This window comes from Notolepis coatsorum (genome assembly GCF_963971535.1).
Source record: "Notolepis coatsorum genome assembly, chromosome: 18".
In the NCBI taxonomy this organism is placed as follows: Eukaryota; Metazoa; Chordata; class Actinopteri; order Aulopiformes; family Paralepididae; genus Notolepis; species Notolepis coatsorum.
In genome coordinates this window covers 39468917-39595941 of record NC_140182.1, presented here as the reverse complement: position 1 = coordinate 39595941, position 127025 = coordinate 39468917, and the positions used below count along the sequence as shown (strand labels likewise).

General features: G+C 44.9%; 4 protein-coding genes across 4 annotated transcripts; all 4 read right to left on the bottom strand.

The window, feature by feature from the left end:
- Positions 1-12335: 12335 nt before the first annotated feature.
- Positions 12336-14587, bottom strand: LOC311245583 (cAMP-regulated phosphoprotein 19-like). The gene is made up of 3 exons (XM_084335480.1): positions 14408-14587; positions 13716-13841; positions 12336-13611 (listed from the first exon to the last, which is right to left on the bottom strand). Exons 1-3 carry the CDS (start codon positions 14450-14452, stop codon positions 13435-13437), a joined length of 348 nt encoding a protein of 115 aa, XP_084191606.1. The 5' UTR covers positions 14453-14587; the 3' UTR covers positions 12336-13434.
- A 1142-nt stretch (positions 14588-15729) lies between these two features.
- On the bottom strand, positions 15730-21885 carry rsl24d1 (ribosomal L24 domain containing 1). The gene is made up of 6 exons (XM_084334791.1): positions 21759-21885; positions 20744-20857; positions 20585-20657; positions 20378-20441; positions 17696-17781; positions 15730-16391 (listed from the first exon to the last, which is right to left on the bottom strand). The coding sequence occupies exons 1-6, from the start codon at positions 21837-21839 to the stop codon at positions 16315-16317; spliced, it is 495 nt and encodes a 164-aa protein (XP_084190917.1). The 5' UTR covers positions 21840-21885; the 3' UTR covers positions 15730-16314.
- A 17674-nt stretch (positions 21886-39559) lies between these two features.
- LOC311245329 (protogenin B-like) lies at positions 39560-63131 on the bottom strand (the record flags this gene model as incomplete). The annotated part of the gene is made up of 18 exons (XM_084335165.1): positions 39560-39988; positions 40939-41068; positions 41174-41297; positions 42065-42247; positions 43330-43500; positions 44666-44793; positions 46261-46447; positions 46564-46659; positions 49178-49363; positions 51106-51411; positions 51823-51987; positions 52950-53197; positions 53322-53481; positions 56124-56420; positions 56537-56670; positions 57248-57392; positions 62143-62442; positions 63065-63131. 18 exons carry the CDS (start codon positions 63129-63131, stop codon positions 39560-39562), a joined length of 3456 nt encoding a protein of 1151 aa, XP_084191291.1.
- A 4523-nt stretch (positions 63132-67654) lies between these two features.
- Positions 67655-97155, bottom strand: rfx7b (regulatory factor X7b). The gene is made up of 10 exons (XM_084334694.1): positions 96741-97155; positions 95715-95748; positions 91052-91137; positions 90446-90484; positions 90208-90330; positions 89133-89253; positions 83985-84065; positions 81918-82125; positions 74583-74881; positions 67655-74174 (listed from the first exon to the last, which is right to left on the bottom strand). The coding sequence occupies exons 1-10, from the start codon at positions 96878-96880 to the stop codon at positions 70608-70610; spliced, it is 4698 nt and encodes a 1565-aa protein (XP_084190820.1). The 5' UTR covers positions 96881-97155; the 3' UTR covers positions 67655-70607.
- Positions 97156-127025: the final 29870 nt, after the last annotated feature.

The following is a 127025-nucleotide window of genomic DNA, read 5'->3' as shown; positions in this document are numbered from 1 at the left end:
GACCAACGGGGAACTGCATCCAACCCTAGTACAACCCTCGAGTATAAGTTACTAAGGACACATTTAAATCACAGAGGTGTAATGTTAGTCTACTGGAAATGTATACAGTGGTTAGCTTCTAGTTTTAGCGATAGCTGCTTGCTAGCTAACGTTAGCCCCGTGTGCTCAAAGCAGCCAGCTAGGTGTATCTGTTATGACTATAATGTTTCCAAAAAAGCACCGGACTACGACGTAAGGTTAGACATTTTATTTCATGCTCAAAAGCCCCTGGCTTGCACATCGCAGTCACGAAAGGGGCTAGCTAAGCTCAACCAGTGCACTGTGTACAACAGCACACCAACCCAACTGACGTTACCACAACACTTGACGGTACTGTCGTAAGACCACCGTGCTGTCTTAAAGGCACAGTGTGCCTACCCAGATGCATACACAACATTGACGAGGCTTGACAACCGAGGTTCAAAGTTAACTTGATTGATTGAAAACTTTATTAACAGATTGCAGAATGGGTACAATACAGTACGGCATTTTCAATTCATCATAACATATGACATACAGATAGACTACTGCTACATCTATATATTTCACATCTATCTATACACTTCACAACATACTTCGGTTTTTTTCTTTCACTGCCCAACCCAGTCCAACCCAGCATCTTTCACTGCCCAGTTCAGCCCAACCCAGTCCAGAATAGATACCTCTTTCATGTTAATATGTTTTATGCTAATATTGTGAAGAGTAGAGATTAATGTTTTATGCTAATACATATTTTAAAGAGTAGAGACACGGTGTGATTATTTTACTATGATTGAAAATCTATTTAGACGAAGACATACAAAGAAGTAATTATCACAATTAGCGATTTTTTTTGTCTGGTAAAAAATCTGTTTGGCTGGTAAAAAAAATCAGATACTCGCCAGTTGGCTGGTAAGCCAAAAAGTTAGTTTCCTCCCCTGATCGAGAAGCTTCGTCTCTGACTTTTATCTGCACTTACTTACGGCCTCATATAAAGACCTACCCTTAGATACGATTTGGAAAAAGGATATCCCTGAGTTGGATATAGATTTTGATTGGGATGCGGTATGGGAAAATATTAGGCTATCATCACGCAACCCAGATCACCAACAGATCCATCAAAATCTTGTTCATAGGACTTATTTGACCCCCAGGCGATTGAACCTAATGGGTCTCAGGCCTGACTCTCGATGTACCTTGTGTCCAGACGGTGCCATTGGAACATATATGCATGTACTGGGAATGCCCTCCTGTTGAGATCTTCTGGGAAAATGTCACCACTCAGTTATCAGAGATTTTCTCTCTAACCATACCGGCCTTGCCTTCTGTTTTGTTGTTAAATGATGTTTCTCAGTTGCCGACCTCTGTACAAGTAAAGAGGCTCATTTTGGCTGGTCTGACCGCTGCCAAAAAGCTGATTGCCTCACGCTGGATACAACCAGATAAGTTATGTCCGAAGGTATGCATTCTCACCTATCTTGATGTTATTTATTTGGAGATTTCCACTGCACGTGTCATAGGTGTTAATGAGGCCAATATCGCGGTCTGGTGGGCTGTGGTGGAAAAACTAAAAGAAAGTCAAGTCAAGTCAAGAGTTTTATTTGTCACGGCATACAAGTATACAATGAAATGCCCGCAACGATGTGCAATACTGTGAGGTTTCTGTCCTTGCGCTCTCACTCGTTCTGTTCCTTTAACCACCCTCGCTATGTTTTCATTCAGTTTCTGTCAATTGGTTCTATCCCCTCGTTCACACGTTTCTCCCCGTTGACGTCATCAGAGACGTCGCTGATTGGTTCTCTCACTTCCCCACGCTTTTCAATCACATTCCCCAGCTGTCACTGCTTTCTCCCCGTTGACGTCATCAGAGACGTCGCTGATTGGTTCTCTCACTTCCCCACGCTTTTCAATCAATCGATCCCTCATTATTTATACCCCGTTTCTCCCCACCCTAAGTTGTTGGATCGTCTTGTTTTGTCGCCTTGATTTGTCTCTGGATATTTTTCCCCGTTGCTGTTGCTGCTGCTTTTTTTCTCTGTGCTGTTCTCCAGGAATTCCTAGAAGCCTTCGCTTGGATACCTGCTCCCGTGGCGCGCGCTCGCCTCCACTGTTGTTCCAGTTCCAATTACGCATCTCGTCTGGGTGAGTTATCTATTTGACTGTTCTTGACCTATTCCGTTTTTCGTGTGTAAACTTACACTGAAGACTACCACCTTTTTGTCAGACAGTCACTCACCCAGCCATTTATCTATTTTTGCTTGTTCCTTTATGGAATGATATTTTGGGATCTACCATCTCCCTCTGTGTGCTAGCTCACACCGAAGATATTATTCCACAATTGGACTGTGTGTTTACATGAAGATATCCACTGTGTGTTTGCTCACACCGAAGATATTATTTCACAATTGGACTGTGTGTTTACATGAAGATATTCACTGTGTGTTTACATGAAGATATTCACTGTGTGTTTACATGAAGATATTCACTGGGACTGTGTTTGGAGTTAGCTCACTGTGTTGTTAACACGAAGAGTTTCACTTGGGCTGTTTTTGGAATTGTGCTCTCTGTGTTGTTAACACGAAGAGATTCACTTGGGCTGTGTTTGGAACTGTGCTCACTGTGTTGTTAACACGAAGAATTGTACACCCTGTTCTCCTGCCCGTTTAAGACTGCTCTGTCACTGACTCGTTCCCTCTCTCCCTCTCTCGGTCTCGCCACAACATCTGAGAACCCGCCGAGAGGATTCTGCAGAGCGGTTCAGAAGTCAACACCTGCTTCCCAAGACAACCCTCACGGGAGAAGCTGCAGAGCAGCAGAACATTGCCCCTTGATCATTGTACCTGTCTTGTTTGACCTGCTTTCCCTGTTTCTCTTATTCTTAGTACCAAATAAACAAGCCCTCGTATTTGGCAACTCTGAATCCTACTCACTTGTGTCGTTGCGTTTGGGGTCGGTGTCAAACCATAACATTACGATCCAACCAACAATATGACGACCCCAGCCGACACAGAGAGGGTCAGAACCGCACTTGCTATTCAAGTCGAGTTGACCAGGGATCACGGTCTCCAATTAGAGCGGGCTGCGGCTGCGGTGCAGGACCTCAGGGACCAGGTCCTGCCCATGCAGGGTTCTATGGCCGCTATGGCGAGACAACAGTCCGAGATTCTCGCCCAGCTTAACTCGCTGGGCGACGCCGTTAATACTTTTCATCTCTCACACCCTTCAGGAACATTCCCCGCAGCCCCAGCAGATCTCGCACCTCGGGAACCCCATCTCTCCGTCCCACGGCTGTTCGACGGTAATCCCGAGGAGTGTGCCACATTCATCATGCAATGTGAGTTGGTTTTCCGTCATCAACCAAGCCGTTTTTCTGCTCATGGGTCCCGAGTGGCTTATATAACCAACCTACTTTCAGGCCATGCTGCCCAGTGGGTCACTTCCTCCTGGGCAATGGAGGCAGATTTTTTGTTCTCCTACCCAGACTTCGTGGCGGAGCTCCGCAGAGTGTTCCACCATCCAGCCCGAGGTCTGGACCCTGGAGCCCGGTTGGGGACCTTCCGACAAGGGAGCAGCAGGGTGACGGACTATGTCATGGAGTTCCGATTGGCGGCGGTGGAGAGCGGATGGAACGAGCCTGCTCTTCGCTTAACCTTCATAAGGGGGCTCAGTGACGCAGTTCGGGACCAGCTCGCTACCAGGGAGGTGCCCGACTCCCTCGAGGAGCTGTTTAGCCTTGTCATCCGTATTGACGGACGCCTCCTGGAGAGAAGGCACGAGAGGACCCGACAGTCACCTCCTGAGGCACCCCGGACTCCTGGACGCCCCGTCCCCAACACTACTGATGGTAACAGGCTTCCCCGTCCGGTGCGCAAGGAGGAACCCATGCCACTGGGACGCTCTCGTCTGAGCCAGGTGGTGCGTCAGGCAAGGCTCAGGTCCGATCTCTGCCTCTACTGCGGAGGTACGGGACACTTTCTCGCCGACTGCCCTATCCGGCCAAAAGATCGGGCTCACCAAGACCCCGGGAGATCCTGGTGAGCCGTTTTTCCCAGTCCCAGCGCCGCGCACCACCTGACCATCTGATGAGCGTCACCCTGGCCTGGGGGGACCAACGTGCCACGGTGGAGGCCCTCATCGACTCTGGGGCAGACGAGAACTTCCTCGACTTCGAGTTTGCCACCCAAGCCAACATACCTCTTGAGGCCCTTGTGAGGCCCTTGGAGATCTTTTCGTTGGACCAACACCGCCTGGCCGACATCTCTCAACGCACCGGCCCAGTCGTGCTGACCATCGCTGGGAACCACGTCGAGAGAATCCAGTTCCTCATTACCCAATCCCCCCTTGTCCCGGTGGTCCTGGGTAGGCCCTGGCTCGCGCTGCACGAGCCCCACATCGCCTGGTCCTCCAGTACCATCAGGGGCTGGAGCTCCTCCTGTCACGCCCGCTGTCTGCAGGCGGCGTCCTGTCCCCCGCCCCGGAGACCGGCTGGTGAGTTGCCCCCGGACCCCTCTTCCATTCCTCCCGAGTACCACGACCTCATGGAGGTATTCAGTAAGACCAGGGCTCAGGCCCTTCCACCTCACCGCCCCTATGACTGCGCCATCGACCTCCGCCAAGGGGCTCCCCTTCCCAGCAGCCGCCTCTACAGTCTGACTGTCCCGGAGAAGAAGGCGATGGATCTCTACATCTCTGAGTCATTGGAAGCAGGACTCATTCGGCCTTCCTCCTCCCCGGTGGCAGCCGGGTTCTTCTTTGTTGGTAAGAAGGATGGGGACCTGCGGCCCTGCATCGACTATCGTCAGCTCAACGAGATCACCATCAAGAACAAATACCCCCTACCTCTCATGAGCTCCACCTTCGAGCCACTGACCCAGGCCTCGTTCTTCACCAAGCTGGATCTCCGAAGTGCCTACCATCTTGTCCGTATTCGTGAGGGCGATGAATGGAAGACCGCCTTCAAGACCCCCAGGGGCCACTATGAGTACCTTGTTATGCCGTTCGGCCTCACCAACGCCCCGGCGGTATTCCAGGCACTCATGAACGATGTCCTCCGTGAAATGCTGGAGGTGTTCGTGGTGGTGTACCTGGACGACATTCTTATCTTTTCCAGGACCCTCGAGGAACACATCCTGCATGTTCGCCGGGTGCTGGAGCGCCTCCTCCACAATCGGCTCTTCGTCAAGGCGGAGAAGTGCCGTTTCCACTCCAACTCCGTCGAGTACCTGGGCTTCATCGTTGAGAAGGGCTTGACCCGAGCGGATCCTCGCAAGATCCAGGCTGTGGAGGATTGGCCGGAACCCACCACTCGGAAGGAGTTACAGAGTTTCCTCGGGTTCGCCAACTTCTACCGAAGGTTCATCCGGAACTACAGTCAAGTGGTGGAGCCTCTTACCAAGCTGACCTCCCCCGCTCTGCCGTTCGACTGGTCCCCAGCGGCATGCGCTGCGTTCCGCTCCCTCAAGAGAAGGTTCACTTCCGCCCCTATCCTGCTCCACCCTGACCCCAAGAGACAGTTCATCGTGGAGGTGGACGCCTCGGATTCTGGTCTGGGCGCTGTCCTATCCCAACGTTCTCCTTCCGACCAGAAGGTACATCCTTGCGCCTTCTACTCGCGTCGCTTCCTCCCCGCCGAGAGGAACTACGACACCGGCAATCGGGAGCTACTGGCGGTCGTGGCTGCGCTGGAGGAGTGGCGTCATTGGCTTGAGGGTGCCGAGGAGCCTTTTACCATCTGGACGGACCACAAGAACCTAACGTTCATCCGCGCTTCCAGGCGCCTCAACGGTCGGCAGGCGAGATGGGCCAGTTTCCTCAGCCGGTTCGACTTCTCGCTGACCTTCCGCCCCGGTTCCCGCAACACGAAGGCCGACTCTCTGTCCCGGATGCACTCCAAGGGGGCTCCACCCTCTGAGGTCCCATCTCCCATCATCCCGGAGGCCCGAGTGGTTGGAGCCATCACCTTGGGCATCGAGGGTGTGGTGAGGCGTGCCCTTCGCTTCCAACGTGCTCCAAGCAACGTCCCTAGGAGCCGTCTCTTCGTCCCCGACTCTGTCCGGTCCCAGGTACTGCTGTGGGGCCATACTAGCCGGTTCGCCTGCCACCCAGGCGTCCATCGCACGTTCTCCTTCCTGGCTCGTCGTTTCTGGTGGCCCACCATGCGGAACGACGTCAAGGAGTTCGTATTGGCCTGCGCGGTCTGTGCCCGCAGCAAGGCCTCTCACCAGGCACCCTCCGGGCTCTTGCAGCCCCTTCCCGTTCCAAGCCGTCCGTGGTCACATGTGGCGCTCGACTTCGTCACTGGTCTACCCTCCTCCCAGGGGAACACCTGCCTTCTGACCGTGGTGGATCGATTCAGCAAGGGGGTCCACCTCGTGGCCCTCTCCAAGCTTCCCTCAGCAGCCGAGACGGCGGACCTCCTGACGCACCACGTGTTCCGCCTTCACGGCTTTCCCCAGGACATCGTCTCTGACCGGGGGCCCCAGTTCACCTCCCAGGTATGGCGAGCTTTCTGCAAAGGATTGGGGGCAACGGTCAGTCTCTCCTCTGGCTATCATCCCCAGACAAACGGGCAGACGGAGAGGATGAACCAGAGCGTGGAGTCTGCTCTTCGGTGTGTGGCAGCCGAGAGGCCGGCGTCCTGGAGCCGTTTCCTACCCTGGGTTGAGTACTCCATCAACTCAATGGTCAGTTCCGCCACCGGCCTCTCCCCTTTTGAGGCCTCCCTGGGCTACCAGCCCCCTCTTTTTCCCGCACAGGAGACGGAAGTGGCAGTTCCCTCCGTGCAGGTCCACCTCGACCGCTGCCGTCGAGTTTGGGAGATCACCAGGACCGCGCTGCTCCGAACATCTGAGCGCGCCTGTCGTGGTGCCGACCGGCGCCGGGTTCCCGCGCCGACTTACCGCCCTGGGCAGAGGGTGTGGCTCTCCGCGAAGGACCTCCCGCTACGGTCCTCGGCCAAGAAGCTCAACCCCCGCTTCGTCGGGCCTTTCGAGGTCCTGAAAGTACTCAGTCCGGCGGCCCTGCGCCTGAAGCTTCCTGCATCCATGCACATCCACCCCGTGTTCCATGTCTCCCGGGTTAAGCCCGTCTCCCTCTGTCCCCTTATGCCTCCGGCTCCTGATCCGCCGCCTCCTGTGCTAGTGGATGGTCACCCCCAGTGGCAGGTCCGCCGGTTGATGGGCGTTCGTCGGTGGGGCCGGGGGTTCCAATACCTGGTGGACTGGGAGGGTTACGGCCCTGAGGAGCGTAGCTGGGTCTCCCGGCAGCTCATCGTGGATCCCGGCTTGATCACCGACTTCCATCGGGCCCATCCTGACGAGCCGGGTCGGCCTGGTCGCCGGGTGGCTCCCGTGGAGGGGGGGGTACTGTGAGGTTTCTGTCCTTGCGCTCTCACTCGTTCTGTTCCTTTAACCACCCTCGCTATGTTTTCATTCAGTTTCTGTCAATTGGTTCTATCCCCTCGTTCACACGTTTCTCCCCGTTGACGTCATCAGAGACGTCGCTGATTGGTTCTCTCACTTCCCCACGCTTTTCAATCACATTCCCCAGCTGTCACTGCTTTCTCCCTGTTGACGTCATCAGAGACGTCGCTGATTGGTTCTCTCACTTCCCCACGCTTTTCAATCAATCGATCCCTCATTATTTATACCCCGTTTCTCCCCACCCTAAGTTGTTGGATCGTCTTGTTTTGTCGCCTTGATTTGTCTCTGGATATTTTTCCCCGTTGCTGTTGCTGCTGCTTTTTTTCTCTGTGCTGTTCTCCAGGAATTCCTAGAAGCCTTCGCTTGGATACCTGCTCCCGTGGCGCGCGCTCGCCTCCACTGTTGTTCCAGTTCCAATTACGCATCTCGTCTGGGTGAGTTATCTATTTGACTGTTCTTGACCTATTCCGTTTTTCGTGTGTAAACTTACACTGAAGACTACCACCTTTTTGTCAGACAGTCACTCACCCAGCCATTTATCTATTTTTGCTTGTTCCTTTATGGAATGATATTTTGGGATCTACCATCTCCCTCTGTGTGCTAGCTCACACCGAAGATATTATTCCACAATTGGACTGTGTGTTTACATGAAGATATCCACTGTGTGTTTGCTCACACCGAAGATATTATTTCACAATTGGACTGTGTGTTTACATGAAGATATTCACTGTGTGTTTACATGAAGATATTCACTGTGTGTTTACATGAAGATATTCACTGGGACTGTGTTTGGAGTTAGCTCACTGTGTTGTTAACACGAAGAGTTTCACTTGGGCTGTTTTTGGAATTGTGCTCTCTGTGTTGTTAACACGAAGAGATTCACTTGGGCTGTGTTTGGAACTGTGCTCACTGTGTTGTTAACACGAAGAATTGTACACCCTGTTCTCCTGCCCGTTTAAGACTGCTCTGTCACTGACTCGTTCCCTCTCTCCCTCTCTCGGTCTCGCCACAACATCTGAGAACCCGCCGAGAGGATTCTGCAGAGCGGTTCAGAAGTCAACACCTGCTTCCCAAGACAACCCTCACGGGAGAAGCTGCAGAGCAGCAGAACATTGCCCCTTGATCATTGTACCTGTCTTGTTTGACCTGCTTTCCCTGTTTCTCTTATTCTTAGTACCAAATAAACAAGCCCTCGTATTTGGCAACTCTGAATCCTACTCACTTGTGTCGTTGCGTTTGGGGTCGGTGTCAAACCATAACAAATACAGTAGTACAACATATAATAGAATCCAATAGACAACATTGTGCAATAAACAGGTAACATAGTGGGACATCACGGTATTTGTACATAGTTATTTACAGAGCATGAAGGACATGCTAGGTCCCTTGGTAGTGCAATACACTGTTACTATTCTATTTTTAAAGTGACCTTTCCTTTGTGGCCATAAGTGTGGGCGTGTGCAGCATGAGAGAGTGCTTTCTCATGTTAAAGTGGCTGCTAGTGTGCGAGTGTGCACAGTGTGTGTGTCGTGTGTGTGCTAATGTGTGCTTGTGTGTGTAGGGTTCAGTGTTCTGTGACCCTCAGTGTTCATTGTTCAAGGCTCTGATGGCCTGGGGGAAGAAGCTGAGCCGAAGCCTCTCTGTCCTAGTAGCTGGTGTTCGCAGGCGTCTGCCTGACCTCAGCAGCTGGAACAGGCTGTTATTGGGGTGGTGAGGGCCTTTCATTATTCTGCAGGCTCTGGATTTGCACCTCTTGTTGTATAGAACCTGCAGGGGAGGCAGAGCGCACCACTCTCTGTAGGGCCTTCTTGTCCTGTGCCGTGCTGTTGCCATACCAGGCAGTGATGTTTCCAGTCAAGATGCTCTCTACAGCTCCGGAGTAGAAGGACTGGAGTATCTTCCCAGATACTCTGAACTTCCTTAACTGTCTCAGGTGGTAGAGGCGCTGCTTCGCCTTTTTTACAACTGTGTCTATGTGTGTTGACTGATTGATTGATTGATTGATTGAAAAGTTTATTAACAGATTGCAGAATGGGTACAGTACAGTACAGCTCAATACATACAATTGTTAAGAGGATGCAGATCTGAGAAAGACTTTCGTCTTGTTTCCATCAGGGTCCCCCATTTTCAATTCATCATATGACACACACTACATACAGATAGACAGTACTGCTACATCTATACATTTATGACATACCAGTACTGTTTGTGATACTAAAAAAATCCAGAAAAAGAGTGTATATACATTTGACATAGAAACTGTGCATTGGGGGAGGTGGGGTGGGGCTGTACATTGGAGGTGGGGGGGGGGTTGGGTAAGGGGGGGGGACACTGTACATTGGAATACTGACATACATTTGACATAGAAACTGTACATTGGAGGAGGTTGGGTAGGTGGGGTGGGGTTGGGTGGGGCTGTACATTGGAATACTGACAAAGCCATGCTTGGTCTTTATTGTACCATGTCAGATCCTCTGAGATGTGGACCCCCAGGTACTTAAAGCTGCTCACCCTGTCCACGGTGGCCCCGTTTATCCTCAGTGGTGTGTGTGTCTCCTGCTGTCCTCTGCTATAATCCACGATCAGTTCCTTGGTTTTACCAATGTTCAGGAGCAGGCTGTTGTCCTGGCACCAGCGTTCCAGTACCTCAACCTCCTCCCGCATATGACTCTGGAAATTGAGTACTGAATAAGGTATTATATTGATGTCTCACGTTGGGGTCCTGGGGGCGAGAGGGGGGGGGGGGGGGGGGGGAGAACGAGCGAATATTCATGTATGTTGATGGTTATGGTGTTTTTTGTATTTTTGTTTTGTTTATTATTTTTCATGCAATATTGATCCTATGTATATTTTCTGACCCCCTTCTGATCTGGGTCTGGTGATCGTGGGCTCTGGTTGGGGGGGGCCGCGGTTCGGGGTCTCTGCGGGTCGAGGCACTAAAGAGGCGTGGTGCTTTGGCTCGCGGGGGGGCCAGGCTGTGGGTCCTCCGGGGTTGTGGCTTGCGGTTGTCGGGCCTGGAGGTGGAGGGGGTAAGCCCCTTTTTTTTATAGTAAAGATTTTGTTTTATTGTCCTTTTACTTTGTGACAATTATTGTCTAATCATTGTTGTGTTAGTTTATGTTCGTGGATGTCTGTTATGTATTATTGTCATTATTGTGTTGTGTTGTTTCTGGTTGAAAAAATGAAAATAAAAAAAGATTTGATCCAAAAAAAATGGCATCCAATGTAATAAAAAAAGTCAACCAACAAACTCGATTCTTGTACCGGATCTCCTCTCTGGTAAACAAGAATACCCTGAAGACTGTGGCAGGAGCACTCATTCAAGGGTACTACGACTATGCTTGCACCTCATGGTACCAAAGCACCTCAAAGGCACTAAAAACAATATTACAAACATCACAAAACAAACTGGTCAGACTACTACTTGACCTTACCCCCAGAACCCACCTCACCCCTGCCCACTTTGACAACCTAGGATGGCTTAGAGTAGACGACAGAGTACAGCAACTTGCAATGGGCCTGGTCTACAAGATACACTACACGACCAAGGTACCTATATACATGTCAAAATACTTCCCAAAGGTCAGTGAATACCATGATCACAACACCAGAGGGAGCTCCACAAATCATGTTAAACCCAGATTCGGCTCAAACAAGGGACTAAACACGTTTCGCAATTATGCCACATCAGTGTGGAACGCCCTACCCAAAGCTGTAAAGGAATGTGAATCACTACCCACTTTCAAAAGCACTCTCAAAGAACACCTACGGGAGACTGCAATTCGAAACTGGCCCCTACAAATGTCCTAACCCAGTTGTACAGTAAATTACCAAGTAACACTTTGTCAGTATTCCAATGTAAAGTGTACAGTGTCCCGTCCCCCCCCCTCCAATGTACAGTTTCTACGTAAAATGTATATACACTTTTTCTGGACACTTTTTGTATCACAAACAGTACTGTATTTGCAAATCTGGTATGTCATAAATGTATAGATGTAACAGTACTGTCTATCTGTATGTCGTGTGTCATATATGTTATGATGAATTGAAAATGGGGGACCCTGATGTAAACAAGATGAAAGTCTTTCTCTGGTCTGCATCCCCTTAACAATTGTATGTATTGAGCTGTACTGTACTGTACCCATTCTGCAATCTGTTAATAAACTTTTCAATCAATCAATCAATCAATGGAAACGGGCGCCACGGTCATCCGCCATGGTCGCGTGAGATGATACCTTGAGGACATCTCAAACGAATGGCGTCTTGTCCTCCGACTCCAATTACCATTATATCTTTGTAATTCATTTACTACTATATTTGGCTAAATTGTGCACCCATGAATGTATCCCACCAGCAGTCAACCAAACCCAAAGCCATCAGAACATGTCTAGTATGTTAGTTTAACCTGTTTTCAACCCTTATCTTTTCCCTCTAACTGATTGTACCCGTCAGCTTTTTCCTCAACATTAATCATAATTGCTTGTAACCCTCTTCACACCTGTCCATCTGTTGTATTGTCAATTAATTGTAATTCGTTGTAATAAAAGATAGGAAATGGAGAAGACATTTTAATTTTCTAAAACTAATGCTTTTTCTGTTACCTACATTCAAAAGAGGTAACTAATTAGGATAATAGGACGCTTCCTTGCATCTGAGACACAGAATATATACATTTGTGTGTTCTGGACACAATCCATAATAATCTCAGCTGTCGTGTTATGGAAAAGGAGAACTTGTCCAAACTATAGTATGTTGAAAAGTGAGGAATAACATTGCTAATCAAGCCTAGAAAATATGTAAATGTACTATATTTAGCTCAGTATTGCAATCACAATACATAAATAAAATGTAAGACCAAAGCAAGTTTCAATTCAATAATTTCACATTTAGTTGGAGCAATATTATGCAAAACTATTTTATTTACAAAACAAATGGCACAGTGTGACTGCAGAGTAAATGTGCATGCAAAACACTCCAACCAGGTGAAGGGAGTTGCTTGCCATACAAGCCTAAATGATTCCAGTCAGACAGTGTGGCAGACATTTCAGGCTAGATTCACAAACGAAGAGTCTCACCTAGTGAGCAAATATTGCTCAAGAGAAACGATGGTTCGTTACTGTTAAGGCCATTTTAGAGGTCAGGGTGAGATGCCGATCGACACCGGTCTTCGAAAACCAATGTCACTATAATATGAATTGCGACATGACCAGCTGGCATCATTTGTGTGGTCCAGATTACAGTACTCAGTTTTCTGGAGGGGGAGGGGTGGGGCAAGATGATCAAGGATGATTTTATCAAAAGGAACATTTAATAAATGTGATGTTTCATTTTGTCTGAACATTTCCACTTTTTGTCACACATGCCAGTTCATGAACAGTCAACCAGCAACACAGGCTGCCCCGTGCAGAGTCACAAAACACTTGTTTACATTTGTGAGAACCTACTCTATAAATCAGACTTCTAACACATACAATCTAAGACAATGTGGACCATAATATCTTTTTTAATTTTGTTCCCTGTCCATGGTTAAAGTAATCCTTCCCTGTTAGTAATCATCTACGGGAGTTGGGGAAAGGGTGGGGCCGAGTGACTGCGAAAACCCTGACGTCAGAGGCTGACCGTTGACCACACGTTATGTGCTCAAAAGTGAAAATGTTCTGCCAGAGGAATATCGCCTCCACATCTACTTCACATTTCCAGGTGTGACGCAGTATACAGCGATTACATACTATTTAGCCTTTTCCACGTTCTTGAGAAACATTTGAAACTATTACTCTTTGATTTAGATGACCGACAACGCAATACCTGTACAATTTTGTCAATAATTTCTGCAGTATAATTCAGTAATCAGCGTGATTCACAAATTCTTCTTTCTTTTTTTAAAGAATTAATAAAAGAAAGAAGAATGAAATGTGAACCAACAGGGAGCCAGCGGGGGGAGGATACGCGAGGAGGTTGGAATGGTAACAGGACAGTAAACATTAAGCTGTGCCATTCAACCGGCCAGCTTACTGGCCACAATTGAAGGCTTTCTCTGAGGCAGGTCCTGAGGAGTGGGGATGTGGTCTCCTGTGACCTCAGCTTTCTCCCTCTCCGTCGGAGCCGTGGGCAGCTGTTTGTTCTTCATCTTAGCCTTTGCCATGTTGTAATCCCCGGAATCAAAGTACTTTTGCTGCACACAGAGGGACATTTTTTTTTTTAAGGTGAGAACATTGCAAGAATGGATGAGATTATAGAAGTATGAAGTTGGCCGACAGGTGTGGGTCTGAAACTCACCCCCTTCTGTCCGAGTCTTTTCCTAAGAAGGTCAGAGCCCCCGGGCTTGGCTCCCAGATTAGGATACCTGGCCTTCAGTTTGGCCTCCTCTGCCTTCTCTGGACTTATGACTTTATCCTCCATTTCCTGTTGACCAAGCATAGACAAAAACAGCAGTTTTTTTTTTTTTATAAAGCTAGCTGTTCTGACTGATGAGAATGAGTGACATTCAAATGACAGATTCCATGTAAACAATGATTCAACGGCACTTTATGTCCATCTCTGACACCAGACAATGACCATGCAGTGACCAGTTAAACTAGTAATGAGCAAGCAGCGCCATGGGTACATCTAGCTGATCTTTACAGGATTTTGGAATTGTCAGTTAGCCAGGATAGCTAACGTGTCAAAATGATAGCCACCGCTTGCTAACGTAGTTGGCCAAAGGCGTTAACGTCACCTTGCTTGCTAGCATTCTCGCTCTGCTTTCTGTTTCACCGTTACCAAACGGGTAATCTATATGTATGGGGTGACTAACGTTAGCTAGCACAGTTAACGTTAATAACAAGGATTATGTTGCGCCAGACTGATTAAGAGTTAGCTAATACCGTTAGCTCATGCAATCCTTAGCTAGCTAGCTACAGTAACGCTAGCTAACGATGGCTCGGAACAGTTAGCGAGGCAACTTGATTTTTTTTACTACGTTTATTTACCTGCTGTTCCTCGGAAGGTATAGTTCCTTCAACCTCGGCAGACATAACGTTAACGTTAGCTGTATAAAACCCAAATTAAAGTCTTTAAAATGAGAACTCTCCAAGCAGCTCCTGCTCCTGTCCTGACACGAATTGCAGCGATTGAGCGCGGGGACGGCGAGAACAACTTGTCCATCAACAGGCCCGCGAATCAATGCCAGGGAGAGTCGATTCATGTTGCTGCGTTGAGCTTAGATTATATTCGATTCAAATGTGTTGCCATTATACAGCACAAGTACAGTACAACGAAAATACATTTAGCATCCAAACAGATTGCAAACATATCAGTAAAGTGCAGTAGTAATATACAACAGTCTAGGTGATTAAACTGGATATAAAATATAAATGAGTACTACTGAAAAATAGTGCTAATCAGATGTATGTAGAGGTGTAGTATTATTATGAACAGTGATGCATGTATAATAATATAAAACACTATGGTAGTAAGTCATACTGGCCAGCAGAGTAACTAGTAAGAGTAGGTAGGGATATGTAGATAAAATAGTATCTACAGATACTATGCAAAAAGGATTATATATGCAGGTATGTAGATAGATGTGGATAAATACAGTAAGTATAAATAGTATGCTGTATATACAACATTATTGTACATGCTATCATACAGAATTATATGGGTAGACTATAGTTTGAGGGAACGCTAAGAAAACCAATTGTCAATTTTTGTTTAATTTGCTTGTTTTTTTGTTAGTTTTTTCTCAATTGCTTAAACACATTATTTGTACGGGGAGGAGGAAGATGCCAAGGAGGAGCAGAGCAAGGAAGAGGACAAGGAGGTGGAGGAAGAAGACAGGGAGTGTAGGCAGGATAGTTGTTTTGTTTATTGCCTATTTGTTCTCTTTCATTTAATCCCATTTTGGGTAAATAAATACTGTTATTATACAGTAAAACATTGTTTTCTATTTGAGCATACTTTAACATTATGGTTATTTTACAGAACCAAGCATTTCACTGTAATGTACATGTACTTTATACATGACAAATATAGTAACAAAACTTGAAACATCCAACAGGTGAAAGTGTAACACTGAACATGCAAAGGTATAATTCTACTGATAAAGCAGTGTTTTCCATTTTGCACCAGTGTTCAATGAGTGCTTAGAATGTCTACTCATATGTATGAGTTTGTCATTTGAAAAGAAAATACCATTTAGTGAAGTTAACTGTTGAGGGCAAAGTGTGCTTTTGCAAGAAAAGTGTAGGATTTAGCATTTTGTGTTGAGATGTGTTTAGGGTTGAGGAAATGAGAGAAAAACTGTAAACACTTTTACGCCAATTGATGGTACCTTTTTATTTGTCAAATAGTGACATGTAGTTTACTCGTGAAAGGAGTGCAGCCCCATAATGTGCTTTAGTCACAAAATCTGATACAATTATAATGAATTGAACATAGTGCTCTACTAAAAATGGAATAGGAAATGCTTGTTTTTATTACGTTTATTTGAACTGATGACATTATTTTTCTGCTTCAGTGAATACAATAGGCTACATAAAAAATCCCAACAATGATAAGATGCATCATTAGAGAAAAAAGAAAATATATTTACACCCCCCCCCCCCCAAAAGCAAATGAACACATCAAATATGAATGTTATTCATAACATGGATTACACTCAGTGAAGAGAACTTGGAAATTAGGGCAGTTTATTATTGTAACTCTGGAGCATTGATGTCCATCTTTGTAGGGCAAGTACATGAACACATGTACAGCATTATAATGTATACGATTGTTTTTAACAAGGTATGTGTTTAGCTCTTCAGAAATTGTCATTCCAAAACAAATGTACAGGATTCACTTGTTCTTGAGTTGGATTTTCATGAAAGATGTTCAATTGTCCTGGACATTAGAATTAAAGGTCATCATCCTCCATCGCCACATCTTCTTGCAACTTCTGCACCATCTTGTCTTCCATCTGTTTGGCTTTGCCTAGGAGAGAGATAACAGGTTCAGATGGTGCTGCTACAAAATCCTGGGACTAATAATCATTATACAATATCTTCTACATTTACATTTAGTTTGACGCTTTTATCCAAAGCGACTTACAAGTTGTCTATAACAAGTCAGCAGGAAGGGTTCAACTCTGGCAGCTAAGGGTAAGTGATATTGTTCATCAAACAGTCTCAAACTGTGTTACACTCAGAGTGCATATAGTAGTATAAACATAGTAATATAGGCACAGTAGATGACTTAGTAAAGGTTAGTAATTTTTTTTACATTGATGGAGAAGTGTGTGTTTAGTTGAAAGCAGGAGATTGGACAGGTTTCGGTGTCCTGACTGTGGTAGGAAGTTCATTCCAAATAGTGCTGTACTATTTAAATAATCTCTCTCACACCAGCCTATTTCTTTGAATGTTCCAGAGACACGTCTGTAAATCAGCAGCTCTGAAATGGTTCCTAAAAGTGAACGTGGATATATGCTTGTTTCTCCACTTCCGGGGCCCCTGGGCAGTCGGGAGAATTGACAGATTGTGGATGAAATAGGCTGGCTTGAGAGAATACTACTTGAGTATATTTTGTATGCGTTTGTACTTTAGTGTACTGTAAATGGAGTATTTCCATTTTAGGGGACTTAATAAATTTCTATCTACAACATCACAAAAGTTACTTTTGTACTCCACTACATTTATACATACACCTACTACATAACACCTGCAAGTACGAGTGACTTTTAAATTTAATGTTTTGCATACAGTTTATACAATTATGTACTTTCCAGCCAATTCTAAGAGGAAACTGCCAGGGCATGACTGGACCAACAACAACAACCCTTTCAGATGAACCTCTAGGTCTAGGAGGTTGATGCATCCAACATGAAATGCTTCTATGTACCAAAATGTCAGGACATGATGTTGGAAGAAGCACATTTACAGAGTACATTTAAAATCAAGCACTTTTAATTTAGATGAGTACATTTAATATCAAGCACTTTTACTTGAGTATAACTTCCAATGGAGGAGCTTTACTTTGACCAGAATGCCATTCTATTATAGTGCTATTAATATTACAAGTGCTACTTGTAAGAGACACTGTAGGATTTTGGACTGAGGATCATGTGGACTCAAAACACTACATTACCTGCTTATTAAACATAATTGCCAAATTACATCAAGAAAATTATTTTGGTACTAAGGCTAACTGAACAGATATGTTTTGCCCTAATCATGATGTACTTGTTGTAGCGAGGAAAGAGAAAACATCCACATTTCTGAGTGATTTAGGAGTGTTCTTACCTGCATGTGGTGCTTTGATGAGGTGAATATTCTTCTTCACCTCGTTGATGGCCTCTTCCTTCTCCAACTCTTTGCCCTTCTTCAATCTGTAGAACGGGTGCAAGAACAGAATGGATGACGAGGTAAACACACCCGCCTTTCAACTAGGGATGGGCAAAACTCAAAATTGCTATTCAACAGTCACTGGGAAATATTAAAATACTATCTAGGGATGCCCCGATCGATCGGCCAGCGATCGGTATCGGCCGATATTCAGTATAAATATGAGATCGGTGAATTCCGATAATGCTTTATTTTCACCGATCGTGAAAACCGATCGAAAAACATGATCCAATTCTTAGTAGGGATGCACGATATTGATTTTTTTGCCACCGATACCGATAACTTTATGCTCCTCAAGCCGATACCGATATTTATTGTATTATAATATTTTTTTTAACTGTATATATATATTTTTTTTTATCAATTTTTTTTTTTTAGTATTTATAAGCTCCGACGTCATCGGTACTGCTATCGGTACTCGAGAAATTATGGAGTTTTTTTTTTGAGGAATTTAAACGTCGCAAACTAATCTTGTTGGCCGTTTTCTATCTCTCCTCTCTCTGTCTCTCTCTGCCTGCGCGAGCCGGCTGTGCTCTTACACACACACACACACACACACACACACTCACAGCTCTGCTCTCGACAGCACCCGTGTGTGTGTGTGTGTGTGTGTGTGTGTGTGTGTGTGTGTGTGTGTGTGTGTGTGTGTGTGTAACAGCCGGCTCGCGCAGGCAGAGAGAGACCGAGGGAGGAGCGATAGAAAACGGCCAACAAGATTAGTTTGCGACGTTTAAATTCCTCAAAAAAAGTCTGGGTCTATTTTACTAAAGTCGATGCTGACAACGCTCGTTGCCACAAGTGCAACAAGACATTTGCCAGTAATGTATAAGCGCTGGTACTTGTCAATGTGGCTGGCGGGGAGCAGCTAACGTTATAGCTCCGAGTAGAATAATGGCCGACAATCCGGAGGTAAATAAACGAACGAGCTTCTGATTGGTGGTAAGAAGAAGAGGTGGGTGCAAGCGGAGGGACGTAATTGGCAGATCGACTGTCTGTCTCCGAATGTAACGTGACTACGTCACATCCAAGAAGGGGAGCGCTGGATTTGTGAAAAACTCCCTGTTCCTAAACCACACGCTATCAGTTTTACCACAGTACTGGCAAAACGGGAGGAGGCTATAATAAAAACAAGCGCCCTTCATCCAAATCCACCCACACCGGATTTCTTTTAACCAAAAAATTTATTATATGTTATCGGAGCTATCAATAACGTTTATCGGGATGACGTCATAATTGCTGATATCGGCCCGATAATTATCGTGCATCCCTAATTCTTAGCGGAGATCTCACTCGCTCTCAGACACACGGAGCTGCAAACTGCCGCTCCTCCGCCTGCCCCTCCCGCACCCGTGTAAACACAGAGGCTCCTCTGCTCTAGTCTATAGTGCATGGGACCGTGAGCTAACGTTAGCTACCTAGCTATCGTTACTGTTTAAACAGAATGACCCAGTCAACTATTCACTTTTAGTACATGAGGCATTGTCTAACGGTATCTAGCCGGCTAGCTACTGATAGCTCCTGAATCAACAAATGCTCCAGCAACTATAGTCTAGTAGTGCATGTTGATACCTCCGTTAGCTCACGTTAGCTCACTGTTCAAAACGAAATGTCCCATTAAGCTAAATAGTTCACAGTTATAACATTGATTCGATGCGTTTTCGAGCCCCTGGCTTCCATCGCATGAGGGCAGAGTATAGGGTCCAGCTGCAGCGCCGGAGAATCCTTGCTGGAGCTGGAGGCTACTCGAGTATACACAAAGCAGAGTATACACACAGACAGTGGAGATAGCGAGCATTTTGACTTGTTGCGTGGTGGCGATGTCTCGCAGATAATACAACTACAAGTATAATTAATTATATAATATATATATTTTATAAAAAAAAATATATATATATATAAAAAAATATATATAAAACCAAAAACGATCGGTATCGGCCGATATGGCTCAAGACGATCGGTATCGGTGGTAAAAAAACGTGATCAGGGCATCCCTAAAACTATCGACTAATCTAAAAAAACCCAGCATGCAGTTCAGCGTTCTAACAATTAAAAGGGTCCCATCTTAATACACTACAGTGTAGGTGTTGGTAAAAAGAAGGGGAAATATATTTTGAGACATTTCACATAAAATATTTCATTTTTTTTTTTATAATTTAACGATTATACGAATATTAGAAAATCGATGCCCACCCCTAATTTCAACCACATAACGGTCCCCTTTGACAAAGTGACTGTTTACGACTAAAGAGACAAACTTAATAGTCCATTTAATTGAGAAATCTGCACAACTGTGTTTCCCACATTGCTGTCAATGAGGCCTTGCCCATAAATTAATTTAATCATGGAAAAATGTTTGCATTAAACAAATACCAACAATTACTGTATTGTCAAAGGCATGCATATAATTTTCCACCATGAAAATAACTAAAAAAAACTTTACAAATTACTTCTCGCCTAAAAGGGCAGCCCCAGTCACAATCTTATATTATATATATTAAAACTGCAAGAAACTAACGACAGTTGAAATAAAAAAGCCAAACCCAAATATATTCCCCAACTTTAAAACAAAACATCACTCACCTGTTCATGATAAATCTAGCCTGTCGTTTCCTCTTGATCTCCTCCACCTTCTTCATAGCTTCCACTGTAAAACAGAGAAGTGACTCATTATCACCCAGGTTCCCACATTCCCTAATACTAATCTTCAACAGTAATTACAGCTCGTTTTTAAAGTCCCTATGAAATGGCTAGCAGAATGATATTTGATTCCACATATTTATGCGTTACCTGTCTTGCCCCAGAGGTCCCTCTGGTATTTAAGAGGAATATTTCTGCGCTTCTCGAACTCCAAAGCGTTATCCTGAAAAATAATATCTGTGTTAGTTAAGTCTTTAGGTCACCATATGGACATTTCCAGTGCTGGAACATGATGGGTAACAAGCTCACCACTGTCAACTCTTTCCCAGATGCCTTTCTGAACGCTTTGGTCCATCTGGTCTTCCTTGGGTTACGCTTCTTCTTGAAGTTCTTGTGGCATTTGGATTTGCAGAATCTGAAAGACTAAATGTAAAAAAAAATCCAGAGAAAAGTAAGGAAGGGTCTATTTATTGTGATTCCTGTTTGTTTATTTAGTGATTACTGATCTGTAATCTGTTAAAACGGTGGTAATCCGTTCCAGTATGACATAGTTCTATACATTACAGTGTTCTTTAAAACAGTGGTTTTAGGTAACGTGAAGAGTTTTGTAAAAGCATGTCTCGAATCATAATCGTTTATTATAATTTGTGTTCGTCCAAAGTTCCAAACAAACCCGTTCAAGCTGTTATGATGAATTGAAAATGGGGGACCTTGATGTAAACAAGACGAAAGTCTTTCTCTGGTCTGCATTCCCTTAACAATTGTGTGTATTGAGCTGTACTGTACCCATTCTGCAATCTGTTAATAAAGTTTTCAATCAATCAATCAACGTGTCTCGTGGTTATGAGCTAGACTTAAGATTTCTTTAATCAAACCGATCAAAAAAAAACATTTCCTGTACATATTACATTTGATTTGGCGAATAATAAGATTTTGAGGCATTCTAATTCCGACAACATACCCATTGGAGATGCTACTAAACATAATCAAGCACAGCCAAGGCAGAAGGAGGCCCAGGCCCAGCAACACATTAGTAGCCAAGTAGCTATCCGAGCTAACATTTATTAAGTTTCAGAAGTCCACGAGGTGACAGGCAATACCTAATAAATTCAAAGATTATACAATATTAAATTAGCTTATTTTAAAGGAGTTTTGTTGACCAAATTAAACGGAGAAGTTAAACTGTTAAAGGGCTGCCTAATAAGCATGTCCGCACATGTGGCTAACGTACGTCACAGCTAACATTCGCTTAGCCCACTACAATGTTAAAACCTTAATAACTATAGTGTACAGTTATGTAAACAAGCCATTTATACGGACATACCTTGCAATCGTTCCTTACAAACATCACCCCGTGCCCGGGGTACACAGGCCCCGAGCAGAAATAACACTTTTCTATTCGCATGTTCGCAGCCTCGAGCTGCCAGCGGACAGCGAGGGCACGTTTACACGAAAAAGGAACAACAATTCCACGTCTTCTTCGAATGAAGTCTGAGGTTGTGTTGTTTGTTAGTTGGAGACATGCCGCCCCCTAGTGGATCTATTCGAATCAAACCCTAGCTTCTATAAATCCATATTGGCCTATCTATCATTGTCTACTCTACTGCATGCAAATACAATTTTGCAAACGAATAGATTATTTATAAAAACATCGTATTTAAGGGGAGACACTACAGGTGAATAGGGTAAAATAATTAACTAATAGATATCACAATGAAACTTCCCCAGTTGATTACTTATATTAAGACAAGACTGTTTTGTATTACAAGTTTTCTGAAATTGTATGTTTAAATATGCAAATGAGGCATTATCTACTTAAATATGCACTAATTTGCATATAATTCCAGGACAGAAATCTGAACATTGGATAAAGCCATTTTCAAAATTATAGTTTCATTTTGTTGACATATTAGAGCCAAAGGTTATTACAGAGGGGATTTTGGATATCTCTTTTTATCACTCCATAAATCAGAAAATACTCCATTCAGTCCATTTTTTATGGTAAAATTCCATATTTCGCCATGTTTTTAGGAATGAAATGTGATATAAATCAGGGTATGAATGCGATATCAACAAACCCTTCTGTAAATACCTTCAGAACATAGATATGGATAGAACTGGAAGGTTTGGTGTATGTGAGTGCTACTGCAGTGGATATTTCTGGCTCAGAGTATGAGGAAAAACTCTTAAAACTCATTTTTGGGAAAACGCCTTCAAAGTTCTGTATTGTAAAATGCCATACTTTTTTTTTTAAACAGATATTTACAAACACAAAACCTAATCAAACCATTAGTAATAGACAACCTAAACACATGCCTGGTAACTGAATAATAATAATAATAATAATAATGATGTTATTGAACTGAACAGAACTACACACAGGCTACAAACAGTGTAGTATACAGTGTAGTACCCCCTAATAGGCAAAACATATTTGAATAGATATCACTATGAAACTTTCCCAGTTTGTTATGTACATAAACTAAGAAAAAATATATTGCAAGTTTTCTGAAATGTATGTTTATATATGCAAATGAGGCACTTCCCCATTAAATATGTGGACATTTATGGATGCAATAAGGCAAAATGAAGTAAAATAAACAACTAAATGTGTGTTATTGACGTTTTATTGTCACTAGTTTCATAGACGACATGTTTAGGAAGCAAAATATAACAAAATCTCAAAATCAACAAAAAAAGTATATTTGCCTATTCACCTGCAGTGTCTCGCCTTAAGTTGAATGAATGAAACGTTTATTTTTGAACATGTATTCTCCACCTTCCTCCAAACAAATCACAATATCAAGCTCCTTCAAACAGAACAATCATAATGAAAAAAGAAATTATAAACAAAAGGTCAAGAGCAATGTAGTTAGTCATGTTCAAAAAAGGAGTAGAGGGAAGCTAAGCTTATTGATCCCTACCCCCTTACATTTACATTTTTTCTTCCATTAATTTTACTTGATATAACATAAATTAGTATAATACATTATATAACATACTTTTATTTAGTACAAAAAGAAAAAACTTGAGTCGCTTGACAGCAGTAAATACAATACAACACTACATAACACAATATAACATAACTTCGTTTATCCAGATTACTCATTTCTATATTTCTCGAATGTGTATTTTTTAAGCTGCTTTTTATATTGTGCAATATGTTTACTCATTTTGATGTATTCAGGTATTATTCCACAACTTCACTCCACAAACGGATATGCACATGCTTTTCAGCGTAGTGTACAGTGTACCATTGGTTGTTTAAGATTCCCTCTCTAATATTCTCCTTCCCTGTCTCTGAACCATCTTTGAATGTTGCCTGGGATTCATTTATATCTGGCTTTGTATACAATGAGAGCAGTTTTTAAACCAACTAGGTCCATGCATTTCAATGTTTGTAGCTTTATAAATAAGTTATTGGTGTGTTCATAATATCCTACATTGAGGGTACAGACTCAAGTAGGGGACATGTTATGATCTATGTGATCGTAAGGTTATTCTATAACCCTAGTTATATGAGTATAGCGAGCGCTCTGCTCTATTGGAACAATCCCTTTATCCAATCTAATAATGAATAATTTTCTCCACATGCATGAATGAATGAATGAATTAATGAATGAATTAATGAAAACTTTTTTCAGACAGATTGCAGAATGGGTACAATACAGTACGGCTCAATACACACAATTGTTAAGGGGATGCAGACCAGAGAAAGACGTTTGTCTTGTTTACATCAGGGTCCCCCATTTTCAATTCATAGTGACATTTATGACCTACACAACATACATGACATTTATGGCATAGGGACATACATGACATACAGGTATTTAGTACTGTTACATTTGTGACATATACGATATGCAAATATACTGTACTGTTACCCATAGATCCTGACAGAGTATATACATGGGGAGGGGACTGTACATTAGGAGGGGGTGGGTGGGTGGGAGAGAAATATACATACGGTGGGGAGAGAATATATACATACGGTGGGGAGGAGACTGTACATTAGGAGGGGGTGGGTGGGTGGGAGAGAAATATACATACGGTGGGGAGAGAATATATACATGCGGTGGGGAGGAGACTGTCTATTAGGAGGGGGTGGGGGGGTTTGGACATTTACAGTGGCCAGTTTCGAATTGCAGCCTCCCGTAGGTGCTCTTTAAGAGCGGTTTTGAATGTGGGTAGGGATTCACATTCCTTTACAGCTTTGGGTAGGGCGTTCCACATTGATGTGGCATAATTGCGAAATGTGTTTAGTCCCTTGTTTGAGCCGAATCTGGGTTTAACATGATTTGTTGAGCTTCCTCTGGTGTTGTGGTTGTGGTATTCACTGACCTTTGGGAAGTATTTTGACATGTACATGGGTACCTTAGTCGTATAGTGTATCTTGTAGACCAGGCCCATTGCAAGTTGCTGTACTCTATCGTCTACGCTAAGCCATCCTAGGTTGTCAAAGTGGGCAGGGGTGAGGTGGGTTCTAGGGGTAAGGTCAAGTAGAAGTCTGACCAGTTTGTTTTGTGATGTTTGTAATCTTGTTTTTAGCGCCTTTGAGGTGCTTTGGTACCATGAGGTGCAAGCATATAGTCGTAGTACCCTTGAATGAGTGCTCCTGCCAGAGTCTTCAGGGTATTCTTGTTTACCAGAGAGGAGATCCAGTACAAGAATCTAGTTCGTTGGTTGACTTTTTTTATTACCTTGGATGCCATTTTGTCACAGGAAAGATTTGCCTCTAGGATGGAACCTAGGTATGTAATTTCATCTTTCCTTGTGACAATATTGTCACCCACTGTAACTGAGAAGCCGTCGGTCTTGCTGAGTTTGTTATTTGATCAGAAGAGAATGGACTCTGTTTTGCCCATGTGTAATGATAGTTTGTTATCAGCGAGCCAGGTGCAGATTCTGCCGAGTTCAGAGCTGAGGGTTTTTTCAACCTGTAACTTGTTCTTGTCAGAGACCAGCAGGGCTAAGTCGTCCGCGAACAAGAACAAGTTGCAGTCACAAGCTGACTGTCATATACGGAAGTATATAAGATATACAGGGGTAGTTCTAAGGCATGCGCATTGATCTGGAGTTATATCGTTACACTGAACGTGAATGAGTCAGTTGGCTATTGGAGTGAGAAGGCACCCTCCTGACTAACTGGTGGGAGTGGTGGTTGGTCGGGAATGGATCATTTGGTGGATGTGGAGTGTGGGTGTACCGACGTTTTTGTTTGTTCGTGTGGAGAGGGAAGTGAGGTGACGGAGACTTCAGCCAAGAAAAAGGAGACGGATAGTGACAGTATGGAGTGTAGTGAGGGAGAGGAGAGCGGGGGAGAAGGGTGGACAAAGGTGGAGAAGAAGAGTAGGGGAAGTGAGGGGAAGGGGAGTAAGAGGAAGAAAGAGATGGGGGATAGCTGGAGTGGGTCAGAGGATGAGGGTCGAGGAAGGGATTTTACAGAAGGGTTGAATGTATGGTGCAATTTGAGGGTGAAGACAGAGTTAAGAATATAGAGCCGAGACAGCTGTCAAAACTCATTAGGGCACAGTTAGGAGAGGTAATGTACGGAAAGGTGTTGGGGGATGGGAACCTGTAGAGAAGGCAAGGGAAATAAAGAGCATTGGCAAAGTGAATGTCTGTAGAGTAGTAAAAGTAGCGGAGAAAATGGATGGTGGTTGCAAAGGGGTAATTAGTGGAATTCCAATCAAGGTTATAGTATGGAGCAGCTGTTAGGGGATTTGAGGAGTGACGCACGTAATGGGAACGTTAGTGTAGAAAGGATGAAGAGAGGTGCAGAGAAGGAGGAGACAGGGACGATAGTAATTCAGTTTGAAGATGAGGTTAGTCCAAAAGAGGTATTATTATGCTATATGGCATATAGGGTTAGGGAGTTTGTGCCGAAACCGTTGAGGTGTTACAGGTGCCAGGAGTTTGGGCATATAGCTAAGTCATGTAGGAAGGAGCTGAGATGTGCGAGATGTAGTGGGGAGCATGAGTATGGGAAATGTGACAAGGGAGTGGAGCCGAGGCAGGGCCGGACTGGCCATCGGGAGCACCGGGAGTTCTCCCGGTGGCCTGACCTGGACAGATTAAAAAAAAAAAAAATTATATAATTACATTTTTTTTTTTTTTTTAATTATTATTATTATAATATTTTTTGCCCACAGTCAGGCCACTGAACTTAGACGCCATTGTTTCTAGTTGCGGCGGTGCGATAGTTCGATAATAGGTGGGTGGGGTGGGGGGAACAACCAGGATTTCACTGTCTGCGACAGAGTTGGAGTAGTGTCTGACTCTCCCCCTCTCGCGGAGCATTCTCACACACACACAAATGGAGCCGTGCTGTGATTGGTGAATGTGATTGGTGGAGGCGGGACCAGGCCATACAACTGATTGACAGCGGAGACGGCGAATGGAATGGCAGAGATGGCACTCTCACGAGATAAAGCTGGGAACGAGGTTACACTGAGCCAGGTAGTGAAGTGGGGACTCGGGAGAGAGATAGAGCGAAAGTAACATTGATGTCAAGATGGACAGTGGAAGAAAGAGAAAGGGTGGATCAGAGAGGGAGAAAGCAAACAAAAGAAAGGCCCTTGCATCAGGAGATGCTGCTAAATCCGGGAACATTTATCAAATGTTTTCTTGCACCAAGCCCAAAGTCAAGGGACCAGCAGGTTAGTCAGTGAGAAAAATAAACACGTGGATGTTAGCTTGATTGATTGATTGATTGATTGATTGATTGATTGATTGAAAAGTGTATTAACAGATTGCAGAATGGGTACAGTACAGTACAGTACAGCTCAATACATACAATTGTTTATTTGTTCATTGTTATTCGCACTTACAAATATACATTCTGGAATAAAATAAGTAAAAAGAAGAACAGTTAAAATGTGCAGGAAAGGTCAAAAAACCCAAGGGCTTATAAGCGACCTCCCCTCTTAAACCTATATAGGATAACTACACAAAAACAATCCCTCCCGTCCCCCCTGTCCCCACATTATGCACAAACACATGTGCATATCCCTCTCTCATACACACAGATACATACAATACAGCATTATATATTATATTATAATGTTGGGTAAAAGATTTTAAAATACTTTACACAAATACACATGGATACTATAGACTACAATTGTTAAGACCAGAGAAAGACTTTCGTCTTGTTTACATCAGGGTCCCCCATTTTCAATTCATCATAACATATAAGACATACATGACATACAGATAGACAGTACTGCTACATCTATACATGTATGACATATCAGATTTGCAAATACAGTACTGTTTGTGATACAAAAGTGTCCAGAAAAAGAGTGTATATACATTTGATGTAGAAACTGTACATTGGAGGAGGTTGGGTGGGTGGGGTGGGGTTGGGTGGCTGGGTGGGGGCTGTACATTGGAGGTGGGGGGGACGGGGGACACACATTGTACACTGTTTTATTTGAGGTTCATAACAGTACATTGTACTAAGCAATTGTTGGCTCATTAGTTTGTGATTTGCATGCACTAAAATGCACCAGAATGCAGGAAATTAAGTATTTGTAACTAAAATGTTCCTGGTGGGGGACCCCCAGACCCCCCGCTTAAAAAGTGGCCTGACTGGGGATATATTTCGCGCTATATCTCCCGGTATGAATTATTTCCCCAGTCCGGCCCTGAGCCGAGGTGTTGTAGTTGTGGTGGGAAGCATAGTGTGGCGTATTGGGGTTGTGAGGCGATGAAACGAGAGGTAGAGGTCCAGCAGGTGAGGAGGGAAGGTAGGATATCATATGCAGAAGCAGCTAGGAAGGTAGGACAGGGAAAGCAAGGTAAGGAACAGGGGTTTAGAGAAGGGCATTTGGCAGTGAGGGTAGTACAGGAGGATCAGATAAAGCAAGGTAGGGAACAGGGTTTTGGAAAAGGGCGTTTGTCAGTAGAACAAGTACAGGAGGAGAAAGACAGGGTGTGGGGGGAGAAGTTGAATATAGTGGCCTTTGTGGCAGGAGTAGTGAATGCAACAGCGATGGTTAGCAGTAGAACAGAAAGGATAAAGTTAATAGTTAAAGCAGCAGTGCAACACATGGGTATGAAGGGGTTGATGTGGCAGGAAGTAGTAAGAGAGTTAGAGAAGGGGGTTGTGGGTGATCAAGTAAGAGAGTTAGAGAAGAAGAGTTGTGAGTGATCGAGTAGTCCAGAGTCAGGCCACAGGAGGCGAAGCGTGTCTCGCGGAGGGGGACTCAGTCAGGAGGAAGCAGCGTTAGCTGCACTCCAGGATGGTGAATGCAGAATGGACATTGTAGGAGGTAAAGGGTTCCAGAAGATGGCGGTATTGCAACGTTAGGACCGCGTCAAGCTAGAGGAGGTGGTGGTAATGCACCAAGAAGGCTGTGCCAACCGCCAATAAAAATCAAAAGAAGAAGAAGAAGAATGAGTCAGTCTGTTACTGCATACTGAAGTTGTCAATAAATGAGCTGAGCTCGCACCAAGTCATAGCCTCCAGACGATTAATCTACATGGTGTCAGAAGTAAAGTAGACATAAATGGCAAAATTTCAACCGCCGGCGAGTTTTCCTTTTCGACAAACCAGGAGAATGGCCCGAATGGAAGCAACGTTTTGTGAGATTCAGAACGGCTACCAAGTTGGATAAGGAAGATGGTGCCGTGCAGGTTAGCAGTCTGATATATGCTATGGGAAGCGAGTCGGAGAATATATTCCGTTCGTTTGAATTTGAAGTAGTAGCACATGAAAATGACTTTACAAGAGTGCTAGTGAAGTTCGATGACTACTTTGTACCGCGACGGAACGTCATACACGAACGGGCATGTTTCCATCAACGGGTACAGAGAGCAGGAGAAAAAGCAGAGACTTTTATTAGGGCTTTGTATGAACTGGCTGTGCATTGTGATTTCGGTGCGAGCAAGGATGAGAACATCCGTGACAGAATCGTCGTTGGAGTCCTCGACAAAGAAGTCTCCCGTAAGTTGCAGATGACGAGGGACCTGACACTCGCGCTGACCATAGAGACTGTCAGGCAGTCTGAAGAGGTTGCGGCGCAGATCAGCATGCAAGGAGAGACAGCCGGAGGTGGGGCGATACACGAGGTCACTCACAACAAGCGTTACAAAGGCAATGGCCGCCAGGGTAAGCCACAAGGGGGCTACAGAGGACAATGTAGACAGTGTGGGAGAGCGTGGCACAGTAGAGATGAGAACAGTCCAGCTAAAAAGTCCACATGTAATACCTGCGACAAAGTAGGGCACTGGAGCAAAGTGTGTAGAAATAGGAAAGCAGTATGTGAGGTCAGAGAACAAAAAGAAGTGCAGCAACAACAGCAGGACTCCAGGTCAGAAGATGGGTACTACATGGGGGAAGTGAGTAAAGCAGGTGGGTCGCCAAAGAGGTGGGCCATCAAGGTGTTGATGGGCTCCACACCGGTCGAGTTTAAAATCGACACTGATTTTGTGAGCATGATGTGAGCATCATTCGTGAGGAGACCTACCACTCACTCATGCCAAACAGACCGCTGGAGCCTGCGGAAATACCACTGGACAGCCCAGGTGGCGAGCTGCATTGCATAGGACAGATCCAGAGCACTGTGACCTACAAGGGTAAGACACACCCACTCACAGCTTATGTCATCCGGGGGCCTACAGTAAACACCCTACTCAGCAGGCCAATGTCAGTGAAAATGAATCTAGTGAGAAGAGTGGAGGAAACGGGGAGCAGCAGCGGGAAAAATGAACATTTGCAGGCATACGGGGAGCATGGGACATTACAAACTGAACCAGTAAGAATACTGCTGAAAGATGGCGCCCAGCCGTACACGGTATACACAGCGCGACGTGTACCTCTCCCTATGCTGCAGAAGGTCAAGGAGGAGCTCCAAAGGATGGAGAGGAATGGCATCATTGAGAAGGTGACACAGCCTACCGATTGGTGTGCACCCATGGTGCTGGTCCTGAAGAGCACAGGCAAAGCCCGCATCTGTGTGGATCTCAAGAGGCTGAACGAGGCTGTCAAAAGAGAACAGTACACCCTGCCCACTACCGACGAGATCACAGCAAAGCTAAGCGGGGCCACACCATCAGCTCCTTCCCCAGTCTTTCACCACCGAAGGCGAAGACCACGGGGTCCTCAGTGAGTCAGTGCAGAGCGCTCGCTATACTCATATAACTATGGTTATAGGATAACCGTATGTTATATTATCGTATAGCTTACGCTCTGCACTCTAGTGGAACATAGGAGCTGAGCAGAGCGGAAGCTTGACAAATGTACCCGCTGAGGCCCCCCACAACCATCAGAACCGGGGAGGACCCGAGCCCCCGGAACCCCCTAGAGGGGGACGGGAGGGAATCGGATCCGACTGTGCGAAGAGGGTTTAGCACCTCAAACGCACAGGGTGAGCAGATCGTGGCGCGCATCCCACATGCCACCAGGGAATGGACGGGAAGCAAAACAACCCCGTCACAGTCCCCAACATCACGGGGTCCAGGTCAAGAAACCAACCCTGTGGCAAGGCCGTAGCAGCGGAGCGCGGAGGAGGACCCAGCCCTAGGAACAGCCTGAGGGCCAGGACCCCCCGAAAAAGGGGGCCCGGTGAGGTCAACGATGCCGTAGCATCGGGACCCCACCAGACGGTCACTGATGACACCACCCACCACATCGCCAGCATATCGGACACGGCCTAAATCAAGAGTAGGCCCTTCCCCCCTTTGGCACGCCGCCCTGAAGCACTCCAGCTTACTGCACCTGGTATTCCCAGGGGGTCCCCCATCCAAGAACTACCAGGGCCGAACCTGCTTAGTTTCCGAGATCTGACGAGATCGGGCATGTCCAGGTTGGCATGGCCGTAAGCCCCAAGAGGCTACCCCCCCACAATACCGTGGGGCCAGACGGCGCGCCGGGGAGACAACCCCCAAGGGAGTTGATCCCTCAATCCAGGCAACAGGCCAGAACTAGACCTGTGCACGGAGCACTGTGGACTAGACAGGCACCTAAAGGGTCTACTGTAAGAACAGTATCCGGCGGAAGGTGTGTTCGGTATGTTGTGCACCATGTCATGACCTCAACAAACCCGACCCCTCCAGAGGGGTCGAGGTTCAAACGAGAGGCCGACACAATTGGCAGACGTCATGAAAGATGCGGGGGCACACTCTCGGGCAGACGGGGTCAAGCCCGGCCTCAACCCGAGAGTCGACTCTGCTACCAACACACCGGAGAACCAACCACCTCCCTATGTTTAGTTTAACAGGAGGCGGTTGTTCTCTTAACCCACCAAGAAAAACCTAGAAACAAAGTGTTTCAGTTTTCAAAGGGTTAACCCAGGCCAACAGGTCGACGGGAACGAGTCCGGACCTGGGTCTGGCGGACCGGGACCTACACAGGGATGCCTAGAGGGGTTGACAGCAGCCACCTCGACAGCCCCCTCCCATCCCTGCCCAGTAGGGGGAGGGAGGAATGAAACAATGGAGAAGGACCAGGCCCCCTAACACAGCGCAAGGTACAACACAGTATGGACCAAGCACGTCACTGTTATGGGCAAGTCGTAGTGGCATACATATGACACACACATCCACGACATCAATCCCCACGAAGCCCGGACCGACCTGGCATTTCCCCCCCGGAAAAGCACAAAGTCCTTCGGGGTACCAGAACAGCAGATCTGCGCCCCAGCGGACAACGGGTTAACTGACCTAGTCCGGTGTGACCAGAACCAGTCCCGCGTCGTAGTCACTCTGCCAACCCCAGTCCTAAGAGGGGGGTAGGTACGCGTGACGATCCAAAACATCACAGAGGGCGCCACCAAGATGGACAGAACGTGAATGCGCCGCTCCTGGCGGCCCACCACATGGGCGTGAGACCCCTCCGCCAATGTAATGATCTACTCCGTCATCTCCCCCTGGAGATGTACGTGAGTCATCGAGTCTAACCTAGTGCACTGGCGCTCGGTAGAGATAAAAAATCTCCTTCCTAGTCGCCCGCATAAAAAAACGCTGTTTCTATGAATTGGGCAACCAAGGCACGCCGGCCCATAACGTGGTTCCACATCAGAAGCACCCAGGGCCAGCGCTATATGCACGTCAAGAACCCGAAACACATCAATGTGAATTCTAATAAGAAACACCAGACAACGTCCCCTCCATGCTGTCTGGGACGAGCAGCAGGAAGCCGGTCAATAAGACACAGACACGGGGCGGCTACGTGGTGCAGTGGGCAAGGCGCTCACCACGAATACTGGAGACGCTGGGTTCGCCTGTTTGAGCCCAGCGCTCCACATTGCTTTCAGTTTAGCTGGTCGTCCATACTAATACACATTGGCAGTATTAGGGGGTGGGAAACTGATGGGTGGGGATCGGGCATTGTGGACAGCGACTCCTACAGGTCGGTTGGTGCGCCTGCGCAGTAGAATCAGGAAGCGATGGGGGCGGCGCCCCTCCAAATCGCAGACCCCTGACGCTGAAAGATCGCGCCACACAGGTGATAAGATGCGACTGCTGTTACCTCGAGTATCAGAGGGGACTCGTGCTATGTATGACTTAGTCCACATTGCAGCCGGCTTGTGGGAGGCAAGAAACAGCGTTCGAGACAGGGGAGAGTTGAATTGGATGATACGAAATTGGGATGGGAGAAAAAATAGAAATGGGAGAAAAAGTGGATAAAAAAAAAAGACACAGACACGGGCCTTATATGATGCGACTGAGGGCAACCCCGTCAATTCTGCTCCTCACATAAGAGGGGAAGACAGAAGTTCCCCCAGAGAGACCTCCACGTGAGTACAATTGAAAAAGATACATTCAATAATAATTGGGCCAAGTGACCAACAGCCCAATACACACTGTAATAGAGAGCAGAGCAGAAAACAAACAGTTTTCGAATGCATCGCATCATCCAACTTTGACAAAGACAGCGGTCTGATACGACGCCAAATGTGTAGAGTAAAAGCTTTACATCATGCACGCCAGCACAGCCGAATACCTTGTTTGAAACAGGTTTCCCACAGCTCTGCTTATGTGTGAAAAAAACTTGCCACTTGTTATTTTCATCATTACCCTCAAGTAAAGAATAACAAGCTAAGAGAGGGACTCAGCCCTCGATCATATGCCACTATGCACAGCATTGTAGGGTAACATCGTTATTAACAAAAACATTCGGGAGGGGAAGGAAGGAAGAGTGGGGTAATGTCCAATGGACACCTTACCTGCACCAAGGAACGCAGGACGAAAGGCCGCAACACAGGTTGGTCCACCACGTCGACGAAGGCCTCTCGCTGGCTAGGCCAGAAGGGGATCATCCCTATGTTCCCCGGGTCCTATGTTCCCCGGGTTCTATGTTCCCCGCTTTGATTGATTAATAGATTGAAAATTTTATAAATTTTTATTATTTTATTAATTATTAATGTCTGCGTTGTTTCGAACGGTTAAGCTTAGGCCCTCTTTCGAACTGGTTAAGGTTAGAGTTTGGAATCAGGGCTGGTGGTCTAAAATGTTCAATCAATCAATCAATCAAAGCGGGGAACATAGAACCCGGGGAACATAGGACCCGGGGAACATAGACATGCTCCCGCCAGAAGAAGCAATGGCCGGAGCCTTGCGCAGGCCCGACGACATCTTCTGCCAAAGATGACGTCGTAGTCAGAGTGCCAGGGCCTGCTATTCTCACGGCTACGCCAATGGTTGTAGCACAAGCTAAACAGCTAACTCTAGGCTAACTGATAGTGTGCGGGAGCTTAGAGGACTGTATATAATTGTCACCTTAGGGGGTGTGGTAGGATGCCTTAACTCTTAAACTAATTGTACCAAATACACAACTGAGTGAATAACTTAAAAATGGAGTCACCTAAACTAGAAAGAGCGAGGAAACTGTTTGAATCATAATGCCTTTATATAAGCAAAAAAGGGGAAAAAAGATACATACAAAATGTTATCACGTTACACAATGCCTAATTAAATACTATTACTAAATTTAGATGGGCGCCCAAATAGTTATATTAAAGTGTTCTGGCCAAACGTTGCCGCGGTTACCACTGTGTCAGAGGAACAATTCCCTCTGCCGTATGAGAGAGATGGAGAGAGTTAATAATCCTGGGGGTGAGAAAAGGACCCGGATGGGTTCTGTGACGAGGAGTAGTAGACCGCTGCGTGGTGATGAGGGCGGGAAGACGCTGCCCGGTCCGATAGGCGCCACCAGTCTGCTCCTGCAGACCAGATGCTCCGCTGTGGTGGATCCGAGTGTCTCGCTCCGCTCCGTGGTGCTGCACGGCGCACGCTGGTCCCCTCTGTACCACAGGCTACTGCTATGGCTACTACATAGGACTAGTTGTGTCCTTTTACAGCGTCCCTTCGACACAGACCCTATCTAAATGTTCTCTGGTCTGTGTTATATATCGACTGATATGTCCAGTATAGAGCAGCTATCGAAGCATGAGCTGAAGCTACTTTAGGTATTAGCACCGAGCTAGCTAGCTTCGGCTAACTGTTAACGATAAATGGGGAATACTATAGTCCGCTGTAATGTGCTAATCCCAGACGTTTACTAAACATCGAATTAGCTGGGTACTAAAACTCACTCTCTCTTGGTGGTATAATGTCCGCTTGGTAAGCAACTTTACATCCTTGCCTTGGTCACCGTCAAACTATAACGTTAACGAGAGCAACGCTGGATGTACGTTTTTTCTCTAACATGTCCGGCCAAGTTCTAACGTCAACAAGCTCCTAGAGGAAGTGACGCACTTACGAGGGAACACTAACCACCTCTGGCCCACTAGATGGCAGCACCGTCATATAACCTGAGATGCCATCAATAGGCAGACAGTGTAACATTATGTGGTAAATAATAACTTAACTCCCACATATTAAACAGGTTGGTGAACTTAAAGGGGGATAATCTTAAATCTAATTTTACCTAATTGCAGACCCTTCAGCACAGATAGCATCAAGCTAACGTTCCCAGCCGAGCGCAGCCGGCAGCTAACGTCGTAGCTAAACAGCTAACTGGCTAACAGTTAGCTCATACCGGCTATCGCTAGCCACTAGCTCACGCAGAAGCAAGCTAAGCGGCTACTACTGAAAACTGTACAACGTGAGAAAAGCAATACAGGCCAACACTTCAGACAGCCGCTGTCTTTTCCTCTTCTTATCCGAAGAAAAAAGGGAAAAAGGCAACACACGTCCCTCTTCAGAACGGTGTTTACCAGACACAGCGGCGTCGGCAGCAAGCCCCTCGTTGTACGCGGGCTATAGCCGACCTGAGCATGGAGATATTCTCATAACGAACACCAAGCTCACCTCCCTCGCACCGGGTGTTTTTCATCTTGAAAAGCGGGGCCAGCACAGCGACAGTGGGTATCCGAGCCGGAGGCAATCCCAGCGGGGATTGCTCAGCGACGCGAGCCCCTAATGCGAAGCGCCGGTGGAGGTCAGAATGATCATCATCTTCTAGACACTCCGGTGGTGAAGACATTATCGCTGTATTTCCTCGAAAAATAGTGAGAGAGAAAACAAAGATATAATGTCAACGCAGCTCCTTTTCTCCAATAACGTAACTCCTTTCCAATAACTATTTCGGCACTAAACTAAAGTGGTGTCACTTTTCGGTGGTGAAAATAGGGAAAGAGCTGTTAGTGTGGCCACGACCCCGCTTATGTAGAGGAGCGGATGTGGGTGTGTACATGTGGAGAGAAATTATTCAGTGTTAGATTGGATAAAGGGATAGTTCCACTAGAGTGCAGAGCGTAAGCTATACGATAATATAACTACATGTTACTATCTATGTCCGGTGATAATAATAATGTTGTTATATAGCAATTATTATTGCTATAATAATAATAATAGCAGTGCCTCGCAAGAAACCCAAGGACGCTTGATGATGGAAAAAGTATCCAAATCCTCAGTAGAAATACCCTGATAGACAGTAAAATTAATAGTTATCCATTCAGAATTCTACTTGTGTAAAAGTTGGCAACGTTCACTTGTATTCTTTTGAGTTTCCCTTTAAGTTGGCTGATCAAAGTTAAAATGTGCATCTATGTATTGATTGCATGTTTTATATTTTATTTATATAAAATGTTTATATATAAATATATTTATATAACATATAAACATATTAACATATAAATATATTTATATTTATATAGGGGCAACAGTGGCTCAAGAGGTAGAGCAGTCATCTGGTAATCCGGAGGTTCCCGGTTCGATTCCTACTCCTCCCAAAGTGTCCTTGAGCAAGACACTTAACCCCTAACTGCTCCCTATGAGCAGGTTGGTACCTTGCATGATTTCCTCTGCCGTCGGTGTGTGAATGTGTGAGTGAATGGGTAAACTGTGAGGAACTAATTGTAAAGCGCTTTGGATAAAAGAGCTATATAAATGCACCATTTATATGCAACAGATAAGAGTGTGCACGCACATCCAAAACCACAGAGGGCAGGTGGGGGCTGAACTTAATGCGTTTTGTATGCAAACCATTTTTTATTAAAATTAACTAGTAGCCTATACTTGCAAGTGTTGATAAATATTGTAGAGTAATAAGTAGGATATTTGCGTTGAAATGTTGCTGAGAATAAGTATAATATAGTCCCCATGTAAATACTCAAATACAATTACGTTCTTCAAAACTGTACTTTGAGTAGATGTATTTAATTGTGTTCCACCCCTGCCAGTGTCCCTGTGACATTGAACAGATGCCATATAGATACGTTATCTAAGAAGTGCTTTGAATAATAACCAGGGGATGACAGAAGGGGATGACATATATGTAAAGTGTTTCTATTTTTACTATATATGTTTTTCAGGGAAAGAGAAGGTAATATCCCCCCCCCCCCCCCCCCCCCCCACTGAACACGAAAAACACAACTGTACCATAAATAACCTCAAACGAGAAACGACACAAATAATTTTTTTTCAAGAACAATTTTATTATACTATTTGTGATCATCTTGAGAGTATCAAAGAGGTTGGTTGCAACATTTCCACACAGAAAATATTTCATGTTTCCTTGGGAGTAAAAACACGTAGTGTACAATTCAAAAGAAAGAATATCAGAAAAACACAAGTTAAATAATATATAGCCTACATTCTATAGATTTACAGCTGGTGCCTGAGTTAGTTAGTGAAATGCATCTGTGGTGTCCGGTCTGGCCCTCCATGTCAATACATTCCACAGACAAAATAAATCCGTCCTTGTTCGTTTTATGAAAGTGTCACGTTCAAATAGTTACATTTGTTTTGTTTTTACAAAAAAAATTATTAAAGAAAGAAAAAAAACGGTGCTAAAACATTAAGATAATGTAATAATTCAGCTCCCAAAGTAACCTCAATATCTTCCAGGTGAAATCTCATGGTCACAATCGAATTAACAGCAGAACTCCTTTTTTTCTTTTTTTACCTCTCAAGCGTAAAACAAATGCATCATAATCGGCAGACTAATCTTCATAAAAAAAAAGCCTTTCTATCAAAAACCTTGAAAATCATATCACATATTAATATGCAAATATTGTATAAAAAAAAAAAAAAAAAAAAAAATGCAAACCAAAGATAATCACTAAATAACAGAGACTTCAAACTTCTTTGGTTAGGATTATTTGTGGTACATAGATATAAAAAAATGATTATGTTGCTCTTCACACATAGGGGTATCATTTTGATAGTCAGAATCCTTGTCATTGTCACCCCGGGACAGGGAATATTATATTATATATCTTTCTCCCATACAGTGTTCTTGGTGAGTAGTGACAAGACGACCGTATATAATAAGAACAATACAAATCATGGCCGTCGCCCGTCGTCCATCACTGGCGGTACACACTGGATTTGGTCTGGTGTGAATACTATTTACCACGTCGTACCAAGGACAAACTGAATGAAAAGCCATACCCATCTGAGGAAGCAGACAACTCTTTGGATAATAGCACCGGTGTTTTACCGTTGCGTTTAGCGTTGATTTTAGAAGGCAAATGGAACACAAGCCCGGAGAGACTTGGGTTTAAAGCTTTCACCCGGGATCGAGACATTTTACATTGAGAAAAGCTTTCATACCGTCATTCTGAAAGGAAATGTACATCATTTGGCAATATTTTTTTTTTGGCATACAGACTCTAACGTACATCTACTTTTGATTTCTAATTCTACTAAAGCTCTTTTCTTTGGGTGAATCCTTTCCCATCTTTGGATCTCATATCTATAAAAATGCAAAGCCCTTTCCACACTAAGGCCATGTTAAAGCTTCTCAAAAGGTTCAGTGCACTAAGAACAATGGCAACCAATTCCGGTATGATATTACTCGAACGGGTTGACAACATCTAATGCACTTATTGTTTCCACAACATTATAAGACAGGTAATGTGAGACGTAAAAAGCGATCGATCAATCTTAAAAATGAAAATTCGGGAGAAACGTTCAAACAAAAATAACTCTACATAGCAACGCACCAATGCATGTTAAGAAGACATGGCGATGAAAAGCTGGTTTTAAATCTTGTCCCCTGAGTCGAGATAAAATACTGCACAATATACTGTAAAAAGGAGGTAGTAATGTATATACAAAAACACAAACTGAGGTAGACAATCAGCAAAGAGGAGTCGACTACGCCCCTTTTGCTCCAGTGGAAAGAACTTAAATATAAAGTAAAATGTATCACAATACATTTTGACATTCTTTTGGACATTCATCGTGGGTGAGCTTTGGTTTTAGGACAGACATTACCAAACACACAGACATAAAAGGTAGACAGTAAAAAAAAAAAAAGCTACAACAATCATACAAAATCCTGAGGTAGAGCAGAAGCACACGCCTTTTTCCCACATAGTAATAACAGCTAGCTCCTTGATCCCTTGTGCCACGGAAGATTACATGGGGGGGGGCATTCAGGAAGCTAAAGGACGTAGAACTGGCATAGCTTCAGCTGCTGGAGAGAGCAGGCCCAGGTACACCTGGTGTCAGGAGCTGCTGGAGAGAGCAGGCTCAGGTCCACCTGGTGGCAGAGCTTCAGCTGCTGGAGAGAGCAGGCCCAGGTCCACCTGGTGTCAGGAGCTGCTGGAGAGAGCAGGCCCAGGTCCACCTGGTGGCAGAGCTTCAGCTGCTGGAGAGAGCAGGCCCAGGTCCACCTGGTGGCAGAGCTTCAGCTGCTGGAGAGAGCAGGCCCAGGTCCACCTGGTGTCAGGAGCAAGCCAGTGGGGACGTGCACCGGGCCGGATCACAGAACTCCACAACCGACACGCAGCTGGACCGCGAGATCCGAGTGGCGGCGGAGCAACGGAGGGTGTGGCTCGACGTCTCCTCCTCGTCTTCCACTTTAAAGTCGGCCTTCCGCTCCTCCAGAACGACGACGTTGTCGGCCGACCCGAAGGACCGAGGTCTGGAGCTGCAGCTGCTAGTTGGGTTGCTCATCTCCTCGTTGCTCTCTTCGTTGGAATAGTGACCGGAGTCTCCCGTCTCCTGGCTGCCCTCGCTGGCCTGGGAGCTCTCCGACTGGTGCGGCCCGTAAATGATCTCCCGGGACGAGGGCTGGAGGGGCGCCGAACCCAGCCTCTCCTCGTACGTCAGGACCGTCTTCCCAGCCTCATACAGACAGGCTCTGTTCTCGGCCTGAGGACACCAGAGGAGAGAACAAAACTATTTCATGTTTGTCGACATACTAGCGACATTTCATTTGACTGAATACATATTAGAAGATATTTGGAATTGATTTAATGTCTCTTACGTCACTCATGTTGGATGGGTTTAGTTTTTCCCTGTTGAAGAACAGCCACCTCTTGCTTCTATTGCTACTGTGGACCAGATGGGCGCTGCTTATAACCATGTTCCTTGCCCCCTGGAGCAGAGAGAAGATACATCAGGGATACAGACCATTGTACCACATTTAGCATTTGACACAGTACAGTCTATATATAGGTGCTAATATAGACGTTTTAACATTTTTATGTAGAGTAATCATTTACAAAAAATAATACATCCACAGAACTTTTAGAAAGGTGTGGAACAAAAGTATTGCTTTTCCCCCAAAAATATTATGGATTCATGCATTTGATTAAACTGGATATCAAATATATAAATGAGTACTACTGAGTGATAGTGCTAATCAGATGTGTGTACAGTTATAGTATTATTATGTACAGTCATAAAGGTATAAAGACACTATGGTAGCAGTATAACTAGTAAGAGTAGGTAAGGGATATGTACAGATATAGATATAATATCTACAGGTATGTAAAAAGGATTATATGCAGGTATATACATACAGATGTGAATAAATATATATATATATATATATATATATATATATATATATATATATATATTATATATATATATATATATATATATATATATATATATATATATAAATGTGTATGGTATATTATAGGGATTATATGCAGGTTTATTCAGACAGATATGGAGATATAAATATTTAACTTGGTTTCTTAAAAGACAAAACACATTTCTACCATACATATGAAATACATTGTGTCCTCAGGGGCTCAGTCCCCTACGCATCACATTCATTGTTCCCCGTTATAGGTGGGATTACACCTCACCTTGGCATCTATAAAATGAGCATCTATCATGGGCACGAGGGCCTCAGCGTTCTCGGCGTGTTCACTCGCCAGGGACGAACCAGGACCTTCGCCGTTCCCCACACCGATGACCTTAGGACTAGAGCATTTCCTATTAGTTACACAGGCAAAGATTAATATTTGAATCAAAATCCCTTCATGTGTCCAATTAGTGGAATAGTGGTAAGTTGTGTTACCAGTATAAATGATTATATACCTGGATCTGCCTTTATTGATGAGGATCAAGGCACACATGATGATGCAGGCCAGGGCGATACAGACGCCCACGATGATGCCTGTCATGGACCTCTGGTCTATGTGGTAGAGACCATCGGAGTGCACTGGAAGACAACAGTCACATCAGCTACAGTATATACAGAAAGGTTAGGCTATCCAAAAGAGATGAACAAAACATGTACATTTAACATTTTATATTTAGTAACTTAGCTGAACGCTTTTATCCAAAGTGACAACAGTGACAAGGTGAAAACAAGTCAGCAGGAGGGGTACAACTCTGGCAGCTAAGGGCCAGTGGTATTGTTCATCAAACAGTGTTTCACTTGAGTGTTAGACTCTGAGTGCATAGTTGTAGATACATATTAGAATGGTAGTTAGTAGTATAGGGATAGTAACATAGTACATAGTGGTAAAGTACATAAGAGTAAAAGACAATATTCTTTTCAGATATTGATTGAAGGTGTATTTTTTGTCAACGGTGCAAAATTGGACGGGTTTCAGCTGTCCTGATTGGTGGGAAGTTCATTCCACCATTGTGGAGCGAGGGCAGAGAATAGCCTGCTTCGCTTCGTTGACCCCCCAGGAGCCTGGATAGGAGTTGGTCTCAAGCGGCCAGAAGATGCAGAGCACCACCACTATATGATACTCTGTTATCCAAAGTTGGTAGCAGAGCCCCTAACCTCCCGGTAGTGTTACCCCTGGAACAGACGGGCTGTGGAGGCAGACATGCAAGGCGCCAACCGGCTCATCGAGGGGCAGTTAGGAGGTAAGTGCCTTGCTCAAGGACACTTTGACACGCAGCCGGGAGGAGCTGACCTGTGGTGGATTAAAGAGCTCTCTTATGGTGTTTGTTCCGGGGTCTGGTACTGACCTGTGGTGTCTGGGATGTTGTCGGAGTGCCTGGGGTTCTTCCCGCGGTGGGAGCTTCCACGCTGCAGAGGCAGCTCCACGATGCTGGAGAAGGGGCCATCGCCCACCTGGTTGGAGGCCGAGATCTTCACCAGATACACGTTTCCCGGCTCCAGCTTCTCCAGCAGGGCCATGGTGTTGGTCCCTGTCGACGACAGCAGAACGAGAGACCGTGATTTAACAACGTTAACGTACTTAACAACCAGCAAACTGATTGATATCAGAGGTATAAATTAGGGATGCACCGATCCAACTTTTTTCAGTCCCAATACCGATACACAGGCTTTGGTTATCGGCCGATACAGAGTACTGATTCATTACTTTTAATGAACAGTATAGACTTGGACCATCGTTTTGGGGTCATTGGGCAGAGTTAACGAATGCACCAAATCACTTTGCTTTAATTTCTGGCACGTTGGACGTTTTTCTTGGTATCAGATTTAGTATCGCGGAAATTCTCTTGATAATCATATTCTATTTTAGCCTGGTATTGGACCAATATCCGATACCAGTATCGCTATCGGTGCATTCCTAGTATAAATAGCAAATAAAACAAAACTTCAGAGTAGAGGTGCACCAACACCAAAGTGCTTTATTACATACATATACTGTAGAGTAATTCCCGAAGACCAGTTTTGGTCCTATTACAAGATAATCACACAAGTTATAACCCGCCCCCTGCTCCGTACTGTACCGTATCAGCACTGATACCGACACTACAGATACTATCAGTGTGCCTCTACCCCCGGAGCTGCCAAGGTCAGGGGAGGCTACACATTTACTAGCGAACTGGAAAGACGTGAGGGAAGGAGTGTGGTGCGGTGAACTGAAACGACATGAGGGAAGGAGTGGTGTGGCACAGTGTGGCGTGGTGAGGTGAGGTGCGTGAGGTGTGGCATGGCATGGTGTGGTGATGTGTGGTGAGGTGTGGCGTGGCACGGTGTGGTGAGGTGTTGTGTGGTGAGGTGTGGTGAGGTGTGGTGCGTGTGGTGATGTGTGGTGCGGTGAGCTGTGGTGCGGTGTGGTGAGGTGTGGTGTGGTGAGGTGTGGTGTGGTGAGGTGCGGTGTGGTGCGGTGTGGTGAGGTGTGGTGTGGTGAGGTGCGGTGTGGTGAGGTGTGGTGTGGTGCGGTGCGGTGTGGTGTGGTGCGGTGAGGTGTGGTGTGGTGAGGTGAGGTGTGGTGCGGTGTGGTGCGGTGTGGTGAGGTGCAGAGGCTAGACCCACTCACCCTCCCTCTGCAGGACCTGCCAGCGCCCGGCCAGCCAGGCACCCTGGGAGGCATACAGGATGGTGTAGTGTGTCACCGCCACGTTGGGCTCCTCAGGCTCTCTCCAGGACACCAAGGCCGTGTCATCCTCGATCAGGGTAACCCGGACGCCCACGGGCGGCAGGCTGGGTGCTGCGATCGGAAAGATCCAACGTTCAAAATCGCACAACAACAATTTTCTGTATGTAGTATTTGGAGTAGAAATGTAAACCCTCTAGAGTCTAGAGAGTCAAAAACATTAATCACACATCTTTAGAGCTGATTAAAATGTGCCCCAAGAGGAGAGATGGAGCCTTGGAACACTGTTTGACGCTAGACATGATCTGTATGGATGTGGCGGTCCTAACCCCTCTCCCACCAGATTTAGAATACAAAGAAGCACCGTCTAAGCTCAATGTTGGTTCTTTTGTTTTGAGATGTGGTTGGATGAATGTTGGTTGGTTGTTTTGGTCAAATGGATGGCATTTATTTACAACCTATGCCTCACATTCACACACCAATGGTGGAGGCAACCATGCAAGGTGCCAACCTGCTTATCAGGAGCAGTTAGGGGTTAAGTGTCTTGCTCAAGGACACTTTGACACCAGAAGAGGAGCCGGAATCGGACTGGGAACCTTCTGATTACCAGACAACCGCTCTACCTCCTGAGCCACTGTCGCCCCGTTTTGAGATTAGAAACAAATTCTAAGCATTTGTTAGTGATTATTTTTATTTTATTTCTTTTACTTTTTCTGTTTTTCTGTGTTTTTCCTCCCATCCCAATTTTAGTCGTGCCAATTTCCCCCTCCCCTTCCTGGTTGTTGCTCGCATGTGCCCCCCACTGGTCGATCTAGGGAGGGTTGATTCAGTTGAGTCAGCCAGCCACTTCTTTTCACCTGCCAGCGCGGACTCTCATTGGTGAGGTGTAACATGTGGGAGGTCACACTACCCTCACCATCTCCCTTTCCTCGCTGTGCAGGCGCCCTGACCAACCTGTAGGAGTCGCTATTTACAACGACCAGATTACCACCCACCGGCTTCCCTCCCGCTGACTCTGCCAATTGAGCCAGTATGACGGCCGGCCAAGCGGGAGGCAACGCTGACAGCCGGATTCGATACCAGTGTCTCACGCATTGGTGACGAGCGCTTAGTCCACCCAGCCGCCTTTGCTAGTGATTATTCCAAAATAAAATTTAAATAATAATAATAAATAAAACTACAGAGTGGAGCTCTGGGGCTATGTATTGGATTTAGATTTGGAAAACAGAGGAATGAAAGATGGTCCTCTTCAAAGTGGAGTGATGTCCAGGTACATTACCTGCTTGTAGAGTCCTGTGGTAAACAACTGAGCTCCAAGAGCTGGACATCTGGTCCACATGGAGACGGACCACGAACTCATAGCGGGTGTTTGGCTGCAGGTCCTCCACCGTCACACTCTGTTTGGTACTGAGGGGGAAACAAGGTAAACTGATCAGAGAACTGTAGTCTCGTCACCTCGTGTCCCTGGTACTGAGGGGGACACAAGGTAAACTGATCAGAGAACTGTAGTCTCGTCACCTCGTGTCCCTGGTACTGAGGGGGAACAAGGTAAACTGATCAGAGAACTGTAGTCTCGTCACCTCGTGTCCCTGGTACTGAGGGGGAAACAAGGTAAACTGATCAGAGAACTGTAGTCTCGTCACCTCGTGTCCCTGGAAGCACGGCGCAGCTGTTCATCACTACTATCTGGATGGATCATTGAGAGCAAGCTCTCATTTACAATGACGTCGAGACATACAAAACATAATAAAAGTCAAGCAATTAAATATTAAAAATAATTAAAAACAACTGCAGACTGTGGTGAAGTGGTTTGCTATTAACAATTGATACATGCCAAAACGTTGATGAAAATCCACTTATGCCATGTCTCCATTAGCTACTGTATGTTCAGCCTGGCTGTGGCTAGCCATGGTCTAGCATGGTATGGTATGGTTGGGTTTGTGTCTCCATTAGCTATGTTCAGCCTGGCTGGGGCTAGCCATGGTCTAGCATGGTACTATGATGTTAGGGAGCTAGGGAACCTTTAAAAAGTCACACCAACAACTGTGGTACACAAGTTAACCATGATGATACAGTCCTAGCCAGCTTTGGTCAGGTCTGACCAGGTTGTGAAAGGTGCTAAAGACAATGGAGACGCTCACTGTGTACTGGCTAGTGGAAACAGGCCACAGCACAACTAAACCCTGACTAGTGGAAACAAGGCCACAGCGCGGCTAAACCTTGGCTAGTGGAGACAAGGCCACAGCATGGCTAAACCCCGGCTAGTGGAGACAAGGCCACAGCACAGCTAAACCCTGACTAGTGGAAACAAGGCCACAGCATGGCTAAACCCTGGCTAGTGGAGACAAGGCCACAGCATGGCTAAACCCCGGCTAGTGGAGACAAGGCCACAGCACAGCTAAACCCTGACTAGTGGAAACAAGGCCACAGCATGGCTAAACCCTGGCTAGTGGAGACAAGGCCACAGCATGGCTAAACCCCGGCTAATGGAGACAAGGCATTAGAAGCACATATGATGGCGTAAACATTCTATCCACTAAAATATGATTATCGATTTCTAAATCCTTGTTTGCAACCTGCCATCAGATAAAACCTTATTCCCATTGATCCTCGATAACGAAGTGAAGGCCATCATCAACATCAACATCACTCATCCCATCATGCCGTGATCTTTGGGCAACGTTCAAATCAAGTCCGTCCCGATGTTAAGTCTCGTTCCATTCGAAATGCATCAAACCTCAAAAAACGAGACACACTCTGAATGCCATTTTGTGAGGCCTTTTCGATCATAAACATCAGCTTCTCCGGGTCAGAGGTCAATAGTATTACACCGTAGCTATATTGCTGTGTAAACGGAGTTTCCTTCCAACTTACGTTTGCAGGTAACGCACAGCGGAGGCGTTGTGCGTCCCCACGGGTGTATAGCGGAGCGTGTAGCTGACGGTCTTCCTGGAGGTGAAAGCGGGACGGCTCCAACGCAGAGACATTGTGGACGGACTGTTGGCCAAGGCGGTCACGTGGTCAGGAGCTGGAGGGGCCGCTGACGGCTGATCTCTAGTCGCTGAACAACACAGAGACACAACACAAAACACACGTTAGTCACAATTATAATCACCAAATACACTGTATTTTGAGCTGGAAGACATTGGAGAGCGCGGCTCGTGGTCGTCTACTTACACACACAGCCAGGGGTGCTGACTGTTTGATCCGCTTGATAGCCGTCTCCCAGGTGGTTGAAAGCCAGGAGCTTGACGTGATACTTCCTCCTTGGATCTGGAAGGCAAGTGACACATTGTCATCTCTCTCGCCTTCTGCTCGACATTATTCCCAAAAACTAAAACAGGGGGCTTGATCAAACCAGCATTTCTAACAATGACACGCCGCAGTCCTACCTTTTGAACGGTCAAATAAGCTCAAAGTATCTTGTCGCTTTTTTGGTATCAGACCCTGCAAATTCCTCTGTTAAATTTGCAGTTAACAAACATCTCCTATTAGGGCGGCTGGGTGGCGCAGCCGACATTGCGCTCATCACCAACGCAAGAGACACCGGTATCGAATCCGGCTGTCAGCGTTGCCTCCGGCTTGGGCCGGCCGTCATACTGACTCAATTGGCAGAGTCAGCGGGAGGAGAGTCGATGGGTGGTAGTCTGGTCGTTGTAAACAGCGACTCCTACAGGTCGGTCAGGGCGCCTGCACAGCAGAGACAGGAAAATGGCGGGGGCAGTGTGAGCCTCCTACATATTACTCCTCACCAATGAGAGTCCACGCTGGCAGGTGAAAAGATGTGACTGGCTGCCTCCACATGTATCGGAGGGGACATGTGATGGGCTTCTATCCTCCCTACGACCGGCCAGTGGGTGGCACATGCGAGCAACGATCAGGACAGGGGAGGGAGAATTGGCACGAGAGGTAAATTGGGATGGGAGAAAAATCACAGAAAAAGGAGGAGAAAAAGTTGATAAAAAAAACCATCTCCTATTTCGGTAGAAAAGTGGGCTAGAGAGAAGGCCACGTTCATTAAGCACTAGAGGGCAACTCTCTAGGTCCTAACCCCCCCCCCCCCCCCCCCCCGTTCACGGACAATGCAGGGTCTCCTGAGTAACCGCAGCCTATCATCTATCATGTGGTGTCACCGAGGAGGAGGAGGAGGAGGGGGAGGGGGAGGCCCTGCGAAGGAGCGGGCAGCCCCGGAGGCCCAGGAGCCAGGGTGACACGTCCACTGAACCCCAACGCAAGCAGCACGGCCACAAAGTGAGACTCTCTCTCCCCTCATCCAACAGTAAAAAAAGATAAAAAGACTTTATAACCAGTAGGCTGTGCTGTAAAATACAATATGAACAGCGAGGCGGCAGCTGTGTAGGAGGCCAGCCGAGGTGGAGGTGATACGAGGTCTTATTTGCATTGTGCACTTACAGCGCTAATGACATAACCACAGGATATTAGGAGGTTCCTGCTCTCTGCTCTGGAGAAACCAGGAAGAAACCATCAAAGAACGGCTCGCGGTAGCCTTCCCCTTTGAAAAGACGCAATTAACATTTTGTGTTTTTAAACTTAAAAAGACACCATTGCAGCACACCACACTAAATCAGGACATTTTTAGGGAGCGTTAAGATTTGTTTTATGCCTCTGGTGTGAAAGGTTAGCCCATGGGTATTGACCAGTGGGGGCGTTGTGTCCGGGGCCAGCTGCGGGGGGATGGGAGCTGGGGGGGCAGCGTTCAGCTGCTGGGATCCTAGGCCCATGGGACCGGGGGGTTTGACTGGGGTCAGCGGGTCAGGCCAAGATAGAACAGAAGGAATCCTGGTTCTGTGGGAGAGGACCTCGGGCCCCTTTTGTTTCCCTTTCCTGTTCTTCCTACTTGCCCCCGTCGAGTAGCCTTCAACTTGGAGACGGCGCAGAGAGCAGATATTGGTACAACTGGTCAGTGATACTGTTGAGTAATTTCTAGTGGGTGGCCTCATCTGTAACCAAGAGAGACTTATTCCTGCTAGGCTGCTACAGGCAATACAAACGCATTCAGTTTCAAATGTATCTGGAGATGCCTCTATTTTCATCTATATTGAGGAGAAACGGGCATGAAACAAACATCTGAGCCTGAGACTGAAACTGGAGAACATCGTATACGTTAAGGGTCAGTCTGGAGCTGTATACTATGGGGGCTGTTGTGCCTGGACCATTGTGGGTTATTTACATGGACAGATGAACAGTGGGGGCAGGGTCCTCGTCCTGGGTCTGTCGTCTCACGGCTAGAGGTCACTGGCTCTGGCCAGCTCTGGCCAAATCCCAGAGGTCTTTGTCTGTATGCGCCAGTGTCCAGCTGAAAGAGGGGGGGGGGGGGGGGGGGGGGTTGGGTAGTGGTCAGGGTCTCGGGGCGGTTCTGACTCTGGCCAGGCAGCACAATGACCAGGGGTAATTATGCAGGCCAGGGGATGGGAAATGGTGGGTGGGAGGGACATCTGGACCCTGACCCTTGACCCCCGGGGGGTCTGTGCTCACACACAATACTACACTGCAGCCAGGGCTGGTGGAGGGGGTTGCTGTTTAGGAAAAGCGGGTCAGCCCATATTGATCAGGGAGAATGCTAATACTAATATGTCACTGTCAACTGAAATAAATTGGGCCATGCAAAATAGGAGCTCGTTCTGATTTAACGATCGGCGGGTCACTCTCCCTTGTCTCCTGTCTAGACCCGAAACTCATCCGAATATGGTACGAGAACAATTTAACATGGTTAAAAGTTCTTTAATTTAAATGTCTTTACAGCAACACAGGAGGAATGCACACGACTCACCGAGGCCACTGATGGTGTAGGTGGAGTTCTGGGCCAGGAGCTGGATGGTGGGCTGCTCTGGCTGGCCCTCCTCGTGGTAACACAGACGGTAACCCAGAGCAGCCAAAGACCCCGGTGAGGTGTGCCAACGTGCCACGATGGAGGTGCAGTTCAGAGGCTCCAGTTGAAGAAGAGGAGCAGGAGGCACTGCGAGAGAGAGAGAGAGAGAGAGAGAGAGTTGGGGGGTTGAAAAGAGAGATACACCTCCATAGCAAAGGAACACAAACCCAAGTCTGATCCAAATGGAGTTCAATGCTGTATATGAGGGAGGGAATCAAATCAATACACATTGATCTGCAGAAAAACAAACTGAAAAGGCTGCAAGTGGAAATAAAATGAAACGTAGAATGATTATAAAAGGATACCGGTCTTTTACTTTAGTAAGAGATTTGTGAGCTAGCAACATCAAATATTCGGTGGCCCAGTTATCAATAGTGATGTCACCTGCTTCCATTTTGATGAACACATATACAAACTATGGCATTGTGACCTAGAACATACTGACCTAGAGTCATACTGTCCAAGAAGTAATGCCGGACGTGGCTACAATTCCTCCAACAGCTAATGTTGAAGGTCGACTGATCGCACAGTTTCATACCAAGTAATGTGTTAAAAAATACAACAATAAAAAGGTCAAATTAAATATAATTATTTAGCTTTTTCTGTTTCCAATGGTGGACCGTGGAATAGGTTCATTTATAGGTTTTTATGAAAATAATATTGTTTTGTTTAATGCAGAATATTGTTCCAAACAAAGAACAACATTATTGATCAAACTATTGAGATAATAATGGTTATGGTCCCTCAGAAATGGTTTAATTTGACTATTGTGCATCACTTCACATGAGGCAATAAGCATGCCTGCGGGTCAGAGTTGAATAGAAACAGCTGGCTTCACAATAACCCCAACTCATACATACACACCACAGACTAGTCAACTTCCATAACCTGCTCTTCACCTTCTCTCACAAATCTGATGTTTTGGCTGCTGCTCCTCGCTCCACATCATCAAAGTGTGTGGCTTTAACTTAGTTGTGAAAATCAGAAATGCAGTGAAGGTGGACAAACAGCCTCCCCCACACGGGCAATGAAAAGAGGCTATTCTTCCCCTAACACAGCCAATGAAAAGAGGCTATTCTTCCCCCCACACAGCCAATGAAAAGAGGCTATTCTTCCCCCCCACACAGCCGCCTGAGGCCCCCCCTTTATGACCCGTGACTGAGGCCACTCTAACACCACTGACAGCTAAGGGCAAAGGTCCCTGGGTAACCAACACAAAGACTGTGGGACAATGCTACTAGAGCAAACTCTGGTCATGAGTTGGCCGCTCTGCCTGTAGAGATCCACACTCTGCCTGGGCCTGTAGAGATCCACGTAGCACGCTATGAGCAGCACAACGCCACTCTGCATGGGCCTGTAGAGATCCACACTCTGCATGGGCCTGTAGAGATCCACACTCTGCATGGGCCTGTAGAGATCCACACTCTGCATGGGCCTGTAGAGATCCACGTAGCAGGCTATGAGAAGCACAACGCCCCGTTTGACAAGAGAGGCGAGGCAGGCGGCCGTACGCTCAGCTCTCCCTGCAGTGTGTTCATGGTGAATGTCAAGTGTGATGAGACGAGATTAAAAATGGAATTATGTCATTATTAATGAACTATTTAGCTTATCGGCACTCTGGAAGCCTTCCCTTCTAGTGACTGTAAGAATGGACTCAAACATTATCTACAAAGAATAACTAATGCTCTTCCCAAGAACTACGGGAAACTGCTCACACACAGCAAGCCACCACAGGCACATGTGGTTACAGTGGACCAGAAGAACTCCAACGCGAGCTTCACATCACAAGCGCCCGAAGTGTACGTGACACCGATCCCCACGGCTCTTACCTTTGTTGCTGGAGGTCTTGGGTGTGCGGTGGGACGTCCAGGCGGAGGGCTCGCACCAGCCCACGCGGGTGGCGGCGGCCATGCGGAGCAGATAGATGGTGTCGGGCTGCAAGCCCTCCAGGATGTGCTCCGTGCTGTTCTGGGCCAGCTCCTCGGAATTCACCGCGTTGTCGGCGGCTGTGCGGTAGGAGAGCCGGTACGCGGACACCCGCCCGCGGCTCAGCTTGGCCGTCAGAGGCTGCCAGCTCACCTGGATGTCGGTGGGACTGAGGCTGGTCAGACTCAGTTCCGGGGTACGCAGGGGCACTGCAGTAAAAACACAAAATACCACACATGGTTAAACACTATGACTTATGAAAGACTATTACGGTAGTGACCATAAATTATGGAAATTATTGATATTACTATTGCTATCAAATTGGATTACATCAATGGTATTATTTAAGTGCAAAAGTTGTACCATGCTAATACATGACTTTTACCATGGTAGTATTGTGGTTTTTTATACAGTGGCTGGTTACCATGGCAAGACTGAAATTGCTATCAAACTGCTGTGACACTATTCTCCATAAGGGTAAAATATGTGCTAACAATGGACACGCCATGAGCCTTCATCCCTCCTAAAACCACCCTCGGTACACTCATCCTTCATGTTAGCCTAACTACTTGAGTGATTTACTGCAAGGAATGCTGGGAGTCACAGAGCTCGGTGCTTACCGTCCTCCAGGGTATGTTGGCTGACTTGGTCCGACATGCGGCTGGCTCCCATCGGCATATAGGCCACGATGTAGAAACTGTAGTTCCGCGCCGACTCCAGGTCATCGATGATGTAGCTGGTGGTGTCGTTGCCAATAACTGCTTGGTATTCCTCATTATTCAGACCTGACGTGCGACGAAGAAGGATATCGATGAGGTTAAGATTCCCCCCGAACGTACACAGAAGAAAGGTTGCCTTGGTATGTGGCGTGTAAACACTCTGGGGTTAGCTTCTGAATGTCACCCGTCATTTCTGTAAACACCTTAAGTTATGCAAGACGGAGCCACATACCTGCCTCCAGGCCGCTTAAAGCACACCTAAATCAAATATCAAGGAATTTGTTTACGTTGTTCTCTATTCTACAAAGAGTTACTAAACTGTCAATCTACCGCTAGCATCACCTTTAAAAGTTGAAAGTGCAACAACGGACATTCTTCTTTTGAGAATGTATATTATTTATAGGGTAGTATAACATGAAAACAAAGAAAATCCAGAAATGTTAGATATACCTGTCCTAGCTTATAGGCATTTCCTCTTCCAGCAAATGGTACCTCTACCTATTATTGAATATGTATTTTATGCTTAAATTTGGTGCTCCACTCATTTCCTCATTGAGTCACCTGGTGTGATTACAGTGATGGCACTCTCAGTAATGACGCCCAGGAAACCCTCAAGCACATTGTCGATGTATACGCAGGCATGAGTCCATAGCAGGCTTTTTTCCGACATGTTGCACTACCCCTACATAATATTAATAATTGTATTAAATATATTTTAATTTTATTTTTTAACGTCTGTTGTTTCCCTTTAAGAAAAAAAAATCGGTCCTGTCCCTTTAACAGCGGGCAGAGTAAGTAGTGGACAATAGGCAGGCTAAGCCTGTTGTTATTTTAGAGAAGTTTCCATTCTAAGTCCTCCTTGACCTCTGCTCTGCATGGGAACAACAGATGGCCTCCACCAAGGAGAGCTGGTCGGACATAAAAGAGTTACATGGCTTGTTGTGGTGGACGGTGGACCATGCCTTCAACCCGCCACATATTTCATCAACATATTTCAACTGACAAGATAAGCAGACACATGGTCTCACCTTCAGCCTTCATGTAATGGATGGAGTAGGCGATGACTTTGTCCGCATTGTAGAGTGGTCTATCCCAGGCCAGCAAAATGGCTGAACTCGAGATGGTCTCTGCGTGGACATTTCTCGGGGCGCTGGGTCTGTCCTCGGACATGACGACTATAAGACGCGCCAAGGACAGCACAGACCCCTGCTCGCTCTCTGCCACGCATTGGTAGATGGCGTCGTCCTCGGGGATGATCTGGGTGATCACCAGTTTACTGTAAAACACAAACACAACACTGTTACTGTACGTTTACAGTGTTAAGACTTTGGTCACCTTTCCTTATCTCATCTGTAGTTATTATTATTATCAGAGAATGTATGACTGTGTGGCGTTAATACCTGTTGTACATCTTGATCCTGCCATTCAAGTGCACCTCTTCTCCATTCTTCAGCCAGCTGATGCGGGGCGAGGGCACTCCCTCAGCCTGGCACATAAAGCGGGCAGTGCCCGCTCTAGGACGGGTCTGGCTCTCAGGCCTCTCCGTTATGGACGGTGCCACTGAAACAGAAATGTTTGAGGAAAAATTATTAAAGAAGCCATATTGTGCTTTTTGTGGTTTATATAGCTGGAGGTGCATGTAGAACGTCTACAGAGTTACACAATCCAAAGTCCAGCCAAACAGAGTTATTCTCTCTGACAGGAATCACTCTTCCTGAACTGCTTGAAATACCTTGTTTGTAGACCAGCCTTTTCTTCCATTACATATCTACGTCACTATGTAACACAATAGTTTATTCTTGGCATATATGTCTATTGATGTTTATTATTGTTCACTCTTGCAATAAAAAAAAATCCCTGATCCGCTCTGGTCTGACTCCTGACTTGTGTGTCTGTTTTTCAAGATGGAGGCTCGCTTTTCTTTCTGGATCTGATCTGCAATGCCTAGTTTTACAGTTTGATCTGAATTTTGTGAACCAGGAAGTGCAGCAGCAGCACAGGGGAGAAGCAGCTAATTTTCATTTAGAGACAAGAGACTGTTTGAGGCTGACTGAGCCTGACTGCTGAGTGAGTACAGCTGTAACTAGGTGCTTTTCTACCATAAAAAGAACATGCAGATGTTTGTAAATAGACCATGAACATTTAAATATTTAACTTGGAAATTATCATAATATGGACTCTTTAAAACATACTCTGATGCCTACCATTTATTAAAAGACTAGTAAAGAGACTTAAACAAAGCATCACCTAAAAACAGTGCCTAAAAACCAGTCTCTCCATCATAGCTAAAAATATTTCCACACAGTCTCACTCCATAAGATCACGCTGTTCTAGAAGATCACTATAAGATCTACAAGAGATAATTAAATCATATAAAATCCCAAATCTCCAATATAGAAATATAATGGATTTGGAATATTTTTCATTCACTACATAAGTAGTAGTAGCAGTAGCAGCAGCAGCAATAGTTGCAGAGGAGAGAGTAGCAGTAGTAGTAGTAGTAGTAGTAGCAGTAGCAGTAGTAGTAGTAGTAGTAGTAGTAGTAGTAGTAGTTGTTGTTGTAGTAATAGTAGTAGTAGTAGTAGCAGTAGTAGTAAATGGTAAATGGTGCATTTACAATTGTTGTTCCTCACATTCACGCACCAATTGCGGAGGCAACCATGCAAGGTGCCAACCTGCACATCAGGAGCAATTAGGGGTTAAGTGTCTTGCTCAAGGACACTTCGACACGCTGCCCGGGAGGAGCTGGAATCGAACCGGGAACCTTCTGACTACCAGACGACTGCTCTACCTGAGCAATTGTCGCCCCCAGTAGTAGTAGTAGTAGTAGTAGTAGTAGTAGCAGCAGTAGCAGCAGTAGTAATAGTAATAGCAGTAGTAATAGTAGTAGTAGTAGTAGTAGTAGTAGTAGTAGTAGTAGTAGTAGTAGTAGTAGTAGGAGTAGTAATAGTAATAGCAGTAGTAATAGTAGTAGTAGTAGCGGTAGTAGTAGTAGTAGCAGTAGTAATAGTAATAGTAGTAGTAGTAGCAGTAGTAGTAGTAGTAGCGGTAGTAGTAGTAGCAGTAGTAGTAGTAGTAGTAGCGGTAGTAGTAGTAGCAGTAGTAGTAGTAATAGTAATAGTAGAATAGAAGGGTTGGTGGTTCGAATCCCGCTCAAGCCCATGTCCATCCCATTGCTGTTGTGTCCTTGGGCAAGACACTTAACCTACTTGCCTCGTATGAATGTGTATGCATGTGAATGAATGTTGGTGGTGGTCGGAGGGGCCGTAGGCGTTGATTATTCGCCACGCTTCCGTGAGTCTGCCTCAGGGCAGCTCTGGCTGCAATTGTAGCTTACCACCACCGGTATGACTGTGTATGAACGAATAATGGACTCTGTGAAGCGCTCTGAGTCAGAGCAACAGTCAGTCAGAGAAGAGCGCTATATAAATCCAATCCATTATTATTATTAGTAATAGTAATAGTAGTAGTAGTAGTAGTAGTAGCAACAGTAGTAGCAGTAGTAGTAGTAATAGTAATAGTAGTAGTAGTAGTAGTAGTAATAGTAATAGTAGTAGTAGTAGTAGTAGTAGTAGTAGTAGTAGTAGTAGTAGTAGTGGTAATAGTAGTAGCGGTAGTAGTAGTAGCAGTAGTAGTAGCAATAGTAATAGTAGTAGTAGTAGTAGTAGCAGTAGTAGTAGTAATAGTAATAGTAATAGTAGTAGTAGTAGTAGTAGTAGTAGTAATAGTAATAGTAGTAATAGTAATAGTAGTAGTAGTAGTAATAGTAATAGTAATAGTAGTAATAGTAATAGTAGTAGTAGTAGTAGTAGCAGTAGTAGTAGTAGTAATAGTAATATTAGTAGTAGTAGTAATAGTAGTAAATGGCTGCTTTTTTATATAGCGCTTTTATCCAAAGCGCTTTACAATTTGTTACTCACATTTTACCCATTCACTCACCGACGGCGGAGGCAACCATGCAAGGTGCCAACCTGCTCATCGGGAGCAATTAGGAGTTAAGTGTCTTGCTCAAGGACACATCGACACGCTGCCCGGGAGGAGCGGGAATCGAACCGGGAACCTCCGGATTGCCAGACGACTGCTCTACCTCCCGAGCCACTGTCGCCCTAGTAGTAGTAGTAGTAGTAGTAGTAGTAGTAGTAGTAGTTACTAAAAAAGAGTTACCAAATGCACCAAGGTACTAGGTTATTAAAGGAGTTTACCCAGTACGGTGAGATTGGCTGCAGCGATGGTGTAGTTGCGTGTGCCGGGGGTGGTGGCCCTGCAGAGGTAGATTCCACTGTGCCGGGACTTGATGTCAGTGATCACCAGATTCCCACTGCCCAGCACTCTGGCATTGTACACATCAATGGGCTTGCTGTCGGCGCGGCTCCACGAGATGATGGGCCGCGGGTTTCCTGTCGCCACACACTCCAACACCACCGTCTGGTGCAGAGAGGCGGTGGCGTTCTGAGGTCCGGCGATGATTCGGGGTCTTTGGCGAGATGGAGGACCGGCACCTTGAGGAAAAAACAAGGACACATCCACAAATAAGTACATATCACTATGCTGTACATAATACATTTGCAGGTTTAACATTCTTTGTCTGAAATGCATTGGATGCAACTCCACACACCAGGGTTGACGGCCAGCGTTGCCTCTCTGCTCCTCATGCGGTTGCCGATGTTAGTTGCCACACATCGGTACCGCCCGGCATCTTCCATCTGTACATTGTGCATCTGAAGAACTCCGTTGGGCAAAACCGTAATCCTAGAAACACACAGGGGGGAATATAAGGGTCCGTCACAGCCGGGAAAACGACAACAACCTAAAAGACTCATAGTCTTCTCAGATTCATTCTTAGAACATTAGATTAGATTAGATTCAAATGTATTGTCATCATTATACAGCACAAGTACAGTACAACAAAAGGAAGTTTGGCAATATACAATGTACAGGTGACTAAACTGGATATAAAATATATAAATTAGTACTACTGAGTGTAGTGCTAATCAGATTGATGTATGTGCAGAGTTGTAATACCAATATGTACAGTGATACAGGTATAAAGACAATATGGTAGTAAGTCATACAGGCCAGCAGTGTAACTAATAAGAGTAGGTAAGGGATATGTACAGATATATATTTAGTATCTACAGATATGTAAAAAGGATTATATGCCGGTATGTAAAGACAGATGTAGATATATATATATGGTAATAATATATGGTATATACAGCATTATTGTACATGCTATCATACAGAGTTATATGGGTTATATGCAGGTATAACCCATATACCTACAGGTGTATAAGTAGGTATATGAGGACGCGAGGTGATCGGGTACCTGTCCGTCTCCAGGGGCAGTGTGCTCTGGTTCAGCTCCCAGGTGATGGTGGCAGGAGGGTTGGCAGTGACCTCACAGGAGAACCGTGTCACCGAGCCCTCGGCCACTTCCACAGGCACAGGGTGCACCACAACTTGTGAGATACCTGAGATATGAAATAGATATATATTTCAAACAAACCCGGAGCGATCGTGGGATAGCAGGAACTCTTTTGACTGAAAGAAAGTGTAGACGTGTGTTTTTCGACAAAACAATTCCATCGTGAACTTCTTATGAGGTAAATGGGTCTTTGCTTCAATGATGTATAAGATGTTTTATGGATAATGATTTACATACATGAACTTATCGTTGCATTTTACTTTCGTTTTTGCGTAGTGCATTACGCATGCAAAGCCTTGACAATGATGGATGTTAACTGGATCTGTGAGAGGAATTGATCAGCGCAAGCTACCATGATCTTGCCTTTGAGCAGATGAGCTATCAGATCCAATACTACTGACCAGCTGGTCAGATCAATAATCAATGGAAGAGTGACACTGACTGATGCATTGTCATAGATAAACACTAATCAATGGAGTCTCTCTCTCTCTACAAGGAAGATTGCCATCAGCCTTTGGGTCTAGGAAAATAATTAATAGTGAAATATGGGAAGAAATTGTATGTTTTAAGCCTATTTTTTATTTAATTTTTTACACCGACCAGTACACATACCCCACCGGCTTCCCACCCGCTAACACAGACTGACCAAGCCGGAGGTACCACCGACACCACCAACAGCTGGATTCGATCCCAGAGTCTCTGCGGTGGTAGGCGAGTGCTTAGTCCACTGCGCTACCCAGCCGCACCTAAGCCAATTTTCTTGTAAGAAGTCACGGATGAAATAATGACATCACATTACATTCTATAGATGAGTGCCTTTTAATGTGCCATGTAAACCCTTTACAAAGAGATTGTAAACTTGGTTTAATGTGATACTGAACACATTTTACAGAGTTGCATTCTAGAGAGAACACCTTTTTTTTTTTTTTTTTTAAGAAGCGCCCTAAATACGTCGCCACTCGGATATATACTTTTATCTAACAAACAGGCTATCGGGTATAAACAATAACCTTCATTCAATTAAGGTGATAAAACCCTTCCGCCCCCCTCAGTCACAGCAAGGAAGTCAATATCATGTTAAAGGAAATCAATGACCGCCCACCCCCACACACACACACACACACACACTGAAACTCAACATTTAAAGTGTGTGCCTAAGGAGATTTGAACGAAGACCTATTCATTTTATTTAAAGCCTAATTGCATCAATATTACATAATTATAACTGGTAACCCTACTGTTGTGTGCAGTGAAGCGTGAGCCTAAACCAGGCCTATGAGCCGGTCTCCTTTATGGCCTGATATTGTGTTGTAATATTAAAGGGGGATTCCTGACCATTTTAAGAATTCACACAATGTTCATCCTGTGCCCCAGGACAGTGTAATCAGTATTTGTGAACATGCACCACTTTCTCTTAAAGCTAGAAATCCCTAGCTTTCCCTAGAGAGAACCCCTAGAGAGAACCCTCCGGTCGATGATGTAACTGGGATGTAAAACCTGGGGCTTCTCCATAGACAATGAGCAGGCTCTGGCTTTGCGAGGCCATAACGTGTTTGTGTGAGATCTTACACCCAAATGAGGTTTATATTTTGGAAATGCTCGGACGTCTCAACCATGATTAACACCTCATTTGGGTGTTAAGAGCTCGCACAAACATTTTATGGCCTCATAAAGTCAGAGTCCCCCATTCAGAGTTTATGGAGCATCCCCAGATTTTACATTCCAGTCACATCCAAGATCGGAGGGGTTTCTTCATAGAAGTCTCTTGATTTTCTAACTTCAGGAGAGAGAGCGGTTCATGTTCACACATATTGACTGAACTGTCCTGGGGCACAGGGTGAACATTGTGTGAATTCTTAAAAATGGGTGGCATTTACGATAGGCCTATACAATGATTCCTGGAGGATTCCTCTGAATATGGGCCTGGCCGCACTTCACTCTAGTCCTTCGGGTGACACACTGTGATCGAGGTCCAAAAGATGAAGAGATTCTAACAGTCAAGTACAGGAGGCTGTATCTCCACATGCTAAAATCACAGACAGACAGATTATCAACCCAAATGTCTGCGTTATAATCATTTAGTCACCAATCCTGTATTCACAAAGAAAACACAGTTGGATGGATGAGCAGCAGCATCGTGAAAACCCTCCAACACGGAGGAAAGCGCTTTGGTCGTCTCTTATCTTGTCCTCTAAAACACAGTGGAAGGATAAGCGTGAGGAAAAAGCCTTCAACGGCGTGCAAGAAGTGCTCTAAGATAATGTAACGTATAATGTACATTTAAGTCATCAACGCTTTTATCCAAAGCAACTTATAAGAAGTTGTGTACAACAAGTCAACAGGAAGGGTAAAACTCTGGCAGCTAAGGGTGATTGATATTGTTCGTCAAACACTAACAGTGTTGAACTTGAGTGCTACACTCTTGAGTGCATAGTAGTATAGACATATTAGCATAGTAGGTAGTAATATAGGCATAGAAGATTACTTAGTAGCAAAGTACATAATAGTAAAGCACAGTAAGAAGGTTAGTGTGTGTGTATGTATATATATTCTTATTGTGGCTCTGTGATGCAGCCGGTGGGTGTGGCCACCTCAGGCCTGTCTGCTAATACGGTCAGTGCCATGGTAAAGAGCAGATCAATAGCCAGGTCAAACAGCACAAAGGTTCTCCGGGGGAGGTCAGAGTTCACCTCAGCCCCCCTGTCCATCCAATTTCAGCCCAAAATTGGGGGTGCAGATCGAAGTCGGTTTGCCTATTGTCTACAAGAAAAAGGAGAGCTTTGCATATATGCTGCCTTTTTCCTACACCAAATGGTTACAGTTGTAATAAAGTATAAATGTGAGTATCATGTGACCTATGTTTTTATCATGGCGGAGATGTCAGAGAGACAAACACTGTGACACAGAGAGGTATGTTAACACCAGCCACTGCTGTTGGTCGATTGTGCCTGTGGTTTTGGTAGGTTTGTCTACCTGAGTAAACAACCAAATTCTTTCCTCTTCTCTTCCAGTTTCCTGTGACATACATACCCTTTAAGTCTAGGCTACATGCATACCCTTTAAGTCTAGGCTACATTACCCTTTAAGTCTAGGCTACATTGCATACTCTTTAAGTCTAGGAAATGTTGCAACCGGTGATGCAATCCACAGACTTGTAAAACACTTCCTGGATATTAACAGGATTCAGAGGGTCGCGGCTGGAAGGCACCCGCATTTCCTAGATTCTTTTCACCTTAAAAGGTTGTTTATAAACCTAACCCTCACCCTAACCCTGACCCTAACCTAACTGGAGATGTCACACACCCGCCTCACCTTAACCTAAAATAGAAATGAAGGAGGAAAAAAAAGCATTTGAGTGACCATCAAAATGTCAACGTTATATTGACTTCTAAGGCAACGAGTGTTTGTAGAGAGGAACGCCACAACTTTCCCTGCGTGGAATACGAGGCCTGCTCACTCACATGACAAATTGGGCTCAGGCCTACGTGTTCAACAAAAGGAGCTCTGCCTGACAAAGCTGGGGAGGGAGAGGGCTGGTGAAAAGGGCCCATAGTGGGGAGAAAGGACAGCCAGGCAGCCCAGCCAGGGCACGCCAGTGACATCACAAAGCCTTTCCAAGCTGACCTCTGACCCCCAGGGCCTCTGGACAGAAGGGGAGTCTGGAGGAAGCCCATCCTCCACCCTACAGCTGACCAAAACCTTTAACCCTCTCACTGCCAATGCCTGGACTCCTCAACAAACTTGACATTTCTTTGTTTTTTTGTTTTTTAATGTAGGCTTCTTAGGAAATTATAGTAATAGTTGCAATACTTCCGTAGATAAGCGACGATCACAATCGAACAACACTTGTTGGGTTTCTACTTTCTAGTACTCCTGAACTCTGTTCCAGCGCCACTACGTGGTGTTCTGTTTGGTGTTACGAACACAAATGTTAAGATCTTATTTTCTCTCATATTTTCATGGTATTTCATAAGGCCATGTGAGAAGTTTCACCCTGACTATCCAGTGGGTATATATCTGTTAGGATGGGGTATAAACGGTTTGAGGTCAGCCCAGGCCATTTGAATAGACACAGCTGTCCAATCCACTGATATGTGGACAAACGAAAAGCCAGGGGCAGCCAGGGGCAGCCAGACAAAAGGTAAAAGGCAAATGGCCTTTTAGAGATTCCTCTGGGTAGCAGAGCACTGAACAATTACACACAAACGCAGTCCAGACTGACAATACAAGACCACTAACATGAAAATAAAGAGGCCCAATTTCAAACTTTTTTCACTGAGAATTCAAAATGTTCACTGAGAATTGCCACAGCGTGCATGTGCATCAACCTCTGCACGTGTCACTTTCCCTGCAAAACAAACAGACTATAAACTCAGGCGTTGCCTATTAACAGGAGCATTTATTGGCTTTCAGATAGACTCTCCACCTATCCTTAACTGGCTCCTAAAATCAGCCTCTTAACGGCACTGACAGCTTTTAACTCAGGCATGGCCCCCACTTCCAACAACTGCCAGTGACAAGGAAACCCTGACTTTAGAGGGTCTTCCTCAATGAAGAGGAAAGAAAAGAGAGAAGGGGGGGGGGGGGGGGGGTGAGGTACATCTGCTTCCCATCTCCAGGGTAATAAGCCCTGAAAACCTGCCTGTTCTGATGCATGCATGTCAAAGTGAACACCATCACCAAGCGAGTTCAAAACTCTACCCACGGTCCACACACACACACACACACACACACACACACACACACACACACACACAGGCCTGAATAAATCATTTCACTCTGAGCTGAGTACTTACTTGCGATAGTCAGACGTGATCTTTGGCTTAGGATGGCTCCATATTTATTCTGAGAAAGGCACTGGTAGAACCCTTCGTCTGAGTCCCCTTTGATTCGCTTCACATTTGGTATATACAAGGAGCCGTTGGACAGAAATTGTACATGATCGCTTTCTGCCAAGCGAACTCCATTCTTTAGCCACCTGATGGTGACCGGAGGCTGTCCGTGTGCCTGGCAGTCCAGGACAACCGGGTCCTTTGGTATCACTGTGATATCAGTGGGCTCTGTGATGAAGGACAACTCACTGAAGCAAAGAACACCTGGAGAGAAGGACAATGACAATTACTAGAGGGCTTGTTACTGGTGAAAGAACGCGCTATCTCTCAAAAAAACGCTTTAGAGCAGGAGACACAGGCATTAATGTATGTTTCGTACCTCAGGCCAAAACATGAACATTGAACATACATGTGTTTAAGTATGCATTGTTATTGTATACTGCCATGGCAATGCTTAATAATAATGTCGTTATAGCATAGTATGGCACTTAGTGATTCGTCATCTATGAATAACATTAAAGGTGTTTTATCATATTTGCTGTAGCTTCATTCAATACAATAATATAAATATCACACAACATCACTATACAAACGGACTCGACTATTAAGAAGGGGAACACACCTTTGAGAAGCAATTGCTGTTGCATATGATTTTATGTAGCATAAGCAATTAAATAATTCGGTTTAGCAAAAACCTGTGCATTGTCTTCACTGGCTTCAAAACTTCAAAACTGCACATTGGCCAAAACAACTGCACATTGGCCAAAACGTCATTCCTGCGTTAATAGAAGACTATGCTCTGCAGTCTACGGTCAGTACACGACTACCACCAACCAGGTTTAGCATTATAATGTAATAATAACAAGGAGGGGGAAAACACACTTACTTGATAGTGGAATAAACAAAACAAAACACAGCCAATGCTGGAAGACTTTCATTTTAAACTTCGCCATTTATCCAGATTGTTCTGTCATTTTCACCACTGCGAACCGCGCCGCTCCCCTGCGTGCTGCCCGTGGCTGCTCCTCTAATTACTAATGACTCTGGTCCGACAGCTCTTCAGGGGGACCAGGGGCCCCCACCCCTCCAGCCCTCCCTCGGACGCATGCGCTCCAGGAGACGCCTCTTGTTCAGGACGACAGTAGGACCCGCCTTAAGACCACTGGCACTGACCAGCGCTGCTTTTATGTATAGAGTTGTCCATTAAAAAATTTGTGATGTCCAGCGTATGCAGTTGAAAGGTTATAATAAAGTGAGAATAAAATATATAAAATCGTTGCCCAAAGGTGAAACACGTTGGAAACAATTACACATCTCTATGGTGGGCTATACTTGGAGGATGATTCTAAGGACAATTTGTCTAATTTAACCTGGACCACAGACACTGATTCCCCAAGTGGTAATATACAGAGAATTTATTATTTATGTGGAACATTATTTCAACCAGGAATGTTTATGGCAACTACATCAAATTAACATAGTGACCAATATCAAGGGACAGTGCAGGATACTGGATATGGTCATACCGGAAGACAGCTGCTGTTACCATCGAACTTGGTAATTATGAAGATATATTGATGGCTGCAAGTCAGCTGCCTAATGAATTCAGATATTGATCCAACGGCCGTGCCTACTGACAATGACCCCCGTCCCCCAGCCCCCATTCAATACCAATACAATGGACTCCAGCTGTGAGATCAGCTGTGGTGTATCAGCGAAAACCGACCACTAGGTCTAGATTCACCTACTATAACAATTAAACAGGATATGGACTTGCTTCACGTACAGTATGACCCTCTCCCCAAGTGATGTGTTATGATGTTTATCATCCTGCAACAGCTATAAATGGTTGTGTCGTGGTCGCAGAGGGGTACCAGCCAGAAACATGCACCACCCCTAGACTTAGATATCCAATCAGGAGTGCATGGTGTAATTATATATTGATTAGAGCTAACTATTGATTTAATCATCTGAGGCCTTATATTTATAATTCAAAGCTTAATACCAAGGATACGAGTATCCAATAATCTGCATATTAATCCATTCTTGTAGACTATTTTATTAATGTTTCAAAATTCAGGAAAGCTGCATCCATCTACTGCCTAATATTTTAAAAGTTATCTCACTTGTCTATTGGAAAATATCCCTGGTTGAACTTAATTGATCATCCTACCACATTGCAATAAAACAACAACAATAACACAATCATAACTTTTTGGAGACTGATAACCACTAGTTCTTGAAGCACGATGGCCTGTGGTTAGAAAGTATATTCCATCCCAGTCAGCCCATACTTCTAAAAAAAAAAATCTTTACAAAGATACCAAATATCTATAATGAGTTATTTTGAGGACAGTAGAACTATGGTTTCACTTTCACTCCCATAGACTCTTGTAGAGTGTTTTTGTCACAGGGGTTAAAGTAACACAGATAATACACTCTGGGTCTATAGTATGTAATGCAAGAACATTGAAGTCCATTTACCAGTTTCTCCCAACAGAACCGTAATTTAACCACTGATATACAATACACAGAAAAAGATAACTTCTTCAACTCTATCCTCTATTCTTTGTGAAATCTGTCGACTCACATAACCAAATGTTGTGGTGGTGTGGAGGTTGAGGGCTCCACATGGCTAAAGGTCAGGCTGAGAGGCCTTGATCAATAGAGTGAAGGTCATTAACATGTTCTAAATATCATGAGTTCATGGGAAAGCAGAGCCCTGGACCAACACGCCCGGCTGTGATTGGTCAGCGGCTGTATCTGGGGGAAAGCCCTTCCCCAGTGACCCCAGAGGTCACCCGAAGAGCCGATGTGACCTCTAACCTTGTGCCAAAAGGGGTGATGGAAAAGGGCTTTCCTTTGCATAAAGTTGACTGTCAAAATATTAAAGTGTAAAGTGTAATTAACCAAAATATCAATATAGCATTATGTCACAGGCTTGAGACAGAACCACTCAAAACATCCCTGTTGTGACTGTCTTGCAGAGGCTCCTCCCCCTTTCATAGACACATTTATTGTCTTTCCTTAAAAAAAAGGTTTAACCATTTCCCCTGTGAATTATAATACACATTCGATATATGTATAGTTCAAAAACACTGCCACAGAAAACGTCAACACTATCTGTGAAATCTGTGCACATTCAACAGATTGTAATTAATCATACTTATAACATATTACAATAATGCATAATAATAATAAATAAGTGTTTGTGATCACCATCTTATTATATGACTCTGGTTAAACCATGCTACCAAGTTTAACTAAATATGCTAAAGGCTAAAGAGTGATCCTGTATCCTGAGTATTCTTACTTACCTACTACACCACTACAAAATATTACTACGTACACCATAACAACATCGTTACTAGAGAACTAACTATAACAAGTTGATGAATTGCAAATGGGGGACCCTGATGTAAACAAGACGAAAGTCTTTCTCTGGTCTGCATCCCCTTAACAATTGTATGTTTTGAGCTGTACTGTACTGTACTGTACCCATTCTGCAATCTGTTAATAAAGTTTTCAATCAATCAATCAATCAATCAATCAATCAAACCCTTCGGCGCTAAACCAATCAGAGAGGGTCTTCGCTGTACGCGGCTAGCCAATCAGAGAGCGTCTTCGCACACATAGTCTACGGAAAGAAATCACACGGTTAAATCAAATTAAACATGTTGCTACATTAGGTACAAACAATGGAGCGCCACTTAGTGACCAAACATGGCACTGCAACTAAATAACAACAGAAATATACAATGTACCCACATTGATATGGTGAAAACAACAACACTTAAAATGGTTCTCTAAGCTGTCAATGATTCAGTTACACAGATATGGATAATGAGAAACACAATTGTCACAATACATTACAAGGACACCTATAACAAGACTGCAACTCCCCACTGTGACCTCACTATAGAGAGTGGTATCGTCATGCCATTGTATTGGTCATTATCTGTAATCATAACTACCTACCTCAAACTATAGTCTACCCATATGACTCTGTCTGATAGCATGTACAATAATGCGGTATACTGTATTTATATGTACTGTATACAGTATATATATCCATGTCTGAATATACCTGCATATAGTCATTTCTATATACCTATTTATACACCTGCATATAACTCATATAACTCTGTATGATAGCATGTACAATAGTGCTGTATGTATATATATATTTCTTTTTACTTACTGTATATATATTTATCCACATCTGTCTGTATATACCTGCTCATAATCCTTTTTTACATACCTGTAGATACTATATCTATATCTGTACATAAATATCCCTTACCTACTCTTACTAGTTATACCGCTGGCCAGTATGACTTACTAGTGTCTTTATACCTGTATCACTACATAATACTATAACACTGTACATACATCTGATTAGCACTATCACTCAGTAGTACTAATTTATATTTGATATATATACATTGTATATTTATATTGCACTTTACTGTTACATTTGCACTCTGGTTGGATGCCAAACCTCTTTACGTTGTACTGTAGTTGGGCTGTATGATAATATATTTGAATCTAATCTAATCAATAATGTTCAAAATGTTTTACACCTCTGGGTATTATAATACTATGATATATGCCTACAGTTAGTATTGCATGATGTTATACACCATTATTCAAAGCTGTATAACCTCTTTTATTATTATTAGTACACTCATTACATTATAATGTGTATGTGGTACGTGTTTGTCAGGACCCGCCACAAGAGGCGCTATTTCACTCAAGACGCATGCAAAGGAAGTTAATTGTAACATGCAGTCTATCACACACATGAATGATACACTACCGTAACCTGACCCATATTTAAAGAGAAGTGAGACACAGAGAGAGAAGATAGGACAGAGAGAGGATTGTATGTTAAATAAAGCTAGTTCCATTTATTAAAACATTATTGCAGCCAAGAATAATTGTCTATTTATGCTGAAAGAAGGTACTTCATTATTCCACATCAGGCTTGGTTGTGAATAAACAGCTAATCTAGCCCACAGGTGTAATGATATTCTGTTATTACCTGTATTGCTTTGACCCCTTTCTTATGGACACAAGCCCTACTCTGCATTGCTTTTATTCTCTGTGTTGTGCTAATTCTACTGCTGTAAATTCTTGTATGAAAGGTGCTATAAAAAATTACGTTTATTATTATTATTATTAATAAGTCAACCAATCATAAGACTATTCCTCTCACCATCTCTCAACATGGTGCAAACTAATTAAACTGTAAGCTTTCAACCCACCCTGCCACTCAAACCACTGCTTTAATTAACTTTTTTTGCTGGGAGGAATGCTGTTAAATATAGATTTTAATTCGTTGTTGTCCCCCCCAAGGGAATGCATTTCAGAAAGAACGAGACATTTAAACGCTCAAGAATACCATTTAAATTGCGCTACAACACAAAAGTCCTAAGTAAATGTAATGAAACGCATGAGAAAAAGCACATTTTCTTTAAAAAAGTTTATTGGCTTTTAAAACCACTTTAAAAATCTCACCAGTGAGTACTTTCCATTGAAAAAAGAAACAACGCGTTTTGCAATATTAACAAGCTACTGTACATTAAGCAGTACACCAGACAACACCACAGAGGAAGGCTCTTCTACTGGTATAGAAATGGACAAGATAGTCAAACAGAGCTGGTTCTGGGTCAGTCAAAGTTACAGAATCAGAGTCACTGCTCGTTGGAGCTTCTGTACATCTTAAGAGGTGCATTTTCCTTCATTCAAATTCAAATATCAGTGCCTTATTAATGTTTACAAAATTAAAAGAGGAAAAAAGAAAAATGTTAACTTTCTTCACAAATTTGCTAAATAAGAATATGTAAAATTAGACAGGAGGAAGAAAACAAACAAAGTCATCAACGTAACATACGGAACAATATTAACTTAGTAAACAGCACACAATGAACTTAATGTAACTCGCGAAACTAGCACTGCCAGTCTGGTTAACAGAACCCGCCCCAAATCATAGAAGACAGTGGTTACCAAGGATACTAAGTACAACAGGAGTAATCACACATGCGTGCGTACAATCATTTATCAACATAATGAGCATGTAGGTCTTAAAAGGTTATTTTAACTTTTTTTTCCTCAACGCTTTATATTCTCGTGTATGAGAATGAGTAAGAATGTGTATCTCACTGAGATTAATGCACATTTTGCTACAAGACAATATTATAGTCACTTTCTGACGATAATTATTTTTTAAATTTCCTTACTCATCTTGTCATAAAAAATATTTTTTCTTTTTTTTCTCTCTTTTTTTTGCGGGCATCCATCGTTACATTTGTCCATAAAGATGTGGCAAAGCCGTGTGACAATAGAAATTTAGTGCAATAATGTGAACCTCCAAAGTTTTGTTGAAACATGAGTCGTTGATTTTTCCAGTGTCTGCTGAAAGGCTCTGAGCACAATGTCTGTCACAGAAATGTTTGCAACCAGCTAATAATAATCACAACTTTTTTTTTCTCAATATACCATGCTATTGTTCTCGCTCAAAAAGCACACATCACTGTTCTGCGTCTGCAGGGACCTATTGTCTTCCAAAAGAAAAAAAACACATCAGCAAGCGAGAGACCTAACGGACAGCGTTACTTTACGATACATCGAGCCAGAAACACACAACATACAGTATCTTGCCGACTATTCTTCTTCTCTTAAGCCTTTTTTCTTCTTCTTCTTCTTTATTTTTTTAAATGGCACATACTTTAGCTAGAATTATGGCCATAATATAGTGTCTTGATACATCGAATTTCTATGTATCTAATCCTATTTACAAATGGGGGAGTTTTAACATGACTTATACAACATTGACAATAGCCAAAAAACTCAAGCAAGCATCCTACTATTATCACATAGCCTACCTGGCTAGCAGTGATGGTTTCAACATGCTTTCAGGTCCATAGTTGCCTATAAAACATAGGACAGCGACCATTTCACAAATTTACATACTGTACATAGATTTTTGCAACTTAATCTTTTTTCCCTCCTCAAATGCAATAAAACCTTTTTTCAGTAATATCTCCGAGGCTGCCCGTTTCCCCCCACTGTAAATGTTTACTAGGAGTGTATGGATGTGTGTTAATCTCTTATATATTTTAACAGATCATCTTTGGTATGGAAATAAGGCTGGATCTCCAGAAATAATAAAATCACAATTCCTCTTGATCTCAGGATGACATCAAAATCAGGGAAGTCTTTAACAACTCAGCCTCTGGCCTCAATGACACTAAGCCATCTCCATACCATTGATATTCCTCTACCCGACCTGGGAGCGCAGCGTGCCAAAAGTATCTCATGACGGAAAAGTGTGCCTGACGTGGTTTTTCATGAATTAAGAGAACATCGACTTATTCTCAAACTACAACTGATAAGGTCACACGTTTAAGCCTATACAATATGCATCTATAACACTGCAAAAAAAAGTATAAGAAATAGTACTGAAAACATTATCAGAATAACAGCTGCCTGGATATGATGAAGTTGTGGATGGTTGTGAAGATATCTGAACATTATATTATATACAGTCTCTCTAGAGATGGCGTAAGGCCTTGGACTTGGGAATAAGGCAGACAGTTGTTGATTCCTTTCCATATGATAATAGTCCACGAAGTGGCCTGAAACTCCATCCTTTCCCTAACTATTCATCTACTCCCTTTACAAGATATTTGAACAGTACAAGTAGTATAGGCTTTGAGAAAATTTCACTCTTGGACAACGCTCGGACATGAATCAGTGTTTCACCGATTTTGGTATTATGATAATGTATAAAGATTATGTCAGAAATTCAGCACCTGGTAGCATTAACTGCTACCCTTTTAATATTCAGATATGGCAGGCAAATGTACTACTACTAGTATGTGCATATACTACAATCCCAATATTGTCTTTCCATTTGGTTGAACTTGAACTGCACACTTCAAAAACAAAACGATACAGCATACATTTTTGGTGAAAATCTTTTGTGCCAAATTTCTTCTTACTTGTCGCCACTTTCATGAAGTGTTCTCTGAACATAAATATTGCATTATTGATCTGATATAATGTGGAAGATATAGTTTATTATTTTTGTGGTCATATCTTAGAAATCTGTTATTTGCATCTGCATGCTGCCATCGAATACTCTCGCTCTTGCTCGAAATGCATACATTTCCGATTTCAGACGAGGGAGAGAGAAGTGGTTAAGTTCAGTTACTCGGGTTGGTAAATGATAAAAAGGTGACAAATGATAGAAAACAGATCACAGATCAGTAGGAGAGATTTTCTGGTTTAGCCTGGCACTTTTAAACAGGACAAATGGCAAAGTCCAGACAAATCCCAAACAAGTATAGTATAAAAACAGAGATACTACATACACACCAAACAAACGACAAGGAACGGAAACCATGAAAGAGTAAAAGATACCGTTAGCCCAACATCTCTACTGTAGTCGGCTGGTCTTTGTTTTCCAGCCAGTCGAAACCGGAGTTCACAGTATCACTGCAGATCTGCTGAAAAAGCGGATCGTTCTTCAGCTCCTCCAGTGTTGAGTCTTCGTATTGTTCCTGCTGCTGATTGGGGTCAAACAGCAGGTTGGTGTCCAACGTGTTAAGGTCAGTGATGCTACTGGACAGGTCTGAGGTCAGTCTGATGTCATTAGAGAAGTCGGAGGCCACGGCGTTGAGCTCCGAGGCTACCTGGCCCACCAGCTGGGAGCTGGGGTTCAGGCCATCGTCCCCCAACAGGTCCTTGACGGTGCTGTTGAAATCCAGCTGGTGGATTTCAACCACCTCCTCCTGCGGCGGCCGTGTGCTCTGTAGGAGCAGCTGGGGCTGGGTCTGTAGGAGCAGCTGGGGCTGGGTCTGTAGGAGCAGCTGGGGCTGGGTCTGTAGGAGCAGCTGGGGCTGGGTCCGTAGGAGCAGCTGGGGCTGGGGCTGTAAGAGCAGCTGGGGCTGGGTCTGTAGGAGCAGCTGGGGCTGGGTCTGTAGGAGCAGCTGGGGCTGGGTCTGTAGGAGCAGCTGGGGCTGGGTCTGTAGGAGCAGCTGGGGCTGGGTCTGCAGCGCGGGGTTCTCCTGGAGCTGCTCTTGGTCACCGGGGCCTGCTTGTGCTTGGCTGTCCCCGGCGGAGAAGCTCACCTGCTCTCCACCGGCGCTGGTGAGGTAGCCGTGCTGCTGGAGCGCAAAGGCGGCAGGGCTGGAGCTGACGGGCAGCTGCGTCTGGTGGGAAGTCGCCCCGGTGAAGCTTGGCGTGGTCTCCAGGATCTGGGTGAGGTTCATGCGGGCCGTGTAGTTGGAGGGGAGGTTGTTCATGCCCAGGCCGCGTACGGCTTCGTCCCCGTCGGAGTCCATCTTGCTCAGCAGGACCTTGTTGATCTTGGTGGTGTTGCTCTGGCCCTTCTGCCCCGACAGCATCTCACTCTGCATCATGACGTTGAGAGGCACGGACTGGCTGCGCTGGACCATGCTGTGGATAGAGCCGACCGTCTGGCTGTTGGACAGGATGCTGAGCATTTCTGAGGTGATGGGGGAGTTGAAGGGGGAGATGACCGCTCTGGTGGTGATGATGGTAGTGGTGGTGGTGGTGGGGGGAGGGCCGGTGTTACCGCTGAAGTTCCTCTGGCGCACCAAGGGACTAACACTGCGGCAGCGGAAAGTGCCGGACCCAGTTGAAGTTGTGGCCTTGTTGTCCAGCGGGGCAGGCACAGCAAAACTCTCCTGCTTAGTGGGAGTAGATACACCAGTTACCTGTTGCTGCTGCTGCTGCTGTACTGGGGAGATGGGGGTCAGGCGGCCAAAGTGAGCATCTTGTCTCGACTGCGCCTGAAAAGACTGGCCGGGAATCGCGAAGGCATGTGGCTTACGGAACTGGTCGTCCACCAGGTCCTGGTAGCTAGGCAGAATGCCAATGCCGTGGTTGGGCAGAGGACCTCCACTGCTGCTGTTATTATAGCGGTTGTTGATCCATTCTAGTTTGGCCTTGTCAGGGTGCGTGGCCATGGGCCTCTGCATGGGCTTCACAGGGCTGCTGGAGACAATACTAGCGTCATGGTAACCCGTCATGCTGGAGTTAATGGGAGTGAAGGCAAAGGGATTCCTGCACTCCACCGGGCTGGGAGGAACACTGCTGCTGCAGTTGGAGAGCGGGGTGCTGATGGGGGTGTGTCGACCCATGGCTCCGTCGATGGGGGTGATGGGAGCCATGCGGGAGCAGGGGCTCTCCCTGGTCATGCTGTGCCCGAGTGTCATTTCAGAGGTGGGGGTGGGTGTGGGGGTCGGCGTGGGGGTGGGAGTGGGAGTCTGGACGGGCGTGGTACTACTGTGGGCAGAGTGGTAGAAAGTGCTGCCTGTCTGGTGAGTGTTGAGGATTGAACTTTGACCTCCGGCGGACTGGCCCTGTAGGGACATGTCAACACAGCTGCTGAACAGAGGCTGCAGGCCCTTCAACTTCATCTGCTCCTCCATCTGGACCAGCTCCTCCACTATGCTGTCCTGGGTCATGTCATCGTCATTGAACGGGAAGTAGTCCATGTTGGGTTGAGAGCCCGCAAAGTCCACCATCTCCTGGGTGAGGGTGAGTTGGCCTGAGGGCTCCGGGTTCAGAGAGATGATGGACAGTTGGTCTGTGGGGGCCTGCTTGTGATCTGCTGGTATCTGTTGAGCAAAGGCCTGCTTCCTCAGTTCGTGGAGCTGCCCCTCCTCCCATATTGTGCTCTTTAAGTCACTCATCATAGAGGCCTCGTGTGCTCCTGAGTTGGCTGGTATGGCACGAGGATCTCCGGTGATCTGTTGTAGCAAAGTCTGATCAGAAGTGCTATTTCCGGGAGCTGCGGTGCTGGTGTCAGTGCTCAGAGAGGGGCCCACGTGTTTCACCAGCAAGGCCTGGGGTTTGACAACAGTCTGGGAGCCCGTAGTGTGAATGATGGGTGAGTCGGAGAGTGCCAGGATGTGGGTGAGCCCTATGGAGGTGTGTTTCACAGTCACTTTGCAAGGGGCACTCTCTGGCCTCGCAGGGGCGCCTGGTCTGGGGATTCTCTTCACTGCAACACTGGCTCCAGGCTTGGGATTGTCAATTACAGCCAGTGGCTGCTGAGAGATAAACACCCTCTTCACGGGAATCACATGATGGGACTCCAGACCTGGACCTGCACGCTTCCTGGGGCTCTTGGAGTCTGGACAGGAATTAGACAACAGCGTAACAGCCGAGGAGCCATTGGATGACATGCTGCCATTGGCATTCTGATTATCAACAGTCAGATACAAAGTACTGTTGTGACAGTTACTGTTATTGCTGTCCCGAATCCCAGCTACAGCTACTGAGTTGGGAGGGGACGTTGAGTCACTTTTTGTCCTGGCCACCTTGTCCGGTCCAGGATGACACTTGACAAGGAAGCTAGGTTCACTGGCAGCCCTGAACTTTGTCATTCTCTCCTCTTTGGCCCCGACTACGGAGCTCTGAACGGTGCTCTGTCTCTCTGTGCCAGCAGTTGGGTTATTGTCATGTGCAGCCTCAGACACCATCCTGGTATAATTGGAGAGCGTCAGGGTGGAGGTCGGGGCGACGGGTCTGATTGCAGGCGACTGGGGCGTGGCCAAGGTGTGGTGTAGCTGCAGGTCCTCGTGGGCAGCGGTGACACACATGCCCGTGGAGGCAGGCCGCAGGGCCGGGCTGTTGCTGGGAGCCAGAGAGATGGCCGTCATTTTCACCACGTTGAGCGAGCTGACATGGGAAGTGGGCATGACGGTCTTGATGGGGCTGTTAGTGATGAGCAGGGTGGGGGGAGAGCGCAAGGTGATGGCACTGGTGGCAGACGGCTTGGGCAGGATCTGAGTGTACCTGTGCCTCGCCAGGCGGTCACCCACAGGGCTGGCAGAGATGTTCTGGGGGGTTTTGGGGGACTGTTTCAGGGACTGGGTCACCACTTGGAAGTTCACAGGCAGGACTTTACCCTCCGCTATAGGGCTCGGGGAGGTCATTAGCTGCCTGCTCCTCTGTACCTGAGAGAGATAGAGAGAGAATATTGTATATCGATAAATACAATCAAGGTTGAAAAAAGACTAATGCCTTGTCTCCATTAGCCATGTTCAGCCTGGCTGGGGCTAGCCATATGCATGGTATGGAATGGTTGGGTTTGTGTCTCCATTGTGTTTCTTGTAAACACTCTGGTTGCTAGACTGTGCTACACAAGCTAAACTACAAGATACAACCCTCCCAGCCGGCTTTGGATAGGTCTGGCCAGGTTGTGAAAAGTGGTTGTCTCAGCCAGGGTCCAGCCAGGTCTGGCCAGGTTCTAAAAACAATGGAGATGGTCACCGTGTGCCAGGCAGGCCAACAGCATGACTAAACCCTGGCTAGTGGAGACAAGGCATAATAGATTGACATTTCTTTATTTGGAAGCCCCATACCGTGATCGGGCTGGGCACGGCTGCTACGACAATGCCTATGGTTGGCTGTGGGGAGAGCAGAGCTGGGCTGCCACAGGGGATGAGGGGACCAGGGGTGCCAGCTTCGGCCCTCTTGACGTGATGTGTTTCGCAGGGCAGGGGCGAATGGAGCTTCTGCTCCTGTTGCTTCTTCTGGATCTTGCGCTGCAGCTGCTGCTTGGCGTCAATGGAGGGAGAGGGGAGGGTCTTCACCTGGGGTTGGAAAGAGTTTGCTTCGGCCGTGGGCACGAACGCAGAAGCTGGAGTTGGCGTCTTCATACCTGGTGGCAAGAGAAGGAAAAGTTGGGAGGATTTAGGTGCAAATTAAAAGACCCCATGAATTGAAAAAAAATATATAATATAGCATATCATAGTATCAATGGTGCTATATATAACATTTAATGTAGAGTAATCATTTTAATCCTGTTAGAAAGGTGTGGAAGAAAAGTATTGCTCCCCCCCCCAAAAAACGATTGATTAATGAATTTATCATTAAAAAATGGTTTGCGGGTCCAAAATTTATGTTGTTGTTTACATGTTACAGGGATGTATCCCCTCCCTACTTCCCATTTCCCCACGTGGAATGCACCTGATTGGATAAATGCTGGTGCTCCAGTGCGACATCTAAATATTATTTATAGCACCTTTAAATTGTAATGCAGCTATGTGCCCAATTCATGGCCAAAGAATATAGCATTTTCTTTTATATTAAAATGTCAATCTTCTCTATTCCTTGAAAATGGCAACATTCTGTCACTGACCCCAAACAGTCTGAAGAATTACATTTAAAATCTATTTTTTGTTTTAAACCAATCCCACTACTCCCTCATATCATGTAAAAAACGATATTCCCATAGTTCAGGTGGGAGGACGACATCAATGTAATAATTGTATTGTTATCTTTTGGTTAATGTTTAAATGATCATTTGAACACATCAAACCATGTAGACAAAGCACACTCAAAAAAACATTTCACACCATCTTTATCAATTCACGCTCCATTTTATGGCCATCAACGGGGAAAACCAGGTCCTTTATAAGATAAGATATTCCTTTATTGATCCCTTGGGGAAATTCGGGCGTCATAGAAGCATGGGGGAGGGGAGGTACAGGTATGGCCAGGGTAATAGAAGAAAGACGTAAATATAGACAATAAAATAAGATTCCCAACCTGAGCATGATATAAGAGCAAAATAGTCACCATGTGAATATGGTGAATTCTAATCACTCGTGTCTCTATGTGTGTGTGTTTGTGTGTGTGTGTGTGTGTGTGTGTGTGTGTGTGTGTGTGTGTGTGTGTGTGTGTGTGTGTGTGTGTGTGTGTGTGTGTGTATGTCCGTGATCGTTATAACTTGCAGATTTCTTAGTCAGACAAGGACCATTAGATGGCTGCACCAAGACCCTTCCACATACAATACATGGATGGAAAAGGTATGGGACCTTCATCAGATTACATACTTATTACATACTCATTAAGGCTTCAGGAATCTATTGTTACTTGTTACACAATGGAGCCTTTTCATGCCTTTATTGGTGCAATTGGGTTTGTCGCCCAGGGCCCTGTTTCTTGTACCTGGATAACTGAGTTAGCCGGATAACTTTAGCTGGATAACTGGGTTAGCCGGACTTTCCGATTTCATGTACCTGGATTTTCCAAATCACCATGACAACATATCCAAAAGTTTGAGCCTGGTCGAAAGCAGAGTTCAAGTTCAAGTTAGCCTGAACTATCGCCACGCCCCCGCAAAGAAGTGACAGCCCGTTTCCTGAAACTATTCCCACAGTCTACGATCTGCATTATACCATTCTGAATTACGTTTTTGTGCTCCATTCTTCCAGAGGGGGCTTTTGAAATGTAAAATAGACCCAACATGCTGATACTAAATTCACTTTGTCCTAAATAATGCACGTTATATATACCGTGGCGACGGTGGCGCTCGCTCGTGCGACGTACACATTATGTGGTTATTTTAATTGTAACTGGGATTAAGATGTCTGATGAGATGCGCTGTTTGACGGATTTGAGAAATTGAATGAGCCGTTGACGTCACATGAATGAATGAGGATAAAGAAATAAAACTTCATTCAAAATAAGGGATATTCTAAACACGGGTCTCTCGTTCATTAATGTATAAACAATGAATCTATCCCATCTGGCACAGTGGCCCAGCGGTAGCGCTCAAGTCTGCCAGCCTAGCGATCCGGGTTCAAATCCCGGTGTTTCCAATATGATTTTTTTGAATATAATATTAATGATTATACGCCAAAGTAGCCTGGTTTTAAGTTACAATATTATAAATCTACATGCATTGAGGATGTCATTCTTTATATAGCTCTCAACGTGCACCAAATTGAATTATTCCTATATTGCAAAAAGAAGGACCCCGGTCTTGAACCCGGGTCGTCCGTGTGGAAGTCAAAAGAACAACCCGTTAGACCAAATTGGAGATAAGTTAAACATTGACTATACATCAATCAATGGGCAAGAAAGCCGTCTCGTAATTCTGTATAACAGTTAACTAGTTATTTTCGCTAGCAAGATCTCATTTGATTATTCAATCCAGCAGGCAAGTTTAAAGAAATATAATCTGATTGATTGAGGTAATGAGGGACTTAGAATTAGCCTATAGATAACGCATTTAACTTGTCGGCGAGGCGATTGAGCCTATTGCAATCTGTCAATAAAGTCTTAAATCAATTAATCAATCAATGCCGTTGAGAATCAGGGTCTCTGCCATCGATACGTGCTGGCTTTCCACCTAAAACGGGAGCGCGCATCTAGCCTGACTTGAGCCTGACTCTCAAGTCTGGCTTGAGTTAACGAGACTGAATCCTCCTTTGTGAAACAGGAAAATCCCGGCTTTGAACATCGGGTTAACTGAAGCTGGATAATGGACATGTTGATCGACTTAGTTGAACCACGTACATGAAACAGGGCCCAGGGGGGCTTAGTGTGTTATGTTGCACCTGTGTTTCTGCCTATGCTGTCATGCCTTGGAGTGGATAAGTTAAGTGTTAAGTTAAGTTAAGTTGAACATTTATTAATCCCCTTGGGGAAATGCATTCTCTGCATTTGACCCATCCTAATTATTTAGGAGCAGTGAGCAGCCACACATAGTGTGGCGCCCGGGGACCAACTCCAGTTGGCCAGTACCTTGGTCAAGGGACCAACTCAAGTTGTGATGCCAGTACCTTGGTCAAGGGACCAGCTCCAGTTGTAAGGCCAGTACCTTGGTCAAGGGACCAGCTCAAGTTGTAAGGCCAGTACCTTGTTCAAGGGACCAACTCCAGTTGTAAGGTCAGTATCTTGGTCAAGGGACCAGCTCCAGTTGTAATGCCAGTACCTTGGTCAAGGGCAATTGCAGGAGACAAAACGTGTCTTTTGTTCTTTGGGATAGTGATTGTTGCTGTTGTTATTTAAATATTTTGTATGTGTGTATAAATTCTGGAGTGGATATACAGTGTGTGTTTTGGGGGGGGGGGGGGCTATTTTGTTTAATATGTGAATTTGGTGTACTGCAAGTACTATATACAGCTGGAAGGGGAAAAAGAAAGTAATTGTATGAAAAGTTATATGTTGTTACTGTTGCTGAAAATGAAATAAGAATTAAGATCGGTTAAAAGATTGATGGCAAAGATCAAGGTCAAAGGTCATTGGTGTATATATATTTTTTTATCTACTTTTTTCTCCCATTTTCTATTTTTTCTCCCATCCCAATCTCGTATCGTCCAATTCTACCCTCCCCTGTCTCGAACGCTGTTAGGTCATGCCTCCCACAAGCCGGCTGCAATGTGGATGAAGCCTTACATCACGTGTCCCCTCCGGTACTCGAGGAAGCAGCCGTCGCATCTTTTCACCTGCACAGCGCAATCTCTCAGCGGCGGGGGTCTGCGTGGGAGGGACACGCCGCCCCCGTCGCTTCCTGATTCTGCTGCGCAGGCGCACCAACCGACCTGTAGGAGTCGCTGTCCACAACGTCCGATCCCCACCCATCAGCTTTCCCACCCCTAACACTGCCAATTGTGTTAGTATGAATGACCAGCCAAGCTGATAGCAATGCGGAGAGCTGGGCTCAAACCCAGCGTATCCAGCATTGGTGGCGAGCGCCTTGCCCACTACACCACCTAGCCGCCCCCATTGGTGTATATATTGTAGTTTTAAGGGCAATCAACAAGATTTCCAACCTACGCGATGCTAATTTATTAGGTCATTACGTTTTTTTTTACTGGGAAAATCTGTTAAGGTCGACATTTAAATCTTTCTGGTCAAAATGTCTGGTGAAAATAATTCCTTTATTTGGTTACCACTAAAAGTATGTCCACTAAAAGTGCTTGATAATCGATATATTGCAAGAAATGTAATCAACAATACGTCACAAATCACGATATCTGTGTAACTGAAGAAGAAAAAATACCTATAAAAAGGCAAAAAGCTGGAATTATGTATTTATTCACAGAATTGACTGTATGGATTTCTTCCCCCACCCCTAATGGACACATTAAAGTCGTAGCTAGCTAACTGTTAATAGTTGTGCCACATGAACCCAAAGACTCAAGACATCCTGGCTGTACCAAAACTCAGGACATCTACCGGTCCATGAGTGGAGAGCAGAGGTAATGTAACGTTAATTATTACAAACGGTAACTGTGACTGTTTTATAACCGATTTTTTTAACAGATAAGCTCAATAAACACAGATAACATTTGACCAGAATTCATCCCATTTGTCCGGGACATGGACATCTTCCTGGACACGAGGAGCAGCACTACGGTCTCCTGGTGGGGACGCCAGCGAGGTTGACGGGAGGTCTACTCGGAGGTCTACTCGGAGGTCTACTCAGAGGTCTACTCAGAGGTCTACTCGGAGGTCTACTCAGAGGTCTACTCAGAGGTCTACTCAGGTCGCTTTCACACAGGGGCTGTTTGGTCCGGACTATCGGACCAAAATTCGATAGTCTGGTTTTTCGGGTTTGTGTGAATGCGCGTCGAACTCGGTCCGCGGACCAAACACGCGAACTCTGGTCCGCCTGAAAACGTAGGTCTCGGTTCGAACCAAACGCGGACCAAACGTAGGAAGTCACCTGATAAACCATCTTGGGTATATTATTACCGCGGCGGCGGCATTCACTGCAAAACAAGCACACTGCATCTATCTATCTATCTATCTATCTACTGTGCATCTTGGGGTAGAACAAGGAAGAAAAAAAACACAGCTGTTATTATTAATATTACCGCGGTGCGCATTCACTGCAAAACAAGCACACTGCATATATATATATATATATGATCTATCTATCTACTGTGCATCTTGGGGTAGAACAAGGAAGAAAAAAAACACAGCTGTTATTATTATTAATATTACCGCGGCGCGCATTCACTGCAAAACAAGCACACTGCATCTATATATGATCTATCTATCTACTGTGCATCTTGGGGTAGAACAAGGAAGAAAAAAAAACACAGCTGTTATTAATATTATTACCGCGGTGCGCATTCACTGCAAAACAAGCACACTGTGTAAACATGTCTCGTGGACAGACTTGGGGGGCAGAAGACCAAATAAAACAGCTGCTTGTGGGGAATGTGGGCACTCACAAAAACAACGAGGTGTACAAGTTGTTTAGCGAGAGGATGGCGGTAATGGGAATTATAATCGATATGGATCAATGCCACGTCTCTGCTACTATCACGCTCACGCAGTTTGTGTTGACGCGCATTTCACTTCCTGAAAGGGAGGGATTTCCACTCTCCATTGTGTCCAATAGACGAGCGCCCTTTTCGACCGTGTGACATTGTTCAGAAAGTTCGGTGCTTGCTATGTGAACGCAGGCGAACCAAATGAAGAATGCAACAATGTTGCAACTTCACCACCAGAACCGCACCGAGTCCACCAAAACTATATGTGAAAGTGACCTCAGAGGTCTACTCGGAGGTCTACTCAGAGGTCTACTCGGAGGTCTACTCGGAGGTCTACTCGGAGGTCTACTCAGAGGTCTACTCGGAGGTCTACTCGGAGGTCTACTCGGAGGTCTACTCAGAGGTCTACTCGGAGGTCTACTCGGAGGTCTACTCGGAGGTCTACTCGGAGGTCTACTCGGACTACACAATATTACCACGAGTCCTCCAGCCACTTGAGATTTGCCTAAATGGCTCAGGGACTGCAGTCGGGGAACTGGTGGTGAAGGAGGCAATTTCCACCCTACATTGTAAAGCGCTTTGCATGTCTAGAAAAGCGCTATATAAATGCAATTAATTATTATTATTAACTAAAGGCAGCAGAACTCGAGAACTACTAGGAATGTCTGATCACCAAGTGTGTCTGACTCTTACCACCTAAACTGCACGGACTACAACATATAACGTATGACGTATATCACGCCAGTTAGGGTACCTTATGTATACTGCACCTATGTACACTGTTTACTTTACTTACTCATAGTACATATTCAGATTATAAGTGTTTTATTGTCCATATTTATTGTAACATATAACTGAGAGCATACAGACCCTCATCTGCACCTTTGAGTACACTGTTTACTTGCTCATATTCTATATGAGTTAATTATATTGTTTACACTGCTTATTTTCATCTTTACTATAATCTTATTGCCTATATTTATGTCTTCTACTATTACCCTGCCCATACCTGTACCTCCCTTCCCCCATGCTGACGCCCGAATTTCCCCAAGGGGATCAGGGTACTGGCTTCCCTCCACTGGCTTCCTATGTGTTTTAGGATTGATTTTTTTAAGGTTTTACGGTTTGCTTTTAAATGTCTGAACGGCTTGGCACCGGGCTACCTCTCGGACCTGCTGGAACCTTATGTTCCTCCAAGGTCCCTCAGGTCCTCTGATCAGCTTCTCCTGGCTGTTCCCAAGTCCAGGCTGAAGCTTAGTGCTGGACCGTGCTTTTGCAGTGGCAGCCCCAAAGCTCTGGAATGAGCTGCCACTGCATGTTAGGCAGGCCCCCACTCTGCAGGTGTTTAAATCACGCCTCAAAATTCCTTTATTTGCTTTGGCTTTTGAGAGACCTGCCCTTTTTACGTGACATATTGTATATGTTTTTATTGTGTGCTTTTATCTTTTTTATCTTATGTTGTGGGACTTGTACAGCACTTTTGGTCAACTTTGTTGTTTTTAAATGTGCTCTATAAATAAAGTGGATTGGATTGGATATCTTATCTTAAATATCTGTGACGGGAGGGCGGGTTTAAAGGTGGGCTTGTGCTACAGAGCGAGCGTCGCATCTCTCCCAAATGCCATTCTAGTTCCAGACCGTGACTCCCACCACCCCCAGCTGCTCAGAGGCAGTGGTCACCTGTGTGCGTTCCCGTCATGACCGTGAGCGCCGCCATGGACTTGGTGCCGATGTAGTGGCTGTTGAGCAGGAAGCGGGCCAGGTCCTCCACGTTGTCGAACTGCCGACTGAGCACCTTCTGGGCCCACTCGCACACCAGGCCGCAGGCTGCGGACCGCATCTCGTCCTCGGCACTGGGCGACTGACCCGACGGCTCCATCAGTTCACACTAGAGACACAAGAGGAGCAGCAGGAAGCTCAGCCTTAACCCTTTCACTGTCACACGACAAAGGGTTAACCCTTTCACAACCACACTACAGAAAGTTAACCCTTTCACTACCACACTACAGACGGTTAACAGTCTGTAGTGTGGTAGTGAAAGGTTAACCTTCTGTAGTGTGGTAGTGAAAGGGTTAAGTAAGTCTAAAACAGGGGTCTCAAACTGGAGGTAGAGTCTGGGTGAGGCTGGGCCGCATCAAATATTCCACAAAAAAAGGGTTTCAAGCATTAAAAAAAAAGTACAACTGATCCAATCTTCTCAATCCTTAGCAATAACATTTCAGAACATGAACAGTTCTTCAGAACATGAACGGTTCTTCAGAACATGAATGGTTCTTCAGAACATAGGCTTCTCAGTGGTGTCAGTGGACTCATCCACAGCTATGGAAATGCACTGTGCATTTTTTTTTATTCTATACAAAGCTGTTTAATCAAATCACCAGCCAGTATTTCAGTTATTCTGGTTGCTGTGCGATCTGAGGGGGCTTTGCTTTTGTTTGCCTTCAAACATGGTCTCCATCACTCAGTCATACATTATTTTCAAATTGCCACCCTTCACAAGAGCTACCGTTTCACTGCATATAGTCACATTGGTTTGGTGCTGGGACTCAGGATGAATGCATTTTTTCAGTCCATTCACCGTTGAATTGCAGTCGACTTTTCTTTTACTGACCATCTTTGAAAATGGCTAGAAACTAGGCTAGTAGCTACATTTATTTATCTCACGGAGATAAAACTGGGAGCGAGTTTACTGTATATGCGCCGTCAACTGACTCGGACTGAAAGAGAGAGACGACTTGCATTCCGTGAAGACCCGCCCTACTCCCCTACTCTGCATCTGATTCGCAGACTGTGGGTGAGGGGGGGTGCTGACGGGATGCTGAATGTGATTGGACCAGACTCGTACACACAGACACAGACAGTTGCAGTCAGCCAGCCGCTTATGCAGAGCACTGCTCGCAGTCAGAGGAGATAGCACTGCAGGATGCATTTGCCTTCCACTTTACTTGATATCACTCCGGAATCACGTTTCAACCAAGTCACTAACATAACGTTGCTGTCATGAGCCTGCGCTATGGTAGCCTACAAGTGATAAAATAAATAAAACTTCCAACTCTCGCCCAACGTCTCGGCAAACAGTAGCGCGCGGGCCGCATTAACACTACACTTTGATGTCAAGTAGGGGGCCGCAAAATATCATCCCTCGGGCCGCAATTGGCCCGCGAGTTTGACCCCTGGTCTAAAACCTTCAATCATTCAAACAAAAGAACCAAGTCGTGTTTTAAAGGTGTTATAGATATCATTTTTATGTAGAGTAATCTTTTTTTTCTCACAGAGCTTTTAGAAATGTGCAAAATAAAAGTATTGCTTAAAAGAATGTGGTGGGTCCAAAATTAATGTTGTTGTTTACATGTTGCGTGCATGTATCCCCCTCCATACTTCCAATTTCCCCACGTGGAACCTGATTGGATAAATTACATGCTGGTGCTCTAGTAGTGCGACATCTAGTGGCTGAATGTTATCTATAACACCTTTACGTTTATAGCTCTGCATTAGGTAAGTCCAAGAACTTTGAATCCATCTAACAAAGAACCATATTTAATATTTAAGTCCATTTTAAGTTTTCAGACAAATCTTTAAACCCAATTATCTAAAAAGGTGGTTAGTTGGAGTATTGTGAACATTAATAGTTAAATACAGGTTGAGTACCTTTGGGTAGCGCATTACATTCACACACTGCAAATACTTGAGCTGTCCAAAAGAAATTCATGACAGACCTTTTTTGGTGGAGTTTTGAAGGGAACTTACCCCATCTCCTGATTTTTGTAAATCCAGGTTGGGCAAGGATGGCATGTGTACGAAAGCTTTCTTCCTCAGTCCACTGTAGCAGTATGTGAGAATAAGTCAAGGTTCCACATGTTAACCTTCATATCTGTAACCAGGGCTGGTTTTATACCCCAGCTGGCCTGCCAGTAGCTGTGTTTAAATGGACCCTAATATTCCACTGATAATATGAATGATAGCCTGATCAGAATAAAAACACCTCATGTAACCACCTCACTCAGAAGAGAATGGCCCATTTGGAAGGAAGTATCAATCGGGTTGTGTAAACCTTTGATAATCTGTTCAATAAAGAAATATTGGCGCCTAATAGCCACGTAAACTCTTAATCCGGTTTACATGGCTATTACATTAGGTTGATTCTTTCTGCACACTTCACATTACAGCCAGGGATGAGCAAGGTTGAAAGGCTTGAAAAGATTAGTTGCACAGAACCATCTAAATTAACCCCCATGTGACACAATATTTGAGTTTGTTTTTGTTTTTCTAATAAGCAGCAGAATGTACTGTAGGTGGTGAGTGTAGTCAGTGTAGTCTTTCTGGGCATTACTCAAAAGTAATATTCTGACTATATGCTTTGGGGCATGTTATGGCGATTTTGGTTTATTGTAGCGTCCGTGTAAACGGTTGATTTGAAATCAGTCCAATCTGAATGATTTAAAATTGAGTTGAGGAAATATTGTCCATGTAACTGCAGCTAGTGAGTCCCAGCCAGCCGTGTCTCGGCTATTCTGTCTCATCTCATTCCTCTCATTCTCTCCTACAGTCTTGATTGATATATTGATATAGAAGTATAATATAGAATAATACATTATATAATAGAACAGTGTAGCCTACTATAAATGTGTGTGTGTGTGTATAAATGAATGAACCTCAGTAAATATACAATTGAACTGGTACACAAAATGTATTTATTTATGTTAATTTAATTGTGTTGATGTATTTCTGCAAAATAAGTATGTACATTTTGTTTGGTTTGGTAAACATTGCACTGTGAACAGTCTATCAGTGTACTGTATGTGTGTAGGAGCAGGTACAATAAGAGTTTTCTTCTTCCTGTTCCTTTCGGCCATGGAATTTAGTGGATCATATTAAGTGAACTATATGTACTGAAGACACTGTTGGACTGTAACACTTCCATGTACGAATAAATAAAAATGATCATGATGATGATGATGATGATGATGATTAGAAGAAAATATAAATATACAACAGAGAGGCAACTCAAAAAAAATTTAAAACATTGCATTGCCCTTGTAAGAATAGATAAATGACTGAAGAATAGTCGCTCAAAAAGGTAATGAAAGACTCATTTAGTTGTGCCTTTAATTTATAAAATGTATATATTTATCTAATGAACGGTATTTAATATATTATTACTAGAATGGTAGGGGCTAGGGCTGGACAATATATCCATATATTGGTATTTCTGTATGTGGGGTAAAACTGTGGAATTCAAAACCTCCCTCACGAAACGAAACGTCCATGAGTGACTGCGAGTGAGTGAAATTATCTTTGTATTTTTTGGATTATTTTATTGTTCGAAATAAACGATTTGTTCATTCCATCTTAAAAGAACACGCCAACATTTTGGGAAATTAGCTTATCGTCTTCTCTCTTCCTCTCTGTGCGTTCAGTAGAAAGCTATCTGGCTGCACGCTAGCCTAGCTTAGCACAATGAATGGAAGCGGACAGTGACAGGTAGCCTAGGCATTGTCCAACTAACACCTCTCCCGAAGGCTACCCGTCACTGTCTGCTTCCATTCATTGTGCTAAGCTAGGCTAACATGCAGCCAGATAGCTTTCTACTGAACGCAGAGAGGAAACTGGTATCTATCTTCTTGTCTCTCTCTGGAGAAGACGGTAAGCTAATTTCCCAAAATGTTGGCGTGTTCCTTTAAGTTATGTACAAGTAAGCTAGCGATCATTGCTGTGCCCGTCGTCCACTGTCAACACCACCATTCCTCTCAGATGTCAGACTCCTCATTCACTTCCATTCATTTTGGGGACCAAGTCTAAATATCATACTTCTGAAGTATAAACAAACTATACTATTTCTAAAAACACCCTATCATTCCTATCCACACCAACGTGTTCCATTTCATCCTTCCTGGTGCTTAAAGCACTGAATCTTCCGTCTGTGCATGTACAGGTCAAGTATTTATGCCAACAATGTCACTTGCGACCCCTGATGACCCGAGCTAGGGTATATCTTCCGGTGTCAGCGGCTCTGTTCCTTTTCCTCTTCTCTCTTTGCAGGTCCATACTGAGTAGCGTTAGCTAAAGCTAAATCAATTACGTTACTCAAGAGCGTGTCGCTGCCGGTAGCTTTGTGACCGCACATCGGTAGGAATTGCTCAGGGAGTACTACTCACCCTCCAAGGGCTGCGACAAGCTATCCCTCTCCAGGGAAGGAGAATCCTTGGTGTGGATGTCTACACTGAATTGTGGCTTCTCAATCACCGACTGATTGGTCTCAGCTGGATGAGCACTAGGGATGGACGCAAGTAATCGATTACTCACCGCATTACTCAACCTAGCTGTTCCAAGTGTCGAGCTGTAGCGTCAAGCTCTGAGAAATATCTGAGAGAGTGACACTCTACTGTTGCTTCCCTCATAGTGTCTCTGAGGCCAGATGCCAGGTGCCCTCGACCCCAATGTTGCATCACAGACAACCTACTGTCTAAAGCCTATGAGGGAGCGGTGCACATGGGGCGTATTAGTAACGCCCTCTCTCTCATCATGCTTGCCCTCTCAGCTCTTTTGTCAAGAGAACTTGGGCATCTTGATGTCTACGCTGGTCCAGACTCACCACCAGGTTTAGCTTGCGCAGTTCCCCCTGACGGAGGCAGCTAGGATGACCCTTCGTGGTGTTCCAGTAGAACCAGGGGAGCTGGTCGGTTCAGCTGCTGTGGAGGCGCTAGAACGTACCGTTCAAGCTAGAAAGACCCGGCAGCAGCTCTGTGGTCTTCACGGAAGCATGCCTTTCCCCAGCAGGTCTAGGGGCTCCTCCGCTGCCCCCTGAGTCCACTCCAGTGTCCACCGCCTCAGTTCCCCACTCAGTTCCCTGTGACTTTGGACAGGGCCCTCCCTGCTCACTTTCGCCCCGGGCATCCTCGGGTGCTGGAGCCTAACGGTTGCCCCCCCAGAGCCTCGGGAGGCCAGGGAGGCAGGCACTGAGGATTTGAGGCCGGCGGTCGGTCGCTTTTCCCAGCAGCTCAGTAACTGGGCTCATACCTCGGACTCTAACCCTTAACTTATTTTCTGGTGAGAAAGAAATGCGTGCGGGGGACTTCGCCCGGTCTTGGATTTGAGAGGACTAAACAAAGGGAGGGAGAGGTCCTATGTGCCGGGGGGTGTTCCTTCGCACCGAGAAACATTCACAACAGACGCTTGCCCCTCAGGATGGGGTGCAGTGTGGCAGAACAGGACAGTTCGGGGATGGTGGCCGGCCAGGGACCGACGACTTCATCCAAGTGTGCAGCATCTGGACCCTCTTTGTCAGCGTCAACCCACTGCACCCTCTGGTTCTCCTTAATGGAGGAGAGCAACCCTCTCAGTCAGGACGCTCTGGCCCACACCTGGCCAGCCCTCTCAGTCAGGACGCTCTGGCCCACACCTGGCCAGCCCTCTCAGTCAGGACGCTCTGGCCCACACCTGGCCAGCCCTCTCAGTCAGGACGCTCTGTCCAACACCTGGCCAGCCCTCTCAGTCAGGACGCTCTGTCCAACACCTGGCCAGCCCTCTCAGTCAGGATGCTCTGGCCAGCCCTCTCAGTCAGGACGCTCTGTCCAACACCTGGCCAGCCCCCTCAGTCAGGACACTCTGGCCAGCCCTCTCAGTCAGGGCGCTCTGGCCCACACCTGGCCAGCCCTCTCAGTCAGGACGCTCTGGCCCACACCTGGCCAGCCCTCTCAGTCAGGACGCTCTGGCCCACACCTGGCCAGCCCTCTCAGTCAGGACGCTCTGGCCCACACCTGGCCAGCCCTCTCAGTCAGGACGCTCTGTCCAACACCTGGCCAGCCCTCTCAGTCAGGACGCTCTGTCCAACACCTGGCCAGCCCTCTCAGTCAGGACGCTCTGGCCCACACCTGGCCAGCCCTCTCAGTCAGGACGCTCTGTCCAACACCTGGCCAGCCCTCTCAGTCAGGATGCTCTGGCCAGCCCTCTCAGTCAGGATGCTCTGTCCAACACCTGGCCAGCCCCCTCAGTCAGGACTCTAAAATCGAAATGTATAAATATCTCTATAGGTGTGGACATGGCCTTAGACTAGGTCCTCAAAATGAATGGAAGTGAATGAGGAGCCTTACACCTGGGAGGAATGGCAGCGGTGGTCGGTAGTTTACTTGTAGATGACATAAGATAAGAGGTAAGACTGCTGGATTTTGACAAGTTTGACTAAAGTGAAAATATCCCTTTATGTAAGATTTCTCACAAAATTATTTCTGAAATATTTGTGAATATAAATTTAAAATTACAGTTTGACACTTTATCACACCTCCCTTCACAGTGTATCCCATATGAGGAACATCGTCTGGGTTAACATGTGACTTTACATACCTAAGCAGATATTGTGATATAAAGTACATATTGATAAGACTATTTTGGAATATTGTGACATTTCATTAATTGTCCACATCGCCAAGACCTAAGGACTGTTCTAATCGTTCTGTTGAACATATTTTGTTCCCATGTGATATTCTGGTTATTTTACAGTTTTAAATGTACCACTAATCTGAGACAAAAAAAATGTATTCCCTTTGGTCTCAAAGAATACTCAATCCAGGAAGCAACAGTTGTGATTGGAGGATCAAGAAAACAGGGTGGGGCTTGAGATAGCCGAATCAACAAATTCTTAGGATGGAGCTTTTCCAATTCCACTACTAAATGGTGAGTGATTGGAGCTTATATATTGACCTTAAAACAATCTTAGTTCAGGCAAGAGGTGAACAAATATATTTATATATATTTTAATACTTTTTGGTCAGATTTGCAGCAGATCCACACTTCTGAATGCAAGAGACCAACATCAAACAGCTGTTTGTACCGTAGGACAACAAGGGACGCGGCATGCGGACAGGAAGACTTAGCGGATGGGTTTAGCACAATGAAAGGATATTTGGATTTGCCCCGCATGCCCAGGCGACGCGCCTTCATGTTAGGAAAGACATTCTTCATGATCTTCCCGAAGTCTGCAGCGCTCAGTGGATTGTAGCCAAGATTGTCACAATAGCTCCTGCAATAAATTAAAACAGAGTCAATGACAGGTTTCAACTGTAACACCTGCTTTACAGTAGGGCTGGGAGGTATGCTGGTATTTTCATTTCAAACCTTTATTTAAACTCGAAAGGCGACCGAGGTTTCCCTCGTTTACAGTCACGTCGAGTGTACATACAGAAATAAGCAAAGGAAAAGCATATAAAATCACACAGCATATAAAATAGCAACAAAGAGACAACAAGACAAGGCAAAAAGCAAGGATAGCAAATCAATTAAAACACGTACAACTTGATTGACAAAGGTCGGAAATCAAGGTCTTAAACTCAGCAACAGTGGAGAATTTCTCAAGCTTTAAGGACTGTTGTAGTTCATTCCATGAGCTAGGGGCATCATAGCGAAATGCAGATTTACCCTGTTCTGAGCAAACTCGGGGGACCAGCCAGTCACTAGAACAGGTATATTATCCACACAAAAAAGGTGTATGAATCTGAAATCTTATTTTTTTTACTGTAATCCCCAAACAATATATAAGAAAATGTGCACATCGCAGCAGTATTATAAAGCGTTTGTGATCGAATGTGAGTAAGAATAGACCATTCTAGTATACCATGTAGGTATACGTATATGTGCGTATGTGAGGATATGTGTCTATTATAGATGAGATGTCAAGGGGAGGGGAGGGGTGTGGGGATGATTGTATACAAAAAATATTATATTGCAATCCTGAACTGTACTCTAAATCTAACAACATTGAATAAACAAAAGTGTGTAAAGAATAGATTCTGAATAAAAATCACACCGTGAAATAAAAGACACCCAAACTACCGTCTCATCGCATCGCGTGGTGTCATTTGTATCGGATATAAATATTATCCAGCCCTATTTTATAGTAGAAAAGAAACATCCCAAGTGTTTAAAAAAACCTGTGAGCGATGTTCCCTGCTCCCTCTCCTGGTTACATGATACTTACTTGTATTCATCATACACCTCCTGCTTTGGAAGGGAGGTCTCTGGGTGCTCCTCAAGGTGATTCCGTATCCAGTTGAATGCATACATTTGTTGTGTACGGCTTGATGACATGGAACTCTGATCACTGGAACGATGCATTGAAAAAAGAAACAAAACAAAACAAACACCATCTGAGTGAGGACGTGTCTTTAAGTGATAAGTGTGATTTTTCTTGTCCTTTAAAAGATAAACTTTAGTACCATAGTCCAGGAGTGGAGGAACCCCTCTGATTCTCAGTCCTAATGTGCAGTATTGGAGGTTGAGAGGATGGAATAGATATGGGGAGACAAATGGAAGAACACAGACAGCTGGGTATAGCAAAATAATCTATCATTAACAGAACTGCTTCGTAATGAGAACCAACCACATAGCTGCGATGAGTGAATGATATTCTCATCCTAGGCAGGAGCTTCAAAATCAATGAAGGCAAACAGAAAAATAAATAAATCTACGAAATGCTGAAAGCTTAAACAACTAACAACCTTGAGCAATTAACGATTACAAAGTATGTCACATTAGGCAAGTGGGGTAACAGCCTCAAAATCAAATAAAAAAAGACAAAAACCTCTGTTGAATGCTTATCTGAATTCAAAACATTGTATAAAGAGGAATAGGCCTATTATCCTGCTTGTGAATTAGCTTGTCAGTAATGACGATATTTCTGACAAGAAACAGGACAAACATGCTACAGATGTAGAAATCCATGACAAAATAAAAACATTCTCTGAGAGCAAAAAAAACAAAGGTAATGTGAATATACTGTATATATATCGCTGAATGAATATGAAGGAGAAGCAAGGCGGTACCTTTTATCATTGCCATTGCTGGGACCAGAAGGCAACTTAAGGTAGAGGTAGAGTTTTTCGATGTCTGTAAACTTCTCAACATCTTGCTGTGAAAATGAAAAGGCAAAAGAAGACAAGAGCAGAATATAATTTAATGAAGACAGCTAATAAGAAAACACTGCATATCCTTCATCCTCAGCATCTTGACTGCGCTGGATTAAAAATAGATCATTTTTACCTTAATCCGACCAGAAGAATAAGAGTGCAAACGGCAACACGGTAAACAACTATTTTATTACACGAGACAAAAGTGCCCTTTCACAAACCAAATAGAAAATTGTCAGAAATGGGAAGGTAAAAATGTTTACCCATAATCCCAAATCTTCACAAAATTATTATTTAAAGGTACTATAGATATATTTTTTTAATGTAAAGTAATCATTTTAAAAACATAATACATCCACATAGCTTTTAGAAAGGTGTGGAATAAAAGTATTGCTTTTCCCCAAAAATAATGATTGATTAATTAATATATCATTGAAAAAACGTTTGCGGGCCCAAAATGAATGTTGTTTACATGTTGTGCGCATGTATGCCCTCCCTACTTCCCATCTCCCCACGTGGAATGCACCCGAGTGGATAAATGGCATGCTGGCGCTCTAGTGCCACATCTAGTGGCTGAATGTTATCTATAGCGCCTTTAACACTTTAATCACCGGAGACGCCGAAACTCGTCATTCCCCGCCATGCTCATTCTGCCGAAGACGCCGTAACACGTCTTTGATATCAATATTTCAAAAATCTGTGATCGAAATCATATTTCTCCCCCGGAGACCTGAGATATACTGCTGAGCCCCACTCAACTCTCTAACGGTTCAAGAGGGCCATCTGGTGGCCGATCGGCAGATCGCCCAACAGGAAGTGATCTGTGGATGAAGTGGTGCTCACCCATATTTCGTCCGGGCACTCGCTATCGTTAGAGGGACTCCATCTTGACACAGTGAACACCGATCGGTGCAAATAACTTGATAAACAACATGATTTGGACGTATATACTATTATACAACCTGGAAATGGATCGGGTATTTCTACATCCCATAATAGGAATATCTCTGCTCCACGCTCATCGCCCAACGCTATGAGGAAGCTATGGTAAGATTCAGCGTTTTTTTTTAACGTGTTCCATATAAACTGCTCTGATGATCATATCACCCACACTAGATGAATGATATAACGTTGCCCACGGAATTATAAACGACCCCCCGCCCATCCGGTCAACATCAGATCATACGTAGTAACTCCTAGAAGCACATCCAGTTGACATTTTTTATCTCGCACAGATTCCTACCAAACTGTATTTGATCATCAATATAATGCATTTAGGGCTATAAATCAAGTTCTGGAGAAAGCTGCAGAAAACGATAAAAACATACTTATACTTTAGACCGTATTTTAGTATGAATATGTGAATGAAAAAATATAACATTACTACACCCTGAACAATAGATATAGGATGTTGAATGGGCCATAATAATGTCAATTTAGCAATACAATTTAAAAAGTTATAGCCCTGCAAAGAAGGGGAACTTCTCCATGTTAAATAGGGCTGGCGAGGGATGGTAAATTATTAATTTAACCCCGGCGATCAAAGTGTTAATAACATAACATTTGTGAATTTCCGCTTTATTTGATGGTATATAATATATGGTAGAAAATTACAAGAAAGAGAAAGTGGAAGGCATTCAACAAAAACCAGGAGTTCTGGTAAAAACAATCATAACTATGCATTTAGACAACGGCGTCATAGACCCGTCTTTGCATTTACATTATTAAAGGCCTAATCAGTGATCCAGACGTAAAGTAACTGGATCACTACCACTAAAAATGAGAGAATGGAGACATGTTGTCATTCTCTGGTTGATACGAGGACTAACGCTATACAACGTGGGTAAATACAAGGTTTTAATTGTATTCCCGCCAATGGTTTGTTTACGTTGGCAATGTTTGTATACAATGGAGTAAAAAACGTATCTATATTCCAATTTACAAATGGGTTAAGAAAATGATTACACTGTGAATTCTCCAGACCTCACTTGGCAGAACTTGAGGTGTGGCCAGCAGTAGAAACCCCTCAACTGAGCCCCCACTCAACACCAACAAACACATCAGACCAAAACACTTTCCTTTTTCTTTTTTAACAAAGTGTAATATCAAGAGGCACTTACTTTTGCCTAGAAGTCGATGTTTGAGGGCATTATGGATTCTACCTTTAGGAAGAGACTTGTTGATATTCACAAATTGAAATTGTGCTGTACAGTATTATAGAACACTTAGGGTGGAGTTTCCCTTTTAAGCGAGCAGGATTTATTTGAGCAAACAGGGCTCTTATTTCTAGGAACGCCCCACCTCAGTCAGTCCATTAATCGGTGGGTTTGGTCTTAATACGACTAAAAGACTGTTAGTCGATTCTGCTGAATGAATTATTTCCTGAAAGATTACAAGTGCATCTCTGGTCAGCTCTAGATGTAAAAGAGGTAATTCTGTACAACATCATGTGGTTAAATCAACGAATTGATTAGTCGACAAATTCCACTAGTAAAAGAATTTATTTAATGGAGGACAGCCCAACTTATTTCGGACTTAATCAGAGTGGTCTCTATAAAAATGTAAATACTACTCAGGTAGGCTGCATCACTTGTTACACATCCTCTTCACTGCTGACTCCACCCACACTCAATCACTTCCAGATTGGATTCATTTCTTGCTTTTCTATTGCCTTTTTGTTGCTAGGGGAACCAATACTTATGAATGAAAGAGGTGTGAGAGAGTCGTCGGCCAATGAACAACGGGGGTAAAAAGTACTAGACTCAGTCTTTGCTACAAGCATGCAGTCAGTGTTCTATCGCCTGTTTAGTTTCCAAATGAAGGTTGTTTTTTAATAATTATTTTTTATATTCAGAATCTAAAAACATGATATTGTCCCTCTTCTTTCAACGTTCTCTTAGCCCCTTGACTTTTACTAATAAGGTCAAGGAGGAACGTTAAACAGGTGAGGCCTCCAGGCTACTCAACTGTGCCTCAATACTTAAAATATGATATATGGTGTGCAATAACGTGTATACTCTGAGTTTAGCACTCAGAAGATCCTCAACAGCTGACATTTTACGACATGTGTGACGTGGTGTTTTATACGCCAACCACCAGATAAGACTTTGTCAAGATGGAAAACCAGACTCTCAAGACAACGGTTTTTGTATCAGTGCACCTTCAATAGTACACCTGCATGTCTTGACAGGATACTAGATTATTCTAATAAAAATACCATTTTGTAATGCAATAGATACATTTAAATTCATTTAAATTGTCCTATCATCATTTTGAATTTTAAACATAATGTCATTATCATCAAACAATCAGGTGTTGGTACTCGATCCCTTGATATGGGTGAGGTACATTTGCTTTGGTTGTCCAGTCAATACCTCCCATTAGGCTAACCCAGGCTATGAATACAGACAGACAGACACCATTAACACATTCCCTGCCATAACTTATATCCATCAATATAGCCAGTCTGCCACCACTGTAAGCCTATGGAGATGTTCACCTTCTTTGCAGGGCTATAACTTTTTAAATTGTATTGCTAAATTGACATTACTATGGCCCATTCAACATCGATTATCTATCGTTCAGGAAGTAGGAAGGTTATACTTTTTCATTCATACATTCATACAAAAATACCTTCTAGAATATAAGTATGTTTTTATCGTTTTCTGCAGTAATTCCTAGAACGTGAGTCATAAGCCTAAACGCATATATAGATTATCGATTGCAGTTTATTCCCTAGACACACTATATTAAAAAATTCAACTGTATATGATCGTATACGTTATGCGTCATCATGCGCGGAGGAAAGGGGGGGTCGTTTATAATTCCGTGATCGTCAGTAAATGCTTTATGTAGTATGGGTGATATATTGATCAGATGGTTTGCAGTGAAATGAATAAACAATTGGGCTGAAAATAACGCCAGTGTCCTCTTACCGTGCGTCAAAGAGACTGGCGGTGAAATATCCCAAGTATAGCACGTCGATCGCCTAGGTCCATTTCCGGTTTGTATGTCGCAATAAACGCCGAAATCATATCGATTATTAAGTTTATAAAGCGACCCATATGTACTATAGTGTCTGTCGGGAGCCTTGCAACAATGTCTGACGGCCGGATGAATTTAATCGACGCACAGCCCCCACTTCCTGTTGTTCGAATGTAACTCGCCCGACCATCCACCAGGTGGCGGTATTGAGCCGTCGTTGTATTGAGCCGTAGGGTCCAGCTGCAGCGTCGGAGGTGTATATATGAATTATGAATGCCATGGCGAAAAAATTAAATATTGATCTCAATAACGCTGTACAGCTAGATCTGGCGGTCAAAGCATGGCGGGCAATAACGCTTTACAGCGTGGATGGCGGTGGATGTGTTAAGAATGGCACCTGTCCTGGACCACCTGGAAAACTAACGGAAAACACAAATACCTTTTTGTGTTGATTACGCCAAATACAGAGACACTCCCCAAAATACAATGCATTATGTGCCACAAATAATATGGAGAAATCACATTGACTATCTTAATTGTCCCCTGTGTCCATTCCTGTTCAATCCTTTCAGCACAGTACACAACAATTACTCACCAATATGTTGTCTACTTTTGATTGTACAGATTTGCTGTAATGAGAGAGTAAAAGAAACAGGTGTAAGCAGATCAAATGGTGAGCATAATCCATCCATCAGTGATGCTTTTCTAAAAAAATGTTTTTAAATTAATTAAGGCTGAGGTCAGATTTTACTTGATGCATTTCTGTCCTGGTGTTTGTGTGAAACGTGCACGATGCTGTACTACAAGAGGCCCCACGAAACGGCACATTCGGATAATACGAAGCTATTATGCTTCGGGGGATTCCGGATGAGAGCTACTATAATAGATTCAGTCATGCTACCCCTGGTAATAACACATTCATTCAGACTCTTTACGTGTTTAGTTTGACACCTGTCATGAGGTGGGCATCAGGCTAGCTGCTGTGTGTATTTCAGGTGTCAGCTATAACAAACGTAGCTTCCCTATGGTGCTATCTATGGTACTCTATGCAACCCGGCATTACCTGTTAATAATCAATTAACACGCCAGCTAACTAGTGTTGCTTTGCTCTGCTATTGTATGTATACCATTACCTGTATAATAATTTTTACATATCTGTATAGATACTATATCGATATCCCTTACCTACTCTTACTAGTTAATAATACTGCTGGCCAGTATGACTTATTTACCATAGTGTCTTTATACCTGTATCACTGTACATAATAATACTATAACACTGTACATACATCTGATTAGCACTATTACTCAGTAGTACTCATTTATATATTTTATACTCAGTTTAATCACCTGTACATTGTACATTACTATTGCACTTTACTGTTACATTTGCACTCTGGTTATAGATTGCCAAACTTCTTTTCGTTGTACTGTCCTTGTGCTGTATGATGACAATACATTTGAATGTAATCTAATCTAAGGTTAGCTCATTAGCTGGCGAGTTGTTTTCCTCTCGCTTTGTGCAGCACAGCCTCCTCAATGCTACGCTAATCACAAGCTACTAGCCAAGGACAGTGTGGTGCGCTGCTCGGCTTGTTGATCGATAGAAGCACAGTCTTACCAAATTGAATTCTTTATTTTGAACTGTAACGCGTTGGCCTCGGGCCCCTGCAGACCCGGTACGAGCGTCGGAAGCGAGCCTAGTCCCGAGCCAGGCTTCTGACCGCCGGGTTGTTGTTGTTGATCCTCCGCCATCATCATCACGGTGCTCGTTGAGGGGCTGGTCGGGGGGAGAGCTTTAACAAGTAGGCCTCATCCTCGGGAGAGCGCTTCTGCCCCGGCCGTGCATGATCACACCGGACCCTGCTGGTCTGACTGCTGGAATACCCTCGGCTAGGTCAACCTGCTGCTGGATTGACAATAAAGCATAGCTACCCGCGACTACGGGTTTGACCCTTGGAAAATAGAAAAGAAAACAAAAAAACATTCGGGCATACAAAAGACATTTCGCAGAGGACTCCTCTACTGCCGCAAATAGCACGCCTGCCTGCCGCAGCCCTGGACGCGCTGCTGCTGCTGCCAGGCGGGAGGGGCGCAGGCGCAGGAAGCTGCGTGATCAGATGGATTGTGACAATGACGGGGAAACAGCAGGAATAACATCATTTCATATAATAATAACATAATATACTAACCTTTCTCTTTGCCAATTTGCGCATCGCCTAACGATCAAGTCGGCGCTGTGGAGTTTGCCGTCACCCTTGGAGGTCGTCTTGTTGTAGACAAGATAGCTGACATGATTCCTCCAAGAATAATAATAACACGCTGTGCCCCCAATACTAGTCTCCAACCTACCCAGCCCAACCTACTCCTAAATACAGTTAGAGAATAATTTTTTTTTCATAGGAAATCGATCGAATTCTAACTAACCAAATAGACCACAAGCCAGTTAAATGATTGAATTTCACCTTTCTCAGATTAGAACGTGTCTAATGTCACATTTTTGTGTGTATGGCGTTAATTAATGTTGTTATGAATCTTGTTATATTTTAAATATATTTAACTCCAAAATGATCAAGTCATCAGGTAAAAAAAAACACAAAAAAACATCATCGCCCAACGCTTCATGACTTATTTAATACCGCCATCTATTGATGTAAACAAGTAATGTTACTCTCCTTCCGTCATGGCCGTGAAACCTAACGCAAAATCAAAATATAGGCACAGACAGGGCTAGGATATCTTTACGTTGCAACGCACATGCCATTAGAATTAATGCAACGATTTCTGTTCTTTGGCAGAAACCAACAAAGACATTTCCAACCCACTGAGACATAAATTGATCCCCAGAGTCACACCTTTTTTTCCCTAAAAAGTAAACCCACGTTGGAGCAACAGCAAACAGCCAACAGAAACCATGAACAACATAATCAGAAAGGAGGTGTGGAAGTCTGACAGTGCAGACATTAATGTCTAATTAATTACTGAAATTATTATTTGAAGCTGTAAAATACAGGCTGGTTTGTGGACAAAGGCAAAACATGTATTGGTTATTATGGTTGGGTTGCATCATTGTACCAAGCGCAAAGCACATTTAATTCCAGTCTATTCTTCATTGGTTTCTAGGAGTTGGTCGAAAAATAGTTCCTTGAATTGCAGTTTGTGGCTGTAGGTTTTTCTCCCCCAGCTTGGTCCTTTCTATTATCTATCATCACACAGATCCATCAAATCGTGTTATTTGCTGACTTGTTAACGACACCAAAGGTGTGGAATGGTACACTCCCTCAAAGAAAATGTTGTTTCCTTGTTATTCATTGTTTTCTCACTCTATTTTTGACCTGCCGTTGCCGGCTATTCTGCATTGATTTATTTTACTGTCAATCTCCTGTCACTTCTCATTTAGGTTACACAAGAAAGTCTGAGCAGTCTTTGTCCTTGCTTCTTCCTCCAAATGTTTAGATTTCCACTATTCTCTTTCCAAAAGTCAACCTTCTTTGTGGTCATCTAATGGGATTTCACGATGACCTGATCATCATTTCCCACCCGCTGCTTGCATGGTACTATTTTGGATTGGTTTCTCTTGCTTTGGAAATTACACTCTGGTTGATGTTTTACCTGTGGTACTATATATTATCTATATGTAGGCCTACTCTCTTTTTGCTATTTGTGATATTCATTATTAACAAGAATGTTGTTAGCATAGAATACATTTTTTTTAGTAGGGTGCAATTCAGGATCATTGGCCAGTTCACAGGGTCAGAATGGTGGATTAGAACGGTGGTGACCCAGCCCACCATTAGCCTTCCATGGGTGGTGCTGGTAGATCTGGGTCAGTGAGGTCATCATGTTTGCAGAGGTCAGTCAGTCTGGAATTCACACGCACCACGCGTCCCTGGTCGCCCCAATCCTATTACGCCCCCACGTACATCCTCCACTCCAAGATCAGCCTGCCGTGTGTCCAGGTCTTATCCTGAAGGCAGTACCGAGGCACGCCAGCAAGGTATCAAACACCAGCTTAAATGGACTTATCTCCGCTCTTGAACTGTAGGCCTGCATGTTTGTCTATGGTGTTTTCACTGTAACGTCCTCTGAGGAGAATATTGGCGGAATTTATTGTAGTGTTTACAGTTGACTTGGTCGGTGGTAGCGGGTGGAAGTCGATGGGTGGGGATTGGACGTTGTGGACAGCGACTCCTACAGGTCGGTTGGGTGACGCCTGCACAGCAGAGACAGGAAGTAATCGGGGGCAGCGTGAGCCTCCCACGCGTTACACCTCGCCACTGAGAGTCCGCGCTGTCTGGTGAAAAGATGCGACAGGCTGCCTCCTCGTGTACCGGAGGGGACACGTGATGCAAGGCTTCTATCCTCACTACAACCGACCAGTGGGAGGCATAGTCTAGCAACGTTCAAGACAGGGGAGGGGAGAATTGGAAATACGAAATTGGGATGGGAGAAAAATAGAAAAAAAATAAGGAGAAAAAGTGGATAAAAAAAAAAGTTTAAATATGAACATTATCTGACCATCCTCAGTAAATACTATCAAACTCCTCTGACCTCATCTGGTCTTCCCAAAGACCAGAGATGGGACTTGCGCACACACACACGGCTTATAGCAAATTAATGATTTTAGAATATTTCAGCTAATGAAGTTAAATATTTATTACCATCAACTATCTAGTTTGTTTTTATAGTTAACGTTTGGTTACTTAAAATAAATAATTGAATGTATAGAGAGAGAGAGAGAGAGATGCCCCCCCCCCCCCTTTTTCCTCACTATTGGAACTGATGTCGCGGAGCGTGAGCGCTTCCAGGGTTAGCTTAGCTTAGTTAGAATTAGCACTGCTTAGCAGCTAATGTTTGTTACATTTTTCATCGCAATGTGGGCATAAAGGACTACTCGGTAGTACTGACGTAATCCGGTCGGTACCCTTAAAAGTACAGAGTTCAGTACCCAACCCTAACGCCCACCCAGCGCAGTAGGAGTTAGATCATTTTGTGTACTGTACTGTGTAGGGACTGTCCTGCTCCACTAGAGGCAGGCTTTTCTCATTCACTAGGCTGGGGGCGGGGCTGGCTTTTCTAATTCACAGGAGCGATCTTTTCTACTCTACGTTGGCTTTGAGAGTTGTGAATGAATGAATGAATGAATGAAAACTTTATTTAACAGATTGCAGAATGGGTACAATACAGTACGGCTCAATACATACAATTGTTAAGGGGATGCAGACCTGAGAAAGACGTTTGTCTTGTTTCCATCAGGGTCCCCCATTTTCAATTCATATAGACATTTATGACATACACAACATACATGACATTTATGGCATAGGGTATTAGGGACATATAGGTATTTAGTACTGATACATTTGTAAATTGTGACATAACCGGTATTCAAATATACAGTACTGTTACCCCTAGATCCTGACAGAGTATATACATATGATGGGGAGGGGACTGTACATTAGGAGGGGGTGGGTGGGTGGGAGAGAAATATACATACGGCGGGGAGGGAATATATACATGTTTGATTGATTGAATTGATTGAAAACTTTATTAACAGATTGCAGAATGGGTACAGTACATAGATGTAGCAGTAGGCCTACTGTCTATCTGTATGTCATGTATGGGGACCCTGATGTAAACAAGACGAAAGTCTTTCTCTGGTCTGCATCCCCTTAACAATTGTGTGTATTGAGCTGTACTGTACCCATTCTGCAATCTGTTAATAAAGTTTTCAATCAATCAATCAAAACAGCTCAATACATACAATTGTTAAGAGGATGCAGACCAGAGAAAGACGTTTGTCTTGTTTACATCAGGGTCCCCCATTTTCAATTCATCATAAACTGTACTGTGCAGGAGGACAGTGATGCAACAGTAGCAGGACAGTACATCACAGTGATGTAGCAGGACAGTGATGCAACAGTAGCAGGACAGTACATCACAGTGATGTAGCAGGACAGTGATGTAGCAGGAGTCAGGACATTGGATCACAGTGATGTAGCAAGACAGTGGATCACTGTGATCATTTTGTGTAGTGTACTGTGTAGGGACTGTCCTGCTCCACTAGGGGCAGGCTTTTCTCATTCACTAGGCTGGGGGCGGGGCTTGCTTTTCAATTCACAGGAGCGATCTTTTCTACCACATTGTACAACAGAACTGCCGAGTCCCGAGGCTGGTAAGTGCTAGTTAAAATGTACAGTAGTGCACAAACTCTACGTTGGCTTTGAGAGTTGTATTATACTGATATAAAAGTTATGCTGTAGGTTGTATGTGGGAGGGGGGCGGGGGGCTGCGTCGCCCACAGTATTTGGTTAACGTTACTGTGGGAAGTTATGCTGTAGGTTGTGTATGGGGGGGGGGGGGGTACGTCGTCCACGGTCTATTTAATTTAACGTTATGTACAGTAGTTGTGTTTGATTGATTGAAAACTTTATTAACAGATTGCAGAATGGGTACAGTACAGTACATAGATGTAGCAGTACTGTCTATCTGTATGTCATGTATGTCTGTCCTGATGAATTGAAAATGGGGGACCCTGATGTAAACAAGACGAAAGTATTTCTCTGGTCTGCATCCCCTTAACAATTGTGTGTATTGAGCTGTACTATATTGTACCCATTCTGCAATCTGTTAATAAAGTTTTCAATCAATCAATCAAAACAGCTCAATACATACAATTGTTAAGGGGATGCAGACCAGAGAAAGACGTTTGTCTTGTTTACATCAGGGTCCCCCATTTTCAATTCATCATAAACAGGGGTGTAAAAAGTTACATCACTGTCCTGCTACATCACTGTGATGTACTGTCCTGCTACATCACTGTCCTGCTACATCACTGTGATGTATTGTCCTGCTACATCACTGTGATGCTACATCACTGTCCTGCTACATCACTGTCCTGCTACATCACTGTGATGTATTGTCCTGCTACATCACTGTCCTGCTACATCACTGTGATGTACTGTCCTGCTACATCACTGTCCTGCTACATCACTGTCCTGCTACATCACTGTGATGTATTGTCCTGCTACATCACTGTGATGCTACATCACTGTCCTGCTACATCACTGTCCTGCTACATCACTGTGATGTATTGTCCTGCTACATCACTGTGATGCTACATCACTGTCCTGCTACATCACTGTCCTGCTACATCACTGTGATCCACTGTCCTGCTACTGTTGCATCACTGTCCTGCACAGTACAGGACACAAAATGATTTAACTGCCTCTCCACCCAGCGTTACCTAAACTCAGGGATGCTACAAAGTCCCCACCTAAGTTGTTAAGTGTCCCCCGCAACCCATGTGCCCATTGATTGATTGATTGATTGAAACCTTTATTTATACTCAGGCAGAGGTGCAGTGCTCATGCCACGCGGTACCACGCCATTCCACCACTTTTCTGAGCACGCACATGCATGCGCGTGCACACAAAAATGCGTTCACAACTTTCACTCGACTCGTCGTGCCGTGCGCCAAGTACCGGTACTTATCTAGCTACTTGTCTTTGCATAACAATAGCATAACAAATAAAGAGAAGAGCCAAACCAAAATACAAGCCCTGTGGGGGTTTGCTTGAGCTGTGGAGCTCTCACTATGTGACAATGGTCCCGACTGGAAGGATGAGACATTTCTGTGCTTCAGAAGGAAACTGGCCTTCTGTAAACTGTAAGTTACATTGTTAATTTAGTTCGTATTTACTTTTCTAGTTTAAGTTAATTCAATTAAAGAAATTGTAACTACAATATATTGTATCTACAATTACATTTAAAACATTGTTTGTTTTTCAACCATATCTGTTGACAATATAATTTCTTTATATATTGAAGGCTACATCCTGCTACCTTTTTCAGCTTCTCTATTTCAAGGCAATATTTACAAAAACTAAACTAAAACTAGTAATTTCCTATACAAACATGTTTCCTATTATTTATGCAACATCTGTTCTGTGCGCACGCTAGGGAACATGTGTGACGTCATTATAGAGTACAGGCACCCCTGTACTCAGGTGAGCGTACAACAAGATAAAACAACAAAACAATGTGCAGTGCAATCAGTTAAAAACAGTTACAACATGAATAATTTAGAAATGAAATCAGACATTTAAATCCCCTAAGGGAAGGAATAACTTCCAACTTTAACTTTGATTGAATGTCATTCCAGGACTTTGGGGCTGCATAAGAGAATGCTGTCCTGCCGAGTCCTGTACTAGTCTGTGGTACTTTAAATGTGATCCAGTTACTAGATCGTGTTTGATGGGCTGGAGCATCCCTGTCCAACAGGGCAGCTATATACGGTGGCTGTTTGCCGGTCAATGCCTTGAAAATGTACAAGAGCCAATGATAGTCTCGCCGAGCTGCCAGGGATGGCCAACCAACCTTACTGTAAAGGATACAATGGGTGTGTAATGTATCATACCTATCTCCAGTAATAAATCTAAGTGCAGAGTGGTACACAGAGTCCAAGGGTCCAAGTCTGAAGCATGCGCCCATGACAAAGTCTCTGAGGTGTTGGGGAAGTCACAGAGCTATCTGAGGTGTTGGGGTCATCACAGAGCTCTCTGAGGTGTTGGGGTCATCACAGAGCTCTCTGAGGTGTTGGGGTCATCACAGAGCTCTCTGAGGTGTTGGGGTCATCACAGAGCTCTCTGAGGTGTTGGGGTCATCACAGAGCTCTCTGAGGTATTGGGGCTCACAGAGCTCTCTGAGGTGTTGGGGACATCACAGAGCTCTCTGAGGTGCTGGGGATCACAGAGCTCTCTGAGGTATTGGGGACATCACAGAACTCTCTGAGGTGTTGGGGACATCACAGAGCTCTCTGAGGTATTGGGGATCACAGAGCTCTCTGAGGTGTTGGGGATCAGTGGTCACAGAGCTCTCTTGTGGCGACTGGGGATGAAATGGGGGTCTGAGGCTTGTCCTCAGTTTCTGCCTCTCCTTCAGCCGGCGCCAGGGGTCAATAAGGTGCAAGCTGGTCACAGTGGAGCACCACCACCTGGTTCTGCTTGACCAGATGCGTCCGGTGCACAACATCCAACAGTGTTTCAAGTAGAGTACAGGGTCCAACCTATTGGCTCATCAGCTTGGGAGACTAGGACTGTAGACCCACATCTGAGCCCGGGAGCAAAGTCCTCCCCCCAGCAGCGAGAGTCATATAGGCCTGCTTCTGGTGGACCCGGTGTCTGTGAGGGCCTGTCGAGTGAGCTTGTGCACCTCACCGGTTACTGCTGCAGAGGAGTGTGTGAGTGCCAGGTTGGTCCCTTCTGAGCAATGCAAGAGTCACACACCAGTGGACATGGAACTCTACGTCTTGGTGACACCCTGGCCAGTAGAACCGGGACTGTTCAGGGTTTTCTGTTGCTTACGCTTCTTGCTCGTATGTGCCTGGTAGGAACCAGAGGCATCATCTGGGCAGTCAGCAATAGACATGGATGGGGGCATGGGTCTTGACAACCTCCCACCAGCAACAACAATGGAGCTAAAGGCGAGCGAGGCACTGCCCCCTGGAGCAGACACCAACTATGCAGTGTGGAAATGCCTAAACAGAATAAGATCTGGTGTTGGATGTTCGAAAGCCACTTGCGCCAAATGGGGATATTTAAATGATGGGGACGTTGTGTGTGATTGTGGCACTGAAACACAGAGCATGCAGCACCTCCTGATATGCCCCCTGCTAGAACAGCCCTGCACAGCATTGGACTTGGCAGAGTTCAATGAGAAGGGACAGCAATGTGTTCAGCTGTGGTTAATTAATTCCGAGGATGTCTGTAGAATCGACGTGAACGCAATCACCAATGATTTCTCCCAAATGAATTGCTTAACTATTTCACGGCCATACCCGAGTATAGTCAGGTTATCTCGCCATGCGTTTTCCTTTGATCCCCGTTCTATACGGTCAGCCAGAGCCATCTAGGTGTCTATGATTCATCTACATACGTTGGAATTGCAATGACGATCGAATATCACCAGGTGGCAGTATCGCCTATCTGTGAACTGGAATGGCTTGGTGTGGATACACGTTTTCCTTTTTCTTTTCTTTTTTGCAAGGGCTCCTCCTCCTGCCTGAACAGAGAGACACAGCGATCGCCTCGAGATTTTGTTGCCTGAAGCGTATTTCCCATAACTTTTATTAATCCCTCACTGGGAAATTTAAGTGACATACACATACAGCTCATCATCTCATTAAACAATCATCATATCACAATCGTTAAATTTTTACAGTAACAACGGCACAACATAAATTCAAACAGGCATGTGCATTTGTTGACACATGTCGACTACGGTATGTCTGAGACACCGTATGCGATTGTCGGCTGCAGCAACACCGGGGTGTCGTTGCGCCAGGTGGGAGGAAGGGAGGAGAGATTGTCCAGAAACCACCGTTGCAGCACCGGAAGGGGCGGGGATTATGACTCTGACTACAATGCCGTCAGCTGGGGGATAGGACGTTGGTGATGAGACAGTCTTCTTTGGCTCCCCCCCTCCAGCACGCGTACTAATCGGCTGCCGTCACCAACATGTGGGATAGGCGCCGGGCGTACACGAGGGAGGGGGGATTGGGTATGGGATTGGGGTGGGGGGGCCGCTTGCCACTCTTATCTGCCAGAGGGCCTTCGACTCCAGCAGCTCCCTGGTTTGACCTTGGTCCAGGAATTTGTTTTGGCTGACTGACTGGCAACATTTCTCCCAGCCACGTCACTTTAAATTTGATTTGAGTAGAGTGAAATATAACTATTGATTTGAGTGGAGTGAGTTTTAACAACTCCGTCCAAATGACTGAATGCATTAGTCCAAGTGTCCAAGTGTAGACATATACACGGGTAATTGCGATGGCAATGCGATCACTTGGAATTATTATTTTTGGAATACCTTCTGGCTAAGGTAAGGTATATTCTATGTCTATTTTACTGAACCTGAAACATGTTTTTGTAACGATCACAGTTTTGTGTTTTACCGGACGTAAAACATGCTCGACAAACACGATCACAGTTTCTAGTTGAAACGACCCCCCCCCCCTTGATGATTTTGTGAATACACATATGTACATGGTATATACCTTTGATTTGGGACTATTTGGGGCTTCATGCGAGCAACCAGAACGATTTGGGCTTATTGCATATAATATGTCATATCTCGCGATCTATGGAAAAAGACTGGATTATTTTGGAAATGGGGCGATGTTTAGTGTGTAGCATGTAGCGTGTAACAAACTACAGTGTGTAGAAATTAACTAATTAGTCAGTAATGGACTATGAACAATGCCTGTAAAATGAGCCATACTATTGTCTCCATAGCTATAATACAGAACACACGATGGGTCTGCAAACATCGCTAAAATGGTCATTAACGCTGGCGCCAAACAGTGCAGATGGCAATAGCTGGTGGCCGTCAATGAATGAATTAGCTACGAACGAATCTCTGAAAAGAAACCGTTCGATCATGCCAAAATCGGCCAGAGAAGTTCGTAAGTGGAGTTACAAAGAAATGTGTTTGTAACTTTCTCGTAAGTCCGTTCGAGCATGAGGACCATTGTCGGTGGGAGGGGAGGAATCAGGACCTCAAGCACTGCTGCCGCATGCCTGACGATGGCATCCAAATTGAATGCCTCACTGGCAGTGGATGAGCATGACACACCGGAGGCAAGTGGGTCATCCCAGATCGGAAACATGGCCACATGAGCTCAGGAGGTTCACCGCAATCACTGAACCTTTGTTGGGAGCAGAAGTCATCTGAGGACCTTCACCAGGGAATAAATGCAGGAGTCCTTGCAGGTGTTGGGATCTTTAGTTATGCACAGTGTGTGTGGTCCAGACCGGGACAGACAACACAGTGGCTGTGACTATCAGTCAGATCCAGGGCAGGGGCGACAGTGGTTCGGGAGGTAGAGCAGCTGTCTGGTCATCTGGAGGTTCCCGGTTAGATTCCCGCTGCTCCCGGCCAACGCGTCGAAGTGTCCTTGATACATTTAACCCAGATTTGCTCCAGATGAGCAGGTTGGCACCTAGCATGGTTGCCTGCGCCATCGGTGTGTGAATGTGTGAGTGAATGGGTAAAATGTGAGGAACAAATTGTAAAGCGCTTTAGATAAAAGCGCTATATAAATGCAGCCATTTACTATTTACCATTTATATCCACTTTTTGAAGGGTAGACATCGTTTCAGTTTGGTAAATTAAGTCACACTGGAGAATGTGGGAAATATGTGGTATTATATGGGGACATGGAATTATGCAAAAATGTCTGCACCACTCATTGTATATGATCGGTTGGCTGGTTGGTAGAGTGGTGTTCAGGAGCCAATAACTGTTGGGGGATTACCCATAGACTGTTGAAATTAAACTAACGATACCTACCTTTTTCACATTTTCTTAATCTTTCATAGGCTTTTTGTACATATCCCTTACCTACTCACTCTTACTAGTTATACTGCTGGCCAGTATGACTTACTACCATAGTGTCTTTATACCTGTATCACTGTAGTGTACATAATAATACTATGATATGATATGATATTAGCATTTATAATGCGCCCCCCAGCCAATTTTTACATCTGTCCGGGGCGCAGCCCAAAAAAATGGAAAAAAAAGAATACGAATAAATGGACAGGACAAAGAAACAGGGAACCAGGCAGACGGACAGACAGAGAACATAAGAACACCTCAGACACACAACACAACAGCAAAGTAACTAGTGATCATCCAGAGCGAAAATGTGGGTTTTAAGCAAGGCCTTGAATGTCTGTAGGGTGTTGGCAGACTTGATCTTTGTTGTAATCACGGCGAGAGCCTTCCTCACCCCTCCTCCTTCCTCACCATCACGGCGGAAGCCTCCCTCACCCCTTATCCTCTCACACCCTTATATGGGCAGCATCCGTTCACCGGTTTCCCACGCTGCCAGCCCATCAATCAACGCGGCTGTGACGGATTCCCTCATCAGCGTGAGGATACTTCAGCCCGCAGATCCTGTTCTACCCTCGTCGGAGTGTTAACCTTACATCCTAGGTACGACGACTAGCTCTAGCCTTGCTACTCAAAACCTTGTTGAATTGCCTTGTCGCTAATCCTGTTCTCTCTCACCGCCCGGTACTCCGCTCACCTGGACGCCCCGTGCGGCACATGGAACGCACCATACCTCATCCCGTGAATATTCGTGTACCTGTCGCACATTTCCTCTTTGTGAAACTGTCTGCTTGGGGAATCATCATTAAAACCAGACCCGGACTGGCCATCGGGAGCACCGGGAGTTTTCCCGGTGGCCTGGCCTGCACAGATTAAAAAAAAGAAAATTATATAAAAAAAATATATATTATATATTTTTTTTATTATAATTTTTTTTATTTGTTTTGCCAGGCCATTGTTTCTAGTTGTGGCAGCGGCGCGGCGCGATAGTTTAGATAACCAGGTGGGTGGGGAACAACCAGGATTTCACTGTCTGCGACAGAGTTGGAGAACTATCTGACTCTCTCTCCCTCACGCGGACACACACACACACAATGGAGCCGTGCTGCCGCTTGTGATTGGTGGAGGCGGGACCAGGCGATACAACTGATTGACCGTGGAGGCGGCGAATGGAATGGCAGATGGCACACTCCCAAAAGGAGTTGTTAAATCTGACATTACAAAAAACAATATGTGGTGGTTATGATTGGGGCTGAAGTTGAATAAACAATTTGACAATTTAAGAGTCAAAATAATTCAAAGATAATTCAAAGATTACACACCATTGCCACATTGGCTACAAACATAATCACTGCAAAGTTATCAAAAAAATAAGAATCTGATCAGACACAAGGGTTAAGTTGTTGTTCCCTTTCTAATTTCCTCAAAAACATCTAGTCTAGTTAATGTGATCAATATTATTTGACAATTGATGCTTTTTGTTGGAAATTTCAGTCAGTGAGCTCATACTTTGAGCTCATTTTATAGTTAAAATGATTGAGACAACGCAATCTTCTGTCTTCGTTGTGCATGCATGCGTGTGCTCACTACTGATACATGTGTCACTATTCTGGCAGTGGCTACTGTTATTATAGTATTGTAATGAAAGGTCTGTTATTTAATGTTTGTGTAAAGGGCTATTTTAACTGTTGATGGGTAGTGCATCAGTAAAGTGAATATGGTATTGTGCTCTTGCCTTGTTTGAATAGGTGGAGAGAGTGGTTAACTGTATTATAATAGTAAATAGAAAAATATGTTGTGCTCTTGCTTTTTTCTTTTTGAAGGTGGAGAGAGTACCATTGCTAGTGCCACAACAGTTTTATTTGAGGTTCATAACAGTACATTGTACTAAGCAATTGTTGGCTCATTAGTTTGTGATTCACATGCACTAAAATTCACCAGAATGCAGGAAATTAAGTCTTTGTAACAAAAATTTTCCGGGTGGGGGACCTCCCACTTAAAAAGTGGCCTGATTGGGGCTATATTTCACGCTATATCTCCCGGTATGAATTATTTCCCCAGTCCGGCCCTGATTAAAACCCACCTAAACCGCTCCATTCTCTCTCCTCCTGTGTTCTGCAATTGGGCTCCGCCAATCCCCTATCCTAACAATCTTGAGGGGGAGCTTATTCTATTCTATTCTATAACACTGTACATACATCTGTTATGGTTTGTAAACAACCCCAACAGCACGACACAGACAGGTAGTTCAGAGTTAGCCAAAAACCAGGGCGTATTTATTTCCAAAACAGAGAAGAGCAAAAACAACAAAAAGCATAAGGGGAGAATGTCCTTGGGCAGAGTAGGCTCTGCGGCTCTGCAGCTCGGCTCAGAGCAGAGACGGCACTGTGGCGTTGCGCCTCTGACTCTGCGGCTCTGCAGCTACTTGGACATCCACTCGGGGAGGAAACAGATCCACTCGGGGAGGAACAGAGAGAGAGAGAATGTCAATAAACGAGCGTATGGAATACGAGGCAGTCCAGTATTATTTAGCTGAGTCCAGTACTAACACAAGCGACATAATCTTCAGTGTTTACCAAAACACACAAAAAGAGCATCCAAAAAAGTACGTTTCCAAAACTCACCAAGGCGCAATTGCGCAAAGCGGTCTACGAGGCACAGATCCACGGATGGCAGAGAGGAGCAAACAGCGGCGACTTCCAAAGACGTTCTGGAGAACTGACGGTGAACAACACGGGAGGAAAACAAGCAGCAGCTAGTGGTAAGCCAAAACGACCCGACACAGAACGATCAGAACCCCAGAGTATATAAGGGCTCCACCGAGCTGATTTGAAACTCACTTCAGGTGCGTGAAGGTAATTGGTACCTGGAAGCGTGCAGTATTTGACCAATCCTCACAGCACCCCCCCCTCCACGGGAGCCACCCGGCGACCCGCCCGGCCTCGGCTTCCCCGGATGGGACCGATGGAAGTCGGCGACCAGGGCGGGGTCCATGATGAGGTGGCGGGAGACCCAGCTCCGTTCCTCCGGACCGTATCCCTCCCAGTCCACCAGGTACTGGAACCCCCGTCCCCGCCGCCTTCCACTGGGGGTGTCCGTCCACCATCTCGGGAGGAGGGGGATCTGGAGCAGGAGGCATCAGGGGACTGAGAGAGACGGGCTTAACCCGGGACACATGAAAAATGGGATGAATGCGCATGGACGCAGGAAGCTTAAGACTCACCGCCGTGGGACTGAGCACCTTCTGGATCTCAAAAGGACCGACGAACCGGGGGTTAAGCTTCTTGGCTGTGGATCGAAGCGGAAGATCCTTGGAGGACAACCATACCCTCTGCCCAGGTTGGTACGTCGGCGCAGGGATCCGGCGTCGGTTAGCTCCCCGACTGGCGCGCTCCGATGCCCGGAGCAGCGCTGTCCTGGTGATCTCCCAGACTTGACGACACCGGTCGAGATGCTCCTGCACGGAGGGAACTGCCACTTCCGACTCCTGTGCAGGGAAAAGAGGGGGTTGGTAGACCAGGGATACCTCGAATGGCGAGAGGCCGGTGGCGGAACTGACCAGGGAGTTGATGGCGTACTCGACCCAGGGGAGGAACCGGCTCCAGGAAGCAGGTCTCTTGGCGGCAACACAACGGAGAGCAGACTCCACGCTCTGGTTCATCCTCTCTGTTTGTCCGTTAGTCTGTGGATGGTAACCAGACGAGAGACTAACAGTTGCCCCCAATCCCTTGCAAAAGGCCCGCCATACCTGGGAAGTGAACTGGGGACCCCGGTCCGAGATGACGTCCTGGGGGAAACCATGGAGGCGGAACACGTGGCTTGTCAGGAGGTCCGCTGTCTCGGAAGCTGAGGGAAGCTTGGGAAGGGCCACGAGGTGGACCCCCTTACTGAACCGGTCCACCACAGTCAGAAGGACTGTGTTTCCCTGGGACGGTGGAAGACCCGTGACGAAGTCCAACGCCACATGGGACCAAGGGCGGCTCGGAATGGGAAGTGGCTGTAATAGACCGGAGGGTGCCTGGTGGGAGGCCTTGCTGCGGGCGCAGACCGTGCAGGCCAGAACAAACTCCTTGACGTCGTTCCTCATGGTGGGCCACCAGAACCGACGAGCCAGGAAGGAGAAAGTGCTGTGAACGCCGGGGTGGCAGGCAAACCGGCTGGTATGGCCCCATTGGAGAACCCGGGACCGGACTGAGTCGGGGACGAAGAGGCGACGAACAGGTACGTTGCTGGGGTCGACATGGTCGGGTCGTAATGTTATGGTTTGTAAACAACCCCAACAGCACGACACAGACAGGTAGTTCAGAGTTAGCCAAAAACCAGGGCGTATTTATTTCCAAAACAGAGAAGAGCAAAAACAACAAAAAGCATAAGGGGAGAATGTCCTTTTGAAGAGTAGGCTCTGCGGCTCTGCAGCTCGGCTCAGAGCAGAGACGGCACTGTGGCGTTGCGCCTCTGACTGTGAGGATTGGTTCATTCCCCGCCACACGCTTCTTAAGGTACTGTGATGATTGGTCCGTTGCCTAACGCACACTTCTAGGTCAAGTATCAATTACCATCACGCACCTGATGTGTGTTCTAATCAGCACTCCAAAGGCTTCATAGACTCGGACCTTCTGTCATTCGATGTCGGGTCGTTTTGAGTATTACTGCTTTGAATACTTCTGTTTCTGCCTGTTGTTCCCCGTTGCTGTGCCTCGTCTACTTTCCCTCCAGGACATCTGTGGATTGCCGCTGGTGAAGACCTTGTCCCCCCGTTTGGAGCTGCGCCTCGTTTACCCGCTTTACTCTTTGCGCTTTGGTGAGTTGGAACCAAACCCCTTTTTGGACTATTCTGTTTTGTGTGTTTTGAAGAACACTGAAGAGTTATATTTTTGCTTACACTTGACTCAGCTAAGTTGTGTGTTAAAGGAGACACTGAAGATTATCATTTTGCTTGCACTGGACTCAGCTGGGGTGTGTGTTCAGAAGAGACACTGAAGATTATCGTTTTTGTTTTGCACTGACCCTCAGCTAAATTGTGTGTTGTGGAGAACACTGAAGATATCGTTTTGTTTGTTCTGGACTCAGCTAAGGGAGGAGGAGACCGCACTGCATCTGTGTGATGTGGACTGTTATTGATCTCTCTCTCTCTCTCTCTCTCCTTTCCACCTCGAGTTGAAGCTGGGAGTATCTGCAGAGCCGCTTCGGCGTCAACACCGTTTCCCCACCTCCAACACCAAGAGGATCTGCAGAGCCGCAGATAACTCTGCTGAAGGCAGTCTCCCTTTGTTTCAAGATTGTTACTTGACTCCTTTTTGACTCTGAAAATAAATACGCCCTAGTATTTGGCTAACTCTGAACTACCTGTCTGTGCCGTGCGTTTGAGGTCGGTTTCAAACCCTAACATTACGACCCGACCATGACGACCTCAGCCGACACAGACAGGGTCAGGGCAGCGTTGGCGGTCCAGATCGAGTTGGTCAACGACCACACCCAACAGTGGCTGCGGCTGCTTTACAGGACCTCCGGGCCAAGGTCCAGCTTATTCTGGATGCCATTGACACTCTGGCCACCCAGCAGACTACCCAGGGGTATCAGCAGGCTGTTGTTCTGCACCAGCTACAGGCTCTCAGTACAGCATTAAACACTCTGCTTTTAACCCCACCTGTCCCAGGAGTCTCAGCCAGATCACCACCCGCGGCAGACCTCGCACCTCGGGAGCCCCGTCTCTCCGAACCACGTCTGTTCGAGGGTAACTTCGAGGATTGTGCCACATTCATCATGCAGTGTGAGTTGGTCTTCCTTCATCAACCCAGCCGTTTTTCGTCAGAGGGAGCCCGAGTAGCCTACATGACTAACCTGCTCACGGGCCGAGCAGCACAGTGGGTCACTGCTTCCTGGGCTATGAGGGCCGATTTTTGTTTCTCCTACCCAGACTTCGTGGCAGAGCTCCGAAGGGTTTTCCACCACCCAGCTCGTGGCCAGGACCCAGGAGCTCGGTTTGGCACCTTCCGGCAGGACAGTGGCAGTGTCAGAGACTACACGCTGGAGTTCAGACTGGCCGCAACGGAGAGCGGTTGTAACGATCAAGCGCTTCGTCTCACCTTCCTGAGGGGGCTCAATGACGCAGTAAGGGACCAGCTCGCGACCCAAGAGGAGCCCGATTCTCTCGAGGGTCTGATCAGCATCGCTATCCGCATCGACGGACGCCTCCGGGAGAGAAGGCGTGAGCGAGCACGACTAGGACCCGCAGACGTTCCCCAGACCCCCCGTCCTCGTGACCGTTCTGCTGACCGTCCTGCCCCCTCCGTGACTGGTGGGTTTTTTCCCTCCCGATCTGTGACCGAGGAAGAACCCATGCAGCTGGGACGCACCCGCCTTAGCCCGGCCGAACGGGAGTCCAGGCTCAGGTCCGGCCTTTGCCTCTACTGCGGCCGGGATGGACACCATGTCTCCAATTGCCCTACCCGGCCAAGAAGACCAGGCTCGCCGGGACCCCGGGAGATCCTGGTGAGCCGTTTTTCCTGTTCCCCCACCCGTGCACCACCTAACCGTCTGACGAGCGTCACCCTAGCCTGGGCAGACCAGCGGGCGACGGTGGGTGCACTCATTGACTCTGGTGCTGATGGGAGTTTCCTGGACGTTGAGTTTGCCACCCGGGCCAACATTCCGCTTGAGGACCTCGAGAGGCCCTTGGAGGTCTTCGCGCTGGATCATCGCCGCCTGGCTGACATCACTCGACGCACCTGTCCTGTCCTCCTCACCGTGGCTGGTAACCACGTTGAGAGACTCCAGTTTTTCATTACCAGATCCCCTCTTGTCCCGGTAGTCCTGGGTCGGCCCTGGCTCGTGCTGCATGAGCCCCACATCGCCTGGTCCTCCGGCACCATCAGGGGGTGGAGCCCCTCCTGTCGTGCCCAGTGTCTTCAGGCGGCGTCCAGTCCTTCGCCCCGGGGTTCCCCTTGTGTCCCTGTCTCTAGCCCCCTCTCCGGGCCTCTGTCTCCGTCTCCGGCCTCCCTCGCCGGTTCCCTGTCCCTTTTTCCGGCCCCCCTCACCGGGTCCCTGTCCCCGTCTCCAGCCTCCCTCACCGGTCCTCTGTCCCCATCTCCGGTCCCCCTCTCCGGGCCTCTGTCTCTGTCCCCCTCTCCAGTGCCCCTGATCGCCGGCTTCCTTCGGTCCCATCCGGGCAGGCCGGGGCCGAGTGGGTCGCCGGGTGGCTCCCGTGGAGGGGGGGGTACTGTGAGGATTGGTTCATTCCCCGCCACACGCTTCTTAAGGTACTGTGATGATTGGTCCGTTGCCTAACGCACACTTCTAGGTCAAGTATCAATTACCATCACGCACCTGATGTGTGTTCTAATCAGCGCTCCAAAGGCTTCATAGACTCGGACCTTCTGTCATTCGATGTCGGGTCGTTTTGAGTATTACTGCTTTGAATGAATAAGCTGAATGTCGAATGCAAAAACTATGGAATGTCACTAAACACAAAGAAAACTAAAGTAATGATCATTGAAAAAACACCAGGAACTATTTGTAAAATACAGGTGGATGGAGATAAACTTGGACAAGTGAAGGAGTACATGTACCTTGGAAGCTGGATCAGTGAAGGTGGAAGAGCTAACATGGACATTAAGAGAAGAACCGGAATTGCAAAGGGCGCATTCTGGAACCATAAAGAATTATTGAGAAGAAACATGAGTTGGAAAACGAAGACCAGGGCCCTCATGCATCAACGTGGACGTAGAACTTGACCTACTTCCACACGTAAGCACGGAATGTAGGACTAGCGTACGCACAGGGAAGTCGGCATTCATCACACGTGCGTACGCAGGCTCTATGCCCTGCCGTGTTGATGAATACCACTTTGTTCTACCGTCAATGCTCGTGCATGATTATCCATATATGGTCATGAAAATGAGGAAACACCCCCCATGGGATGTGAAATAATGGACCGACCCGAGCGGGACTCCGAGAAACTCCACGGAGAATTCACTGCTGTCGAACCAAGAAGACACTATCGCGTATTATGATTTATGGGATAAATAAAAGGCGGACTTGTAAACGGTGATGTCAGATATCAACGGCTCCCTAAGACCATTGCTGCAATTCTGCCTGGACAGCTCAAAATACTAATAAAGACCGTTCGTTGACCACTGTTTGGCGTTGGTTGTGTGTCATTATAACCGTGCTGTAATATGAATGCCTTTATTAGTTGTGTTCGATTGGCTATATGATTTTTAGAGGCATCTATTTTGTTGTCGGCTAATAAAGACAGCGCTGGAATATGACTGCCTTTTCCCGTGTTGTTTGATTAATACCCACGGATTAAAGTTCTCCTCAATTCTATTCCAAATCGCGATGGATCTCCCGTCAATTTTCTACCTGCTGCATATGATTTCTAGAGGCATACTACAATCTATTTTGATGTCAGTATTGGGTAGCCTATATAAACAATATAATACGAGAGCATATACAAGAACAATGAATCTCACTGCATGTATGATGTATCCTGCCTTTCAATACATGAACTTGAATTCCATCATGTTTGTGTGCGGGACTCAAGGCTGCTGTCACAATGGGTGGTACCGCCGTACAGTAATAATAACAGTCCACACAATATCACGATCCATGCCATAGCCTATGTTCCATTAGGACATGATCTGTGACGACAAATGTTCTAGAATGTTTGATTAAGATATCATACTCTGACAGCATGCCTATGAGCAACAAAAACGCGAACTTGAATCCCATCATATAGTCTGTCCACTATATCTGCATGGTGTCATTGCAATGCGTTTTCTATTCTTTCTTGTACAGTAAAAAGGGGGAAGAACACTATATTCATATGACTTATTCTGCTTACAGCTTCGAAATTCCACTTGTTTCGTTTAACGTAAAGCCTTTTAAATATAATCAAAACGTTCCCGTGTTTCGGCGGTCTGTGCGCAAAATAATAACGAGTTGAGCTTTATGATTTATGATGAATTGAAAATGGGGGACCCTGATGTAAACAGGACGAAAGTTGGTCTGCATCCCCAATTAACAATTGTATGTACTGAGCTGTACTGTACTGTACCCATTCTGCAATCTGTTAATAAACTTTTCAATCAATCAATCAATCAAGCTACGCGGAGCGCAGTCAGTCAGTAGCCTACATCCCGTATATTCCGATAACGCTATATAAACCATGCTGCATTCATTCTGAGAGAAAGATCTATTATTCCAAATGCTATTTATAGGGTTTTGACCATAATTACACTACTGTTGCTATCTTACAATGAACTATAATGAACTACGGTTCATACAGAACATCCAGTGTTATTATGCACAGAAGCTAATTTCCTTGTTGTAATAATATATTCTACCACTGGGAGCTAGGTACGCCAGGTCTGACCTGTGCGTAGATGTACGCACGAAGTCAAGTTCAAGTTCAAATTGATGAATGCCACTCTTTGCTTAGAAATGATCGTATGCACGGGTTACGCACAGATCTGTGCGTAGAACACGTTGATGCATGAGGGCCCAGGATTTTGGAAACGTATGCTATGTCAGTCTTTTCATACGGAGCAGAAGCATGGACGCTGAATGAAGAGGCAAAGAGGATGATAGACTCTTTTGAAATGTGGACACTGAGGAAGATGCTGAAGATAACATGGAAGGATAAGATCAAGAATGAGGAGGTACTGAGAAGAGCGGATATGCAAGGGGGACAGCTGCTGGAGAGGTTGAAAAAGAGAAAGATGGAGTTGTGCGGGCATGTTCTGAGAGGATCCAGCGGGGAGATGTTCAAGAAGGTGGTGATGGGGAAGGTGGATGGAAAGAGAGGAAGTGGAAGACCAAGAAGAGGCTGGGTAGACGATGTCTGTGATTGGAGTGGAGTGAGAGGCGGAGTCACGGAGTTGGAGAGAAGAAGTGGGGACAGAATGGGTTGGAGAGTGATAGGCAACCTTCGGAACGAAGAAGCCACCTAATGATGATGATGAATACTTCTGTTTCTGCCTGTTGTTCCCCGTTGCTGTGCCTCGTCTACTCTCCCTCCAGGACATCTGTGGATTGCCGCTGGTGAAGACCTTGTCCCCCCGTTTGGAGCTGCGCCTCGTTTACCCGCTTTACTCTTTGCGCTTTGGTGAGTTGGAACCAAACCCCTTTTTGGACTATTCTGTTTTGTGTGTTTTGAAGAACACTGAAGAGTTCTATTTTTGCTTACACTTGACTCAGCTAAGTTGTGTGTTAAAGGAGACACTGAAGATTATCATTTTGCTTGCACTGGACTCAGCTGGGGTGTGTGTTCAGAAGAGACACTGAAGATTATCGTTTTTGTTTTGCACTGACCCTCAGCTAAATTGTGTGTTGTGGAGAACACTGAAGATATCGTTTTGTTTGTTCTGGACTCAGCTAAGGGAGGAGGAGACCGCACTGCCTCTGTGTGATGTGGACTGTTATTGATCTCTCTCTCTCTCCTTTCCACCTCGAGTTGAAGCTGGGAGTATCTGCAGAGCCGCTTCGGCGTCAACACCGTTTCCCCACCTCCAACACCAAGAGGATCTGCAGAGCCGCAGATAACTCTGCTGAAGGCAGTCTCCCTTTGTTTCAAGATTGTTACTTGACTCCTTTTTGACTCTGAAAATAAATACGCCCTAGTATTTGGCTAACTCTGAACTACCTGTCTGTGCCGTGCGTTTGAGGTCGGTTTCAAACCCTAACACTGACTCTGCGGCTCTGCAGCTACTTGGACATCCACTCGGGGAGGAAACAGATCCACTCGGGGAGGAACAGAGAGAGAGAGAATGTCAATAAACGAGCGTATGGAATACGAGGCAGTCCAGTATTATTTAGCTGAGTCCAGTACTAACACAAGCGACACATCTTCAGTGTTTACCAAAACACACAAAAAACAGAAAGGTCCCGAGTCCAGGAAAATGTGAGGAAAAAATAGAGCATCCAAAAAAGTACGTTTCCAAAACTCACCAAGGGGCAATTGCGCAAAGCGGTCTACGAGGCACAGATCCACGGATGGCAGAGAGGAGCAAACAGCGGCGACTTCCAAAGACGTTCTGGAGAACTGACGGTGAACAACACGGGAGGAAAACAAGCAGCAGCTAGTGGTAAGCCAAAACGACCCGACACAGAACGATCAGAACCCCAGAGTATATAAGGGCTCCACCGAGCTGATTTGAAACTCACTTCAGGTGCGTGAAGGTAATTGGTACCTGGAAGCGTGCAGTATTTGACCAATCCTCACAACATCTGATTAGCACTATCACTCAGTAGTACTCATTTATATATTTTATACCCAGTTTAATCACCTGTATACATTGTATATTCCTATTGCACTTTACAGTTACATTTGCACTCTGGTTGGATGCCAAACTTATTTTCATTGTACTGTACTTGTGCTGTATAATAACAATACATTTTAATCTAATCTAATTAGGGTTTTATATAAGCATTGATATATCTCCCCAGATATTATTGATGCTCATAGATTTTGGATACATCCATTAAGAAGAGCATTATGTAATTGTGATGTAATTGAAATAGAAATAAATGTATGTGTGCTTCAAATGGAAAGAAATTAATAATCAGAGCTCACCTCTTTAAAACGAACATTTCTGTGGGACCTGCCAGGAAACGGTATATTTTCACAAAAGGAAATGTCTGTCAGAGAAATAGCAATCTGTCTTTATCAGATGATCTACATTTACATTTAGTCATTTAGCTGACGCTTTTATCCAAAGTGACTTACAAGTTCTGTACAACAAGTCACAAGGAAGGGTACAACTCTGACAGCTAAGAGTCAGTGATATTGTTTGTCAAACAGTCTCGAACATGAGTGTTATACTCTGAATGCATAGTAGTATAGACAAAATTATTAGAATAGTAGGTAGTAATATAGATATAGTATATTACTTAGTAGCAAAGTGCATGATAGTAAAGGACAGTACGAAGGTTAGTAATTAATCAAATAAATAATACGATTTTATTTCAAATATTGATTGAAGAAGTGTGTATTTGTTCACAAAGATTCAATCAGTCAGTCAGGTCAGGTCCAAGTACGTAAATACAAATAGTATCCATCTGTATTCTGCTCTGTTCACGGCGCCAAGGTGAAACATGGGAGTCCCTGCTTTCAACGTCACTTCCATAACCTGCAGGCCCGGCTGCTACCACTATAGTGGATCTTTTTCTTTTTTTTACAGTGTTGTTTTTGTGCTCTCCTGTGGAAAAGCGGATGGGAAACTCTGATGTCATCAACCTTGGCACAGCAGGACGGTCGGAGTAGACCCTCAGGGTGCTGCGCTCGGTGCCCATGTGTGTGTGCCCTGTAGATGGTGTGGTGCTGCCCGCCTGCGCGGCACCTGCGTCCCAGCAGGCTGATTGATCAGTTTGGTCATGTGGAATGTCACCATCTGGTCCCCTGGTCCCACTCTCGCCTTCTTGTGTGAATGCCAATCACTGGCAGGGAGATGGTTATTTATGCCATGTCAAATCAGGCGCACGACGATAAGCAATATGTCAACAGCACTTGAAACGGTGTTTCACAGGCATAGGAGAATGTACAAGAGTTAGTGAAATAAAGACTGTGTTTTTAGACTGAAAAGATGGGTTTTTTTCCCCCTACAGTTTTTTCACGGATGACTGCATGAATATTTTTCACATAAATTCTTCTAAAGCTTTTATTGGATTAGTGTTTTTTTCTTTTTCTTTAGAGTGTGTAATTACATTTTATGCAGCTCACTAAAATGGAATTCAACTGGACTGTATGGTGGTGGTGGTGGTGCTGATGCTGGTGCTGGTACTGGTGCAGGTAGTGGGGGTACTGGTGCTGGTGGTAGTAGTGGTGCTTTGATTGATTGATTGATTGAAAATTGTATTAACAGATTGCAGAATGGGTACAATACAGTACAGCTCAATACACACAATTGTTAAGGGGATGCAGACCAGAGAAAGACTTTCGTCTTGTTTACATCAAGTTTCAAGTTTCTTTAATAGTTGTCATACAGAAGTACAGAATACTTTTGTACAAAATGCTTCTTACTGTTGCGCTCAGGGTCCCCCATTTTCAATTCATCATAACATATATGACATACATGACATACAGATATACAGTACTGCTACATCTATACATTTATGACATACCAGATTTACAAATACAGTACTGTTTTTGATACAAGAAGAGTCTAAAAAAGAGAGTATACATCTGACGAAGAAACTGTACATTGGAGGAGGTGGGGTAGGTGGGAGGTTGGTCGGAGGGGTGGGGGGGGGGTTGGGTAGGTGGGGGGGGAAACTACATTGGAGGTGGGGGGGGGGGGGGTTGGGTAGGCGGGGTGGGGGGGGGGGGTAACTGTACATTGGATTATCGACTAAACCTTACTTGGTCCCAAGAAGAGGGTCTTGTGTATTATTGGGTTTAATAGGACATTTATTGTACATTGGAGGGGGTTGCGTTAGGACATTTACAGGGGCCAGTTTCGAATTGCAGTCTCTCATAGGTGCTCTTTGAGAGTGGTTTTGAAAGTGGGTAGTGATTCACATTCCTTTACAGCTGTGGGTAGGGCGTTCCACATTGATGTGGCATAATTGCTAAACGTGTTTAGTCCCTTGTTTGAGCCAAATCTGTGTTTAACATGATTTGTGGAGCTCCCTCTGGTGTTGTGATCGTGGTATTCACTGACCTTTGGGAAGTATTTTGACATGTACATGGGTACCTTAGTCGTGTAGTGTATCTTGTAGACCAGGCCCATTGCAAGTTGCTGTACTCTGTCGTCTACTCTAAGCCATCCTATGTTGTCAAAGTGGGCAGGGGTGAGGTGGGTTCTAGGAGTAAGGTCAAGCAGTAGTCTGATCAGTTTGTTTTAAGATGTTTGTCATTTTGTTTTTAGCGCCTTTGAGGTGCTTTGGTACCATGAGGTGCAAGCATAGTCGTAGTACCCTTGAATGAGTGCTCCTGCCAGAGTCTTCAGGGTATTCTTGTTTACCAGAGAGGAGATCCGGTACAAGAATCGAGTTCGTTGGTTGACTTTTTTTATTACATTGGATGCCATTTTGTCACAGGAAAGATTTGCCTCTAGGATGGAACCTAGGTATGTAATTTCATCTTTCCTTGTGACAATATTGTCACCCACTGTAACTGAGAAGCCGTCGGTCTTGTAGTGCTGGGGGTTTGATTGATTGATTGATTGAAAAGTTTATTAACAGATTGCAGAATGGGTACAGTACAGTACAGCTCAATATATACAATTGTTAAGAGGATGCAGACCTGAGAAAGACTTTCGTCTTGTTTCCATCAGGGTCCCCCATTTTCAATTCATCATATGGTGGTAGTAGTGCTAGTAGTGGTGGTGGTGGTGTTAATAGTGGTGGTGCTGATGCTGGTGGTGGTGGTAGTGGTGGTGTTGTTGGTGGTTGTAGTGGTGGTAGTAGTAGTGGTGGTTGAAGGTTCTAGTGGTGGTAGTAGTAGTGGTGGTTCTAGTGATGGTAGTAGTAGTGGTGGTGGTGGTAGTAGTAGTGGTGCTGGTGGTGGTGGTAGTGCTGGTGCTGGTGGTGGTAGTGGTGTTGGTGGTGGTGGTGGTAGTAGTAGTAGTAGTAGTAGTAGTAGTAGTAGTAGTAGTAGTAGTAGTAGTAGTAGTAGTAGTAGTAGTAGTAGTAGTAGTAGTAGTAGTAGTAGTAGAGTAGTGGTGGTGGTGGTGGTAGTAGTAGTAGTGGTAGTAGTGGTGGTATTCTATTTCAGAAGGCACCTTGTTTGTTTCCCATTCCTTCTCCCCAGTTGCTCTTTTCTGGCCCCTTAAGGGCCGGTAACATATCAGGGGCCATCATGAGTGACATTCTTCATTGTAGAGAGTCACTATCAATGACATTTCAACAAAGGGAAAACACAGATATGCAAATATGAACTCATTAACATTTACATTACCTGTTTGAATAATCACACTCTTGACAAGGCTGCAATTAACTAAGATTGATGCAAAGTTCACAGCGAGGAGACTGTATATATTTGCTCTTGGGTCATTCTCCTGAGATGTGTGTCTGCGTGCCTAGCGTCTGTGCTAGGACAGTTACTTCTGCTTTACTGGGAGCACGAGATAATGGACCTCTGTCAAAGATAAAAAAGGCCATTCGGCAGCCATTATTGCACGTGACTTTTCTGTAATAAACCTGCACTGGATCTCTCCTCTTTGGTTTAGAACACATATTTATTTGATAATAAAACACAAGATACTTGTGCCCTAATGATGAGAATAAGCGCTCAATGAAGAAACCCACTCCCATTGCCAAAATAATGTCTAACATACCAAAAATTACTTACTATGGAACTACACACTACAACTGTATTATGTGGCACATAACGGCCCCCAAACAGCATTGTCAACTTCAACAGACCCACGGCCCTTTGATGTGAGCTCCAGGTATTGCCAATGTGATGCTATACCCTACCACATGGCCCCTAACGGCCACCACAACCCACCGTGTAGATAGATACAGTAGATTCTACATACCCTACCACATGGCCCCTAATGACCACCACAACCCAACATGTAGACAGATAGATGCTACATACCCTACCACATGGCCCCTAATGGCCACCACAACCCACCGTGTAGATAGATAGATGCTACATACCCTAATGGTCACCACAACCCAACATGTTTGATTGATTGATTGATTGAAAACTTTATTAACAGATTGCAGAATGGGTACAGTACAGTACAGCTCAATACATACAATTGTTAAGGGGATGCAGACCAGAGAAAGACTTTCGTCTTGTTTACATCAGGGTCCCCCATTTTCAATTCATCATAACATATATGACATACACGACATACAGATAGACAATACTGCTACATTATTTTTTTTTATCCACTTTTTCTCCCATTTTTCTACATTTTCTCCCATCCCAATTTCGTATCATCCAATTCAACCCTCCCCTGTCACGAACGCTGTTTCTTGCCTCCCACAAGCCGGCTGCAATGTGGACTAAGTCATACATAGCACAAGTCCCCTCCGGTACTTGAGGTAACAGCAGTCGCATCTTTTCACCTGCGCAGCTCGATCTCTCAGTGGCGAGGAGTAACGCGTGGGAGGCTCACGCTGCCCCCGACACTTCCTGATTCTACTGCGCAGGCGCACCAACCGACCTGTAGGAGTCGCTGTCCACAACGCCCGATCCCCACCCATCAGTTTCCCACCCCCTAATACGGCCAATGTGTATTAGTACGGACGACCAGCTAAACTGAAAGCAAATGTGGAGTGCTGGGCTCGAACAGGCGAGCCCAGCGTCTCCAGATTTCGTGGCGAGCGCCTTGCCCACTACGCCACGTAGCCGCCCTCAGTACTGCTACATCTATACATTTATGACATACCAGATTTGCAAATACAGTACTGTTTGTGATACAAAAATAGTCCAGAAAAGAGAGTATATACATTTGACGTAGAAACTGTACATTGGAGGAGGTTGGGTAGGTGGGGTTGGGGGGGGGGGGTGGGGGGGGACTGTACATTGGAGGTGGTTGGGTGGGGGGGGGGGGGGGGGGGTTGGGTAGGAGGGGTGGGTGGGTGGGGGACACTGTACAACTGTACAAGCAAAACTGTACATTGGAATATTTACAAAACCATACTTTGTCATTTACCATGAGGTGCAAGCATAGTCGTAGTACCCTTGAATGAGTGCTCCTGCCAGAGTCTTCAGGGTATTCTTGTTTACCAGTGAGGAGATCCGGTACAAGAATCGAGTTCGTTGGTTGACTTTTTTTATTACATTGGATGCCATTTTGTCACAGGAAATATTTGCCTCTAGGATGGAACCCAGGTAATTTCTTCTTTCCTTGTGACAATATTGTCACCCTGTAACTGAGAAGCCGTCGGTCTTGCTGAGTTTGTTATTTGAACCGAAGAGAATGGACTCTGTTTTGCCCATGTGTAATGATAGTTTGTTATCAGCGAGCCATATGCAGATTTTGCCTAGTTCCGAGCTGAGGGTTTTTTCAACCTGTAACTTGTTCTTGTCAGAGACCAGCAGGGCTGAGTCATCCGCAAACAGGAACAAGTTGCAGTCACAAGCTGACGACATGTAGATAGATAGAAGCTACATACCCTACCACATGGCCTCTAATGACATCACAACCCACCATGTATATGATAAATGCTACATACCCTACCACATGACCCCTACCCTAGTACATACCCTATGGCCCCTAATGGGTCACCACAACCCACCGTGTAGATATAGATAGATGCTACTTATGCTACATATACCCTACCACATGGCCCCTAATGACACCACAACCCACCATATGTAGATAGATAGATGGTACATACCCTACCACATGACCCCTAATGGCCACTACAACTCAACGTGTAGATAGCTATAGATGCTACCCTACCACATGACCCATACCACATGGCCCCTAATGGCCACCACAACCCACTGTGTAGACAGATAGATGCTACATACCCTACCACATGGCCCCTAACGACCACCACAACCCAACGTGTAGATAGATAGGCAGTAAGAGCCAGCATACCACCAGGGTAATCTATCTATACAGTATATATTTACAGTGTATTGTGCTGAGAACCTGTATTATATCTTTTTGACAATACAGTAATCCTTATTCCTCCTTACTCCTACCATAAAAAAAACATCCACAAATACAGATATAATCGTTCTTATGAAGATTAATGCACACACTGACCATTGACCTCTAGGCCCACTTTTCACCAGGCTTGCATGGGTTACATGGAGTATGCTGGGGATTAGAACCTGTATCGGCTGCACGGATCACCTTGAAGAAGCTGCAGGGAGCGAGAGATCAGTCGCTGGTCAGCCTTTGCTCCTGGGTCAGTTTATGTAACAGCTCAGCTTATTCTCACAGCAAACAACTGGATCAATGTCATCATACACCACATGACACAGCTAGATTTAGAAACTAATCTAATTAGCTTTTGAAGTAAAAGAGTAAGGTAATCCTAAATACATTTTCTAAACATTTAAACATGGGCAGGTTTGCCTCATGTTAGCCTGTCTGTCACTGTTTTGAATTATATATATATATATATATATATATATATATATATATATATATATATATATATATATATATATATATATATATATATATATATATATATATATATATATATATATATATTAAAATAGTTGACTGCATTCATATAGTGGGGTAAATATAAATATAGGTTTTCTTCTAGATTTTGACCATTGACACAAAATGTTCTATATAGGAACAGTATAGGCCTATTGTTTATGAATAGCCACTGGATTTTCTTTTTTTTAAGAATAAGAAAAGCCTTTGGAAGTATTCCATAACATTATTAGTTTATACACATTAAACCATGTGGCTCCAATGTAAACAGTATAGCCTTTATTCTTTTAACTTTTTACTGTATGAAGCACAATCTCAGGGGGCTCATACAGAACCAAGCATTTCACTGTAATGTACATGTAGGCCTACTTTATATGTGACAGATCAAACAAAACTTGAAACTTGGTCACATCAGGTTTCATCATACCATTCCTTTGTTTTTTTTTAACGCAGACGAGTTAAGCAGTTGATGCCGTGATCGAGACGCATGCTATTGCTGTAAAGGAATGTGAATCACTACCGACTTTCAAAAACACACTCAAAGAACACCTACGGGAGACTGCAATTCAAAACTGGCCCCTACAAATGTCCTAACCCAGTTGTACAGTAAATGACCAAGTATGGCTTTGTCAGTATTCCAATGTACAGTGTCCCCCACCCACCCACTACCCCCCCCCCCCCCCCCCACCTCCAATATACAGCCCCCCCCCCCACCCAACCCCACCCCACCTACCCAACCTCCTCCAATGTACAGTTTCTAGGTCAAATGTATATACACTCTTTTCTGGACACTTTTTGTATCACAAACAGTTTTCTCTGGTCTGCATCCCCTTAACAATTGTATACATTGAGGAGCTGTACTGTACTGTACCCATTCTACAATCTGTTAATAAACTTTTCAATCAATCAATCAATCAATCAATCAATCAATCAATCAATTGAATTGTGGTTAGGGCAGGAGGAAGTTATAACCATTAATCATAATTTTGTGTGGAGAAGTATATTCCTATATGCAGTGGGCCAGTATTACTGGAAACCCAGGGCAGTAGACGCAGGATTTAGAACTCACACAGTAGGACGAAGTGGTTATGTGCCTCTATAACTATAGTGTACAGTGTCGTGAAAGGGTTAACCTTCTGTAGTGTGGTAGTGAAAGGGTTAACGCAGCACCCAGACAGGCTTCATTATAAATAACCTTTAGCTCAGTCATGGTGGAACCTACCACTACCAGGCAAACTATGTGTGCCTAAGACCATGCAGCTTCTATTTTGTAAATGTAGGTCAGACAATAATGGGGTAAGGAGTCTTGTGTTTACTGGAACCCTCTTTACCTGTCTAATGGGAGATTATCTGGATGTTGTTAGCGCCTGAATGGTTTTGTATGTCTTTGGCAGGGATTATTGACCTGACCATGCATGCAAACATGT

What these genes read in the sequence shown, in the direction of transcription:
- rfx7b (XM_084334694.1), bottom strand. Translation starts at nt 96,880, where the DNA reads ATGATGATGGCGGAGGATCAACAACAACAACCCGGCGGTCAGAAGCCT. An exon ending in GAGGTGTATGATGAATACAA is followed by an intron (nt 89,254 to 90,207) that starts GTAAGTATCATG and finishes AATTTATTGCAG; the next exon opens with GAGCTATTGTGACAATCTTG. An exon ending in CATGACGGGAACGCACACAG is followed by an intron (nt 74,882 to 81,917) that starts GTGACCACTGCC and finishes TCTTGCCACCAG; the next exon opens with GTATGAAGACGCCAACTCCA.
- LOC311245583 (XM_084335480.1), bottom strand. Translation starts at nt 14,452, where the DNA reads ATGTCTGCCGAGGTTGAAGGAACTATACCTTCCGAGGAACAGCAG. An exon ending in TACCTTCCGAGGAACAGCAG is followed by an intron (nt 13,842 to 14,407) that starts GTAAATAAACGT and finishes CTTGGTCAACAG; the next exon opens with GAAATGGAGGATAAAGTCAT. An exon ending in AAAGACTCGGACAGAAGGGG is followed by an intron (nt 13,612 to 13,715) that starts GTGAGTTTCAGA and finishes CTCTGTGTGCAG; the next exon opens with CAAAAGTACTTTGATTCCGG.
- rsl24d1 (XM_084334791.1), bottom strand. Translation starts at nt 21,839, where the DNA reads ATGCGAATAGAAAAGTGTTATTTCTGCTCGGGGCCTGTGTACCCCGGG. An exon ending in GCTAGATTTATCATGAACAG is followed by an intron (nt 17,782 to 20,377) that starts GTGAGTGATGTT and finishes CCCGTTCTACAG; the next exon opens with ATTGAAGAAGGGCAAAGAGT. An exon ending in CATCAAAGCACCACATGCAG is followed by an intron (nt 16,392 to 17,695) that starts GTAAGAACACTC and finishes TCTCTCTCCTAG; the next exon opens with GCAAAGCCAAACAGATGGAA.